At 44.7% G+C, this 144,179-nt stretch overlaps 3 protein-coding genes, 1 long non-coding RNA gene and 1 pseudogene across 8 annotated transcripts; 3 read left to right on the top strand and 2 right to left on the bottom strand.

The window, feature by feature from the left end:
- Positions 1 to 2,069: 2,069 nt before the first annotated feature.
- ENTPD7 (ectonucleoside triphosphate diphosphohydrolase 7) lies at positions 2,070 to 41,128 on the bottom strand. Of its 5 annotated transcripts, none has more exons than XM_024555754.3 (13): positions 40,980 to 41,128; positions 40,612 to 40,704; positions 38,665 to 38,847; positions 22,834 to 23,039; positions 22,431 to 22,581; positions 19,458 to 19,561; positions 17,230 to 17,286; positions 14,114 to 14,247; positions 11,406 to 11,572; positions 8,712 to 9,036; positions 6,790 to 6,875; positions 4,632 to 4,793; positions 2,070 to 3,201 (listed from the first exon to the last, which is right to left on the bottom strand). In XM_024555754.3, exons 2-13 carry the CDS (start codon positions 40,617 to 40,619, stop codon positions 2,970 to 2,972), a joined length of 1,815 nt encoding a protein of 604 aa, XP_024411522.1. In that variant the 5' UTR covers positions 40,620 to 40,704; positions 40,980 to 41,128; the 3' UTR covers positions 2,070 to 2,969. The 5 variants fall into 5 exon arrangements, with proteins under 5 accessions (XP_024411522.1, XP_053779260.1, XP_053779261.1 ...); XM_053923285.1 differs by having other exon boundaries at positions 40,986 to 41,117; XM_053923286.1 differs by lacking the exon at positions 38,665 to 38,847.
- On the top strand, positions 9,293 to 10,210 carry LOC112300411 (receptor-binding cancer antigen expressed on SiSo cells pseudogene; annotated as a pseudogene).
- A 66-nt stretch (positions 41,129 to 41,194) lies between the features above and the next one.
- On the top strand, positions 41,195 to 42,161 carry LOC139440843 (uncharacterized). The gene is made up of 2 exons (XR_011651103.1): positions 41,195 to 41,453; positions 41,831 to 42,161. It is a non-coding gene; the product is annotated as an uncharacterized lncRNA (long non-coding RNA).
- A 19,175-nt stretch (positions 42,162 to 61,336) lies between these two features.
- On the top strand, positions 61,337 to 71,007 carry SLC25A28 (solute carrier family 25 member 28). The gene is made up of 4 exons (XM_024555755.3): positions 61,337 to 61,735; positions 67,667 to 67,895; positions 68,965 to 69,021; positions 70,160 to 71,007. Exons 1-4 carry the CDS (start codon positions 61,445 to 61,447, stop codon positions 70,675 to 70,677), a joined length of 1,095 nt encoding a protein of 364 aa, XP_024411523.2. The 5' UTR covers positions 61,337 to 61,444; the 3' UTR covers positions 70,678 to 71,007.
- A 54,133-nt stretch (positions 71,008 to 125,140) lies between these two features.
- On the bottom strand, positions 125,141 to 128,768 carry NKX2-3 (NK2 homeobox 3). Its single transcript, XM_053922878.2, has 2 exons — positions 128,192 to 128,768; positions 125,141 to 126,669 (listed from the first exon to the last, which is right to left on the bottom strand). Exons 1-2 carry the CDS (start codon positions 128,553 to 128,555, stop codon positions 125,921 to 125,923), a joined length of 1,113 nt encoding a protein of 370 aa, XP_053778853.1. The 5' UTR covers positions 128,556 to 128,768; the 3' UTR covers positions 125,141 to 125,920.
- Between the last annotated feature and the right edge of the window lie 15,411 nt (positions 128,769 to 144,179).

Here is a 144,179-nt window from a genome sequence, read left to right on the forward strand (position 1 = left end):
TTGTCGCTATTATCAAAAAGACTGGTTTGTAGTATTCAAAGGAATCAGTGGAATGTGAATTTTACAAAAACCATGATTATATTCACAGGAGTACCACTCAAAATGCAGAAATGCAAATAGAAATCTTTAGAAAATGAGGGCTAAAAGAGTTAAAAGCAAGACAAATCGTCTGACTATAAGTGAGAATATTTCAGTAAGAGAAAACTGTATACAGTGGTACCTCGGTCCTCGTTGTGAATTCATTCCAGAACTCCTGACGAGTGCCGAGCAAGCGAGGAATGAGGAAACTTTTTTTTTGTCAAAATGCAACAGGTACAGGGTTTGATGGTTCTGAAGCTGACGACTACAGAGATATGACTGTATAAGTAATTGCCCCTCACCCTCAGCAAAGAATAAATTGCTTCTGTTTCTACCTAATGAGATTTCATTTAAGGTGATTAATTGGGAGTAATGGAGAAGCACTGGAACCAATACTAAGCATCTATTCAGTTTGTCTGAGGGGTGTGATAAAAATTTGTCCACATTTTTAAACCATGGAACTCTGAGCAATTCTACTCATGGTAATAATAAAGACAAGTCTAGACGCTATAATAGTAAAATAATATTCAGGATATAGCACACTAAACAAAAAACCAGACTAATCAAATTAAGAATAAGAAGAACATTTACAGTGAAAAAAGTGATAAATTAGAGGTATCCTGAGTTTCTCGACTATAAAAAGAACACAGTAATATCAATCTGAAAGGTTATCAGGATGATGGAGTAACACGTAAGATTCGTAACCGAGTGTCTGGTATGCAACCAGTGCTTACCAAGCGGTGGCTATTCCTGTTATAACCAGGATGAAGAATGACTTCCTAAGAGCTTTCCAGCCGGACTGGTCACCACTTCCTATCTGCTTCAGCTTCATTCTGAGACATGAAAGGTGTAACGGCCAGCCCACTATGAAGCTTTTGACTAGACCACTGACTAGATCTACAAGTACAAACAGTATTTGGAAATAAAGGTGAGGGGAAAAGAGTCACCCAAGTAGGCAATGGCTGGCAAAAAACATATTTTGATATTATTTATAAGCAGCATTCATAAGGCGAGGCTCACTCACAGTGACAGAAAGATAAGTCAAAGAAAATCAAGGCAATTTCGAAGTCTTAAAAATTAACGGAAATTGCTGTGATGAGTCCTAAAAAAATATTTCCAAAGGACACTATAAAACACTTTGCTAGATCTGTTATTAACTAATTTGGAAACAATTCAAGATTTGTTCATTCTCACCTACCAACCAAGAGTCCATATACTCATTTTCCTCTGTTTATTTCTAGGAGGATCTTGATTTCTTTTACTCCTTCTGCTCCCAATATGAAATTTATATTTTAAGAATTTTACTTTTTTTTTTTTCCTTTAAAGTCAGGACCCATAACCCTACTTATCTAATTTTAGAAATCAAAGATGACAAAAAAAGAAAAGCAAGCTCCTTCAACTCTGGGAGCATGTTCCTGGGCAGGGCACTCAAGGCTGCACGTAGGAAGGGGTAAAGTATAAAGACGATTCCGGGAGGGAAGGTGGGGGTCGATGAATAAGAAATCCTCGCGCAGTTTAAAGGCCAAGTGAGGAGGAGGAGCAAGCTCCTGAAGGGTCCTCGATGGAGATGTAATTACGGCTTTTCCTCTCTCCTTGTTAACAGAAATGCTGTTTGGGACTAAGCAATCTCTTAACAAAGGTTCTGAAAGTTTCCAAGTGGCTTATTAACATTTATCTATTTATTCCAAAGTTTAGAATTTGCTTCTTTTAAGACATTCTAAGAGTCAAATTGAAAATTTTTCTATTTCTCAGAAAGACTTAATAAATAAGAGTTTGCATTTTATTTTGCCTACTATCCTAGTATCGTTCTTTCCTTTCAAGGAAAGAATATATCCCTTTCTTGGGGAAGGGATCAAATATATTCCTTCCCAAAGTATATATTGATCTTAGCAGTGAAATAAAGAAACTCCTGAATCTTCCCGTATACGGACTCATAGAAACAGGCCTAGAGACTTGGGCTGGTGAACACACAATACAATATACAGATGATGTGCACCCGAAACCTATATAATTTTATTAACCAATATCACCCCAATAAATTCAATAAAAAATAAAACAGGCCTAGAGGACAATGACCTGGAACCAAACCCAGGGCTCCAGTCCCCATCACAGTCTCTCCACCCTACAAGGCTCAAAAAGAAAAATTAATGCCAGCCTCTGAGGCACGTAGACACGGAAAAATTTTCTATCATGATCATACAAGACATCAGGTAAGATTTAGTCAAAATCTTCAATGGACCATCCATTTAGAAGGGGTTCTAACCCTTTAAAAATCACATACTAACAGGAGCAACAGTAAGTCAGGAACCTTGGACCATGCTCATAATGGCTTCTTTGTCAAGGAAGTGAGGAAGTTGTGTTATTTTGGTTGCCTGGAAATTCATATCTGTTCCACTGAATTGCAAATGATCTTGGATCTTTTGTAAAGGTTGTGGATCTCCACATAAATGATATCTCTGTTACAGAGAAAGAAGGGGATGCTGCACTTGCTAGAATGTCTTTGACTTTGTGTCAGACGCTCCAAGTTTGGTTTCAGCCCGGCTTCTGGTGTGCCCAATGCCAAACTTCATGCTTTAGCAAACGGAGGAAAGTCTAAATCCCGGGAACACACCAGATCTCCCAGATACAGGAGCAGATGGATTGGACTAACGTTGGTCATCTTTGTTAGCACCCATCTCATTACTTAGTTCTTCACAGACTAAGTTACAGCTTCTCATAGATAAGAGGACCTGGAGATTGAAAAGGAATTAAAGAAGATATTAAAGTAGAAATTCCAAGGCCAAAAATCCACAAGGTCAGGCAAAGCAGCATCTGAAGCCAGTATAAGAAAGTGGTGGAATCCGATGAGCAGCAGCTCTGGGGTACTCGGGCTTCCGTAGCCCTTGCCCAGCTCATGGCTCCACCTGTACCCCCATCATGGGCACCACCTCTTCAATCCACAGCAAGTTCAATGGAGCTGAGGCTCGAGTTTGTCGATGGTGAATTCGGCGCAGCCGCAGAAGGTACAGGATGATGGCCAATAGCACCACCAGGATGCAGGCAAAGAAGAGATAGTGGTTGTAGACAAAAGAAAGACGGAACCAGCTACTATGGGCCTGCCGGACACCTTCCTGCCGTAGATCCCTAGGGGACAGTTAGAAGGTGAAAAGAAATGTTAGTTTCAGAGAGAAACCTTTACACTGATTTAAAAGGCCCAGTGATGTTAGTCCATTTATCCCATTCATGCAAGCATTCTATGACACTAGCTCCACAGAGTGAGCAAAGCTGAAGCATGTCCCCAGCCCCAGGGCTGCTGTGTGATTCTCCCTGTACCTTTCTTTCCAAGCCTGAAGAGGAAGCCTTGCAGGCTTACACCCTCCAGAATCTGGGGACAAATCAGAAGCCAAAAAATTGAACAGTTAGGCAAGGATGGTCATCTGTCACATTGGTCTTAAGAGTGGCCCCATAACACTCTGCCTATATACAGTTTGTAAGTACAGTACTAATGAGAATAGGGTGGCCCCTGAGTCCAATAAAAAAATCAGAGTATGTCTAAATCTTTTTTAAAAAGTTGCTATGCTTTTTGAGGATTTAGGTTATGGCTAAAGAAAGCTGGCGCCTGATCAGTTCTATTGTAACCCGCACAAAAATGAAGAGACATGTAAAGCTAAGCGCAGTGTCTAGAGCAGAAGCCACTCTCTGGTGGTCTAGATACCAGATCGGTTTTTGTTTGGTTTGACCTGCAAGTGTCTTGTTGTGTTTTTAATGGACTCTCCAAACTGAAAGGCTGCATATAAAATACGGACTCCTGGCTTTTCTTGACAAATGAGAATGGACAAATGCTGGGACAGCACTTCTCCATGGCAGCTGCCAGCCCGTGGGGAGAGCATACACTTTCCGCTTCCCCACCTGTCTGACTTCTATCACCTGCAGGCTTCCAACAGTACTGAGTTTAGTAAAACAGGGACCCCCTCCCCCCAAAAAGAATTCATTTTACTTTACCAGAAATAATCCAGGGGAGAGAATACCTAAAGATTATCCCAAACATCTTACGGTTCTCACGGCAAGACATCAGGCTACCATAGCTTGATGAAAACACACCCCTAGGAGCACCTCACATCCTTCGTTCAAATTTGGGCCCACCAAAGGCCCTCCAAGGCAATGACACCACCTCTGGAGTGGCGCTACCCATCAGGAGCGATGGCTCTACACAGACAGCTGACCGCATTTCTCTAGTCAGACAGGTTTTCCAGAGTAAATTGAGAATAAATGACACTTTAGTTTATCCGTCAGTATCCTGGAAGTAGTTGGTGAGAGCTCAATCCTAAAGGTTTATTTGTTGTGGATCAACAAATAAAACTGAATTTATGAAATTTCAAAGCTAAGTAACAGACCCCAGATGCATAATGCTCAACCTTTCTGTTTCAACATGCCCGGTTAGTAACAACAGTTCACCTGGTGGTGATAAAGGCAATTTGTTTGCTTGTTTGTTTTCGGGGTGTCACTTAAGAAACCTATTCTGAGACACTATCATCTTCTGAGCTCAAGATACCAGCTTGGCCAGTCCACCGTACCTGAGTGGTAGGAATCGTGTCTTATACAGAATGGCTCCCAGTGTCCACTGAACCTCTCGATCATACACCAGCTGGGCTGTCTGTAGGTTTGGGTAGTCATAAGGAAAGTGGAATCCTTCATGAAGGACTTGGTACATCCAAGCTGATTTAAAACACTGATATCTGTGTGACAAAAAACAAACAATTTTAAAAATTTTAAAGATTTAGAAAAATTTAATTAATGCTTTCCTTTGCATGCTCCCACTGGATGTCAAAAAACTCTACCAGCTTTATCTTCCTCACCTCTAGGTGGAGCTAAATTTGAGTCTACCTTATCTTAACATTTACTACATATGTGAAGAGCACCTTTATGCAGTAATAATATTATGGCTATGTTTTCTTTTCTTTCCTTTTTTAAAAAGAGATCTTATTTTCAGAGAATATGCTGAAATATCCACATATGTAATTATGAAGTCTGGGATATTTGTTTTTTCAGTTTTATTTAAATTGTTCAAGTAGTTGTTTCCATCACCCCCCCCCCAACCACTCCCCTCCTCCCCACCCATCTCCACCTCCCACCCTCAATCCTACCACCTTTGGCTTTGTCCACGTGTCCTTTATACGTGTTCCTTGATGACCCTTCCCCTTTTCCCCAGGTTGTCCCAACCCCCTCCCCTCTGGTTAGTTCTTTACTTCAATGTCTCTGGTTATATTTTGCTTGCTTGTTTGTTTTGTTGATTAGGTTCCACTTATAGGTGAGATCATATGGTATTTGCCTTTAACCTCCTGACTTATTTCACTTAGCATAATGCTCTCCAGATCCATTCATGCTGTTACAAGGGGTAGGAGCTCCTTATTTCTGCTACGTAGTATTCCATTATGTAAATGTACCATAGATTTTTGACCCACTTATTTACTGATGGGCACTTAGGTTGCTTCCAACACTTGGCTATTGTAAATTGTGCTGCTATGAACATGTGGGTTCATAGATTCTTTTGAACTGGTTTTTCAGGATTCTTAAGATATAATCCCAGCAGTGGAATTGCTGGGTCAAAAGGCAGTTCCATTTTGAGTTTTCTGAGGAAATTCCATACTGTTTTCCACAGTGGCTGCACCAGTCTGCATTCCCACCAACTGGGTACTAGGGTTCCCTTTTCTCCACAACCTCCTCAGCACTTGTTGTTTGTTGATTTGTTTATGTTGGCCACTCTGACCGGTGTGAAATGGTATCTCACTGTGGTTTTAATTTGCATCTCTCTGGTGGTTAGTGATGCTGAGCATCCTTTCATATGTCTCTGGGCCCTCTGTATGTCCTCCTTGGAGAAGTGTCTGTTCAGGTCCTTTGCCCACTTTTTAATTGGGTTTTTTGTCTTCCTGGAATGGAGTCATGTGAATTCTTTATACAATTTGGAGATCAAACCCTTGTCCGAGGTATCATTTGCAAATATATTTTCCCATACGGTTGTTCCCTTTTCATTCTGCTGATTTTTTCTTTAGCCATGCAGAAGCTTTTTATTTTGATGAAGTCCCATTTGTTTATTCTTTCCTTTATGTCCCTTGCTCTAGGGGACATATCGGTGAAAATATTGCTGCGTGGAATATCTGAGATTTCCTGCCTATGTTCTCCTCTAGGTGAAGCCTGGGATTTGCTTCAAAATAACCCAGTTATGATCGGGGGGAGTTGTGGGTGGGAAAATAGATGAGACAAGACTGGCCAGGAGTTGACAACTGTTAGCAGAGAAGCTGGCTGATAGGTACACAGAAGTTTATTATTTTTATGTTTTCAAATTTTTAAACTAAAATGTTTATAAAATAGGAGGACCAATGAACCAAACTAACAAAATACTGATATCTGTTGAAGCTGAGTGATAGTTACATGAGTGTTTATGTTATTTCTACTTTTCTGCATGGTTGATATTTTAATGAAAAGTTTGTTTTTTTAAAAATACCACTACTTTTGATTTCAGGCCACTTGGAGAGAACTCCGTAACCACTGGTTTCCTTTGGCTTCACTAAAATAGGCTCATTATTTGACCTCTATCATTCAGAAAAATCACAATCTGATATAATCAAATTCTCATTCTACACGAAATCCAATCTGTACTGTTGCTGGTTCTCTCTCCTTATACTCTACCTACATTTTAAGGTCCCATCTAAGGGGGAAGAGGAAGTAGCTTACTTGAGTCGATGCTCATCTGCATGTGGTGAATAAAGGCCGTTCCTGAATCTCTGGGTCAGCACTGACCAAGTCATGCCGCAGTAGTCCTGGGAAAACCACAGAGAAAAGGTGCAAATGAAGTTGGAGGCATACTCTGTAACTTCCTCCACAGTCACAAGTGTTCCATTTCTGAAGTGACCTGAGGGCTACCAATTGACAAAGGAGAACAGAAATGGCATATTCATTCATTCAACACTGTCCTGTGCTGTGCAAGGCACGTCCCAGACCTCGGGCTTCTGCGAGCATTGAGTGGACTGGAAATACTTCTTTTTATTCCTAGCACCTCCAAGTCCAGTACAAAGCCAGCCTGAGACGACTCCTAAGCCTCTCAGGCTGCAGAGAAGGGTAAGTTTAGGACCAGGAATATCGACATCAAAATCCAAAGACAGCTTCACTCCACTCTACAAAGGCCCGACACGAGCAGGTGAAGCAGATGGAACAGAACGGCCAAAACCCTGGCACCGGCCTGCCTCTGAGTGGTAATTCTCACCAAAGGAATCATTCCTTTCAGTTTGTTCAGTAAACTAGCATTCCCTGAATGTTCACTATGTGCCAGGTGCTATCCCACATGCCAGGGAATCCAGCAGTAAATACAACAGACAAAGATTTCTGTTGAATTTTCTCTATTTCTCAGAAGCTTATGTTCTAGTGGTGGGAGACAGATGATAACCAAATATACACACATACATACACATATAGTATGTGTTAAATGACCTAAATGCTCACAGGAAAATAAAGCAGGAAAGGGAAAGAGGTAAGAATGGGGAGGGCTGCAATTTTGGGTAGCATGGCCAAGGAAGGAGTCCCTGGAAAGACAAAATAAGAGTCAAAGTGGAAAAAAAAAGTAAGGGAAGGAAATCATTTACCCGGGAAAGAGAACATATTCAGCCACTACCAACTTGGGCTAATTTGACCTCTTTGGTATTCAAGGGAGTAGAATTTAAAGAAAGATTCAAGCCATGAACAGTCAGGAAGCCCGGGACACAGGAAAAGGAAAGGGAACATGAGGGTATTTCTGGAGGCTGGAGGGGAAAAAGCAAACACAAACCCGGTTTTCCTCAATATTCCTTAGGGACTGCCTTCAGGGAACAGAATAGTACACATACGGCAGATATTATTCTACTGGAAGTCTTCCACCAAGAGCACCCTAGAGAATTGTAAGAAAGCAAAGAATAAAAAATATAAGATAACATAAGTCTCTCTGATAAAAAAGAGAGATCAGAGAGATACACGCAAAAGTTCGAAGTGAATCTAAATTGAAGGAGGATCTATAGAAAGCTAGTTGTGTCTAGGTAACTAATGATTTAAGCCTATAGATGCTTAAGTCCTATATATGCTCAAAATGAATTTTTACTTCTTCTGCATTTTAAATTTAAAAAATTCTTCCACCATCATTGTACATTTTTGCATCTTTCTAATATTCTGAGTGACCCTATACTACTCCAACTTTTTTAACAGCTCAAACCAAGAAAATGAAAATGGACTTGCCCACCTGTGTGACATCATCTCCAAAAGCACAGTACAACTGGGGACACCAGTAAAGGGGAAAACCCCCGCAGGTGACACTACTTGGCCACAAACATGAAACAGGACTGTTGGTAACCTGGAGGAAAAACTACTAGCTGCCACAACAATGTTAGACCTGGGTGACACTACGGGTGACAGGACACCCTGGAAAGCTAAGCTTAATTCACGGAAGGCAGTGTAGCACAGTAGGTTCCTGAACTCTAAACACTATACTTCCTCATCTGTAAAACGTGAGTTGGTACGGCTCCTGCAAAGAGTCAAGTGAAACCATGCCTGCAAAGCTCTTTGCACAGTGCCTCGTTAGGCATCTAATAAATAGCCGCTGATGGCATGAGTCATCCTTATTAATAATTTACCTGCGCAGCCTTGGCAAATGTTGGCCCGTGGTAGCGGCCACCGATGCGCAACACATCCTCTGTACAGTAAAAAAACTCGGAGAAACCGTAGAACTCGCTGTTGTTGAAGTCGATTGGAGATTGGTAGATGCCATTCAGCGAGGCCTGGCTGGTGTTGGGGCGGGCAAGCAGGGGGCTCAGCCTTGCCCCACAAGTCGCCCAGTCTCCCTTTCCTCGGACATGCAGCACCTGGTTGTTCCTCTCCACCACATCGGTGAGTCCCACAGGCAGGCAAGGATCCAGAAACGGACTGTCAGTACTCAGACCTGTCTTCTCGCCCAGCAACCTATCACGATGCCGAGAACAAAACACATCAACTACTGTGCTCCATCTACTCTAAAGAAACACCTGATGGAAGCAACCCACTCTAAGAATGCTTCACAGATACCTTGTTATTGTTTTACATGACATCCCTAGAAACAAGGATGGAGCATTACCTTGTAGTTGAGTCACAGAAACATTTAACTTACGCAAATTCAATTTAGCAAAAAAGAAAGAGAGAAATGTGGCAGTGATCAATTTTGTTCAACCTTTTAGTCAACATGTATATTTCTCAGTGTAAAGTACAATCAGAGATGTGAATCAGCTATTCCATGTCAGGGCTTCATTCACACTTGCCTCTTCAAAGTGCAAAGATCTCACCCCGCTCAGTGTGGTTCTAATGTTTAAAATAACGGCTGGGAGGAGATGAAGTGGGAGGGGCTGGGGGCGTTTCCTGAGGAGGGGGGGGGGGCAGTGGGGCAGTGTCAAAGGAACAGGGCGGTGCACAGGCCTGGTTCTGAGTGGGGAGGGGAGGGACAGGTTTGAGTCCCACCATGGCCATCGCACAGCTCTGGTAGTACAAGTCTGCACTAGCCTAGCAACAGTATTCTCATTCCTGAAGAGATTAATGTGCAGGCCTTGCCAAGAACGGAAGTTAACTGGAGATCGAGTAGCTTTGCCAATTGCAGTTAACCATGCCTCAGTTCCTAAAGAGACAGACACTGAAGAGTGGACTTCCTGGGATGAGGCTGTACACACGAGGATAAAGACTGAAGAGGGAATGGGAGTGTAGCAACACGACAAAATGCTGGGGCACACCGGAACCTGTTTGAAGGAGGTGACAGCAACTACAAGGAAAACTTAGAAAATCATCATTAAGAGAGAACCAGTTTTGACATCTCAGGAAGCACAGGCTTCTCTAGTAGATCAGCAGCTACACAGGATGAGTAGTCACTCTTCCGAATTACGTGACTTACACACACGGCAAGAAAATGCCGATGCCCGGGAAGAAGACGGCACAGCCTGGAAAGGTCCCAGGCTGCAGAAAACAGCAGCCGGAGAAAAAAAGAGCAGCAGAATGACAAAGGAAGAAAACGGAAAAGGAAGCAGAGTGGCTAATGAAGCAGGAACAAAACAAAGTTGGTGTGAAACTTTCACAGCAATTGTTGGATGTCACAGGGCCAGGAGGAGGCATCTGAGCCCCACAACCCAAGCAACCTTTGTATGGGCTTGAGAGCATTTTCGAATACAAACGCACTGCCCAGTTTTAATGCATTTATCAATCATCCAGGGTAACAGGATTCTCCCAAAATTTCTCGAACTCTTACTGACAAAAACAAAAAAGACTTATGAGACAGTACTTTCTAACATGCTCCCAACATACGATAATTGAGTTCTGTAGAGGACTGGGGTGCTATACCAGCACCCCGACCAATGGGATTTATCAGTATCTCTTCAAACTAGTGTTTCTAGCTAAACAAATGGGGGTAAATAATTGTAGGGTGGAAAGAACTCTGCCATCTACTATGCTTTCCTTCAGTACATGATGATAAAATAATTTTAAATACTAAAAAACCCCACAACTGTTTGTACATTATGGTCTGCTTTATCTGACACTCAAATGAAAAGTCAGTGATCTGGCCCATGTTGGAGGAAAAACTGGTGATTCTGGAATTAATGATAGAGCAATTTAAAAATTAATTTTGCCCTAGCCAGTGTGGCTCAGTTGGTTGGAGCATCATCCCATAAACTGAAAGGTCGCAGGTTTGATTCCAGGTCAGGACACACGCCTAGGTTGTAGGTTCTGTCCCCAGTCAGGATGCAAACAAGAAGCAACCGACTGATGTTTCTCTCTCACATCAATGTTCCTCTCCCACTCTCCTTCCCTCCCATGCCCTCCCTCTAAATCAATAAGCATGTCCTTGGGTGAGGATTTAAAAACAAAAAGGTTAATTTTAACTACACATGCTTTTTATCCTTTAAGTGCACTATGGAACATAACTCCAACATAAAATGCAATTCCACTCTAGTAATAATTCAACAAGTCTGTCATGAGCACTTCCCTGTAGAAGGAACTGCCAGAGTCTTCATTCTACTGCACATTTAAAATTAACAACTTAACTAACCTCACCTAGTGCTGTGAGTCTGAAGTGAGACACGGCAAGGGGTCACCACAGTAAGCTGCTATACTTTTTTCTGAGTCCCAATAACAAAGATCAGAACGCACTCTCATCCCGATCAACTAAGGGAGGGTCTCTAGGAGATGCTCCCCCATTGGCAGGGCTGGTCAGGAAGGAGAAAGCAAGGACACACCTCAGTAGAATGTGAATATTTCCAGTATCTGTAACCTGACAACATTCTATTTCAGAAGCACAGACCCCATGTCAAACGCACCTGTTTTTGTTAAGGGTTTCGTTCAGCACAAGGTCTTCATAGCGCTGTCGGGCGAAGTTGCCCCCAAAACCCAGAAAGGTGGTGACGTAAACCCTGTACACGTGTTCGGTGTGTTGCACGTCGCAACCCAGGTTGAACTCAGCCAGCAGGATCTTTGCAGCTTCTTCCTGTAACACCAAGCAAAGAGAAAAAAGGGAGTTTCAGTTTAGGTTGATTTCTAGAAAGCTATGACATTGCTAATACGCCAGGCTTCATTTGTGATGACTACTCTTTAAAATATCTTGTGGCATTCTTTCATCCTCATAGCGTTATTTTAAACAAAAACCTAAATGACAAGACTGTACGAGAAAGCGCAAGTCAGAAGCTGAACACCAAGGTGAAGACTAAACCTCTGTTTGTAGTTTTACAGAACGTAGAATCATCACAGGCGTTGCATTTTCTCATGTGTACTTTTCTCATTGTCCAGTTCGCCAGGATGGGAACGCACTGTTTTTATAACGAGAATAAACAAACCTTTGATAAAAATGAATTTAAAGAATTTGGGAGGTCATCATGAGATCCACTCTATGACCTATTCACGAAGTCCTAATGTTCCCTGTGACACAGCGGGGATTGGAAAAGTTCAATTTCATTGTCCCTCCAACGAAAAGGTTTCCTTTCGTTTTCTTTCTTTCTTTCTATCCATCTACCTAACTTATTTTTAACTGGTAATGAGTAAGAAGTTTCTTTTGGGGGTGATGAAAACATTATGGAATTCAACGATGGTGGTTGCATAATTATATGAATGTTCACAATTTTATGAATTGTACGAAAACACATTAGGCATTTAGGATTATTTCAGTTTTAGAAGTGCTGTTGTGTTATGCCTCATTGTTTTCACTTTTTAATCAAGCACTAAGATCCACCTTTACAATCCATTATATTGTTATGTGTGCGACCATCTGTTGCTTGAGAGCAATTTCTGCACCAGTGCTGCGCACACAAAACGCCCGACAGCCCTGTGGGATATGCAGGCACACGTGCTCGTCGGAGAGTTCAAACTCCACACACCCAGAACTGAACTCACTGGTTTTAGGCCTTCAGCCAGAAACCACACAGACGCCCTCTCCCAAACCACCTGGACACCCTGGTTTGCTCAGCGTCCAGCCTGCCCCTCCCCTGTGGCCTCTCCCAGCGACTGGGCTCCTCCCACTGCCAGCTAGCTCTCTGAGCTGGACCCTCGGAATTACTGGCCAACTCCCCTGCCCTACCCACACTACCACATTGCACTGGTTTTTCACTCCAAAATGTCCCAAATGTGTCCCTTTCCTTCCATTTCCACTTACATTGTCTAGTTCAGCCCCTTATCACTTCTCACCCAAGGTTCCCTGACCTACATTTCTCTTACACCAAAGTTATTTTCCTAAAAAATACATTGATTGGATCACAACCATACAATTAACATAGCCACAAAATTCAGAGCTGGGAAGGACCTTCAGGGCTTAATTATTTCATCGATGATGAAACTGAGGCCCATATGAATGCCCTGCTCAAAACCTTTGCTGGTTCCCCACTACCTGCAGACATGAAAGCCAAATCCCAGCATGGCACCCAAGACCCCTCATGATTAAACTTCATCTTATTTCCCTGGCCTCACCTTCTACCACAATTGCAAATCCTGTGCTTCAACAGGCTATTCGCCATCCCCGGATATTCTGGGCGCTTTGCTTTTTCTGGGCCTTTGTGCATTTTATTCACTCTATGCAGACGGCCTTCCTCCAACCTCCACTATGCAAAACCCCACCATCACCCAAGGCCCAGGTAAATGGGAAATGGTGGAAGCTGGCGTGACTCCTATTCAAGCCCTTCACATGCAGCCGACCCTGCCGGTGCACACGCTGCCACCGCGTTGTTTACGCCAGAGGTTCTCACCAGGGTGAATTTGTAACCCACAGGGACGTCTGGCAACATGTGGAGATACTTTGGATTGTTAAAACTGAGAGCTGGGGGTCGGGGGTGTTACTAGCATCTAGCAGAGGCCAGGGATGCTGCTCAACATCATACGAGGTACAGGACAGTCCCCACAACAAAGAGTCATCCGGGCCAAAATGCCAACAGCGCCGAGAAACCCTGGCTTACCTCAGACCACAGCACTGTCACGGCTGGCCTGTCACAGGCGTCTCCACGGACAGATTACAAGCTTTGGGGGCCGGTGTAACACATCTCATTCCCTAATGAGGTGCTCACAGGTGTCTGTATCTTTTCCCTCTCTACGATAAAATACCTCCCTCAAAGTGCATTCTTTACATTGTAGTCAGGTGAGGGATATTGTAAGAATGGAATCTTTGGGACTAAACTTAATGAACAAGGATGCATCAAACACTATGCTCTGGGATTTATATGTAGTACCATGTTTAATTCTCAGGCAACCCAGGGACATAGGTAGTATATTTATAATTGCTAAAATGTATTCAACATTTATTACATGCTTGGCAGTTTGCTTAGTACTTTACACACTTGGTGGTATTTCATCCTCACAACTTTGTGAAAGAGACACTATTATTATTCTCTTTCTACAGACAAGGAAACTGATGCTCAGAGGACAGCACAAGCCAGCAAGTATTGAACAAGTGTTTGTATCCAGGCAACCTGGTCTGTACCCAAAAACAGTACCCTTCTTTTAAATAAATACTGGCATCCCTAGCAACTTTCCCTAAAGGGTGAAATACCTCTTTCGGAGGAAGGACAGAGGTTGAGGTAGGAACTTCATAAGCAATTTGAAGAGAGGCTCCTCCCATATCCAGTATCCCTACTGTCCTTCTGCGTCCCGTTGCCAGTTCCTGGGGAGCTCCAGCATCTGATTCTGAAATAAACAAGGGAACAGAAGGGGTCCAGTCATTTAAAACCAATATTAGGTCAGAAAGGAAAGAAACAAAACATAGCAACACCTTAAAAAATCAAAAGCAAACTGAAAGAAATTAACTGTATTAACTGTGTATTACACCGAGAATTATTGCAAGTGACTTAAAACATGGCATTTTGATAATATTCCTTGTATAATATATTTAATGACAAAAGAAACAAATATCTTAAACCACAGTCTAGTAGTCTTATTGGTAATATTATATTCATATTATTGATATAATTTTAAAACCATTAAACATATATTATGGAATAAAGCAAATAAATATTTATGTTAACATCTTTAGGAACAAATATTCAGCATAAGAGAAAAAGGATAAAAGTATAAAATCAAAGAAATTAAACAATAACTTTATAACCTTAAATATGACTTGGAGATGTCGCTATGAACTCATGGTTTATTTTTTTACTTTCTAAAAAATACATATTTCCTAGGCCTAGAAATAATGATAATCCAGGAGCAATGAGCATCCCTGGTATTTAGACCACAGCCTCTAAATATCATTTTCCACTAAAAGAAACCAGGGCTCCTTAAAAAAAAAAAAGCCTGAAAGCCAGGTCTAGGGTAAACAAGATGAGCATAGAATATGCTGGCGTGCCAATTGCACAGGAAATACAAAACTACTGAGATGTTAAAAAGAGCAAACTTAAAGATGCTCCTACTCATCAATCATGGTGTATTTTGAGCACCAAAGCACCAAAAAAACAGTGACATGATGGACTGTAATGCATCAACTACATTAAAATCTACAAGTTCATAACAATACTGAAAATACACTTCATTGGTTACCTTTGGAAGCTGCTAGGACACCAACTCATTATTTTGATAAATAAAGGGAAAGAATCAAAGATTTATTCTGTCTTTCCCATAAAGACAGAATTTCTCAGAATTTATCATTTCAGGATAACCAAATAGTTGATGAGGAAGATTTCATTTTATAAAAATTCCAGTGGCTCAGTGGACTGGGTGCCATCCTGTGAAGCAAAGGGTCACGGGTTCGATTCCCAGTCGGGGCACATGCCTGGATTTTGGGCTAGGTTCCCCAGTTGGGGGTGTGTGAGAGGCAACCAATAGATGTATCTCTCACACATGGATGTTTCTCTCCCTCTCTTTTCCCTCCCTTCCCCTCTCTCTAAATATACATAAATAAAATCTTTTAAAAAAATTCCAGCTGTTAAATGCAGAAGAAATGACAGAATTAGCAAAATCATCATTTTGCAACCTCCAGTGAAAAAACAGATTCAAGCAACAGATCATAATTGGCTACTAAACCATTAGGTGAAAAGTGAATGGGGAATTTTTGGAATAGATTAGATCAGGCTGACAATACCTGAACCGTGAATACCTGACCAGTCTTAACACGGCTGCGAGTGAGACAACCACACATCACAACCGGACTCTCGATGTGACGGAGGAAGAAACGTTTAGCACCACCTGCACTTTACTCTTGGGAAAAGAACTGAACCGGAGTCTAATAAAGCCTCTCTATCTCACCTCCAGTTTATAGGACATACAAGGGGATGAGAAACATGTTAAAGACCCCACAAGGATGCGGTCGACCAAATGTAGAACGTGGCAAATTCATTCATTCTATCAAGCAACTAGTTTTTTGGGTTTTTTTAACGAATGATTTGGAAAAAAGAGGTAGGAAGAAAGTTAACTGTTATAAATTAAGAGAGACATATCAATCAAACGAAATTTGTGATCCTTGTTCAGGTTCTGATTTGAAGTGGACAGATACAAATAAGCATTCCTGAGACAATCAGGGAAGTATCTATCTGCATATCAGATGGGTATTACCTATTAGGAATTGTTAATTTTGTTAAATGTAAAAATGGCATAGTGGATTGTGTTTGTTTTGAAACTCCTTATCTGTTAGAGATATATACAAAGGTATGTGAAGGTAAAATATGTCTGGGGTTTGCTTTTAAAAATCCTACAGGAGAGCTCTTTCCAGCTGGTGCCAAACCATGTCATGTCTCAAAACAAATGGTGTAAGCGACACAAGACAAGCATGAGAAAGCCCAGCCAGAAGCGAACATAAGAGCTGGGACGCCCTGCTGCCAACACTGAGATCGGCCCCCACCGCATACACACAGTCCGCCTGTGTGCCGGGCCCTGGGGCTCGGAGCGTTGTACACGCAGAACGAGGGTTATTGATGCTGTCTGCAGTGCAGCCAGCAATGGACTGGTCCTCACCAAGACCCCAGTAAAGAGCTGCATTGTTGGAAAAATACAATAAAAAATAAATTACAAAGAAAACTGCATTGTGCCCACTGACAGCACACGGCACCCACCGAAGTGATAAGAGTCCCCCCTGGCACTGCCCCTGGGCCACAAGAAGCCGCAGGAGCTGACTCCTGAGAAGAAATTTTAAACAAAAACAACCAAAGAAAATTCAGAAGAAATACAATGAAAGGAAAAAGAATACCAAAACCAGGAGTCTTCTAGAGGAGTAATTCCAGCAGGGCAAGCTTCCTGCATGCATCCTCCAAGGCCTGGCTGGGTGCTAGAGGGCAGTGAGCTGGGGTTCTGAGGAAAGTCAAGGCCCAGAAAGGCAAACATATCCTCCTCCCTCCTATCTTAGTTCAAGTAATAAAGGTGTTTGTTTTTCTAAAAAAAATCCAACAGGAAAAAAAAACCTTCTGTGGAGGGAGTGTAGGGACTAAAAAATAGCAAAACGTTAGTAAGTGTTGAGTCTCGGTAACAGATTCCTAGAGGTTCATTTTATTATTTACTCTACTTTTGTGATAGTTTGAAACTTTCCATACTAAAAAGTGAAAAAGAAATAAAAGATGTTCGGCTGAAAAATGAAGCAAGTTAAGTTTTAAAAAAAGAACAAAATAAAATGCTATTGATAGGGTATGACTTAAATCTTCAGCCCTTAATTAAAGAGCTTCATAAGAAGACCACATCACTCACCATCCTCATGGTCGAATCTTCCCAAAACAAAGTTGATTCCAATCCACGCATAAACCCCTAGGAGAGAAGCACACGAGTAAAAGCCCTCGCTTAATTCCTACTGCCACACCACGCGCATACACGTGCCTCTCTCTCCACAGGACTGCTCTTACTCTCCTACTTCTTGGAAAAGGTGCTAATAGGTTTTTATTCCACACTCTCAGCATATGAATTTAAAATCTTTTATCTTGTGATGTTTTTCCTTTTAAAACCATCTGCTTTTCTAAATTTCCTACAATGAGTAGGAATTATTATGTAGAAACAAATGTTAAACGAAGTCAATCTTGGAGTTCTGGTTCTGGACCAGACAGAGTAAACACATTCCATCCAGCCTCCCCGCTGAACGTAAGTGCAAACTCAGGATACAATGCAGGGGCAGCTGTCTGAGAACTCTGAAAGCAAGTGAGAGGAGACACGCTGGAACAGAGATCAGAATTTAAAGAACCACCAAACCAGTAACGAGCTTCCCATTTTTTCCCCCTCTAATATTGCCTAAATATAAGGACTGGGCTAAATCAGCTTCACCGGAACAAAATTACACACCGGGTGTGGACAGAAAGAACTTGCTTGCTTTCTGTTCCAAGGAGCCGGAAAGAGGACTCCAAAGGTGTAGTGAGAGTGGGGAAAATCCCCTGCTCTTTTTTCTTCGTTTTGTTCTCTCCTACCAGGCAGTCCTGCAGAGCAGAAGTGAATATTGGGCAGGCACCTAAAACTCTTGAGGGATGCGAATCCTTCTCTCTGACCAGTGGAGCTGTGCCTCAAGAGTGCAGCAAGTGCCTAATGCTTAATTTTTCTCCCCTCTGTCCTCTATCACTTGGCCCTGCATGCAGACGCAATCATGGCAGAGTGGACAAACTAAAACTCTAGCTCTCTGACTGGAAGACCATAAAAGTAAGCCCTGGGGAACCAGAGAGTGTCAGGGAGATCGTGGAGAGAAGGGAATAAAGTGGTGTACAAACCCCTGGGCTCAGCTCCAAGCGACACATGCACGGATCTGACTGTAAGCAATATACCAAAGGTTTGGAGAACTGAGGTAGGGGCCAGACAACCAATTTGTACGGGCTGTGCCCAGGTTCCAGACTGGCCAACGGCTGGCACACGCAGGGGACAAATCCAAATAACAGTGCCATGGCTTTGAAAAACGAATGAACAGAATCACAGCCCGTAGAAGGCAGGTCAGAACTTGAGGCCTGAACCTAGCCAGGTCAACTGTCTGCTTGAACAAACAAACAAACATCAGTATTCTTCTTATGACTGAAACAAGACACAGAGTCTCATAATGTAATATTCAAAGTGTCCAGATTACAATATAAAATAACTTGGTGTACAAAGAACTAGGAAAATCTCAACTCATAAGGGAAAAGACGGTCAAAAGATGCCGACCCTGATGTGACAAAGATGTCAGAATGTTCAGGCAAAGATATTAAAGCAGTTACATAACCAAGAAATAAAATCAGTCTTATAGTGAATGGAACGACAGAACGTCTCAAGAAAGAAATGGAAAATAAAAATAATTAACTAAAAATTTGGGAACGGAAAAATGTAATGTTGAAATTGAAAAAAAGTAAATCTTTTTCCTTATGTAGACAGCAACTAGAAGACATAAAAGATCCTCTTTTTAAGAAATGAAAATATAATTCATCACACAGGCCACATCTGGGCTACCTGAGGACACCCGTAACTCCACCCCCGACTACAAACCCGTTAGTTAGTGCGTTAGTGCGGGTTTCGGGAAAGCACCAATACTAGAGACTGAGACGATGGGACAGCCCAAACAGAAGGAACTCATCCTGATCAGTCCCTGAAACTAAAGCTTCCCCTTGCTGCAATGATTTGCTTTACATTTGAATCTGACAAACTCAGTACAATTCCTGAATGTATGTATGTTTTGAAAAGTACAATTAGCTAACCAAAGATCCATTTGGAATCACCATTAAATACCAATACATTCTTATAAACCCAGTCCTTAGCATAGTTAAAAACATAAATTTATGTCTTCTAGAAGCAGCATTCTAAAGCAGATACCAATGTATAACATGCAAATAATCAAATAAACTAGATAGCAGAATCAAAAAAATTATTGTGAGAAAAACAAAAATCAGATACACAAAGTAATCTAGACACCCGTTAGAGAGACTATGTCGTGGTTGGCTGGGAGGTGAACCAGTGCACCCCTCAAGGCCCAGTACCTTCCTGCTTCCCAGAGATCACTTCGGCCTGAGACTGTGAAAAGAGGAAGTCAAACTCCAGTGGTAAATCTTTCACTAGATCAGACAAGATAGCCAACTGCTTCCTGCAAGAAAGAACCAAAAGTTAATTGTTAAATTCTCTTCTCACAGCCTCAACTTGACCTTCTACTTAGCCTTGTTGTATGACCTTACTGTTGACCTACCTCATCCCTTGTCAAGCCCTACTTTTCTTCGGTACCTCCTTTCATTCCAAAGGTTTACACTGCCTTAAAAAATAGCCTCCTGCTTAAAAGGCAGTATGGTAATAGTAATACTTTTCCTTTCTATGTTACAATTCAAACGGTGTTAAAAGACAAGACTCTGGTTCTGTGCCTCTCACAGGCTGCATAAGCCACAGGAAGTTGAAGCACAGTTTCGCAACCTATTAAAATAGGTGTAATTACATTTTTCCCAACTGCTATGAAAGTAAGCTGCTAAATTGAGCACAATCCCCAGGAACAATGCCTCACTTCACCACACAAGAAGCGCTGTCAGGTTCACAGGTGTTTCGTAATCCTTTACATGAACTTACAATAAACTCTTTAATCTCCTTTTCCATATCCCACAGTTAAGTTTTCTCCTTTATAAAATCTTATCATTTGAAAAATCCCAGATCAGGGTCAAAATCCAAAGGTCATAACAATTTGGGAATAACGTTTGAAGCTTAGTGTCTACAGGGTTGTTTTTTCTCCTAAAGTTTTATTTTGTCAGTATTATCAGACAAAGAAAAGCAAAGAAACAAAGCTAGAAGTAATACTATGAATCTAGAGGAAATGTTGGTTAAAAATAAGACCAACGAGCTTGGCTTTTTAACATCACTGATTACAAAAATACCAGTTCAGACAGTTGTCAGTGTGACTTAGTGAGGAATACGGTTGGCACTTCAAAGTGAAGAATTACATTTAATGTAATAATTTCCAATATAATGTCAAGTGCAGTCTCTAAAAAAGTGCATTGTTATACATGTAAAATCCATGCAGTATGAACTCCAGGTAGGGAACAGGAGCAACTATTTTTCCCTCACTAGTGGATCTGCTTCTTAACTTCTCAAAGAAGAGGGCTTTGCTGGTTTTAGTTATAATGGGGAAGAATGGCATCAACATACACTACTGTTTGGAATGTAAATTCCCGGTGCAGTCTTTCCAATGGGCAACCCAAAAGTAGGCATCAAAAATGTTAATGTGCTTAACCTTTAATCCAGCTATTATGCTTTTGGAAATTCACTGCAAGGAAATCATCAAATAAAAATACAAAGAGGAAGAATACTGTAGCATTATTTATACAATAAAAACTGGAAATAACCTCAAACACACAAATAGGCATTGGTTAAATAATTTATGGTGGTACATCCTCACAATGTAATACTATCAATATGTTTTTAAAAATGAGGTCAATTTATATCTACATGTATTAACATGCAAATTTATCCACTATATTTTGAGTTCTAATAGGTTACAAAACAACATATAATATGATCCCAATTTATGTTAAAAATAAAAACCCACTAACTTTCATTTTGTAAAATACTGTTTTTTTTTTAAAAGACTTTTAATGGCAAAATGTTAACTACTGAGGCTGGGTGGTGTTCTCTCTACTTTTATATGCGTTTGAAATTTCCATAACAAAAAGGGTTTTTTCCCTTAAGTATCACCATGTATTTTGTTTTTTTGTATTTCGTTAAGGGTTCTTCCATTACAAAACAAAAAGGAGGTAGAACAAATTTTGTTAATCCAAGTCGTTGTCAAAGAAATAAAACCTAGTGCCAATAAATGCAAAATACAATCCAGCTGATTTAAATCCATTTTGAATATCGCTCACAAATGCTAATAAATTAGCAAAACATTATTTCTTCAAAACAGGTTTTTGCAGTGATGGTTACACTAATGTCAACAACCGCAGTTGCCATAGAGGGAGCCACGGTTTCACAAGCCCAGGACAGAGCTAGGCATTAGACAGGTGACCAGAAAACAAGGTAAAAGAAAAGGAGAGTTCTTTACGAATCCTTAAGACAAAATAAATATTAATATTCAAGCTTCCAGGCTGACAATGAACATTTAGACAAGTGGATTGGTTTGAAGAGGATTTCTCTGACAAACAGAGGCGGTGCTGAGCAAGCAGTGCCAAGAAATGAGGAAATCCTCTCCCGACACACAAAAGCTGGCCAGACCGTCCCCCTGCTGGCTGACTGATTTTTGACCTCCAACGGCCTGTCCTCAGTCCCTGCTCCCTTGCCCCTCCTTCGCTGTGAGTCATCCAGATATTCACCAACTTGTGATGTAGCACTACCCGTGTCATCTATACTCTTCCATGGCTTTCTAAAATTTTGAACAATGTAAAAATTCTACTTTTGAATTCTACTTTTGAACAAAAGCAAAAATTCTAAATTGCATGTGTGGTGTGATTGCAACGTTGTAGAAATTACAAACAGATGTACAGAGAGAAAGGGAACATGGCAGAATGAAAGAGTTTTGATAGAGTAGTAGAATTATAAGTTTTTTGTTTGAAGTTTTTTTGCTTTGTTTTGTTTTGGTTTTTACTTTTAAGATTTCCTTTAAAGCCCTGGCTGCTGTGGCTCAGTGAATTGATTGCCAGCCTGCAAGGGGTCACTGATTCAATTCCCAGTTTAGGGCACATGCCTGGGTTGCAGGCCAGATCCCCAATTCGGGGCACGTGAAAGGCAACCACACATTTATTTTCTCTCCCTCTCTTTCTCTCCATCCCCCAATTGTGAAAACAACTGATTGTGAAATAACTAGGTGTAGGGGTAGGATCTGCTCTGTTTTTGAGCAAAGAGTCTTTCAGTGCCACCTGTCCACTCTGTGGTGATCCCACACCCCATCTTCAGACCAGGACACCACAGAGGACACGCGTGGAATCAGTCTTCCAACTCATGTGCTAGCCATTTCCCTGAGTTTCTCAGACCCTGCATCTCACCTCTCAGGAAGCAGCCTCATGCCGGCTGTGCAGAGAATGTAAAGGGGGGTCTCCTTGTGCTTCTTCACAGGCACATGAGCAGCAGCAAAGCTCAGCAGAGGGCGAAGGTAATCGCTGGCATGTTCAGGAGTATCTGCCATCGCAGAGATTCCTTAAGAAAGATAAAGTACCTTCTTTGAAAAATAGATCACGTACACTCAGAAGACTGATACCCACAAGGTTCTGCTTAAGGTCCTAAACATTTAGTTATTTGAGAGAGGGAGGCAATGAGATATCCCTCCCAATATCCAGAATCTCAAGAGGAAAGGGCAGCTTGCTTTCCCACCCCTTTCTCTCCTCCCCTCTCCTCTCTCATGCCTATAGGGGACAAAAGAGATAGAAAATGAACAAATTCCAGTAGTACCTGGCTTGATTTTTTTAACCACTGGTTGGCTGTTGCGGTCTCTCATCTGTTTGATGTCCAGCAAGTCATGGGGGTTCCCGTTATGTCTCGGCCAGAAATAAACAAAAATCCGGGAGCCACTGCTGCCACAGTCCACGACGAGTCCGTAATTCAGATTTGGGTCTTCGGTGTCAGTAGCTTCAAGATCCCCTACTCGAGCCAGGTACCTAAGCCAGGAAGAAGAAAGTTCAGTGTGAAGAAAAAGCCAGGTCCACAAAAGGCACCGCCACTGAATCCACTGTCTATGAATCTTCACTCACTGTAACGCGCCAGGCACACAGGACCGTGGGTCCTGACAAAGGAATGAAACAGCAGTGCCTGCGTACACTGACATATATATATGTGTGTGTGTGTATATGTATGTGTATATACACATACATATTTATATATGCGCAACTGCAGGTCTGTTTGCCTAGAGGCCAATGAGGTTAGATCACAAAGACTCCTCCAAATTTGGGGGCAGTTCTGGAACTGGCTGCGGTAACAAATCTTTTACCAAGCCTTAAAGAGCTTCTAGGCCCAGGTAAATAACTGGTTTTTGTTGTTATAAGCCACTAACTTCTGGGGTGGTTTGTTATATACACTAAATAACTAAAACAATCCTAATAATTTCTTTTCTATTTCTCCTTTTTCTATGTAAACACAAAGAATACTATGGAATGATATATCGCACTTAATATGTGTTTTTGCATGGCGACATTTTTATGGGGCTTTTTGCTTTCCATTTTAAATTGCTACAATTGCATCAATACACATGTATTTCATAAAAACAATAATTATTCTTTTCTACAATCTTTTCAAAGCTTTGTAGCTGTAAAAAGAATGTTCATAAAATATGTAGTACAAGGTATAAAGAAGACTAATGAAACAATGCCTGCATACCTAACACCCAGATTAAAAATAAAACATTACACTGTAAAACAATAAAAGCTTCTAGGCCGTAAGACAGTACTTTGTGTTGAGATTTTCTTAGATTCTCATCCCAAGACATCTGACTGACAGCAGGAAGATGAAACAAGCAGATGTTACCAGCAACACTGAGGTCTGAGTCTCAGCTCTGGAACTCTCTGTGCTGTGTGACCTCGACAAGTCACTTAACTCCTCTCAGACTGTGTTCTCATTTGCAACGTTAGGACAGTGGAGTCTCCACCCTCGGAGAGACTGTGCCTGCCAAGCAGTTAGCACACTGCCGTGCTGCTGGGGCCCCTGCTCTTACCACGTGACAGTATTGGAGAGAAAATGACAGAAGACTCCCTGCAGGAAGGGGCTGAAAAATCCAGAAGGAAAAGAAGGTTAAGAGTTGGTAAATACTTCTGAGCACGGAGGCTTTAAAAAATATTAAAATTCCCTCAGAGCCTGAGGGTCTGAAAAGTACAAACACTGCCTCCTCCTCAAAGGTTTCACTTGAAAAGGAGCCTCATGAGAATGGCTTGTAGCTTGTTATTCAGAAGAGGAGAGCTTTTTCTTGGTGCTAAGAATATATGAGGTCTGTCCAGAAGGTATCCAGCCATGTCACATGGAAAATAGAGACATTTATTGAAGAAGACACAAGATACAAGCGACACTGTACATAGGACAATGATGCTTCAGTCCCCTTCAAAGTAAGCACCGTGGGACCTCACACAGTTTTCCCAATCGCCACCAGCCGCCCCTCTGTATTTTCCTGACTCTCATCAATGGTCTAAAATCTCTTCCCTTTCAAAGGTGATTTTAGTTTTGGGAAAAGCCAGAAGTCACAGGGCACCAAATCTGGGCTGTAGGGGGGCTGAGTCACCTGGGTGATTTGATGTTTCGCCAAAAAATACTGTGCACGAGATGAGATGCAGGAGTGGGCGCGTTGGTGTGATGAAGCTGCCAATCACCAGTGCCCATAGCTGCAGCCTTCTCAGTCATCTGAATAGTTTCCGTGGAGGAATGTTCAAGCTTAATGCAAAATTCGATGCATATTCGTTGCTCTACTGGCTCAGTCATTTTGAATATGATGGCCACACAGTGCAAATGCTCACTCAACAGCATCTACCGCCCCCACAGAGTAGCACAGTGAAGTTGTCATTGTTCACATATGTATACTCCAGTCCAGTCTCCTTGGCTGCCAGGTTACATAAAGGTCGCACAGACTGTTCTCATTGTATTAACAATGGCTGGACTTCTTTCCAGACAGACCTTGTACACTGCGTGTCAAACGGATTAAAATTTTGTCTTCTAAATAATTGAGCTAATAATTGAATAAATGCCCTGAAAGCAATGCTGTGGGTTATTTCAAGGAAGCTCCCTTCCTTATAGATATGTGTCCTACTCTCCCCTAAGACTCTTACACAGAACTCCTCCGGACTAAGTTTTGTGAAGCCTGAAGCTAATACAATGGGGGGTGGGGGGAGAAGGGTGTCTTTTTAAAAAAAGACTCAACATTTTAAGTACAAAAAGGGCCTATGCAAGTGAGGGGCCTTAAAGTGGAGGCATCAGCAGCTTCGTAGTGAATCCCCCTTTGATCTGGGCACTAAGCCATGTGCCATGCCCCTCAGAACTGTGCCTACCAGGGACTTCACATTGCTACACAGACCACAAAGTTCCTTACTTTGGACAGAAAGACAAACTTGTTAAAAGAATAACACGTGGAAACTGTTCTAAAATCAAAAGGTAGAGCTGAGTACCTTTCATATTCTACAACACAATACGCATTTTATAAAAAGAGAAGACAGCAATGTCTCTAGGGAGTGAGTGTATCTGCGCCTTTCCCATCCCTTTCCCAGCTGCGTTTTCCTTGTCTCTCTCTCCCCTAAGCTCCAAGGGCCTTTCCTTTGTCTCTGTAACTTGTTGCCTGAGCCCGTTTCTCTTAGGACTCACTTCTTTCACCTGTGTAACTTCCTAAATAAACTTTCTCATATAGTTTGAAAAAAAAAAAAAGGAGGTGTATTTGAGCTTCACTATAATGCTGTAAATTATTGCATAGCATAGGGTCAGGTAGAACTTTTTTCTGGATTTGCAATGAGAGCAAGTTATGGGAAATGAAACAAGGGTAAAACTCTACTACACAACAGAAAGTTTATAGTCCTAAAGATTCTATTTCACCTCGTCCTTTCCCACGCTAATCAAATTACTGGGCTGAATTGGGCTCGTAATCCACCAATCAACTCGAAACAGCTCACTTCTATCACATGAAACCTGGGCAGGGGCCTGGGTTCACTACAGAACTCTTGCAAATACTGACCTTGAAAGATACCACGGATAGAAAAGAAATAGGCAAGATAATCCAGCCCGAAGTGACTTTTAATTTCCCATCTGAGTAAACTTTGTACTTCACTGCTTCACAGATCTTCCTCTGCTTCTCTGAAAACCACCCTTTCCACTTCTCTCAGACAACATCCTGGATCCCATCACCTCCTACTTAACGAGTAACTTCTCTAGTACATCGGTTTTCAAACTTTTGGGGCCCAAGACCCCTTTTTTTTCTTAAAAATTAATGAACCCCAAAGAGCGTTTGTGTACTTGGGTTACATCTATCTACATTTACCTATTAGAAAACAGAAAAATTTAAATATTTATATTAGATATAACAATAATAAACTCATTATATATATTAACACTTTATGAAAGATTACTATATTTTCTAAAACAAAAAAAGAGTGGTGATGTTTTATAGTTCTGCAAACCTGTCTAGTGGCTGGATTAGTAGAAGACAGCCGGGTTCTGATACTTGCTTCACTACTCAATCTGTCGTGGTATGTTCTGGCTGAAGTTTCTGAAGAAAATAAAGCCTCGCATAGACATGTTGTTGGAAAAGCGAAGAGTGTTTCAACAGCCTTTTTAGACCATTGTGGATTTATTCTCTGACACCACTGAAACGCAACACGTGGACTTTCTTAAAGGTTAGCTGCAATGTGGAATCTAAAACCCTATCTAGGGGCTTTTTACCCTCTGTAACATTAAAATTCATTGGCTACCTCGAGCTTTGAATGGCTTTTATCCACGCATAATTTTGTAAAGTCATATGTTGGAAACTACTGGTTCACTGAGTTATGCAAATCTTCCTCATGTCCACACTTTTCATTATACGATATTTAAAAAACACATCCATTGACATCACCACCAATCTTACCAAAAAAGTCTCTTACATATTGGGAAGCTATCAAATTCACAGTGGCAGATACACATTTTTCCAACTTCTGATTTTCACTTGAATGCTCAAATCTTATCATTGGCAATAAATACTGACAGTGTTTTCTTTAACACGACAGGCTTTTACTTCATCCATTTTCAAGAAAATGTCTATGAAAGAGCCAGCAGTGGAAAGCACGGTTTTTCTGGCAGTCGCTCTTTCCAGGAAGAGCAGCACTGCATGATGAGGCGGCGGGGTCCAGCTCACCACTCGGACAAGACAACTTGAGTATGCACCGGAAATGCGTAACGTACATGTCCCATTTTGGCACACAGAATATTGATATGAAGTGGAACTGTACTTTCTCCCCCACTGCAACTGTGTGACAATGACAACTACAACGACTAGTGCAATCTGGGACCTCTAATTTTGATTTGCCTTAAAGCCCCCCAGTTTTCCTGAACATTGCTTTTACATTGTCGGTATAAATGTCAACTCAGTGGAAAGGCCAAGTAACATCACAACAGCCAAGAGGTAGCAGCAACTCAAAGGTCAGCTGACAGACAAAGAGAGAAACAAAATGTGGTACATACATACAATGGAAAATTACTCAAGTCCTGCCACATGCTACAACATGGACAAACCTTGAAAACTACGCTAAGTGAAATAAGCCAGTCACTAAGATAAATACTGTATAATTCCACTTCTATGAGGTATGTAAAGTAGTCAAACTTGTAGAAACAAGAGAGAGAATATGGTTACTAGGAGCCAGGGCAGGGAGGAGAAAAGGGGGAGATGTTTAGTGGATACAAAGTTTCAGATTTGCAAGATGAAAAACTTCTGGAGATTGTTTGCATAACAATGTGAATATACTTAACTAGACATTTAAAAATGGTTAAGATGGTAAATTTTATGTTTTTAACACAATTTTTAAAAGGGAAAATATCTTAGTATTATTAAGAAAATAGTTTTGGCCTCACAGACCCACCGAAAGGACCTCAAACACTCTAAAGGGTCAGCCATCACTTTGAGAACCAACGCTCTAACGAGACCTTCTTTTTCTTAACATCCACCTGCTTCTCTACCTGTTCATTCCCCTTTCCCTTCTTTGACATGGCTTTGCGCTCCTTAAGGAGCCTCCACACACAGTGCTGACTTCTGTAGCAGCCACGGTGATCTGAAAAGGTCTCCTCCTCTTTCTGTAGTAACCCGTGGTGTACTCTGAGCACTGAGATCTCGTTATGAACCCCTCAGCCTCCTTTTATGCATGTTCCTCCACCTCTCGTTTAGGCCATCGGTGTCTCAAGAGTCAGTATCTTATCTGCAGTAGCGCAACATTGTCACAGTGTTCTCACATTTCTCTGATATGTAATCAGTCCTGATCGGTCTGGCCCTAGAGCTCACAATATGGAACTGTTGGTTTGTTACTAACTCCTCAATGTTTTTGGACCACGAGCCTCAAAATCAATTGGTCTCTTTCTTAGAAAGTTCCAGTGGCTTCCCAAAGCATTCTGTCATCCTCTTTGGTTCCTGTCAAGATAAACAACTTTACAGCTCTAATGTGGGTGCAACTCAACTTCTTCTCTTCCCCCAGAAGTCTTCCTATATGCATTGGCAGAAAATGTCAGCTGGTGTCAAAATACAGGGGAGAAAGACGGGACCAGAGGCATTTGTTACACTTCCCATTTGAGCCTTTGGTCAGTGCTGCAGGCAGCAGAAAGTCTCCATTTTTCTCCTCTTGCATACAAATGAGTAACTGAAGAACAATTTCCTCCCCTGGAAAGTGATAATATCACCTGCTTCTGGAACTCTGACACCTTGTGACCTAATCAGGCTCCTTACACTTATCAACGACCTGAAGGTCTTCCTCTGGCAAGGCTCCTAACATGGATGGATCACTGGTCCTTCCTGGATGTCTTCGTTTGTAATTTGCAGTCCTGGCCTTTGCCATCCTAGTCCATTACTTACACTGATGGACCCTCCTGCTCTGCTGATGCTGCACTCAATTAATCCCTAAAGAGGAACTGAAGTCCAAGAGAAAAATTCTGAAAGCCTTGGAATCCCTCACATCCACCTTCCCAGGAGAGATCTGATTCACCACCACACACTTACCTCTGTCCCCCTCACACACACAGTGTCTATTTGAGGAACATGACTTCCCTCTGGTCACTGCTAAGTCAGCGAAAAGAAAGCTACCCACATATACGTCACCCAAGGTAGAAGTGAAAGCCACTTTTCACTGCCATTATCCTGAAAACATTAACAGCATTAGAGCGGTAACTGACCAAACCATTACCTAGCTTACAAAATCAAAACTAATTATACCACTTCTGGAGTTCAACTAGAACTCAATAATGCACCAAAGGCCAATTAAAGTGGCCCTCACCAGCGTGGGGCTGCTGGTCCTCCGCGAGTGTCACACACTCTTCTACTCTGTGCAAGGCTCAGAGCCAAGTGTGATCACATGACAGCCGAAGCAGCTGTGCGTGACTGACCTCAGTAACACGTGCCCAGGAAAGCATCTGTATCTCCTAACGACATTAATCAGAGCAGTGAGGAACATTTATGAGCTAAAGTTCTGCTTATAAAAACTAGTAAGGACAAGTAAGAAAATAAATGAATAAATAAGAACAAGTGTCTTCAATTTCACCAACAAAAACCTCTGAATTATTCTATTGTCTGTCATAACACTTAACATGTACACATAGCCTAAAGTTAATAGTTTTTTTTCTAACCCAATATAATGCCTCTTTATGACTTGCTTTAAACGGAATTCAAACTCCTAAGGAAAGCCAGCTCTGGCCTACATGTGGCCAGTGAGCACTTGAAATGTGACTAGTACAAGTGAGGAATGAAACTTATTTTATTAATGTTTAAATTTAAAATAGCCACCTGTGTGCAGTGGCTACCCTATTTCGATACCACATGGTAGTCACTCAGTATTATTTGTTGAATAAGTGAATAGATGAATGAATCAATGAATATAAGATATTTGTTAAGTCTGGAGAAGTCGCTAGTGCACCTCTTATGACATATGGCACACGCCAGCTAAGAAGTTAATGAAAACACACATCTAACCCAAATTATTCTTAAAAACAGTTTTGTTGTGCATGGGGGGGAGGGGGCAGGAGTACAGGGGCTACATGGGGGATCTCAGTACTTTCTGCTCCATTAGCTGTGAACCTAAAACTGCTAAAAAAATAACATCTATTAAGACAAAACAAAATAGCTTTGGATTCAATCCTTACTGACATTCCCTCACTCTCTAAATTTACCTTTCTCTACATTCTAGTTGTAATGCAAACCTTCTTCTTTTCTCCCTTCAGAAGCAATGTAGGTGCATGTCCATAATAAGAAAACAAAAAATGTGACTCTTTAGTTTTGAAACTACTGAGGGAAAAGCCCCCATAGGCTTCTGAAGTTCTGGGACATTATCGCTTCAGAAGCGATAATCTAAGTTCCATGAATGGCTGAAAAAACTAGACTTAAAATGTTTCTTCAACATAAAAACAAATTAAGATATTTTTAAACATTAGACACATTCATACATACACGTGTTAAAATACAAAGATGCAACATAAGAGACATTATAATTTCTAACTAAAGCAATGCCCCATTTACCAAGACCACAGAATGAGTTCAGTGTTCTCGTGGGCATGTTTTCCCGATCAAGGGTTTCCAAACTTGCTCCCAAGAAGACATGTGTAGGTCGGTGTGCTCCTGGCAACACAGCCCAGTAAGTCCTCACTTAACGTCATCAACAGGTTCTCAGAAACTGAGACTTCAAGCAAAACAACATAGAACAAAGCCAATTTTACCATAGGCTCATGATACAAAGAAGAGTTAAGTTCCTATTGCATATTTCTGGTCACCCAAACATCACCAACTTCTAAATAAGTCCCAAAACAGTTCTAATATTAAACACTGAAATAAATGTGAACTATACACACATTTAAGAAAAATTAATAAGAACAAGTTAAAGATGATCACTTCCCAACCTGCTGATTCCGATTCAGGGTCCCAGGTAGCTGGAATCCATCTGGCAGCTCAGGGCACAAGACGGGAACCCCCCTGCTCGGGACGGGCCCCATCCAGGGTGCACTGGCGCACACCCACACTCACTCGGACTGGGACCATTGAGGGGTGCCAGTTCACCTTGTGTGTGCGTCTTTGGGATGTGGGGGGACCCCCCCCCACACACAGACTCAAAGAAAACCCACACAGACATGGGAGGACGTGTGAACTGCACACAGACAGTGGCCCCTGCCGGGAATCAATTATTTTTCTCATCAACGTTTGGATGAAACAATGTTACCCGAGGACCTGCTCTACACTCCTGTGGAACATCACAAAATACTGACAGAATTCATTGTGTAAATTCGGAACAATTTATTTTTTTATAATTTTTTTAAGGAACAATTTAGATAAGAATATGACTATATTACATGTCTGTAATAAAAAAAATCACAACCACAAGCATTATCTTAAAAATTTTTTTATAAGGTGTTGAACTACAGTGATAGGTATTGCCATCAATTCCTAGTTATTTGCTTAATGATTTTATCACCAGCTAGTGGTCGCCTGTGCTTAAGCGGTAGCTGCTGCCACAAAAAAAGAAATTCTGGAAGGAAAATTTCAAATGGAGAAAATGCTTCCTATTGTCTTCAGTGTATATTTGCAGGGCAGGAAAGAGAATTAGAGAACAAAAAATCAAGATGTCAAATAATATAATAAGACTAACATCCATGATGCAACAAGCAGTCCCAGATGCTTTTCTCTTTTAATCCAAATGACAAGACTACCTCGCTTTATACATAAAATGGCATTCCACAATCCACACCTGCCCCAGGCACCCAACTAGCAAATGATGGGCCGATTAGCTCTAAAATCAATCCTCTTTTTCCTACACCATTTATCATCTCCTCCCCAAATAGGTAAACCTCAGAGCAGTGATTTTCAACCTTTTACATCTCATGGCACACATCAACCAATTACTAAAATTCTGGAGCACACCAAAAAATGTATTTTTTGCCAATCTGACAGGTAGTGTTGTGTTGGCTGTTGTCATTTTTTTATTTGACAATGTAAGGGAAAAGAGATCAGTGCCCCTGACTAAATAGTCAGGTACTGCATGTTTTAAAAATTCTTGTGGGCCCTGGCTGGTGTGGCTCAGTGGATTGAGTGCCAGCCTGTGAACCAAAGGGTCGTTGGTTCGATTCCCAGTCGGGGCACATGCCTGGGCTGCAGGCCAGGTCCCCAGTAGGGGCATGTGAGAGGAAACCACACATTTATGTTTCTCTCCCTCTCTTTCTCCCTCCCTTCCCCTCTGTCTAAAAATAAATAAATAAAATCTTTAAAATAAATAAATAAATAAAAATTCTTGTGGCACACTGGTGAAAATCACTATCTTAGAGTGATGGTTCTCCACTCAGGCTGCACATTTGTCACCTTGTGAAGAGGCCCAATTATTTGCATTTTTAAAGGTCCCCACATGATTCAGATACACAAAAGCTGAAAACCACTGATTTCAGGTCGTTACATAACTGTTAGGCTGTGTAATAAAAAAGTTTTAACAGAAATGTGTAGAGTTGCCACTAAAGAAATGGTCTATAGAAATTTTGAGTAAGTCCACATTTAATAAATTTCCTCTTTCACCTCGCTGTCAGGATGCCAGATATATATATATTTTTTAATCCTTACCCAAGGGTATGTGTATTGATTTGAGAGAGAGAGGAAGGCAAGGAAGTGGGGGGTGGCAGGTGGGGGGTGAGGGTGAGAGTGAGAGAGAAACATCAGTCAGTTGCCTCCTGCATGTGTCCCAACCTAGGTATGTGATCTGACCAAGGATCAAACCTGCAACCTTTTGGTGAACAGACAACATTCCAACCAACTGAGCCACCTGGCCAGGGCCAGATGCCAGACATTATTACGTACTGTTATCAGTGTGCGTACATCTCACGATCAACACACACTGCCCACCACCACCGTTCTAATCTGCTCTTATCTGCTGTGTGCTGAGACAACAGAGAACCCAGCTAATTAAAAAAGTATGTAAAATAAAAGCAAACAGGCTTTAGAGGAGAGGCTGTCTTATCTGTAAAGTACATGAACTTCTGGTACCTGAACTTAGTGATGTCAAATTTGGTTACTCATGGGCCTTGTCTGATTATTTCTGATTCTTAACTTGGTTCCTGATCCTTGACCGTGCAGAAATCCTGGTTCTCTCTACTCCTGATTCTACACATTTATACATAAACTGTTTTCTCACTGGGAAATACTTATCCCTTCGCGTCCGTTTCCCTAACTAGATTATGAACTCATGAGTTCAGGGGCCACACTTTATTCACCTTTATACCCCAGAGTCTAGCAATGTCATGTACACAGCAAGCTTTCAACAAACATTTGCTTCCTAAGTGACTCACGGAGGCTACCGTGAGTAGTTTAACAATATATGGTAATTTGTGGCAATATATACATAAATTTTTATTAAAGAATAAGAAGATTTATTAACACCATTAAAATGTCCATACTACCCAAAGTAATTTATAGATTCAACACAATTCCTATTAAAATACCAATGGCATATTTCACAGGCCTAGCACAAATATTTAAAAAATTTGTATGGAACCAAATAAGACCCCGAATAGCCACAAAAATCTTGAGAAAAAAGAACAAAGTTGGGGGATCACAATACCTGATATCAAACTACACTATAAGGCCACTGTAATCAAAACAGTCTGGTACTGGCATAAGAACAACACATAGATCAATGGAAGAAAATAGCCCAGAAATAAACCCGTGTCTCTATGGTCAGTTAATATTTGACAAGGGGGCACGAGCATACAATGGAGTAAAAACAGCCTCTTCAATAAATGGTGTTGGGAGAACTGGACTGTACATGTGAAAAAATGAAACTAGACCACCAACTTATACCATACACCACAATAAACTCAAGATGGATAAAAGACTTAAATATAAGTCAGGACACCATAAAAGTCCTAGTGGAAAACATAGGCAGAAAATTTTCAGATATCCCATGTAGCAATTTTTTTGCCCACATATCTCCTAGGGCAAGGAAAATAAAGGAAAAAAATAGACAAATGGGACTACATCAAATTAAAAAGCTTCTGTACAGCTAATGAAACCATCATCAAAATGAAAAGGGAACCGACCATATGGGAGAGCATATTTGCAAATGATACATCAGACAAGGGTTTAATCTCCAAAATATATAAAGAACTCACATGACTCCATTCCAGGAAGACAAAAAACCCAATTAAAAAATGGGCAAAGGACCTGAACAGACACTTCTCCAAGGAGGACATACAGAGGGCCAAGAGACATATGAAAGGATGCTCAGGATCACTAGCCATCAGAGATGCAATTTAAAACCACAATGAGATATCACCTCATACTTGTCTGAATGGCTATCTTTAATAAATCAACAAACAACAAGTTCTCTTGAGGATGTGGAGAAAAGGGAACCCTAGTGCACTGCTGGTGGAAATGCAGACTGGTGCAGGCACTGTGGAAAACAGTATGGAATCTCCTCAAAAAATTTAAAATGGAACTGCCTTTTGTCCCAGCAATTCCATTGCTGGGAATACCTTAAGAATCCCAAAACACTAATTCAAAAGAACTCATGCACCCCTATGTTCATAGCAGCGCTATTTACAATAGCCAAGTGCTAGAAACAGCCTAAGTGCCCATCAACAGATAAATGGATGAAAAAACTTTGGTACATTTACACAATGGAATACTACACAGCAGAAAGAAAGAAGGAATTCCTACCTTTTGGGACAGCATGGAGGGATGTGGAGAGCATTATGCTAAATGAAATAAGCCAGTCAGTGAAAAACAAATACCATATGATCTCACTTGTAAGGGGAATCTAAAGAACAAAATAAACTAACAAGCAAACCAGAACCACAGGCATGGAAACATGGAACAGACTGACAGCTGCCAGCGGAAAGGGGGGAGAGGGGAATGGTGGAAATAAGGGGAAGGGATTAGTCAAAGAACACGTATGGCACAACAACAGTGTGCGGATTAACTGGGGGGTGGGGAGTGGGTGGGGCTGGGATGAGAAATGCAAAGGGAGAAAAACTGGGACAACTGTAGTAAACAAGAAAAAAAAAAAGAGCCCTAGCTGGTGTGGCTCAGTGGATTGAGTACCAGTCTGCGAAACAAAGGGTCGCCAATTTGATTCCCAGTCAGGGCACGTGCCTGGGTGGTGGGCCAGGTCCCCAGTGCGGGGCATGGGAAAGGCAACCACACACTGATGTTTCTCTCCCTCTCTTTCTCCTTCCCTTCCCTTCTGTCTAAAAATAAATAAATAAAATCTTTAAAAAAAAAAATGAAGCTTTAGGCTACATGGCTGCTGATGCTCAGAGAAAGTATCACCCAGTGTCAAGACTCTGGTAAGGTCACCACAACAGCACAGTCTGTAGGTTCCCCAGCACAGCAGCTAACTTGTGTCAATTAATTCAACTTAACAAGTACTTATTGGATCTGCCCACTTGGGGTACAATGACAGACAAGAGCTATCGGATCACTGCCATGTATCCCTGAAGTGCATTTACTGCTCTCCACTGTCATTGCTGTCACCCAAGTTGAGGCCACCATCATCTCTCTATTGGAGTATACCCATTCATCTCCCTTTCATTTTTATTCCCCTCCGTCCTGTTCTCTACAATGCCACCAAAATAAGCTTTCTTTCAAAAGGATTTCAGACCATATCTTCTTCAAAGCCTTAATGTCTAAACCCCCTAAAATGGCTTAGCAACCTCAGCCTGATCTGCCTTTCCAGTTATATGGCTCACTCACTACTAACTCCCTAATTGTCTTCACTCTAGCCATATTAACCTACATAGAATACCATAAGTAGACCATGCTGTCTTCCAGTGGGAAACTATGCTCAAGTCTGTAAAAAAAAAAAAAAAAAAATCCCAATAAGCATTAAGAAAACTCACATTATGAATTTAGTTCTCTAAAGCCAACAAGCTTAAGGCCAATTATTGACAACTGTGTCGTCTAAACAAGTACTTCCTCTTCTGGAAAGGCAGAGTGAAAAATACAACAGCACTGCTAGAGAAGTAAAGGTTGAAAACATAAGCTTCTTGAGAAAAGGTATCCAAGTCTCCGTGTCCTCATGCCTATTATCACCTGGCATGTAGTGGCTGCTCAATAAATACTTGTCCAATGAATGGATGAATGACTAAGTAAATAAGAAATAAAAAATTGTGGAGACAAAACAGCCCAGAAATATTAAGGGGAGTAGGCCTGTGTCCCAATTCTAACTGAAAAAGACTCAAGGAAAAGTGACTGAAGGTTTCCGGAAGGGTCTTCTTCAAACTTATAAGAGAGCACGGAAGACCTGTGTCTCTCCTACAGGACATGAATGAGGATGCACGCAGCCCTTGTCACTACTGGCTGCTATTTACCATCAAGTAAGCTGACACTATGGACAATCGAGACAGAAACTCCCATCCTGCCACCAAGTGTTGAACTTATGGTTCTACCACCTCTAGACTTCTAGTTATGTGAGCCAATAAACTTTCTTATTATTTAAGTCAGTTTGACTATTACTTGTAGCCCAAGGCCTCCTAACTGATATATATCTGAGAAACAACAGACAAAAAAATCATGTTGAAGATGATGAGCATAACATGTCATCATTTCATTTGACAGTCTAATCAGAAACGAAGCTTACAAAATAACAAAATGAATCATTGTTATAAAGGAATGGAGATGGTTCTATGCAACTGGCAAGACATTAAAACTATATCAAATAATTCAGATGTATTTTCTGTGAAAAAAAGGTATTATTCAGATCTCAGTGGAAGGAACTAACAAATTAGACTTTACAGAAGAAAATAATGAACTAGAAGGCACAGCAACATAAAATATCAAGAAAGAAACACAGAAAAAAAAGACTGAAAAAAAATGAATAGAGCGTCATTATGCTGTGGACAAACTTCAACAAGGCTCGCCCTGGCTGGTGTGGCTTAGTGGATAGCGTGCTGGCCTGAGAACCAAAAGGTCACTGGTTTGATTGGAGGTCAGGGAAGATGCCTGGGTTATGGGCCAAGCCCACAGTTGGGGGCTTGCAAGAGGCAACTGATCCATGGATCTCTCACACATCCCTCCCTTCTCCTCTCTCTAAATAAGTAAAATATTTTAAAAAAAACAAACAAACCTTCAACATGGCTCAATATATATGTGCTTGGAGATGTCAAAGATGAAGTGGGAGAGCACAGAAAAAGTTTCTGAAGAAATAATGGTCAAAATTTGTCCAAATTTGATTAAAAACTATAATCCATATATTTAAGATTCAACAAATCGCAAGCCCAAGAATCATGAAGAAAACTCCACAAATGAACAGCAAAAGCAAACTGCTTAAAACCTGTGATAAAGAGAAAATCTTAAGAGCCTGGGGAAAAGGACACATGTACAGAGAGAACAAAGATAAAAATGACAGCAGACTTCTCCTCGGAAAGAATGCAAGCCAAAAGACAGTGGAATATCATCTTTAAAGTAAAAAACGAAAACAAATCAACCCAATGAGCACTTCTTTTAAGAGGAAAGCAAAATATATACTGTTTCAATAATATAAAATTGAAAGAATTCACCAATCACAGACTGACACTACTAGACACATTAAAGGAAGTCTTTTAGGCAAAAGAAAAATGGTACCAGATGGAAATATGAATCTACACAAAGGGATGAAGAGTCCCAGAAACAGTAAAAATATAACCCTTCTTGTTTTTTAAATCTCTTTAAAAGATAATTGAATGTTTAAAGCAAAAATAAAAAACATGTGTAGCGGCACTTATAACATATAGGGAAGTAAAGGGTATGACAGCAATAGCACAAAGGCCAAGGGCAAGGGACAGGTCCTCACACTGTGTGTAAAGAGGTGTGATATTACTTGAATGTAGACTATGACAGATTAAAGATGTGTATTATAAAGGCTAAATCCAAAACAATCACTAAAAAAATAATAACAAAGTTATATCTAATAAGCCAACAAAAGAGACAAAATGGAATCATAAAATACGTACTCAATTCAAAAAAAGAGAGAGGAAGAGGAAAAACGAGGAACAGATGTGACAATCAGAAAAGAAATAGCAAGAGATTTAAATATAAACATAATTTATACTCACATTAAATGTAAATGGCTTAAACACCCCAAATAAAACGTAGACATTGTCAGATGGGATAAAAAGTAAGACTCAACTAAATGATGTCTACAACAAGCCCTCTTTAAATATAAAGACACAAATAGGCTAAAACCAAAAGGATGGAAAACCATCTGTCATTTTAATTAGGAAGCTCAAGTACCTTACCAGACCAGTAGATGTCAGAACAAAGAATATAATCAAGGATAAAGATGGTAATTTAATAATGATAAGGGTCAATCCATCAAGAGGACATAAAAATCCTAAATATTTATGCACCCAATAAGTAAGCCCACCAAAACAAGAAATAAGAGAGATGCGAAACACAGCATCATCATTCCTGATTCAAAACTGAAAACTGAAAAGATGTTTACGTAATAAGTGGCATACAGTTTTACTAATAAAGGTGCAGTATTCCCCAAAAGGGTCAAAGGTAGTAAGGTGGTAATAAACGGCCTTTCAAAATACTTATGACTTCATTGAAAAGCTAATCAAAATGATCTGAAGTTGACTCACCTTTCGTATTGCCTATCTCGTGGTAATGAAGCACCCCAATGTCGAAAGTCCATGATTAATAGAAGTAAAAGGAGACAGGATATGCAGAAGAGTCCTAGAAATGCTGCCCTTTGACGGGGAAATGGGCTCACTGTGGGCATAGTAAAGTACCAGGAGGCTGGGCAGAGGTAGGAAAAACTGATCCTGAAATGATACAAACGTTAGTAAGAAAAGTCTGTAGAACTGAGTATAAAAAACAGCTTTTAAACTGGAGTAAAGCCCTTCCTAATAAAGGCAAAAATTCATGCCACCAGAAATTTAAATGTTCCTTCAGTCTCAATTTTTTAAAAAAGACCTAAATAGCTCATAGCGCTTCTACTATATAAATCAGAAAAGCTTGGAAAATCTTTTTCCAAGTCTGTACTTTGGGGTGCAATTCAAAGAATTAATCTTATTTTAATGAAAGGATCACCATTCTCCCTGAGCAACCTCCTACCATTGAGGAATCAGAGTACTGCAACAGTCCCACCAAGAATGCTGTCAAGCATGGATGGAACTGGAGAGCATTATGCTACGTGAAATAAGCCAGACAGTGAGGGACAAATACCATATGATCTCACCTTTAACTGGAACATAATCAACAGAAGAAAAAAGCAAACAAAATATAACCAGAGACATTGAGGTTAGGAACAATCTAGCAATAGTCAGGGGGGAGTGGGGAGGGGACAGTGAGGAGAGGGGATTACAGGAACTACTATAAATGACACGTGGACAAAATCAAGGGGGAGGGTGGGGGAGGGAGGGGGGTTTGGGTGGGGTGGAGGGATGGGGAGAAAAGGCATACAACTATAATTGAATAAAAATAAAAATTTAAAAAATAATAATAATAAATAAATAAATATTCAGGTCACCAAAAAAAAAAAAAAAAGAATGCTGTCAAAAAACTGGATAGTCAGAAAGTTTATTCAACTGATTTTTAAAATATTTTCATGATAATATATGCACGTCATTTAAAAAAATCAGTTTAGCCCTGGCTGGTGTAGCTCAGTGGACTGAGCACGGGCCTGTGAACCAAAGAGTTGCCAGTGAGATTCCCAGTCAGGGCACATGCCTGGGTTGTGGGCCAGGTCCCCAAATGGGGGTACATGAGAGGCAACCACACATTGATGTTTCTCTCCCTCTCTTTGTCCTTCCCTTCCCCCTAAATAAATAAATTAATTAGTTAATTAATTTTAAAAAATCAGTTTAAAAGGATATTTAGTGGGAAGTGCGTCTTTTGCCCTAACCCAATCATTTCCCTCTTAGAGGCAACTATTACTACCCAGTTTGTGTATTTTTCCAGGGATATTCTATGTATACACAATCACAGAGATATATCACATGTGGTAATAGATCTGTGAGTGTATCTCCATTCCTTTGGTGTTACACCACACATATTGCTCTGTGTCTTCGCCACTTACTCTATTTGACAACTGTCCCATATCCACAGATCCACATTAATATTTTCTGGAAGCTTCAGAGTATTATTATAATATATGGATAAGTATATTCAACTGTGAAGTTCACTTTCCATATTGATTCCTAAGGTCCCCAGTCTGTTTTCAAAGTTCATTGCGAAAAAGAAAAATTCTTTAATCTCCAAGGACTAAACAAAGAATGCAAAGTTGCATTCTTTTGAAGGCAGATACAACAAAAGTTTCCAGCCCATAACCTCGGGCTGGAAACATTCGTAAGAAAAGTCTCTAGAATATTGCAATCTAGCCCTTTGCGACCTGAGCCCGGGGTTATGGGCTGGAAACTTTTTTGGTATCTGCCTTCAAAAGAATGCAACTTTGATCTTTGCATCCACATGTTCAGATGCAAAGTCCAGATGCAGTCCTAGGGCAATCTTGACTTGTAATAACCTCTCAGGGCCCCTCAACCTGCCTTCCACCGAGCGCCAGCTGAAAAGAAAGTGCATAGCCTTACCTAGCCATGGGTTCCCTTCAGTGGCGCCGCCTGTCACCTCCTTTTCCTTTTGCCCTGAGAAGGTGGTCTCCTTGTCCCAGGCATTTCCTGCGCCTGAGAAGAGTTGGTTGGATTTCAGGCTCACCTCCGGCAATGCCCACGAGATCAGACCTCCACAAGGCCACGGTGGCCACACACACTCCCCGAACTCCCATTCCAGATACATCCGCTGTCGTTCCAGGGGCCCAGCGGACCCTGACCCGGCTTCCCGGGAGAGAGGCGTTCTCGAGGGCCAGCACTGCCCTCGAGGAAACGGCAGTACCCAGGTGGCGGGGTTGGGGAACCCCTTCCCTTCCCATCCCTTTCGGCCCGCAGCCTCCAGCACTTACACTCACCAGTCGAGCGGCCCGCTGGCCCCTCCAGCACCTCTCGATTCGGTCCACTGCAACTGCCCGCAGTGTCTAGCTCAGCCGGAAAAAGGCCTGCGCCAGCGGCGGCGCCACGTCCCCAAGGAAACCGCTGGGAGCCAATGACTGACAGGGGACCCGCAGAGAGGAACCCGCCCTGTACCAGTGTAAGCTACCATCGAACCAGCTTCGTTGGTCGCACGTCCATCCATCAGGGTGGCCAATCCTCAAGAGTGGTCGTCTTCTAATACCCGCCCCAGGATTTCGAGTGCGCCCAATCCGGAAGAGCGTCATGCCACGGCTCCGCCTGGAGGGGAAGGCAGAGAGCGCACAGGTGAGGGGTGCGGCGACACTCCTGGTGCGCTGGGGCTTCGGGGTGCGCTGCGGCTTCCGAGTGCGCTGCCCTCTGGGCTGCGCCAATTCTCCGCCGGCTGTTTTCTCCGTGGCCGCCTCCAGGTGAGAGCGACCCCGGTGGGTGGGTCTTGGGGGTCTGCGTCAATAGTGTATCCCATGCCCACAACCTCTCGGAGGTTTTGTGTCCACCAACCCCGCCCGGCAGAATGGCAGTTCTCCCACCTCAAACCTTTCCTGTTGCCTCCCAAACTGTTGCCTCGGCCTCATTGTTTTGTCCCGTGAAAAAACATAAAAATTCGGGACAATGACATCTACCAAAGCGCTTAGATCCGTTCATTCAATGTTAATTGAATGTCTACGGTGTGCCGGACATTATAAGCAGCTGTGTTGCTGTCCACCCGAACCTTACAGTAATACATACAACTGTAATGGTTCCTTAATGCTGTTTTCCTTGCTTACACAAGCTGTTTCATTTCCAGGAGGGAGCCAGTTGGAAACGATCAAGTCCAAGTCCTTACAGATGTGGCACATACGTGGCCGTCCACGAGCCGTCAGTACAGCATATCTTGCCTGCCCCTTACCGCCGTTATTCTGCTCCAACAACACACCTCTGGTTTCCGCCCTCTTAGATTTTGCTCTTTCTGACTGACCCCCTTGAATATCCTTCCCTGACTTTTTAGCCAGGCCAACTCCTATTCATCCCTTTGCACTCCGCTTAAGCGTCACCTCTTCCAAAAGCCTTACTTGACCTACAGCCCCTTTATACATGCCTGTTGTTTCGCTCACCACATTAAACCACAAGTATATTTATGTGCCTGTCTGTCCAAAGAATATCCTTGAGGGCAGGGACTGTCTGCTTCCACATCAATGCTGGGCACCGCCTGGCACATAAAACCACTAATATATGTGAACCAGTAACTGCGGAATTAAATGAAGACAAGCCAAATGAGAACAAGAAGAGGCTATTTATTCCAAGCCTGCTATAACAAGGCAGTCAGCTGCCATCACTTGTGTCCAGCAGACTCAAAGGGTGTTAGGGGAGTGGAAAAACTAAAAATGAAAAATAAAAATGGCGGAGGGAGAGGCTTGTATGTGAGCTCTGATTTGAGAGTATGAGCATGAGGAAGCTAGAGGTGGACTAACCAGAAGCAGGGCATCTTATGTAATTGTGTCGGGGGAGCTTATTTGGCTCTCTCTAATTGGTCCTGAGTCCGAACGGGAGGGGCAAAAAATAGGGAAGCAGACAGTTATTAACAAGTCAAGAGTTCTGGGCTGATTGCTGCAGAGTTTGTGGGTCAGAGTTCTAATCACATACAGCCTGGCCATTGTCTGGTTTCTATCTTCACTCTCTCATGCCTACAGTTGACCCTTGAACAACATGGGTTTGAACTGCATGAGTCCACTTATACATGGATTTTTTTAATAGATATGTGCAGTATTATAAATGTATTTTCTCATGATTTGTTAAGTAGTTTTCTTTAGTAACTTTAATGTAAGAATACAGTATTTATTCAAATAACATACAAAAAATTTATTAATGGACTGTTTATGTTATCTGTAAGGCTCCTGGTCAACAGTAGGCTATTAGTTGTTAAGTTTTGAGGGAGTCAAAAGTTATATGCAAATTTTTGACAGAGCAGGGTCAGTGCCCCTAAGGCCTGTGTTATTCAAGGATCACCTGTATTGTCTTTTCCTTCCATAACCCTCCCAACCTAACTGGCTCTCCAACTCGCCTTTCTCCCTCAATTCTCAGTGTCAGTGTTCTTCTTTGTCCCTCAGTCCTTCCTGTTCTTCAAGGGTAATATTTTATCTGGACCCCCAGAAGCCACATTGAGTAAAATAGCTACATAAAGTTAGGATTAACCACAAAATTACACAAATATCAGGTATTTTTATTATTCCAGAGCCCAACTCAAGTGCCTGGAACAACTCAGGCATGGAAAAAACTCAACAAATGTTTTGGCTTTTTTTTTGTTTTAATTCTTGAAGTTGCTTGCCAGCTGTGCAGTTCTAAGTCTGACCTATGTGTATTTCAAACTCCAGTGTTCCACCACATGGGAGACTTTTGAATGGAAATAGAATTCCTATTTATGTTTTAAATGGTACTTAATTCATATGGTTTATGAACTATATTAACTTAGAACTTGAAGGTACATTGAAATATCTTCTAATTTACACAGAAGCCTACATTTTAATATTAACACTTTCTTTTTTAATTATGTTCTCTAAATATTTTATTTTGGATTTTGGAGAAAGGGTACGGGAGGGAGAAAGAGAGGACAAGAAACATCAATGTGAGAGAGAATGTGAAAAACATCAATTAGCTGCCTTCCACGTGCACCCCAAGGTACTGAACCCTCAACCCAGGCATGTGCCCCAATTGGTAATCAAACTGGTGACCCTCTGGTTTGCAAGAAGGTACCCAACCAACTGAGCCACTGCGCCCAGAGCTCAAGGCTTTCTCCTTATACTTTTTTTGCCTGCCTGGTTTGGACAATACTGCCTTCAAAAACTCCACATGCCCTCAGGTATTTGTAAAGCATAATTCCTTACAAAAGCCTGCAGTGTTTATCTGATTAATGGCTCACAGGGCTAAGTTCTGAGGTTTCCAGTCAGACAGCTAAAAAAATATATTTTTACAAATGGGTTGAGATCATTTCTCCATGACATTTGCTGTAACTCAACATGTTGAAACAAATTACAGAAATCCGTATTTCAAAACAGGTTTTTAACTGCTTTTTAAAGGCTTGTCTACAATCACATTTGCAATTTTCTCTGCTAGTTCTTGACTCTGCCTAGCCCTGAACAAAATCAGCCAAACCAGTCCCACACGAGCTGTCACTTGTCTGCACTGCTTTATTTCTATCATTCATTTTCTTTCTCTCCATACCCCATCAAGCCCTCACCTCTGAAGGAGTTGAGTCATGTGGTTTTCGCTCTCCCTTGCAAGTTTACTCGCCTCCATGTGTCTTAAAGGCACCTCATTGTCCAAGACCAACCTCTTTGTCTCTTTACTTTCACCTTTTCTACCCAAACCTCCTCTATTCACATTACTAACTTTGATTAATACCCTGTGATTCACTCAAGCAGAAATCTGCAAGTCATTCTAGAATATCTTCCTTCTATTTCCTTTCACCATTCTATCCAAGTAGTCACTAGGTGTTCTTAATTCAAGTTTCTAAAATCCTCTCTAGTATCTTCTGATGAAGCCTTCTAACTCGCGGCCCTCCCTCCAGACCCATGCCCGTTCTAAGTACCCCTCCATTCTGATGACAGTGGTGAAATATAATTATACTGCTTCCTGCTTTAAAATCTTTCTGTGGTTCTCCATCCCAATGGGATATAGTCCAGATTCCTTGGTGGGGCATGGCAGATTCTGCTGACTGCCAACCCAAAAAGCCAACAATCTCTCTTCCACCTTGTTAACATAATCCCAGTTTCACTTGAGTAACTACACGCCTACACTTGGACGTGTGCTTAAAGAGTGCTAGGCTCCAACCCCAGCCCCAAACTATGGTTGGTCCAAGTCAACCATGGTGGCCCATTCCCTCACCAAATATTAAGCCTCCAGGATGCAATTAAGCATAGGATGCAATTCTAGCTAATGATACTGAAGGGAAGTCAGCTGTTGGGATGAATGTGAGGAGGAGAACAGACATTTCTGGGAAGGGATTTCTCCATCCTAAAGAGTATAAGTCAACAAAAAGTTTACATACAAGAGAGAAGAGAAGACCCCTTTTCTTCCTCCAGAGGTAATTTTAAAGATATGATGCCTGGAGCTGCTACAGCCTCTGACAACCATGGTGGGGTGGCAAGCCTGGGAATAATAGGAGAAACCCGGGTGCTTGAGAACATCATTGAGCTGCTAAGTTAACCAACGTGGGAGCAGCCCTACATATACACTTACTATCTGAGATACTAAATTCATTATTGTTCTTATTTTTAAGTCACTTGATTCAGGGAATTGTTGCCTGTGGTCCCCTAACTGATACATGTGGCTTACAATGCCTGATATAACCTAGCCCCAATATCTTCCAAGCACCCCAATACTCCAGGTATTCTTACCCACATCCCTGACATGTTTACAGTTCTCAGAATTATGCCTCTTCTCACCTCTGGGCCTTTATACTTGCTGTTATTTCTGCATAGATGACTTTCTTTCATTTATCTACCAAATGACCTCCTGCTTCACAACTCAGCTCAAAGACACCTCTTCTATGAGCTCCCCCAGGCAGCTTGGGCGCTTTGCCGCCTTTGCTCTTGCAGCACTTTGCTCATGTATACTTCTGTTAGGGCAAGAATAATTGTTTCGTAAGCTGGCAGCTGTGTGAGTGGACCTACTACCAGTTGGCCTGGTAGGAGGACAGAACATCTAGGTTTTAGACCTCGGTTAGTATGTTTGGTCAGAGAAAGCGGGATCCCCTGGGCTTAACCAAAATGAGTGAGGTTTAGACTAAGGTACTTAAATTACTCTGCATAGTCAAATACAAGAATTCTAAGCGTTCCCTCTGGAGGCTGGATTTGGGGAGCTCTGGTAAGGAAAAAAGAAAAAAAGATAAAGGAAAAGAACAGGGACCTGTGTAAAGTAGTGGCAGACGGAACTGAAGAGAAGGGCCTATGACAGATTCCCTGAATTATTTGTCTATAGTTGTGTCACAGATTACACCAACACATGGTGGCCTACACAAACAAGCACTGTTCTCTCTCACAGTTTTTGTGGGTGAGGAATTTGGGGTCAGCTGGCTCGTGGTCGCTTATAGGCTGCAGTCAGAACGTCAGCTAGCACTGTAATTGTGGGAAGTCTTAACTGGGACTCAAGGACATACTCGTACTTCCAAGATGGCATACTGCGTGGCTCGCAAGTTGATGCTGGCTGTCAGTGGGAGGCCTCAGTTCCTTTTTGTGTGGGACACTCCCAGGGACGTTTGAGTGTCTTCATGACATGGCATGTGGCTTCTCCCAGAGCGACCTGAGAGAAAGAGAGAGAGGAGAGAGAGAGAGAGAGAGAGAGAGAACGAACCAGGTGGAAGCTCTAACCTTTTTATGACCTGGCCTCAGAAGTCCCATATTGCTCTTTCTGTTGTCATAATGGTGTGTATTTAGGTCCTGGCGGTTGCTCTCAAGGGCATCAACAATGCCAAAAAGAGAGGTAAATGCCAGGATCTTGTTAGGCCATCCTGTCAGTTTGGTTTCATTATGCTGACAACCTGAGTGGGCATGACGGACTACGAGGAACAAGACGAAAACACACGGGAGGGAAAATCCTGGGATTCTTTTTCTAGGGATGTAATACATACATGCAAATAAAATGCCTCAGTGGAAAAAAGTCACATATCTTTACTTCTGCCACATATTATTTGTTAAAAGCAAGTCACTAACTCCCAGCCCATATTTAAGGGGAGGGTAATAAGGCTCTACCTTTTGAAGGGAGAAGTATCAAAACAATTTGTAGACATTTTACAATTACCACAGTCGCCAAGACAAAATGGTCAAAGAAATTTCAAATAATAGTGTTGACATCTAGGGTCTAATTCTGAGTTCCATGCTATGTCATAATCCTTTCCATGACCCCAAAATTTTAATAAAAGTTTGATAACACTATAGCCGTGTGCTAGAGAACGTTGAAGAATGAAGGATAGCAGCACGAAAAGATGACAACAGCTGTGGGAAGTGAATTAACAAGTAGCGTGATTGAAAATTTGACAATCACAGGAAATCAGTAGTCATTCAGAGAAGTGAAAGGCCGTGCTTTGGAGGTGCCAGCAGGGGAGGCAAGGTGCAGTATGGGAAACTCTAAAATGTTCTTAGTACTGGGACGCAGACATGGGAGAAGGATGTTGATCCCTTCTCCTAGCATCCATTCTCATTGTATTTGGGTGTGGACACTGTCCCCATGAGTGCTCCTGTGCATTTGAGGATTCCGACTCCGCCCCTGCCTCCAGGAATGAGACACGGGAGCCAGGCCCCACAGGCAAACCTCCATCCCGTGGCCACATCTATTTTTCTAGGACCTCACATATAGTTCAATTCCAAATAAAGAGACATTTGCTAGGGCAAATGAGAAGTTCATTTGCTTTTGTTAGAATGTGTATTAGGGAGCAACTTTCTCTCTCTTCCCCGCTCCACTCCCTAGATTCTTAACAACATGATTAAGCCACTGAGTCAGACCAAACCTGAATTTCATTTTATGTCTGGGCATCCAATTATTTGAGCTAATATCTTATTAAGTAAATATGAAATGAGTACTAGTCTTTCAACTTTTTATGTGTTTGACAATTTTCACAATCAAAATGTAGGTGGAAAAAACTAACATTAAATATTATCTTTTAACTACCAGGCTGGAAAAATTAAACTGTTTGATAACATATTATGTTAGTAAAGAGATTTAAAAAAAAAAAAAAAACACTCCATTCTTCTAGATACTCAGGCCCAAAATTGTGGGAGTTCTTAATCCCTCTCTTGTTCCCAACCCCACATCCAGTCCATGAGCGAAGTCTGTTGGTACCACCTTTAAAATGTATCCAGAATCTAGTCATTTCTCACTAACCTCACCACTACCACCCTGGTCCAAACTACTACCATTTCTTACTGAAGCATTGCAGCAGCCTCCTACCTGGTCTTTCTGCTGCTACCCTTACACCTTACCGTCTATTCTGAACACTGCAGTCTACGTGATCCTTTCAAGTGTAAGCCAGATGGTGTTACTCCAAACTCTAGTCTAGTTGCTTCTCACCTCAGAGTAAAAGCCCTAGTCCTCATAACTTACAACATACATACCTCTTAACTCTCTAACCTCATTTCCCGTTATTCTTCCCTTTGCTCACTTACTCCAGCCACATGGCCTCCTTACAGTTTATAGAACATGACAGGTTCTCTCTCACTCTAGTCTCTGTAATTAGTGCTCTCTTCCCCAGAGGCTCTGTACACCTGTTCTCCCTCCCTAAAGCCTTGCTCCCTTACTTCCTTCAGTCTTTATTAAAATACCAACTTCTCAGTGAGACCCACTGCAATATTGTGATTTATAAGAAATACAGTCATGCAGATGACCCAAATATATTTCTCAGATATATTTGGTTTTCACACACAGTTCTCGGCTCACAGCTCCCAAACCCCCAGTATTTCCTGATGAGAGCAACAGAAGCATCTCTTTTGTTAACGAGGTGACTTTTGGACCCCACCCCAGGCTGGGAGCTGGTTGCCAGTAGGAGTCAACCATTAGGTAAGAGGATTGGAACAGTCTGTCCTACCTCTGAAGTCAAAGGATTGGGGTGGGGCTGGAGGCTGACTCATCACCAATGGCCAATGACTTAGTCAGGACACATAAAAAGGCACAAGGACAGCTCATTGGTCCGTTTTCAGAGAGCTTTCACACTGGGGAACCAAAATGCTTCTGTGTGCCACCATGCCAGGCCCCAAGCGCCACGAGGACAGAAGCTCCTTCATTCAGGACCTCTCCCTACATATCTCTTCATCTGGCTGTTGATTCATATCCTTGAATAATCTTTGTAATAAATCAGTACTCTAGTAATCAAATGGGCTCTCTTGAGTTCTGTGAGCTATTCTAGGAAATTAATCAAACCCAAGGAGGGGGTCTTGGGAAACTCTGATTTACAGTTGTAGTGCTGGTAACAGCCTGACCTTGGGACTGGCTCCTGAGGTGGAGTGGGGCATTGGAAGCTCTGATTTGTAGCCAGCTGGTCAGAAGCACAGACAGCAACCTGAGTTTGCGACTGCTGTCTGAACTGGAGGGTGGTCTTGTGGAACTGAGCCCTTACCTGTGGAATCTGATTCTACCTCTGGGAAAATTGTGCCAGAATGGAGTTAGATTCTCGCACACCCTGCTGGTGTCCTGAGCATTGCTTGTTGGTGTGGGGAAGCCTATACACACACACACGCACACACACATACACACTAGAATTGGGTCCAGGAACCCCTCTTTACCCACCCTGACCGCCCTATTTAAAATTACAACCGTCCTTCCCACTCACACTTCCTGTATCACCATTTTCCTTGCCAAACACCATTTTACATACAATGTTTTATTGGTTTATTGTCTGTTTCCCTACAACTAGAATTTAATCTCCATCAGAGCAGAAATTTGGCTCTAAAAATGAATAAGAAGCTCTTTACATTTGAGAATATCTCAAAGAAATATTGTTAAATAAAAACTGATGGCTAATGAAAAACCTCATATCACATAAAAAATAACATGAAATAAATCATAGCCCTAAATGTAAGGGCTAAAACTATATAACTTGTAAAAGAAAAAAATAGGAGAAAATCTTAGTGACCTTGGGTTTAACGAAGATTTCTCAGGCTCAAAAGCAAAAGCAAGATCCACAAAAGAAAAACGTAATAACTTGATTTCTATTAAAACTAAGATGTGGCCCTGGCTGGTGTGGCTCAGTGGATTGAGTGCCAACCTGTGAACCAAATGGTTGCTGGTTCAATTCCCATTCAGGGCACATTAGTTGGGCTGTGAGCCAGGACCCCAGTTGGGGGCACACGAGAGGCACCTGATCAATGTATCCCTCACACATTGATGTTTCTCTCCCTCTTTTCCTTTCTCCCTTCCCCTCTCTCTAAAAATAAATACATAAAATCTTTTTTTAAATAAATAAAACCTTAAAAATAAAACAAACTAAGATCTGTTCTTCAAGAGACACTGCTAACAGAATGAAAAGATGAGCCACACATTGGGAGAGAAAAATATTTGCAAATCAAAATCTGATAAAGAACTTGTGCCTAGACTATAAACAGACTTGTCAAAACTGAGTCATAAGAAAAAATCAACCCAATTATAAATTGGACAAAAGATTTTGATACCTCACCAAAAAAGATACATAGATGGCAAATAAGCACATGAGATGTTCAACATCATTAGTCACCAGGAAAATGCAAACTAAAACTACAATGACATACTCCTAATACCCACTAGAATGGCTATAATAAAAAAGACAGGCAATAATTTGCCAAGAATGTGGTACCACGTGCTACAGGTCATGAGGACCTTTAAGCAGCTCTCTGGAGAGGCCCACATGGAGAGGAATTGAGGCCTCCTGCCAACAGCCAGCACCAACTTGACGGCCCTGTGAGTGAGCTGCCGCGGAAGTGGATTCTCCAGGCCCAGGCATGCCTTCAGATAACTGTAGCCCCGGCCAACATCTTGACTAAAACTTTATGAGGTACCCAAAGCCATAACCACTCATCTAAGCCACCATCAAATTCCTCACCCATAGAAACTGGTGATGAATGAATGTTTATTGCTGTTTAACCCACAATGTTTTCTGGCCATTTGTCCTGGAGCAGTGGATAACCAATACAGAGCCTTGTAGGAGTAACAGAAATAATATATACATTGGCGGGCATGTAGTAAGCCCTTCATAAAAGTTAGCTGTAATAGCTATTATATAGTGCATGCATGTCCTTTTTCACCAGTGATTGCAAGTTTCTTAAAAAGGAGAACTACAGCTCATTCCCTTTTTTGGTTCTCTCTGCCTCTCCTCATCCTGCTCTGCCCTTTAGTGCACTGGAGGGTACACGTGTAACAGAAGCCCAGTAAGTAACTCTCAAAGGGAGAGATTTAAATCCAAAGGTGAAACAATTTATCTTTGTCTCTGTGAGGATAACTTTCCATTTTGTAAAGTATCTGATTATCTCCTTTGTTGCAGTCCATGTCACTGCCTTGGCTCTTACATGCTAGTTTGTAATGAGTAAGCTGCAAAGGCAAGAAAGACTTGATTGATTAAAAAGAGGCAGTGAAGAAATAAGCACTGGATAAGGCAGAAGACCTGGTAAAAGGGTCAAGAATACACCTATAGTAAACAGAGTGAAAAATGGGAATAAGACCTCTAGAAAAGCCAGGAAGATCACACAGCTAACTCAGGGTTTCAAGGTTCATGAGTTTGAGCTCCACATTTGTTGCCATAATTAGTTTTTTGTCAATGATGTTGTTGATAATGTTTGCTGCCTCCATAACCCTGGCTAGTTGCTTTGAGAATACATCCTACATTTATAAAGAATTCCATACCACAGAGCATTAAAAATACATAACAAGTACTTAGATAAATAAGCCAAACCTCATCCCCTTCTGACAGCTTACCTTATTTGTATGTCAAGGACAACACACATTACATTATTTAAGATTCAAGGAAAGTTTTGTAATTCTAGTCATTCTACTTAAGGTATAAAAAATATTGAAATCTCCTCTTTATGATACAAAGCTCATACAATAACTGAGGTCACTCTGACATACCTGAGGTAAGGATATTATTGTTAAGAGGAAAGAAGGCTTATTCGAGATAGCCGGAATTGGTGCTCCAGTTGATGGACAAGTTGATCGTGCAAACAACTGACGGGGAGTAGGCGTGGTCATCTTGGTTTCCAGCTTGGCAGTTAGGTAACATGATGGGATCAATTTCTGTAATGGGTGGACAGACAGTCATCAAGGAAAAATAGTTAATAATAATTATAACAGTAGTAATGATAATCAACATTATTGAGTTATATGCCTGTTAGTGTCATGAGAACTTATTCTTTTTCTGATTTAATCCTCAAACAATCCAATGAAATATATGTTGTGACTATTACATTTTACAGATTGGGTAACGGAAGCTTAGATCAAGTCATGGAACTTCAGCTACCGTCTGTTTCCCTCTTCATTCTGACATTTTTCTGACAGAGTCATGACCAAGGCGAAGAAAAGCAGGATGAGTCACACATAAGGCTCTCTGTTTCTTCCTCTTCATGATTTTAACTAACTCTGTTTCGGTGGTTTACTCCCAGGAAGACAAAGTTTGTTGACTGTAAACAAAGACCTATTTCAATTATTTAGGTTATGTTCAAACACCTTAAGACATTAAAGATGGGTGGAAATTGGTATTGTAAAAATATTACATACAGGTTTGTAATTTCATTTCAAGATTTATACAAGTTTAAAATTATACATTTTATCCGGCCAAAATGGAGGCATAGGTAGACACACTGTGCCTCCTCACACGACCAAAAGAAGGGCAACAACAATTTAAAAACAAAAAAACAACCAGAACTGACAGAAAATCAAACTGTGTGGAAGTCCGACAACCAAGGAGATAAAGAAGAAACATTCATCCAGGCTGGTAGGAGGGGTGGAGACGGGCAGCTGGGCAGAGAGGACTCGTGGCAAGGTGGCAGCTGGCAGACCCAGCAAGGTGGTGGATTGTGGAGTGGGGTGGGCAAAGCTGCAGCTGGCAGCAAGGCAGCAGCTGGTGGACTGGGTGACACACCTTGCAACCTAGGGCTCCAACGTGGGGAAATAAAGCCTCAAACCACTGATCGAAAATCCCTTGGGGGTTGAGACAGCAGTGGGAGAAACTCCCAGCCTCACAGGAGAGTTGTTGGAGAGACCCACAGGGTCCTAGAATGTACACAAGCCTACCCACTTGGGAACAGCACCAGAAGGGCCCACTTTGATTGTAGATAGCGGAGGGAATGACTGAAAACTGGCAGAGAATGGAGCAGGCGGCACTGTTGCCTTGGACCCCTTCCCCCACATACAGCATCACAGTGCAGCGATGAGCATTACCCCACCCTGGTGAACACCTAAGGCTCTGCCCCTTTATGAAACAGGCATGACAAGACAAAAAAAAAAAAATGGCCCAAATGAAAGAACAGATCAAAGCTCCAGAAAAAATACAACTAAGCGATGAAGAGATAGCCAACCTATCAGATGCACAGTTCAAAACACTGGTAATCAGGAAGCTCACAGAACTGGTTGAATTTGGTCACAAATTAGATGAAAATGAAGGCTAAGCTAAGAGAAACAAAGGAAAATGTACAGGGAACCAATAGTGATGGGAAGGAGACTGGGACTCAAATCAATGGTGTGGACCAGAACGAAGACAGAAACATCCAGCCAGAAAAGAATGAAGAAACAAGCGTTCAGAAAAATGAGGAGAGGCTTAGGAACCTCCAGGACATCTTGAAACATTCCAACATCCGAATTATAGGGGTACCAAAAGGAGAAGAGGAAGAGCAAAAAATGGAAAACTTATTTGAAAACATAATGAAGGAGAACTTCCCCAATCTGGCAAAGGAAATAGACCTCCAGGAAGCTCAGGAAGCTCAGAGAGTCCCAAAGAAGCTGGACCCAAGGAGGAACACACCAAGGCACATCATAATTCCATTCCCCAAGATTAAACAGAAGGAGAGAATCTTAGAAGCAGCAAGAGAAAAAGGACACAGTTACCTACAAAGGAGTGCCCATAAGACTGTCAGCTGATTTCTCAAGAGACCTTACAGGCAAGAAGGGGCTGGAAAGAAGTATTTCAAGTCATGAAAGGCAAGGACCTACATCCAAGATTGCTCTATCCAGCAAAGTTGTCATTTAGAATTGAAGGGCAGATAAAGTGCTTCTCAGATAAAGTCAAGTTAAAGGAGTTCATCATCACCAAGCCCTTATTATATGAAATGTTAAAGGGATTTATCTAAGAAAAAGAAGATCAAAAATATGAACAGTAAAAAGGACAGCAAACTCACAGTTATTAACAACCACACCTAAAACAAAAACAAAAGCAAACTAAGCAAACAACTAGAACAGGAACAGAACCACAGAAATGGAGATCACATGGAGGGTTATCAACAGGGGAATGGGAGGGGAGAGAGGGGGGAAAGGTACAGAGAATAAGTAGCATAAATGATAGGTAGAAATCGACAGGGGGAGGGTAAGAATAGAATAGGAAATGTAGAAGCCAAAGAACTTACATGTATGACCCATGGACATGAACTATAGGGGGGGAATGTGGGAGGGAGGGTGTGGGCAAGATGGAGTGGAGTAAAGGGGGGGGGAGTGGGAGAACTGTAATAGCATAATCAATAAAATTTAAAAAATTATACATTTGACAGCATTAAAAGAACATGTCATCATCTGGAGAAATTAATTATAAATAAACGGTTTCCTAAAGTTCAGGACATTGTATCCTAGATTACATTTTGGGGAAACTTTGTTTTCCCAGGTACATAAATAGAAGCTTTTAAGAGTGGAAATAAACAGGAAAAAGAAGAGAAGGTTTTATATGACTAGTAGATACAGTGTAAAAATAATTACTTGGGGGCATTATTTACAGAATTTACACGTGTTTTTGCCAGATGATGAAGATATGATAGAAATTAATAAGTGAGGAGGGGTGGGGAATGGGTAGCAGTGAGATTTGTGCCCAAATAAGAATGAATATGAACTTATCATATTGAATATTTTTTTTCTAACCATATGTGTTTCAACTTAATTTGAGTGTGAAGTGAACTGAAACTTCCTACTAGACAAGAACCAGTGAAACTAAAGTAATTTTTCTGGATTTTTGCCCGTGATCCAAAGATGACATTATGTTTGTTTCTTAGGTTAATGAAAATTAGTACTTTACTTTGTTTTGCCTTTTACAAATAAGATCCTTCAGGAGAAAACTTAATTAAAAAAGCATGGTGTGATTACCGTAACCACCTTTCCAAAAAAAAAAAAAAGAAAAATGTACAAAGGGAAACCGTTTATTGCTTCAAGGTTAATGAAACTAAAGTTCCAAAAGAAGATAGTCTTTGATGTACCTCAATTAGCTGTTTTATTTTTTTAAATAGCTTCATTGAGATATAATTCTTATACAGTAAAATTCACCAAATTAAATGGTTTTCAGTATATTCACAGTGTTGTGCAACCATCGTCATAATATCATTTTGAAACATTTGCCTCAACCAAAAAGAAACTTGGTATCCATTAGCAGTCACTTCCCAGATCTTTTGCTTTGGCCCAAAGTAGATCTTCAAGTTTACATGGGCAACCTGGGCATAGAGTTTTGAGAAGATAATCAGATTATTCTGTTCATCTGTTGGATGCTAGTTGATCTTTTGTTTTTTAAATTGAGGTAGAAGTCACAGAACATAAAATTAGCCATTTTAAAGATGCTGATCTGTGAAAACTAACACGTGCTTACCCTATACTTCTAGAAATAATGCAAGATATAAAACTGAGATTCAAGTTGAAACATGAGTTAATGAAAAGTATATCCCTCGGCTCTTTCTTGTTCCTGACCAGGAAAGGCACCTTGTACTTTGTAGCACATTATTGCTTCCCAGGATGCATTTCTGAAAATCTTGAGTATCCTGGTCCCAAGACAGATGACATAGACCTTGCCATGAATGTGTCACCTGAATGAAATAAGGCCATACCTCTTTTAATAGGTAATTATTCTTTTTGCTTTGTTCTAAGGGGAATCTTCCTAAGAAACAATGTACTCTTTGATAAAAGTCAGGGATCAGAACAGGTAAGGTATATTAAAAACCCACTGCTCCACTGTAATGTAATATATATATGCACTGAATATTCCACAAAGACTAAAATACCCATTCCTAAAGCCATGTTTTGCCCTAAGAGAAATATACATAAGTCAGAGAAGACATGAAGTCTACAGCTGGACTTTGATTAGAGGGCAATGAACTATAACAAGATGAAGTGTGGGTAAAGGCACACTTTTCTTTTGTAAGGTGGAAGAACAGACTGAGAAATGGGAGGAAGGAAAGGAGAACTGCTTCAACTGCTTTTTCAGGAAGAGGAGTTCTAGGAAAGATGCAGAAGATGAGTAATAGCAAATTGATTCCCTTAAAACTTTCCCCCCCCACCCCCCCGGACTCCTTGGGAAGCCATCCTGTATCCATTCTTCAGTTTGAAACTGCTTCTCATCCCCTTCTCTTTTTTTAAAGATTTTATTTATTTATTTTTATAGAGAAGGGAAGAGAAGGAGAAAAAGGAGGAGAGAACTATCAGTGTGTGGTTGCCTCTTGCGTACCCCATATGGGGACCTGGCCCACAACCCAGGCATGTGGCTTGATTGGGGATCGAACTGGCGACCCTTTAGCTCACAACCCATGCTCAGTCCACTGAGCTACACCAACCAGGGCTCTTCTCATCCCTCAGTCCTCACTAATCACCCCATCTCTGAATTCCTATAGCTCTTATGATCTAGTCTTCATAATTTCAGAAGAAACTTTTCTTTAAGCGACTGTAAAGAAATCAGTCTTATTTTTATGTGTGGTTGCTGGAATCATATCAGTCTACACTATAATTAGACCTCATGCCTGGTCATGAACAATGGCAGTTGATGGAAAGAGGGTAATGTAAGCTGGAAAAAAGTAGTGGGACCTGTTTTGGATCTTCAACAATGAAAGTTTTGTTAAGAACAAAGAGAGAAATGCATTCTGGGGAAGAACACGTGTCAGGATATAGTAAATCAGCAGCTATAACAAAGATTCAGACTAATAGCAATTGCTTAAACCAGTTCTCTCGTGTAATAGAACACGAGCAGTCCAATGGTACTATTGTCATCCATAAGGCAGCAGGTTTCTTCTACCTTTTGCTAAATGGTTGAAATCTTCTGGGCTGCATTCTAGATGACAAGGGAGAAAATGAGAAGAACATTCAGAAGACACAATCTTCCCTTTTAAAGGCAAAGCCCAGAGGTTTCATGTCACTTACACCCACTAGCCAAAACTTAATCACACAGTCAATGCTAGCTACAAGGGAAGCTGGGGATAATGTAGACTTCAGCTGGGAAGCTGTGGGCTCAAGCTAAAACTTGGGGTTTCGATTACTAAAGAAAATAAATGAGATTTGAGATTGAGACCACTAGTAGTCTCATAGATAGATGAAGAAAAGAGGATGACAGGATTCGAAGGGAGAATGTAGAAAACAGTTGTCCTAGGAATATTAGAAAAAAAGGATTCTACAGTGCCTGATTGAGGAGTTGCAAAGTGAGGGAAGCTATTGAGGGTTTAGAAAGAATATTACCAAGAAAGTTGTTCCTTTGTTTGCTAATTTGTTTAGGAAGGTTTAGTGCTTTTGAGATGTAGGATAGAGGGTGTGTAGATGTATTGAGAGGGGTGTACCAGATAGAATGGATTAGGTCCTTGCTATTCGAAGTGTGATCCAGAGTCTCGCAGCATCAGCATCATTTGGGGGCTTGTCAGAAATGTAGAATCTGTCTCCACCCAGACCTACAGAATTATAATCTACATTTTAACAAATTCTTCAGGTAACTAATATCGCATTAAAGTTTGAGCAGCAGTAGACTAGATTATGCTATGGATGGAGTAATCCTAAAATCTTCGTGTCTTAAAAACAACAAAGATTTATTTCTTGTGCATACTAAAAGTCCATCTGGAATGAAGTAGGTGGCAAGTAGGGGCCTCTGCACGTCATCCTCAATGGGCTGATGGAGCCTCCAGCATTTGAACATCCGCACCCACGTGGCAGGGGAAGTTAATGCGTGTGACTCTCATATTTGTGTTACGTTGGCCAAAGCAAATTCCATGACCATGCCTATCTTCAAGGAGGTGGGAAGAATAATCCTACCACGTACCTGGAAGGAGGGGAATCATAATTCTGGCAAAACTAAAGGACCCTTGAGGTAGGGAGGCCTTTCACAGAGTTATTACAATATAGATGTAAAGTGATCAGATACTGAGAAAGTGTATCAATAGGAAGGAAAAGGAGAGCATGAGAAAAGGAACATTTCAGAACAATTATTCTGAAGTACTCAAAAAAGGTTCTCAGCTTTAGAGTCTGATTTAGCAGACAAATCGGGAAGACTTTTGTAGAAAAGGAAAATTTTTGGAGGAATCAGTTGGGGTGGGAGTGGAAAGACTGAGATTGGAATGGACATGCTGAGTCAGAAATTAAGGTGGATATTCACCTCTGCCTAGCTTTCCAACCTCGTCTTGTATCACTTCTCCCCACTCACCAAGCTCCAGCTACGTTGGCCTTCTTTCTGTTCTTTCATACACCAGCCTGATCTCACCTTAGGGTTGTTATATCTACTGATTCTTCTGGACTGCTCTTTTCTGGGTCCATCATGAGCTCCTACCTGTCACTCAGAACTTGACACTAAGTGTCATAGCCTCAGAAAGACCTTTCCTAGTCATACCAATGTAGCCAACCAGTCACATTTTATCACACCTCCCTATTTCAGTAACCTGATATTTTTCTTATTTGCCTATCTCCTTCCCCCCATTAAGAAATAAGCTCCATGACCCCACTTGTCTCAGTCGTGGAGTGGCCTTGGGTGTATCTCCTCTGAGAATGGGCTCGCGGCTGGTCCCTGCCATTCTTGAAAATGTGCTGAGGCCCTCAAAGGGTTGCTGCTGAGGTTTCCATCAGGCCACAAGAGCATGGCAGCCGTCCCTCCAGCAGCTCGCTTGTGCCACCCACGGCTACTACCAGCACTGTTTGTCCCACTTCCAGTGCTAGTGCCCTGGGAAGCCATTCCCCACCACCCCAATGCCACCCTGGGTCACCAGTGGGCAAGCTTCTTTTCTGGGAAGTCCACTCTCCTGTTCATGGCCACAGTGTTGGAGCGCCCAGAGCACTTAGCAGCAGCAGCACGATCATCTGTGACCTGCCTCAAGAAGCCACAAGGAAGCAGCCTGGCAGGCAGCACAACAAAGCTGTGCTGGGACCCCATCCTGAGTGGCCTCCACCAGCCACCAGACTTCCAGAGGCCCTAGGCTCTTTTCAGCCCCACCCTCTTCCAATTCCCCTCCCCCCTTCTCCCAACCCCACCACATTCCATAGACTAGGCAGGCTGCCACAAGCAGAAGCAGTTGGGTTCTTTTATGTCAAAACAACAAAACACAAAAAAGGAAGTTGAGAGAGCCCCACTCTTTACTATCCAAGCCACACGCGGTCTTCCCGACAACCCATAACCTTGTGCCTTGCACCAAGTGGAAAATAAATGACAAGCAACCAGCCAAGAAAAAAAAAAAAAAACACCCTCCATGAGAGCATGGAGTCTGTCCTGTACTACCACCTTCAAGTACAGTGTCCGGCACAAAGTTAGTACTCAGTAAATACTAACTGAATGTTCACGTGGGAATTTCAGTTAAAAAGTATGCAATAAAAGACATATAGGGCTGTAACGAAGAAAACAGATTTGGAATGGTAAAATTCTCTAAGGTACTAAAGATGAGCAAGGAGCTTTAAACCTTTACGAATGTTCCCCCTCAGTTGGCAGAGAAGTGTAGGAGACTGAGACGTCTAACAGGTAGGAGAGAGTGGTTCCTGAGGCTAGGAAAAAGTTTCAGCGAGGGATGGGTCAACAGGGGTCAAGTGTTATATCTCTTTGTCAAGAAAGATGGGCATAAGAAAAAGACCATCAGGTGTGGAAAGGTCACTTGTGACCACTGAAGAAAGGTATAACAATGTAGGGCTTTAGAAGAGTAAGGACATAGCAGGTATAAATCATTCGTAGCCGAATAAAGAGAATTAGCGCTCTAGCAGGATAAGTAGGTTTCATTTCGAGGCCTATTCATCTCCAAGGGAAATGAGCCAGAGAAGAGGGAAGACTGGACATGCTCGGGACGAGGGTTTCTTAACCTGAGATTAAGAGACTCTTAAGGGTCCACAAGGCACTTTCAGAGCCTCTGCAAACTCGGAAATTACATGCGAAATTTTGTGCGTGTATAGCAGGTGGGAAGTGGAGGGGAGACAAGGATTTGTAGCTTCATTACTTTCCAAAAGGTCGAGACTCAAAGGTTAATAACCACTGCTGAAGAGGATAATGGATGAGTTTAAAAAAAAAATTAGAAACTAAACAAAAACCTAGAGGCCCAGAGAAGGGTTAAGGTTTAGAGAGAAAGGAAAACCTCTTATTTATCTAAGGAAAAGCTATAATGAAAATGAAAAGCTCACAGCTGCATCATCGTCTTAGTAAAATTAGGTAGCAAAGACAGCGGGAAGCAGGGAGGAGGCTTGCGCAAACGCGCTCCAGTGAACGGATGCCGGGAAGACCCGAGTGGGGAAAGTACTTGTGTTACTCAACCGAGCCTGCAGAGGTCCTGTGCACCGTCTCGGCCCAGGAGGTGTTGCTCAAACTGGGAATTTGGGACATTGTTCTTTAACCAGTGAGCGCCGCTCGGACTCCAGCCGAACCGCTAGGGAGGCAGCGGTCTTTTAACGACCATCACCACCAGGCGATGGAGTTGGCATGAGGTCAGGGACCAGCTGTACGTCAGAGCTTCCTCATAGTTGGGGTACTTTCCCTGCTGTTTTAGCAGCTGCCTCCAGTCCGGCCTCTCCACTTGCTGACATCTCAGAATCATACTGCCCGATTTCGACATCTCCCTTCCCTGCCTCCAGCTCTCCGCCGGGCGCAGGGCCCATTGACAGCGGGCACCCGGGGAACTCATTCATTCAACTGTGGGGCTTACTGGGCGACTTCGGATGCAAGCTCAGTGAGGGGCCCTGGGGTCTGAGGACTACCGGGCCCTCGGGAGTCAACTCGCGCGCAACCGGGGGGGGGCGGGGAGGAGTGGGCGGGGGGAGGGCAACACTCCAGAACCGACCGGAGTCTAAAGGGCCGCCGCCCGCTTGTCGCAACAGGTTCCGGAACAAATCTGCGGGCCCCGCCAGTGGAAGCCCGGCTCAAGCTGGCTCCACCTCACGCCAGCCCGAGATCCCGCGGGAACAGAGCTCTCGGTCTAGAGACCCGCGCGTCTCGGGTTTGGGGCGGGCGCTCGAGTGTGGGTCCTAACGGTAGCAGCCAGCACTTCGACCTTGAGGCCTGGCACCGCTCCCCAAGGCGAGCCGACGCACAGCGCCGGGAGCCCCACAGGCACCACTCCGAGGCCCTAATCCAGCCTGTATCTTGCCGCGGCGCTTCGCTCTCTTTTCTGTAGCCAATAGGATCCCGACGTGGCCGCGGTCAAGTATCAAGGGTGGTTGAGCCTATCAAAGTTCAGCCTTAAGTTTTACAGGTCGGGCCAATCAGCGGCCAATAAACAAGAAGCTTCCAAGATCAAAGGGGAAGGGGTGGGATCTCAGTGGTAGCAGCGCCGCGGGGCGGAAGAATGACAGACAATTTCACTAATACCGTAGACACATTTTTTTACGTAACCAAGGGGGCTGGGCTAACTTGGCGGCGGCACCAATGGCTGGCTGGGGGGCGTGGACGTGGGGGCCAAGCGGGAGCTGGAGGCCTGGGGCTCTCTGGGCCGTGCCTGAGGCAGACGCAACGGGGCCGGGGGGCGGCGGCGGCGGCAGCGGCGGCGAGGGTGGGCGCCGCGGCTGGCCCGGGTGGATGGAGTTAGAGGGTCGGGGTGCTGGCGGTGTGGCGGGGGGGCCGGCGGCTGGGCCGGGGCGGAGCCCCGGGGAGTCGGCGCTGCTGGACGGGTGGCTGCAGCGGGGCGTGGGCCGGGGGGCCGGCGGAGGGGAGGCCGGGGCCTGCAGGCCCCCTGTGCGACAGGATCCGGAGTCCGGCCCGGACTACGAGGCGCTGCCGGCTGGAGCCACTGTCACCACGCACATGGTGGCGGGCGCCGTGGCAGGGATTCTGGAGCACTGCGTGATGTACCCCATCGACTGCGTCAAGGTGAGACTTGGACCGGCTCCGAACCCGACCTGGGGCAGACCCGACCCCTGGGTCCAGTCCGGAGCCAGGATCCCGGCCGAGAGCCGGAGCCGACATGAGTTCCTTCCTGGCTCCTGCCATCACCACACAATTCGACCGATACTCCATGCAAGCAAGGTCCCGGCAGGGAGTTGATCCCAGTCAGGAACCAGGACCCATTTGTAACCGTCAGTGAGATCTGAATCGGGACTCTGGAACGAAAATCTGTCAGCCCAAGCCCTGGATCTCAGCTGGGACTAAACAGGAATAGGGTGGGATGGGATGAGAACAGGTAAGTGCTACTAACTTGATTAAGGTGAAGCCACCTGGCATGAATCAGACCCTCAGAGGCTTGAGATGGTCTCTGGGCGAGTGCTTTTACGAGCTCCTTGCTGTGTCTTCCCTTCAAAGTGACGGGACGAGAACCAGCATCTAGGATCTCTCAGATAAAATAAGTCTAACCCATGAGTGATTGGAAATCGCTGTGCAGTTGTAATTCAGAGTACCAGACTGGGAATAACGTGGGAAAGATTTGTTCGGGAAGAGGTTTCGGTTTCTCTGCAGCAAGCGTGACACCCCACCTATTTCCTGAACGTGAAATTTGAGCTGGGATTAGGATTGTGTGTATGTAGGGAGCACATCAGTTCCCAATCAAGAGATGGAACCGATAGCGTATTTTTCTTCAGCCTCCTGAAGTTGACAGAAAGGAAACAGTTGCCTGGAAGGGAAGCATGATGATCAGAAAGTGGATGTGAGTGTGAAGAGGATGCAATGGGCTCCGTGTGAGGGCATGATTCTGATGAAGGTACATCTAGGAAGTAATCGCATCCACAGCCAGGCAGGCTGATGAGTGGGTACAGAAGTCAGGTGCTTCCGAAGAAAGCTGGGTGAAGAGGGGAACAGATTATTCCTGGCAGTTCTTATTGTTGTGCATGAGCTAAGGTACCAGCCACTAAAAAAAGTAAGAACTAAACTGAGAAGTAAACTCAAGGGGTCTCTTGAAATAAATATAATGACAGAGACTCATGGCACCTTTACATGTTAAGGGTATAGTTAAACAATATCCTGTCAGCTCCTTGACACGTGTTTTTTCCCTCAAATTAAAGAAATGTTATATATTTGAAAGGAGGGGAGTGTCAACGTGGGAAATGCAAAGTCTGTCTCTTCTGCTTTTCCCTGGTTCCAGTACCATCTCATGTTTTCACTGGTAATGTGGATGAGGAAATGGGGAAAGGGCTCATTAAGCTTTGTGGATGACATTTGAGTTGGCAGGAGTACATCGCAAGGTAACTCCTAACAAGGGCCATATGCTCTGAAAGGGTGGTAAATGCCCTTGGCTAAAGTGGGCATTAGAATTTTAAATGCCCTTGTCAACTGGGAGTAATAGAAATAAGCAGTAAAAATCCATCAGAGAGAAGTAAGAAGATGGTTAATGCTCTAACAATACTGAAATGTAAAGTGGATAACTACAAATGAAAAAGATTCCGACATTTATGTAATAGGGTCTCGGTTGAATGAATGAATTGTTAATGCTAAATATCCAAAAGTTAATGTGATCTAACTGCAAAATAAAGTCACTATACTTAGACTGTGAGTGAAGAGCAGGGTGGAGGGTGCTATATTTCAGAATAGGTATCAAGTGAAAACTAGATCAGGAACACAATGACAATTGTTTAATGACTTGAGAAATACAATGTAACTGACTTAGAAATATCCCTACAACTTAACCCTCTAAGTGTGTCTCGTTACCTTGGGAGACTTGTTTCCTTACTCCATGTATTTACATAGTGCTATTGTTGCTGTAAACATTTTACAAATTCCTCTGTTAGGAATGCCTCTAGAATATTTGGGTGCATATCCTTAACGGGGCAAATCTTTGTCCTGTGGCAAGATGAAGTTGATTTTTTAATACCTGACACCATTCAGAATCAGGGTCAAAGATAAGGTGGGACCAAAAAGCAAAGAGACTGATTAACTCCCGAGGCTGATAAATCCACTAAGGAAACCATTTCTGAAGAAGAGTTCCAGAAATGTTTTGCGTGACCACAGCATTGCTGGGAGTCACTTCTAGCCTTCCAAGTTAACTACAGTATTTTTGAAGAACAGTTCTTACTCATTTACATAAGCTTTGGGATTTTTTAAAAACTTATTTATGCCTCAACACCCTACATTTAAAGGAACAGTTTTTTGATTTGGAGGAAAATATGCTCAGGTGTCTTTAAAAAAAAGCTATTTTAGGAGAATCATTTTCATGTGCCATTAATGCTGGGGTGCAAATGACGAGGGAAGAACTAGATGAGACCCGTAGTATTTAATGTTAGTAAGTATGTTGTGCAGACATGAGAGTACAATTCAGATCTCTTCCTTCAGAAAAGTCTTCACAGTTAACTTGTCCCTGGGCAGCTCTTCTTCCTCTTTCCATAAATGAGTGGTGGAGAGGAAGAGCAGCCCAACTGTCCCCTAAGACTAGAGGCAGGTGTCTGCATTGGAGCCTCTAGGGCAATCACAGTGTTAGCAAATGAAAGCTGACATTGCTTCTTGGCTTGCAAGCCTGTGTACCCTGAGCCACTTACCAGGGTTGGGTCGACTTAAAATATCCTTGGGAGGGACCATGGGAAGTCAGCATAGCCTTGTTATTTCCATGGTCATAGGGCAGTGTGGGAACCCAAATAAATCCCAGTCTTCCCTTTCTGGGCCTTGGAGGCAAGCACTAGACTTTATCTATAGGGACATACATGCTCTGTAACTCAAAGCAGTGGGAACTCTTTCCAAAATCATCTGGTGAAGTACCCACCTGTCACCAAGGTGCTGCTTTTTGGCTCTGTAGTGGTGAAGCAAATAATCTACTCCCAGAAGAAGTTAAAGAGGGAAATGTTTCCCAAATTCTAGATGTAAATGGCTATCTATACACATTTGATGAAAGATTATGAAATGGAAATGTTGGCTTATTTGATTTTCTTGCAGCTAATAATAAATATTCAATAAATTGCAATTGTTCTTATTTGCCAAGCACTATTTCACATGCCTTGTATTTATGTTTTCATTTAACCCTAGAAATAACTTAATGAAATAGACACCATTTTTAATATTTTACAGATGAAGAAAGGGAGACAAATTAAGTAACTTTTCCAAGGTCACATAGTTTAAGTGCCAGAGTCATGATTTGAACTCAGTCTGACTCCCAAGCCTTCCATCCAGCCTCCCCCCAAAATTCCCAGAACCAAGGAAGGCACAGAATCTCACAATAGTGTTCATTACTAAACATGACCTTTGGGTTAATAGTTGGATATTTAAATAATTATAACCACAAAGAAATTGTAAAATGAAAACAAAAAATACTAACTGAAACCTGATCTATTAGTGGTTAAAGACTAGTTAGTTGCCCACGCACATTTGTGAAATGATTTATACAAGAGCCAACACTGCCATGATCTGTAAATTCTAAGATATGAACTACTATTTCTGAGAATCGTATTTGAATACAATAAAAAGCCTTCTGTTTCTAGCACCTTATAAATTACCAATGGCTTTTACATGCCTTAACTCTTTGAACCCTCACAACTGCCCTATGAGCCAGCCATTCTAAGCCTTATGCTATAGATAACATTGAAGCTCAGAGAGACTCCCATCCCAGGACCACACACCTTGCTAAGCTGGGGCTTAAACTCAGGCTTTCTGACTCAAAGGCGGCTTGTCTTTTACCAAACCACTTATCTCCCTACTTGTTCATTTGGCTTTTCTTCAAAGCCAGGATTTTTATATTGAAGGCTATTGATTCTTAGATTTCATCTTTTTCCAAAATACAGATTTATTGGCCCACACATATGGGGAGCCATATTTTTATATTTGGCATAGCTTATGCCTGGGTCCTCTCTATCAGGGTTTATTTTCAGTGAGTTAGATTTAGATGTGTGTACAATGTTCAGAGTAACTTACCTAGTCCAGGTTTCTCTTGGGGGTGCAGGGTTTCAGGCCTCTGAGGCCAGACCTTTCAGGACTGGTTAGCTAAATATACTATTGACTCTAGCAAAGCAGGGACCCTGGCCTGGGAGCTCAGTGTGTTAGAGCATCATCCTGATCTGCCAAAGCAATGTAATTTCCGAATGTTGTCCCTGTACAAGGTCGGTTTCAAACACACTTACGGAAACACATAATTATTAAGCCACTAGGCCCAATTTATCTATTAGTAGCCGTAGCCAACAAAGGCACAGTCTCTCTGAATAACTCATCTGATGGATTTTATACCTCCAGGGTGACATGAAAGATAAGTAAGCACACCCTGTATTGGATATTTATGAGGGTGGGGTTTTTTTTTTGAGAAGTGTAAACAAATGTGTTAAACTGTGTTGAGTGATCCTGTTTATTTCTGATTGAACTTCCAGTAATCTTTCAAGCTTCCAATTCTTTGTTGGTAGCAGGCAGGAAAAAAGAGAGAGGAATGTGGATTGCTTATGTCTAACCAGGACCTGTTAATCTGGTTAGTTTCTGTTAGTCCAGTTAGTTTTCTTTTCTCCCATGCTCTTGAGAGAAGGCATTACTCTTGGGTTCCAGATGGCCAACAAGAAGGTTCAAGCTTTTAAGTGCAGATTCAATCAGTGATTAGAATGAAGCACAAATTTGAACTGTACTTGGACATCTAATGGCTGATTTGCTACTTTTTGAACTGGTACAGAAACAGCTAAGATTCATTCATTCTTTCATTTATTCATTCAACAAACACATCTTGAGTGCCTACTGTGTTCCAGACACTGGATATTGATTTTGTATTCTGTTAGTCCCCGTGCTACCATAGCCTTGAAGTGGATTGATAGACAAGAGTTTTCATTGGGAGACACGCCCTCTGAGATACTACCCCTTTGGGGTAGTGTCTCAAATAAGATTCATTTCCCAAATTTTAATTAAACTTTGTCAAGGAATATCATACAAAATGTCTGCTGAAAGTGTTTGAGATCTTCTTGCTCCTGGCATATGTTGTCACTTTGGCTCAAATAAAGTCATAGTTCTCTACAGGCTTGGACATTTCTTACATTGACAAACTCATATAAATGGAATCATACAGTATATACTCCTGTGTCTTACTTCTTTTAACATTATGCCTGTGAGATTCATCCATGGTATTGCATGTAACAGAAGTATCGACCATAAACTTTCATTTCAATCTGTGAATCCTCTAGACATTGTAAGGATTATATTTCACCGAGACTGATTTTATTCACTGATGCCAATTTTGGGATTTGGTCAATTTGGTCTAGAAATCTGGAAGCCCCTTCAGTTTTAGAGATTAGGTCCACCTTCATAGTTTCAGGGTAAACTTTCTTCCCAGGAAATTGGAGCAGCATCTGTTAGGAACACTACTTTTGCCAAGTCTATCTTACAGACCCAGCTACCAATGCCAAATTCTGTGAAAAAGTCAGATTGTCATCTCAGTTTTATCAGAGGATGAGCCATTATCATCACATTAGTCAGTGTAGTATTTGGTCAGGAAGCAGGCCCAGGATCAGTCTTCAGAAATGCATCAAGTATGTGTAGACAGTAAATACTTGACTTTAGAATCCATTTGTAAAGAATTCTTAGCCTAACTTATTAAGGCACAAAACTTCTGAAACACAGACTTCATATTTATTGCTGAACCTGTGACTCATTTTGTAGTTCAAGCACACTTACCAAGGGATGATATTCTCAGGAAAATAATGGTATTCTGTTCTTAAGGTCATAAATGACTAGAAGAAGAAAGGTCCAAGTCTTAGAAAGATTGGGTATAGATTTGGAAGGAGGTAAAACTGGATGCCAGGTATCACTCCTGTACATTGGCTTGATTCCACGAAGGTCTGCACAGTGTCCAAAGCCCAAGTGTTAAGGTTGAGTGGGAAATTGGCATCATTGACATTGCACTTCTCCTTTCTGTAATTTCAGACCCGAATGCAGAGCCTACAGCCCGACCCAGCAGCCCGCTATCGCAATGTGTTGGAGGCCCTCTGGAGGATTATAAGAACGGAGGGCCTGTGGAGGCCCATGCGGGGGCTGAACGTCACAGCAACAGGCGCAGGGCCTGCCCATGCCCTCTATTTCGCCTGCTACGAAAAGTTAAAAAAGACATTGAGTGATAAAATCCATCCTGGGGGCAATAGCCATATTGCCAATGGTATTGAGCCTTCCTGTGCTGGTTCCCCCGTTTTCCCAACTCTTTGGGCTTTGCTGTTGTCAGTGCTTTGCAGTTTTAGCATGGTTCGGAGCTGAAGCTTTGGGCTGGGGTAGGCTGGATTTCAGGGGAGGGACTTCCAAACCTGATGTTCTCAGAAAACAGGCCGCTTCAATCCCACCCTTCGGGGCACCTCAGCGAGGGATTGCAACATCCTCCCTTAACTCTTTCATCTTGCTGGCATCAACTTCTAGTGCCCTGGTAATGTGGAGACATGCTGACCTAGCCCCATTGTGTATTTCTTGAGAGTCAGCTGCTGTCCTGCTCCTTGGGCCACTGAGTCACCTCCAATCCTGAGGTGACCCAGCTGCCCAAGAGAGACACTAATGGAGCCCCAGCTCTGCCTCACTTTTTCAGGACCCCAACTGACTAGAGGCAGCGTTGGTCATTGAGGACAGGAAAAGGCCTCAACAAGTGAATGGGGGTGGAGCCAAGGGACTTCCGAAAGGAAAAACAGGGTTGGAAGCTATGTGGATGTAAGGGAGTGGCTGGCAGCCCGGAGATTGAGGATTGTCTGAAAACCAAAGTGAGTGTAGAGAGTAGAAGGTGAGAAATGTGGTAGTTTAGACCTGAGGAAAAGTCTAGGTGGACAGATGTTGGGGTTTGGAGGCAGGTAGGGCAGCCAAGGGGCATCAGGGTAGAAGGTGAGGTTCTGTGAAGACGCAGCCACCTGCCCCTCCTGATCTCCCTCCATTGAAGGCAGTGGATGTGCTGGCATCCCTTGGCCTCAGTGTATCTGTATGAACTGAATTGATAAAACCTGGACTGTTTGGTTCTTCCTGCCCATAGTTTTGCGGATGTGGAATTTACTTTGGTGACCTTTCTACATTGGTGGGAACAAATATCTTCATTTCTCAGGAGTTTAGGAGTCGTGGGTTCCCACCTTTTGAACTGGCTCTTAGCATCCCTCACTCCGCCGTGGTTTAGCACAGCCACTTCCCTTCAGTATGGGGCCTCCGTGAATGTCGCCCTCTCCAGGCCTTACATGTGGCAGTTGTTTTCTCCTTTGCAGGTGCAGCTGGGTGTGTAGCAACATTACTTCATGATGCAGCCATGAATCCAGCTGAAGGTAACAATTCCTCAACCTTTCCCTCTGCGGGAAGCTGCATGTGCATGTCTGGGCTTTTCCTTTATTTCTGGTTTGCAAAAGAAAGCTGAGTTTCTGTGGGAAATCCTGCCACGTTACCTTGTCTTACCACTAGAGGGTGCTCCGTCCATGTCCAAATTTAGGAGGAGCCCCTTGGACAGATAGAATATTCACTGAGATTTAATTCATGTTTGTGTCTTTCCTGGAAAAGATATGGCTCTACTTGGCTTGTTCCTGGACCTTCTTGGAAGTCCCCTTTGCAGTGGAGTTGATCTCACCTGAAATATTAGCAGATTATTTCACTTCAAATAGGTGAAGAAGGATTTTCACATTTGAAAATACTGCCTTGTTGGAATGAAGATAGTTGAGATAGGAATGAAAGGGTAAACTGTGGAGTTCAGTCCCTGCATTGTGGCTTGGATTTTGGCAGTTCAGTTGGATAATGAGGCACTCAATCAAATATGAAGGGATAGCGTCATTGCCATGTTCCTTAACTTCCGCTTCTCTGCCTGTCTGGGCATGGTCCTGGAGTGGAAAGGGCCACAGAGCTCATACTATGTTACCTACTTGAGGGAGTAGGAGATATTTGGAGACGAAAGCCACACTCTTCTTGGCTGAGATTTTGGTAGCACTCCTGTAAGCATCCTTATCTCGTAAGAGTCGTGTGCTCTTAGTACCTGGGGATGGCGATTGTTAGGGCTCTGTGTTCATCACTGCCACTGAGTTATTTCTTGTTTGGGGAGTTGTAAAAAGTTAACGTAATAATGATTTAATCCTAAGTACTTATTTCAAGGAAACCCTCTATCTTATGTGATGCTCAGTTCATTTTAAAGAAATCCAGTCGGGTTTCTTGAGGGTTTCCTAATTTCCCAGCCTGAAACCCAGTAGGATTTCTTTAAAATTAACTAAAGCGGCTCCATTATTTCTTGGCTTTTTACCATTCCCTCTCTGGTTCCCTTCTGTCAAAAAAGAGAAAACTTAATCAGGCTGACAGCTCACTCATTTTTTTTCTGTCTCCATTCCATTGGCTGGTCCGCTGACTTGGGACTCTGAATCTGGACACTTGCTCATCGGTTGGTCGCTGTTGCCGTGTCTCCCTTCTCGTTGATGGCGTCGGCAGTGGTCAAACAAAGGATGCAGATGTACAACTCACCTTACCACCGGGTGACAGACTGTGTGCGGGCAGTGTGGCAAAATGAAGGGGCCGGGGCCTTCTACCGCAGCTACACCACCCAGCTGACCATGAACGTTCCCTTCCAAGCCATTCACTTCATGACCTATGAATTCCTGCAGGAGCACTTTAACCCCCAGAGACGGTACAACCCCAGCTCCCACGTCTTCTCTGGAGCCTGCGCAGGAGCTGTAGCTGCCGCTGTCACAACCCCACTGGACGTTTGCAAAACACTGCTCAACACCCAGGAGTCCCTGGCTTTGAACTCAAACTTCACAGGACATATTACAGGCATGGCTAGTGCCTTCAGGACGGTATATCAAGTAGGTGGGGTGACCGCCTACTTCCGAGGGGTGCAAGCTAGAGTAATTTACCAGATCCCCTCCACAGCCATTGCATGGTCTGTGTATGAGTTCTTCAAATACCTAATCACTAAACGGCAAGAAGAGTGGAGGGCAGGCAAGTGAAGTAGCACTGAATGAAACCAGGGGCTCAGATGATACTGCTGTGCCCCACCCACTCCAGCCACATTATCTCCTGGCATGCTCCAGCCTGGAGTGCAGTTGGAAGGAAGGTAGAGGGCTCTCCCCAGGCTATTGGTGTTTTGGCTAACACCAGTTCCTGCCAACCTCCGTTGCCACCACCTTTCCTTCCAGGCCCTAAGCAAATGCAGCAAAGCACACCACAGCACCTTTGGCAACCTCTGTCCATCCTGGGCCTGATGACCTGCTCTAGACTGTTATAGAGGGATAAGCAGCTCATTCCCCTGGTTCCTAATAAAAAGTGTTTAAGTTAAATGGTTTCATTGGGTTTGTCTTGCCAAAGGGGAAGTGAAATGCTGTCGACTGTTCTTGACTTTAAGCATAAATCAAGGGGCCCAAGGGGAAGATCTGCATGTGTCTGTGGTTTTAGTTTCTGCTGGTTTTCATGGTGATTTAAGACATGGGGGCCCTACTCTCCTTGTTTTAGAATTAGGCTCTAAGGACTCTCCCTGATGGCAGCAACAATGGGCCTTTGACAGATCCTAGCTAAAGAGATGCTCCCATCCCACTACCGCCTTTTCCCTGGGGCAGCATAGGAAAGGTCCATCTCCCTTCTAATTCTCAGCTCTGCCTGCAAAGTGGCACTTTGTTTTCTGATGTCACTGCAAAGCTACAATTATTTAGCAAAGCTGCAAGTCCTGAAGATTATGCAGTAAATAAGAATATCTTTCATTTGGTTGGAAGGCTTTTACAAGTACTTTAGCATCCATGATCTCACCTGTTCTCGCATCTGAGAAATAAGCAGTGCAGGTACCTATTCTATAGGTAAGCAAAGCTTGTAGAAGCTATGATTTGCTCAGGGTGTCACAGTAAGTGCAAAACTGGGACCCCAGCCGAGGTCTTTTGCCCCCAGGAATGAAGCTAATTGTGCCATCTTGCAGATAGGAAAGCAGAGGGCATGTACTCCAACCTGCCATTTCCTAAGGAAGCTCCCTGCCTGATAAACACTTGGGCTCTGCTTGGAGATTTTCAGGGACGTGGCTTTAGCTGTGCTTTGTGGGTCAGTCTGTTCCTTTTTGGGGATACCAGTAGTTATTAGCAACTTCTTCAGTGCACAGATTTGAAATCTGCATTTATGAAACTTTCATCTATTAGCCTGATGTCATCCATTCATTCAGTAACCATTTAGTGTCTCTGTGGGCGGGGGGTGGGGGTGGGGTGGGAGATGATACATAAAACCATCCCAGCCCTCAGGGAGCTTATTGTCTGGAGAAGAAGATAGACAAGATAAAATGCCAAGAAATATGACAGGATAAACCTTGAATACTTGTTTGGAGGACATAAGAATACCCAGCCTTGCCTTGGGTGACTGGGGGTAGGCTTTTGGAGGAAGTGACATCTGGGCGACACCTGGAAGACAAGCTAACTAGATGAGGAGGGGAGGGGAAATGTTCCAGGCAAAGACCTAGAGGTAAAAGAACAAGATGTGTTTGGGGTTGGGTGTGCAAGTGGTTTGGTAGGGCTGCCAATCCAGGCGAGGCCTGCAGCTAGAGAGCTAAGCAGGGGCCGGGTCTTAAAAGCAATGCTCAGCAGTTAGAGTTTATCCTGAAGGCAATGCAGAAGCATGGCAGGATTTTAAGCAGAGGTGTGGTGTGGTCAGATTTACAATTTCAACAATTACTGAGGCTCACTGGGAAAGGATTAGAGGAGCAAGACTGGACAGGCAGGCAGACCGCTTAGGGGGCCATCACAGTCATCCAGGTGAGGCTGCTAGGTGGTCTGAACCAGGACCACGGCAAGGAGATGAAGGAAAGTGTGAAATTGGAGCAACGTTAGGGTTGTAGAATTGATAGGATTCGGTTACAGAACAAATCTTGTCCACCTTCCACCCGATAGCCCTTCAAGTATCTGTGGAGAATCAAGTCTGAATGCACTTGAAATAAAACTGTCAGGAAAACAGCAGGGTCTCCTGTTCTAAGCCTTGTTTGAGTAGGCTATGTCGCTCCTCTGATTTAGCGATGGAAAGAGATGTTAACAGTGCTAATCGGTGGTCACTGGCGTTTGGCTTGCCTATGGAGTAAAAAGAGCATGATCAAATCATTGCACAGGTCAATTCGGAGGGTTTGCTAGTGACAACGGAAGAGCACAGCTGCCTCCCAGACACACTGAGCACGAGAAAGGGATTCCTCTCTGGACCTTGCCTCTGTCAACAAATCCGGACCACAGTAGGCATTACAGTAACTCTCGTTTTTCAAGAATCAATATGGGGTAATTTCTGAAAGAATGGTAGTCACTAAAGACTCTCTAATGCTGTTCACAAATAGTGAGAAAAAAAAATGCAAAGGTGACCTTCCAATACCACTTGTTCTCTAGCTACTGGAGGACAGTTAGTTTGGAACTTGGACAGGGCATTAGGTTTTGCAGGTCACTTGGCCCAATCACTGGAGAAGATAGAGGTGGAAGAGAAGATAAGGTCAAGCAGTCTGGAATGCCAGTGATTGGATATCTGGTCAGAAAGTAAGCCTCCCTTCAGCCCTGGCTGGTGTGGCTCAGTGGGTTGCTGGCCTGTGAACCGAAGGGTCACGGGTTCAGGGCACATGCCTGGGTTGTGGGCCAGGTCCCCAGTTGGGGGCATGTGAGAGGCAACCAATAGATGTTTCTCTCCCTCTCTCCCTCCCTCCCTCCCTCCCCTTCTCTGAAAATAAATAAAATCTTTTAAAAAAACAGACAAAAAAAAAGAAGAGAGTAAGCCTCATTTCCATGGGGCGCTTCATCCCCATGAGAGCTGTGAGCATCTGGGGCATTCCCAGGTCCAAGTCCTCTCTGGAAAGCGAGGTAGGTTATGTGGACCCTTGAGGACCCAGGGCCAAGCCACTATCAAGTGGCCAATGTCTGCATAGTGCTGTGCAGTGGGGAAAGTGGGGGGAGAGTCACAACTTGACCAGAGAAAAATTGTCTTAATTGGAGGTACAAGACAATTGGGAATGAAAGAACCTTGTAATAACAGAAGACAGTGTAGCCTGTCCTGGAATATACAGAACCAACAAGGAGGTTTAGAGACAGAAAAGAGATAAGTGTTGGTCAGAGTTAACAGAAAAGAGGTGGTTTTGCTGAAGAGTGGAATAAAAAGTCTTTCATAAAAGTTATGTAATGCTAATTTTATAAAATTTAGAAATCACAGGTAATTAATTGCCTTGACTGGTGTGGCTCAGTTGGTCGGGCTTCTTCCCGCAAAGGGAAAGGTCACCGTTCTATTCCCGTTCAGGGCACATACCTGGGATGCAGCCCAGTCCTGGTTGGGGCGCGAGCTAAAGGCAGCCGACCGATGTTTCTCTCACACATCCAGTATTTCTCTTTCTCTCCCCCTCCTTTCCCCTCTCTAAAAGACACAAATAAAATCTTAGGAAATCGCAGATAACAAGAAAATACCTCTAGTCCCATTACTCAGAGAATATGACAACATTTTGAGGTACACATCATCTAGTATTTTCACGCATATTTTTGTTCATTTTCCAAAATCAGATCACATTGTAACCAGCGTATTTCACATGATATATGGTGTCTGTCTTTCCACGTTATTAAATTTTCTTCCATCACCTCAATGTGAGTAACCACACAACATTCCATTGTACAAATGTACAAAAGCTTATTCAGTATTTGCTGCACCTTTATAATTATTTTGAAAAGCATTGCTGAATGACTAAGAGGAGAGTGGGGAGGGAGTGGAGAGGTTCGGAATAAGGAAACAGTCTGGCGCCACCTCCTGGCAGGTGCTGGTGAGCTCCTGACTGGAGACCAGGGTGCAGGATAAGGGATGGAAGGGTGGAGGCTGGCCAGCGGGAATGTGAGAGGCAGAATGATTTCTTAGAAGTCATCTTGCTTCACATTCCTCCTGGAGCCTTACCTCACTCTAAAGCATGCTGGACAGAGAGGTTCCCGACCCTCGCTCCGTGTCCGGGGCACTCCCTGCTGCTTGAGACCATGCAAAGTCAGAAAGTTCACTCTTCATGGTCTCCTGCTTCCATTCTAGGATCACATCGCCCTGCTTCGCTGACAGATTCCTGCCAGATTCCTCGCGGGGGCCAAGAGGGATTTACATCACTTTCCTGCCAGCCACTGGGAATTACTCCCCAGCCACCTCCGTCCACGCAAGCACCAAGTTCTTCTGTTTGAGGTGTTCTCCCCTTTGCCCCTCAGATCCCCTCTTTTCTAGGACCATGAGCTGCTCGTTGCAATTTTTCTAACCCTCACAGTGAGGTGGGTAATTGTGAACCGAGATGGCTCTTGCTGGTCTCACCTCTGGAACATGTGAACTTAGGTATGTTTTGCATCTGACTAAATGCTGAGATCTCTGCTTTAACTTTACCCGGCTCACCTGATTCTAAGACTGCTTTCCACAAATCCACAAATCGCAGCAATGGCTACAACGAAGTGCTGGTGTCAGGGGCGGAGGGGGGGGCGGTAAATACAAGCCCCACATGCAGCCCACATAGAGAGGGCTGGGGGAGGCCCTACAGGCGGGAGCTGGAAGACAGCCAAGGATTCAGCAGGAAGGAAATGGGCTGCTTCTTAGCTTCAGGTGGAGATCAGGTACTGCATCTGTTCCTACCGAGTTAATGGCTTGACAGGTTTTTCATCTGAGAACTAGACATTAAAACAGGCTCCAGAGCAAGAAGTTCAATTCAGATTTAGTTCACCTGCCCATCTCATAGATGTTCTAAGATGGGTGGCTGTGTCCTCCCCAGCGGGTACATCCCTTCCCAATAGCAGCAGCTCTAAATGTGAGGTGCTTCACGCAGCATTTTCCTAGAGCTTTCGCTCCATATAACGTATTGAGCATTTACTATATGCCAGGCATCTGGAATGTGGGCAATGACAACCAGCGATTTCTAATTTTGTACCTCTTCTAGGTTGGGCCCTGTTCATTCTCACAAGAGCCTGTGGGTTAGTTGTAAAAATACCCCATTTTACAGATAAGAAAACTGAGGCCCAGAAAGGAAAGAAACCTCCCTGAACTCACACAGCAAGTACAAGACAGAACTAACCCTGAGAAGCGAGAGGCAGTCCTGCCTGCAGAAGCCACATCCTGGGGGAAGACTGACATGTGAACAGATTATGAAATGTAAGGTGCTTCCGGCTCTGACAGAGGTGGGAAGAAAGTGTTTTCTTTCTGCCTATTCCTGCGGTGGTGCACTGGGACATTTGAAATGTCAAGTTTAATATTTGTCTTTCTGTGGCTGCTCACTTCTTTGCTAGATGTCAGAGGGTCAAGAGGCCAATGAAGAGTGGCCCCCTTGGAGGGTCCTTCTGTTCACATTGACGCCCAGATTTGATAGGGGCCAAGGCCCTCACGTCCATTGTCTTGCTTAACCCTGTCCTGCCGCACCTGCGGTTCCCTCGACATGAAGTGCGCTCTCCAGGTCCCACCCAGTTCCATCTGTCCATCATGTCTTCCTGGTCTCTGCTGCAGTCTCACCTCCCCAGAGAGGTCTTCCTCCAATTCTTTATTGAAAATAGCCTCCTCCACCTCTTTGTGCCTTTCACTCTGCTTTATTGCTCCCATGGCACTCATCATTGTCCAAGTTCTATTATATACTTATCTACTTATTGTCTGGGTCCCCGAATGAAGCCTGGGACTTTTCCACCCCAGTCACTGCTCTACCCCCACTACCTAGAACGGGATCTGGATCACAACAGATAATAAATAATTTGCCGAGCAAGCCAATCCATTTAAACCTTACAATAATCCTGCAAGGAAGGTGTTATTAACATCATGAACCTCAGTAGTATTTTATAAGTAAGGGACCGTGCAGAGGGAAGTTACACAGCAAGTTGAAGTCACGCGTGCAGGGCCCACTGGTCAGTCTGGACGTATGCCAGGCCCCATACGTCCAGGGACTGGATGCCACCCTCTTAGCCCAGCATTGCCCTCCTCTCCTCCTTTGATGCAACTCACAGTTTTGTGGTCCAGGGACTGTAGGCTGATTGTAGAAAGGAAAGAAGCCAACTATACACAGACAGCATTTACAGTCCCTGGGAAGGGCGGGAGCACAACACAGCATCGGTGTCACTACCACTCTTCCAGTTGCCACCCAGCATTCAGCCCATGCAGTGGGCTGTGTGTGAATCACCCTCCAACCGCAAGAGTGGCTCAACCTCTCCCGTGTTGCCTCTCACCCAGAGCCCTGTGGCAGGGCTCCCGTGCTTCGGTCTTGATAGGCCCTGTGTTGAGGGAAAGGATCCAACCCACCAATGTGAGAGCATCTGGCCCTCGAAGGGCCTCGGGCTGCCCCCACCACTGTGAGGATGGATACCCAGGGGAAGACCCATCTTCAGGTTCCTTGTACTAGGCAGAGGCCACCAGAGGGAGAGGAAGTGAGGGAAGGACCGAAAGTGTGTGTGTGTGTGTGTGTGTGAGGGGGCAGAGTGCTGCAGAGCTCTCTCACTCAGACAAACACAGGGATCTGAGGGGTAAGTAATGTTAAAAGCAGCTGCCAGATCTGGGTTTGTGTCCTGGTCCGCCTCTAATGAGCTGCGTGGTGTGACATGAGGGAAGACACTTCCTGTGTCAACTGGGGGGGATAACACAATACCTGCTGAGAGTACTTCTTACAAAGTGATAATAAAATTCCATAACACATGCAAAAGCACCTTAGAAACTCTAAAATATCTACAAACACAGAGATGTATTTCACTTATACTTTTCTGATTAAAAAAGGAAAAATGACTCATGGAAAACATCGTGAATGTCATCAATATAGAAAAAGCATAAAGAAGACAGTAAAAACCAGCTGTAATTCGACTACTCATGGTTAGTCACTGTTACCATCTTGTACATCTCTTTCAGTCTTTTATCCAGAGCACATGTACACAAATATACATTACATACACACGTGTGCCCAGTCACCATGAGGTTGGGTTGCAGGGAGACCCTCCGGGCTTCCTAGAAACTTCATCACTAGTTTCATCAGAGTAGTCATCTCAGTGCACGCTGGAACTTTACCACTGTTCTGTCTAGGAAAAAGTTTTAGGAACTTAACTGCTAACAATACTTTGGTCCATACACAGTTACCTGCCACGTGGCATGCTGGGAAAGCCATTACACTAGGGTCCGGAGATCTATGCTTTCTCCCTGTGTCTGCCAATGAAGAGCAGTGTATACTCGGGCAAGAGCCTCTGTGTCTCAGTTTCCCCATCTGTGAAATGAGGGTGACAGTCTATGCCTTGATGGGCAGATAAGATCACGCAGGGGAAAGTACTTAGAAAATGCACAAATCCCCCCCCCCCCCCGCCATGGGGGTTACTGTTTGCACCCTGTCCACATGGGTAACTACAGCCAAGGAAAGAGAGAGAGAGGAACACAGGTACAAAAAACCGGCAATGAATAAGTACCTATCAATAATAACCTTAAATGTAAATGGATTAAATGCTCCAATCAAAAGACATAGAATAGCTGAATGGATAAGAAAGTATGACCCACACATATGCTGCCTACAAGAGACCCACCTCAGGACAAAAGACCTACCCAGACTGAAAGCAAAGGACTGGAAACAAATTTTCCAAGCAAATGGACAGGGGAAAAAAGCCAGGGTAGCAATACTCATATCAGACAAAATAGTCTTCAAAAAAAGGGCCATAAAGGGACACTCAGAGGGTCACTTCATGATACTCAAAGGAAGAATCCACCAAGAAGACATAAACATTCTAAATATATATGCACCCAACATAGGAGCACCCAAATACATAAAGAAAATCTTGGAGGACTTCAAAAAAGATACTGACAGCAACACAATTATAGTAGGGGATTTTAATACCCCACTGTCAAAAATGGACAGATCTTCCAAACAAAATATCAACAAAGATACTGTGGCATTGAACAATGCCCAGGATGAAATGGACTGAATTGACATATATAGAGCCCTTCATCCCAAAGAAGCAAAATACACATTCTTTTCAAATGCACATGGAACATTTTCAAAGACAGACCACACGATAGGACACAAAACAAGCCTCAACAAATTCAAGAAAATTGAAATTATATCAAGCACCTTCTCTGACCACAAGGGACTGAAACTAGAAAACAACCCCAAGGAAAAAAACCCAAAACACTCAAAATCATGGAGATTGAATAGCATTCTATTAAACAATGAATGAGTCAAGAATGAGATTAGGGATGAAATAAAAAAGTTTCTGGAAACAAATGAAAATGAACTCAAAACAATCCAAAACTTATGGGACACAGTGAAGGCAATCCTGAGAGGGAAGTCCATAGTGATTACAGGCCTACCTTAAAAAGAGTAGAAACATTTCAAACAAACATCCTAAACCTATGCCTACAAGAACTTGAGGAACAACAACAAAGACAGCCCAGAGCAAGTAGAAAGAAGGAAATAACCAAGATCAGAGCAGAATTAAATGACATAGAGACTGAAAGCACAATTCTAAGGATCAATGAATCCAGAAGATGGTTCTTTGAAAAGATAAACAAAATCGACAAGCCTTTACAAGCAGACTCATCAAGAAAAAAAGAGAGGACCCAAATAAACACAAACAGAAATGAAAGAGGAGAGATTACAACTGATACCACAGAAATACAAAGGATTGTAAGAAATCACTACAAAAAACTATATGCCAAGAAATTCGAAAATGTAGATGAAATGGACAAATTTCTAGAAAAATACAATCTTCCAAAACTCAATGAAGAAGAAGCAGAAAGCCTGAACAGATCAGTAACAGCAGATGAAATTGAAACAGTAATCAAAAAACTTTCAACACACAGAAGCCCTGGACCAGATGGTTTCACAGGAGAATTCTACAAAGCATTTAAGGAAGAGGTAACCCCTATCCTTCACAGACTATTCCAAAAAATCCAAGAAGATGGAAGACTCCCAAGTCTTTTTATGAAGCCAATATAATCCTAATCCCAAAACCAGATAAAGACATAACAAAGAAAGAAAACTTCAGGCCAATATCGCTGATGAACATAGATGCTAAAATCCTCAAAAAAGTATTGGCAAACCACATCCAGCAATACATTAAAAAGATCATACACCATGATCAAGTGGGATTCATCCCAGGGATGCAAGGATGGTACAATATACACAAATCAATAAACATAATACATCACATAAACAAAAGCAAAGACTGAAACCACATGATCATATCAATAGATGCAGAAAAACATTTGATGAGGTACAACACCAGTTATGATAAAAACACTCAGCAAAGTGGGAATAGAGAGAGCATTCCTCAACATAATAAAGGTCATGTATGAGAGACCTACAGCCAACATCATACTCAATGGACAAAAACTTAGAGCTTTCCCACTAAGATCAGGAACAAGACAAGGTTGTCCACTCTCACCACTTCTATTCAACATAGCATTGGAAGTTTTACCCACAGCAATCAGACAAGAAAAGGAAATAAAAGGCGTCCAAATTGGAGAGGAGGAAACAAAAATGTCATTGTTCACAGATGACACGATGGGGTAAACAGAATATCCTATAGACTCCGCCAAAAAGATGCTCAACCTAATGAATGAATTTGGCAAAACAGCGGGATACAAAATCAATACTCAGAAATCAAAGGTATTTTTGTATAACAACAATGAAACATTGGAAGCAGAAATCAGGAAAAAAAATCCCATTGGATACAGCAACAAGAAAAACAAAATACCTAGGAATAAACCTAACCAAGGAGGTAAAAGACCTGTACTCAGAAAACTACACAACACTGAAGAAAGAAACATATACTGAACATATACATATGTTCAGTATAAACATATACTGAAACATATCAAGGAAGACACAAACAAATAGAAACATATACTGTGTTCAGGGATCAGAAGAATTAACATCATCAAAATGTCCATACTATCCAAAGCAATTTATAGATTCAATTCAATACCTATTAAAGTACCAATAGCATATTTCACACATATAGAACAAACACTTCAGAAATTCATATGGAACCATAAATGACCCCAAATAGCTGCTGCAATTTTGAGAAAGAAGAGCAAAATAGGAGGGATCACAATATCTGATATCAAACTGTATTACAAGGCCACCGTAATCAAAACAGCCTGGTACTGGCATAAAAACAGAGAGATAGACCAATGGAACAGAATAGAGATCCCAGAAATAAATCTAAGTCTCTACAGTCAATTAATTTTCAACAAAGGTGGCAGCAGTATGGAGTAAAAATAGCCTCTTCAACAAATGGTGTTGGGAGATCTGGACAGCTACATGCAAAAAAATGAAACTTGATCACCAACTTACACCATACACAAAAATAAATTCAAGGTGGATAAAAAACTTAAATATAAGTTGTGACACGATTAAAGTCCTAGAGGAAAACATAGGCAGGAAAATCTCAGACATTTCATGCAGCAGTATTTTCACTGATATGTCCCCTAGAGCAAGGGCCATAAAGGAAAGAATAAACAAATGGGATCTCATCAAAATAAAAAGCTTCTGCATGGCTAAAGAAAACAGCATTAAAATAAAAAGAGAACCAACTGTATGGGAAAACATATTTGCCAATGATACCTCAGACAAGGGTTTAATCTCCAAAATATATAAAGAACTCACACGACTCCACTCTAAGACAGCAACCCAATTAAAAAATGGGCAAAGGACTTGAATAGATACTTCCCCAAGGAGGACATACAGAGGGGCAGAGACATATGAAAAGATGCTCAGTATGGCTAGCCATCAGAGAGATGCAAATTAAAACCACAATGAGATACCACCTCACACCAGTCAGAATGACCACCATAAACAAAGCAACAAACAACAAGTGTTGGAGAGGATGTAGAGAAAAGGGAACCCTAGTGCACTGTTGGTGGGATTGCAGACTGGTGCAACCACTATGGAAAACAGTATGGAATTTCCTCAGAAAACTAAAAATAGATCTGCCTGTTGACCCAGCAATTCCACTACTGGGATTATATCCTAAGAATCCTGAAACACCAATCCAAAAGAACCTATGCACCCCATGTTCATAGCAACACAATTTACAATAGCCAAGTGCTGGAAGCAACCTAAGTGCCCATCAGTAAATGAGTGGATCAAAAAACTATGGTACATTTACACAATGGAATTCTATGCAGCAGAAAGAAAGGAGCTCCTACCCTTTGCGACAGCATGGATGGAACTGGAAAGCATTATGCTCAGTGAAATAAGCCTGGCAGTGAAAGACAAATACCATATGATCTCAGCTATAAGTGGAACCTATTCAACAAAGCAAACAAACAAGCAAAATATAACCAAAGACACTGAAATTGAGAACAGGCCGACAGTGACCAGAGGGGAGAGAGGAGGGAATTTCAGGGTAAAAGGATGAAGGTTTGTAGGAACAATTATAAAGGACACATGGACAATAAAGGCGGAGGTGGGGGCATGGAAACAGGATGGAGGTGGGGAGGGGTGGGGGTTGGGCTGGGGTAGGGGGAACAGACAGAAAACTGTACTTGAACAACAATAAAATGTTTAAAAAATTAAAAAATAAATAAACAAACTCAGGCCCTCTGCTGTCCAAAGCCTATACCTTAAAAAAAAAAAAAAAAAACACAGAGGGAAGATGAATACAAGTATCTGTGCCTCCAGAGACGTGAGCATGTCTCATGATTTTCCCATGTTTATTAAGATAGTTTTGTCTTTGAAAAAGCATTTATTTTAAAAAAAACATACAAGCCACACATATTTAATATAGTCTTATAAAAGCCAAACAATTCAGAATGAATAGAATGAAAAGTAAGACTTCTCCTTGACATTCCCTATATTCAAAAATATAGATGTTACATATTCAAGAAAAAAGATTTAAGACAAAAGAAACAAAATTATTATCCCTCCACCTTACTGAAACAACTGGGAGTAACTTAGAATATTACTTTCCAGTCTGGTTTTGTCTACTTGGGGTGTTTGTTGTGATACACACTTGATGTATTTTGCAGCCTCTACTTACTTCAGGGCCATTTTTCATGTCACCTGCCGGGTCTTCTTACTCCTGGGAGTTAATGGCTGGGTAACATTTGAGTGAGAGCCATAGTTTGCTTAACTACCCACCCCCCAATTACTGAGCATTTAGACTCTTTCTAATCATTTGCTATTATCAAGTGAGCTGCAATTAAGATTTCCATGCATTCTTTTTTCCTTTCTCTGGTTTGGATTATTTCCCTCGCATTCCCAGAAGTTGAATTACTGGGTCAAAGGGTGTGAACATTCTTAAGGCTCTTGATCCGCAGTGCCAAGTTGCTTTCCAAAAGGGTTGAACCAATTTTCTGCTGCCTTAGGAAGCTTGCTACTTTCCCTGTGTGAGAAGTTCTGGGGAAAGACTTTGTTTAAGGCTGCTTCTTCTGTTTAACTGAAATCATTACACTGCACCGTAATTTTGCTGTTTCATACGGCCCTTGTCGAAGTCTGTTGACAATGTTTGACCATTTGATGACTGGCTGAATGATTTACACTGGTCTCCCTGTCTCCAGACTCTTCCTGCCTTCCATCTGTTTTGCACACTTCAGCCAGATTAATTCTTTTGCAAACATCACTTGCCTTGTGTCACTGCCCTGTTCAAGTAACTTGTAATGACTTTCTATTTCCTCCGGGATCAAGTCCAAACTCTGCTCCCAGGCCTTGGAGACCTCCACAATCCCGGGACCCCCACAATCCGGGGACCTCCACCATCAGGTCCCACCCCCCTTCCCACTTCCTACACCCTCAGCAGGAACCTCCAGTCACTTCTCTTCCTTGTCCCCAAATTATGCACCATCTGCTCTCCCCTTTTGCTAATGTTTTCTCCCACCTGGAATACTTCCCCCTCCTTCTTAGCTAATCCAAATCCTGCACTTTGAGGGTGCTTCAGTCCCGCCCAGTCAGTTGAGAATTCTGAAAAAAGAGCCACGGAAAGTGGAATCAGGAGTATAGAAAGGGGGCAACAAAGGAGGGAGAGCAGTGGGGACACTGTGCATGCCATCAGGGCCAGGAGGATGAGGCACCCCCACGTTAAATGCATGAAGGGACTGGCAACAGAGATTAGAACCAAGGACAGTTTTGTGCTACTGATGACATTGAGGCTGTTCCTAACAGCCTAAAGAGGGGATCTGTGAGACAGCAAGATTGTAGGCTACGGCTAAAAAAATAATGATGACAATAATAATTATAGTGTATTAGTTAGGATTAGCTTGAGAAACCAAGACCTGAAAAATAAGGGTTTATATGTGAGAAAAAGTAATTTACATTTTATGAAAAGAAATCTTCAGGAAATCCAGAGCTGAAATGGCAGCTCCCTGCTCATCAAAGACCCAAAATGTGTAATTGAGCTCTCTGCAATGCCATCGCCAGGGTGTGGCCCTCCACAAGCTCCAAAATAGCAGTTGGGACACCAGCCATCACATTTAGAGTCCAGGCCACCAACAGGCAGAAGGATGATGAAGAGTGTCTCGTCCATTTAGCAACTCTTCCTGGAAGTCCCAGGCAATGTTTCTGCTCAGAACTCACTGGCTGCACCTACCTGCAGGGAAGTCTGTAGGCTTAGATAAAACCAGGGTTATGTCACTAAAAGAAAGAGGGGTATAGATTCTGGGGCACTGAGCTAGTATTCTGCTACAATCTATTGAGGTACTGTGGTCATCAGTTTACGTCTATTACCTCTTTTAATTTTTATTACAATTCAGCAAGCAAGTACACAGTGGAAAGGAGAAGAAATCCTGAACTGGTCGGTGTCCAGAGCCTGGGCTCTTTTTTTAAAATCACTTCTAGGCTTCATGGAGACTTAATTTTCATGATATAAAAATGACAAAATAATTGGTAAATATCCTTTTTTTCCTTGACCACACACACACACACACACACTCCACAATCTTACAGTTTCTGAAATTGTATCTCACCATACAGAACACGCTGGAGTCTCTCCTTTGGAATGTATTTATTTGTTTATTTATTTTTATTTTATTTTTTTGTATAGTGTAGGTCTTACTTGTGAAGAATGTATAAGATTATACAGATTGTAAAACACAGGCAGTTCTCAATAAATAATATTAAAATGATGTTCTATAGGGAAAAATAATTTATTCTTGAGAACATTCAATGTAAACAGTTTTCACAAGTGAGAGGTTTACTGAAATAATTTTGAATGTGAAAGAGGGTAAGAAAGATGACATGCTTCCTCCTTCAATTAGTATTGTGTTTTGGATTACAATTCCAGTTTTCCTGTAAAACAAATGAATGGAAAAATTGCCTCATAAAGTGGCCGAGCAGGTTTGCTAGTGCTAATTATGTGACTGATTCATATCTAAGATGCTCTGAAGCATGAACTCTTGGTGGAATTGGTTGGAGAGGCAGGTGAGGGTGAGGCAGGTGGGGAGTGGGTAAGTGAAAAGCGTATTTGATGACAAATGGAAAGCTGTTTGGGAAAAGGATTTCAGACAGATAGGAATTGTACACAGAGAAGGAAGAGACTAGGTTAAAAAAAGTACCGTGGGCATGGAACAAGGGTAGTGGGGAGACCAACTGGAATTGAAGTATTTGCAGGTCAGGCAGTTTCAGCTTTTCCCTACTAACGACCTTTAGTTCCTCCCAAACTCCCAAGGCTGAATTATGCCCAAGGACCACAGCTAAACAATGATCAGGCCCAATAACTTCCAACATCTTGTCACGTGCTCTGCCTTCTGTGGCTGTGTGAGCCTGACTTGTCTGCACGCTGCAGTGAAGGAGTTCTGCGTTCTGGGGGAATGATCAAGGCTGGCTGTTGTCGAGGAACAGAGCCAGAGAAAACCACAGGGAAAGGCTAGTTCCTTGAACTGTAAGCAGCTTGAGGGCAAGGACCAAATTTTATTCCATGCTAAATTCCCATGCCAAGTACACTGCCTGGTTCATGGTTGCTTCCATTCTTACCCAGTGAAGTTTTATTTTGTTTTGTTTTGTTTTTACTTCTTAGCGAGAGGGGAATGGAAGGAGAAAGAAAGGCAAAGAAACATCAGTGTGCAAGAGATACATCAATTGGTTTCATCTCTCACATTCCCAGCCAGGGACCTGGCCCACCACGCATGTGCTGTGACAGGGAATTGAACCTGCAACCTTTTAGTTCATAGGCCAGTGCTCAATCCACTGAGCCACACTGGCCAGGGCAGTTTTAATGAATGAATGAATGAACGAATGAACAAATGTGGCCCTGAGGGCACAGGCTAAGAAGAATCCATAAGCAGCTGCCTGCTGGCCTTTAAGATGACCAATTGGAGGAGATCCAAGATGGCAGCAGAATAGGTGAAAGCTACACTCACCTCCTCCCAGGACCAAGCTGGAATTACAACTAAATTATAGAATAATCATCCTAAATAACCAATTGAAGACTAGCTGAAGAGAAATCTTATAACCAAGGACCTACAGAAGATGCCACATCGAGACTGCTCCAAACAGTTGCCCAGGGCCAGTCACAGGCAGTGTCTGACATAGACCCATGCCAGAGTCCCTCCCAACAGGCCCAGAATCAACACACTCAGTGGCTAGCTTCAGACAACATCAGAGCAGGATCCAATAAGCTTCACAAGCAGCATATCCAAAGGGAGATCCTGGCAGGCACCAAACCCCGTGAAGTGAATTCCTCTTTACATGGTCAGCACCTGCATAGCAGCTCGCATGCCATGGCCAGGGTTGAGCCACACAGATAGCCAGCCTGACTGTCAACCCCATGTACAAATGGGCCAATAGCAGTCAAGAAGACTCAATTATAACAGAGCCTATAAAACCCACACAAGGGACATTCCTGAAGCACCCAGCTTAGGTGATCAAAAAGACTGCACCACTGGGCCCTACAGAACACCTACTTTTTATACCTAAGGCCACCCCACAAAGACTGGCAGTCATAGCAGATCTACCTAGTACATAGAGACAAACACAAAGAGATAGCCAAAACAGGGAGATAAAGAAACAGGCCTTAAATGAAAGAAGAGGAGAAATCTCCAGAAAAAGAGTTAAATGAAGTGGAGGCAAGCAATTTATCAGATATAGAGTTCAAAGTAATGGTTATAAGGATGCTCAACAGCATGAGAAAGGACATAGAAACCATAGAAAAGAACCAATCAGAAATTAAGAGTACAATACCTGAAATGAAGAATACACTGAAAGAAATAAACAGTAGATTGGATGAAGCAGAGGACTGAATTGGCAATTTGGAACACAAGGTAAAAAAAAAAAAAACAACAACACCCAATCAAAGAAGAAAAATTAAAAACATTTTTTTTTTAAAATGAGGATAGTGTAATGGACCTTTGGGACAACATGAAGTATAACAACATCTGCATCTAGGGGTACCAGAAGAAGAGCAAGAGCAAGGGATGAAGAACCTATTTGAAGAAATAATGACAGAAAACTTCTCTAAACTGGTGAAGGAAAAAGACACACAAGTCCAGGAAATGCAGAGAGGCCCAAACAAGAAGGTTCCAAAGAGGCCCACATCAAGACATATCATAATTAAAATGTCAAAGGTTAAATGTTGGTGGGAGGGCTGGGTTGGTGGAGTTGGAAGGATGGAGCAAAAAAAGAAAAAAAAGAGAAAAAGCTTATGGACACAAACAATAGTGTAATGATTGCTGGGAGGGGTGGGTGGAGGGAGGTGGGGGAGGGTACAGGGGGGATAAATGGTGATGGACAGAGACTTGAACTGGGGTGGTGAACACACATCACAGTGTGCAGATGATGTATGTAGAATTGTGCATCTGAAACCTGCATAATTTTGTTAACCAGTGTCACCCCAATAAATTAAAAATAAAGAAAAATTCTTTGTAATTGTAATATGACATTCCGAGATATGCTTAATTTCTCTGACACCATTAATAAAATGATCAAAGAATGTATAGTCACACACACACACAGAAAGATGATCAGTTGGGAATGTCAGGAAAGATTCTGTGGGAAGCAGTCCTGGCCTATTGCATTATGTAGGCAACTGCAGGTTGAAGCCAGGGGCTGGTTGCGAGTGACAACAGTGTGGGGTTCAGGGCCCTAAATGGTGGAGACTGAGAAATCTTTGAGATTGGATAAGGGGAGGACTCTGTCCTTTCTGTCTCTCTCTTTTTTTTTCTCTCTCTCTCACACCATTTTTTGACCCCTTACTAAGTCTCAGGAATGTTCTTAAATGCTGTCCATGCATTAGCTCATTTAACCTGATGTTCCAGGGAGGGAGACACGAACATCTCTATTTTCCAGATGAAGAAACTGGAACTTGAAGAGGTTAAGTAACCTGTTCAAGGTATGACTGCTCTTAAGCGGGGAAGCGAAATGCCAACCCAACTCTCCCCAGCCCCAAAGCTCTCATCTTCACTGCTCCACCCCATCTCCATTTGCTCCACACCATCCGTCAGGTTCTTGCTCACTTACTCAACCTGGTCGCAAAACATCTTTTGTTTATCTGTCTAATGTTTTATTTTGAGATATTTCCAGATAAACAGAAATTTCACAAAAACTGTACAAACTATCCCCATATATTTATCCTTCATCTACATGCTCCAAATGCTGGCCTTTTACTGCTAGGAGTAAATATTTTCTGAATACATTTTTGTATTCCTGTGGACTTAAATTTTCATTTGGATTCTGGAGACCGCAGACCCCTACTGAGGGCAAGGGAAAAAAATGATGTGGCTGCTAACCAGTGACCACGTGGGAGCCCTGAGCCCCTGGACGGATGTGTCGACTCCCAGCATTCCCCTAGAGGACAAGAGGGTCATCCAGTGACTCTCCTAATGGGGAGGCTTCTGAGGAATGAATGTCCCAGACGCCACTGGACTTGAGAAATTCATTAACTACAAAAGATGTCTAAACAAGGGAAACATTAGCAATGACAGCCCCTCAGAATGATTCTTCCTCTTGCTCCCTTGAGCTGTCTGTTCAGAGCAGAAAGACTTACTGTGAACCTACTGAGCAAAGGGACTGAATTGAGTACTAGGGCAAATGGTCAGATTGTCAATGATGCTGCCTGTATCACAACAGAAAAACCAAGATAGAAAAGATAAGGGAGGCTTGTAGGAATTTCCCCACGAGTAGCCAGATCAGGAACTTCAGTTGGGAGAAAACTCACAATTATTTTGGAAACAAAATTAGGAGGTTGGGAGGTGTGTAGGAGGAGGCAGGACAGGATGGGACAAGTTCTCACCTGAAAACAAGGCAATCCAGAGCTGTTTCCTGCCTAATGCTGGTGGTCTTCTGGAACCAGGCAGCTAAGGGGGAAGGGAGCCCTGTTAGGTGTGGCCAGAGAAGCAGGGGGCCAGAACACTGAAGTTCTAAGAGTGGAACCTGCCCACGATGCAGGTAGAGCCCTAGTTTGGCCCCCAGGCAAATCTACAGACTGTAGAGAAGAGGGAATTTGGCTGATGCTTCTGGGACACTATTTGCATACAAAGGAGAGGAGAGAGCCATGGAGATGGAGGAAGAGGCTCCCCCACCCTCCTCTGTAAGGTTCATCGATTATACCCATAAGCCTTCCTGGTCCTTTCTCCTTGCATGTTCTCTGTGCCTTCCTCATGCCCAGTTTCATCCTGCAGACTCTCTCTGGGCACCACACCCTCAACAACAACAACAACAACAACAACAAAAACCCTCAGTGGGAACCTGCTGAGGCTGTAAAGTTGGGCAGATCTGGATGTAAGTCCCAACTCTATTACTAACTAACTGGGTCCCCACTTAACACCTCCGAGCCTCAGTTCCTCTACTGTAAGGTGGAGATGCTGCTCTCCCTTCCATAAACTTAATGCGATGGTTGAAGGAGATGGTGCATGCGAAGTGCCTGACATGGCTCCAGGCAAGCAGTCTTCTCACACCTGCCTGCCCTTCACCTGGTGACACAGGTGACCAACACTGCTCTCTCCTTGTCCATTTTTTCTAGGTTGTGGTGGAAACAGACCAAGGAGCCTGAACTGGGGTTTGACTTGTGGTTCTGTCACTTAACAGCTGTGTGATCTTGGACAAGTCACTGAACCTCTCTGAGCTCCAGCTTCCCCACTTGTAAAATGGAAATTGTACCTGAGATAATGTAAGGAAGTGCTTTGTAAATGTTAAAGCACTTTGTGAGAGTTAGCTGTGGTTTTGCTGCCCTTCCCACCTCCCCCCACAATTCCCTCCCCTCTACATACACAGCCCAACTTGGATGGAAGAAGTATTGGATGGGGAGTTAGGAGCTCTGAGCTTGGGTCCCAGCCCCATCATCAATTTAGGGTCCTTTGGCTAGTCACAGTCCTCCTAGGGCCTCAGTTTCCTCACATGTAAATGGAAGTGTCTGAATAGAATCTCTTTCATGGCCTCTTCTACCGTGAGGTTTCACATATTTGCCGTTGAAAGGGTCAGGAGTTTATTTTCCGACAGAATAAATTTGGGCTTTGAAGATGTCACAGCTTCTGGGCACAGGTCTGCTCTGATTGCACTCTTCTATTAATATGGCAGGAATCATGCACTTCTGGGTCACGTGGGAGTCTGAGGGTGTCTCCAATGCCCAGTTTAGGGTAATTAGTCTTTTTGACCCCGAGCAGGGGAAATGTCTCCAGTTGGGGGGAAATGAAGTTGTCAAACACAGCCCTTAAGGAAAGGGAGATTTATAGGGGGTCACATACAAAAGCACAGGAATTAAACAAACAAACAGGGAAAGAGCACTTGAAAGCTCAGACCAAACAATATATACTGCACGCTATGCTCACGCAGGTCAACCAGTGGCCCGAGGTCTCCCCAAGCACCACCCAGGCCTGACAGCCCAGACAATTGTTCATCTTCCGAGAAGTCCTTCCCAGAAGCCATAGGGTTGCAGGAAGGTAAAACCGGTGACTTCATCAAGGGGAAGAGACAGCAGCGGTCGGTCCAGTCCTTAGTGACCATTTTGTTGTTTAAAAACTTGCCTTCGTATAGCCCCCGATTTGGACTCTACTCTCTCTCCGACCCCTCCTCACGGCGCCCTGCTCCCTGACGGCCTCAGTCACCCTCTCCTCCAGTGCCCCTCCAGTTCAGCTCCCCTTCTTGGTCCTCTTTCAGATTAGGTCTTCATAAAATACAGGATGTCCAGTTAAATTCAAATTTCAGGTAAATCACAAATACTTTGTTTAGCCTAAGTATGGCCCATGTGATATTGAAATATGCTAAAATGTATTGGTTTAGTTGAAGCTTAAATTTAAGTGAGCATTCTGTATTTTTATTTGCTAAATCTGGCAACCTACTCTCAAAATATTTTTACTTGCTCTCAACTGTGTTTAGAACACACCATCCCCACATCTTCTCTCGGTCAGTTTCCTGTCATTCAGGCTCTTCTTAAATGTCCCTTCCTTAGAGAGATTCTCTCTGACCCTCCTTCACCCCAATTTAAAGTAGCCACCCTGTCCCCACCGTGACTGTCTAGCACATTCACCTGGGTTACTTTTTTTTTTTTTTTTTTAACTCTGAAATGAGTTTGCTTATTGCTTTTCTGGCCCTATGTCTGTTTCCCACAGCTAGGGTGGTCGGCATTGCTGTCTTCCTCTGGTCACTACTCATCACCTGCACATACCTGGCACATAGCAGGCACTTAACAAATACTGGTTGAAAGATAAATGAGTAGAATGTAGGCTTTACAACTGCGTTTCACAAACTTTAACAAAACGCCAGAGGTTTTGTTTAATTTCATCAAAATCCAGATTCTGACTTGGTAGGTTGGGTGTGGGCCTAAGGTTGTGCATCTCTAACAGCTCAAAGTGATGCCGACGCTGCGGGGCCATGGACCACACTCTCAGAGGCAACAGAATTCCCTGTGATGACAGAGACCATCTATCATGAAGAGATCATGAAGTTGAAGGGCAACTTCAAGGAGACCCACGTTAATTGTGGGTGTACTTGAGAAAGTTTAAGCTGTTTGTATTTTATGGCTAAATAAAATACAAATTCTAGCTAAAGAAAGAATATGCCCAGAACTGGCATAGTCTGTATAAGGCACCCCCAGAAGTGTGCTCAGAGAGGCAGTTGCTCATTATTGTATCTTCAGTACGAAGTAGTGGACAAAGTGCCCAGACCTACAATTGGAGATCAGTTCTGGAGGCAGATGGAACCCCAACCACTATCACATCAACAGTGAACATTAACGGAATACTTACTATGTGCCAGTCGCCATTTTAAAAGGATTTAATCCTTACAACAGCCCTAGTAGGCAGGCACTAGTATTATTCCCACTCTACATATGAGGAGACTGAAGCACAGAGAAGTTAAGTGACCCACTCAAAGCTGCATCTGGATATTGGACTTGGAGGTATCTGGCACTCACAGCTGCATGATACTGCCATTAAGACCACCCAGGTGACACCCACGCTCCAAGCTCACACTCACCAAGTCACCCTCAAAGGTAATGCCAGCAGAGTCAGCAGAATGAGGTTCAAATCTTGGTTCTGTCACAGTTCAGTTTCCTAACTGTTTCACGCCCCAGTCCCTCATCTGTGAAATGGGGACAACACCTGAGGGTATGTGAGGATGAAACAAGAGGATACACTCAAAGCCCTTAGCCACGTGCAAGGCACGAGGGACGTACACCTCCATGGGTACTGACTGACCAGGCTAACCTCCCTACAGATAACCTTCGGGAAACCTCCTAATAACAAACGCTCTTTTTCACCAAGGGCGTCCCACATGCCACGCACTCCGCTAAGAGCTTTGAGTACACCTCTTGTTCAGTTTTCATACACCCTGCTGGGCAAGTGTTAGCGCTCTAATGTAAAACATTGGAATTCTGGCTTACCCATTTACTTCTAAATTTAATCATGTCCCCAGAGACAAGCCGTTTTCTGGGTGTAGAAACCAAACAGTACCTTCCAGCCTGCAAAGCTGAGGCTCAGGCCCTAAAGGGCCCTGTGGGGGTGCCCACAGACCCCTCCCAGGCACCAGCCATCTGATGCAGGGAGCCACCTCCGTGGGCTGCCGCAGGATATAGCCGGGACACCCTGAAGCTGCTAATCCTGGCATCAACACTGCGCTTTTCCCTGAGGATTTCCTTTCCTTTAGCAACGCTGCTACTGGCTAACATTAACTCATCATCATAAACTGTTAACGTGGGTGCTTGTTTGATGTGTGGCCTCCTAGACATTTTCATATGTAAATCCTCTCTTTTTTTTTAACTTTTTAAACAATTTTTTAAACTTTTTTTTATTGTTGTTGTAAATCCCCTTTTTAAAAAAACAAAAATGGGATACCATCGGGTGTACTGTTCTTGGTTTTTCCACTTCATGTATGACAGAAATCTTACCAAGTAAGAATATATAGCTCTATATCATTGTTAAAAAATGCTACATATGCATTTAAAAAAATGCAGTGTGCTTTTTTTAACTTGTTGCGGAAAACCAATTTTTTTCTTTTTATGACACTGCATTTTGTAATTTTTCAACAATGAAGATATATGACTTATATAAAAAAGAGATCACACAGACTTTTAAAAAATAGTATTGAAGAGCTGTAACAATTACTTAAAAGTAAACACAGCTAGTTTCACTTTTCTGAATTATTTTCCAGTTTTTGTCCATATACAAGAGCTAGAACAAACACAGGGTCCAGCACAAATAACGCCCCTATTTAATTACAAAATCACAAGTATGTAATTCTGTAATGTAACATTATCATACTCAAGCACACCATTTGGCATTTTAGCTGAAATGTTCAAATTAAAACTATAAATTTTTATACCCATATTATTACCCTACCAACCACTCAAGCAGGCGTTACGTCTCCTGGACCCTGTATTTTTACCGAGTTATAATCATGCTGAAATGCCCCTTCATCACATTATCTGAAACACTTGCCCACGTTTCTGCAGAGCTCCTTTGAAAGCTTCTCTGAAGGGGTGGAGGGCACGGGGAGGTGAAGGTGCTGGGCTGCATGCAGGGCGGTGTCCAGAGCGGAGCTCCAGGGACAGAGCCCTGAGCAACCTGCTGAAACCCCCGAACCCTTCTCACCATAACACTTCCTAGTGTATAAAATAAAATATAGAGGATTACAAAAGAAACTGATAACAGGGAAATACAATGATCAAAACAAAATATGTAGCCCAGTAATAATATTTACACTTCTTTGCGCATTATGGAACAAGTCTACCAGTGAGTTTAATTTCTGTAGCAATTTCAAAGTAGTGATGAACACAAATATTTCATGATATCTACACAGTAATGTGATTGAAAAATATGTGATTTCCATTGGGGACAGGCCTCAGGTTCACTAACACAGCAGCAGTGAGTTGCGTACCTTTGTAATTGAAGGCAATGCTACATTTCATTTTATGCTGGCAAAAACAAAGATGTCTTTTTTCCCCACCCAAGTTCACAGACCTCCTGAATTCTACAAGATTAGTTGGTTCTAAGTCAACAGACATCTTAATCTGGCTCCACAGAATTTCTACCCTTACTAGCCTACAAGGGTGAAGGAAGAAGATTCCGAATCTCTTTCCCTTTTCACATTTTCCGTCCCTTCTACCCAAACCACCAGCATCTACAGCCCCCACGACTGTAGGATTCTGAGAAGATTCAGAATTAGTTTTGGGATTTCTCCCCTCTAGGCATCTGCCTGGCCCCCAACCCCTTCCACTCCCCGGCCATCCTCTGCACATACACAGAAAGAAGCTCGTCTTGCCATCTTCCAACTCAGCACGTTTCATATTTGCACTAGATTTAACATGCACATCCCTCCTTCTTCCTTCCTGATAGTTATGAAGTCGTCTAACAAGTCTAGTCAGTTCTGAGCGAAGGAAGCTAGATAATCCGCCTACTTACTGGAGGCTGCGTTATCCAAATAGATGTTTTTCATCACCGAAGGTATTTTCCAGGGCTCTGCAAATCCAGAGGATCAGCCTCCTTCCTTCACACAAGCATCGGCACTGGATTCATTTCTGAAATCACCGGCACCAACCAGGCTCTGGTTCTTGGCCGCGGTTTCAGAAATTATCTGCCATTGTACTCTCTTTTCCTTCCACAATAATTATAACATACTGCGTTTGTGTGGCACCGCATGCTTCTCAGGAGTCAGGTGCATACACACAAAATGCTGTTGTCCCAGAGCCCCGCACTCCTAACCCCATGCATTCCATGATGCCATGATTCAATTATTACTACTCCATTGCAACACAGAGTTCCTTAAACACGGGAAACTTGTGTTCCCTTTAACTAACCATAAAAATCTTATGCTCTCCTTTAACATTACTCAAAAATTTAAAATACTTAAAATACTGTGGCTAAAACCAAATTAAAACAACAGGAATTTTTTAAATACTCTTTATTTTTTTAAATACTCTTTATTTTTTAAATACTACTCTTATTTTGATTTTTAAAAACGACATATGTTTAACATCAATCATACAGTATCCTAAGGTGATCAAATTGTCCAGGTTTGCCTGGAACTGTCCCAGTTTTAAAATTGAAAGTCTTGCCGTCCACAAACCCCTTAGTCCCAGAAAACCCCCCGTCTTGGACAAACTCTCAGTCCTGGGTAACACGGGATCGTGGTCATACTAGATGTCACTGTGAGCTTATTGTGGATTATTGGCTATTTAAAGAAAAAAAAAATCCTGCATAGGATCAAAGATCACAGCAGGGGCCGTTGACATCAAAACGAGCCTGCTCCGCAGAGGTGTGGCTCGTCCCCCGTCAGTGCTACACTAAATGGTTATGCTTAGCCAGACAGAAAAATAAAATCAAATACTAATTTCTCTAGATGGTTTTTAAATTAAACACATTTAAAACCCCAAAAGTTTAGGCTCCATGGGTTGCAACAACAGGAACCTAGTCACTCTAACTTAAGCAAAAAATGAATTTCTCAGAAAAATGCGGAGTAGCTCACAGAATCCAAGGAAACCCTGGAGAGTCAGGCTTTGGACCAGGAAGGAACCAGAACAGTTCCTGCGATCTATGCAGTAGGAATTCATGGGCGATGCCTTTGGGGCAGAGATCAGCAAACTTTTTCTCTAAAGGTCCAGACAGTAAATATTTTAGGCTTTGCTGGGTAGTCTTTCTCCTAACCACTCAATTTTGTTCTTGGGGCATGAAAGCACCCATAGACAATACCTAAACAAATGACTGTGTCTATGTCCCAATAAAACTTTATTTACAAGAATTACTGGAGGGCCAGATTTGGTACATGACTGCAGTTTGCTGACCCTTGCATGGATCTGCTCTATTTTCAATCTTCACATCACGTGGCTCAGGGTTCAAATTCAAAGGAGAGACTGAGGTGGCAAACACACAACACAACATACAGCTGGTGTATGTTAGAACTGTACACCTGAAACCTATATAATGTTATTAACCAATGTCACCTCAATAAATCCCACTAAAAAATTCAAAGGAGAGAGCATCTGACTGGCAGAACTTGTGTCACATGCTCATTCTTTGTTCAGGGGAAAATGGGGTGCCTGGACTGGCTAGACTTTATCCAATTATAAGGGGGGATCCTACAAAGCAAAATTAAGAACAGTCACTAAAAGAAAAATGAAGGGATGCAGGTGAGGCTGAAAGAATGGATGTTCGCTGCACGTGTCATCTTCTGACTTTCTTCCTCGCTTGTTAGTTTATACCACTATAGTCTCTAGGGAAGAAGTTAAAAAACAAAAAAACAAAAACAGGTGGTACTAGCATCACAATACAGTGTTTTTTCAACCAATACTTACAAGTGAGCATTCTCTGAAAAAAGCCCATTTCTCTCAGTGTAGTGATTAGAATTGAACCATAAAGAATGTCAACTGAATGATAAAGACTATCATCAACCCTGGCCAGTGTGACTCAGTTGGTTGGAGCATTGTCCTGTAGACCCAAATGTCATGGGTTTGATTCCCAGTCAGGGCACATACCCAGGTTGCAGGTTCGATCTCTGGTCCAGGTGCATAAGACAATGCAACCAAGTACACAAGTAGATGTTTCTCTCCCCCATTGATGTTCTCTCTCTCTCTCTCTCTCTCAAAAGCAATGAAAAAGATGTCCTTGGGCGAGGATTTAAAAAAAAAAAAAAAAAAGCCCTTGCTGGTGTGGCTCAGTTGACTGAGCATCAGCCTATGAACCAGAGGGTTGCTGGTTCAATTCCCAGTCAGGGCACATGCCTGGTTTGTGGGCCAGGTCCCCAGTAGGGGGTACACTAGAGGCAACCGCACACTGATGTTTCTCTCCTTCTCTTTCTCCTTTTCTCCCTCTCTTCCCCTCTGTCAAAAAAAATTAAATAAATAAAATATTTAAATAAAAAAGACTACCAAAGTCTTTGGTAGAAGTACTACCAAATTTAGTACTTCTATATTTATAGAAGGAGAAATAGAGGGCCAGAGGGGCCATGGGGGTTCCTATATTGCAAGCTCCAAGAGGGCACATTCACATGCTCTGTGAATGACATGTATCCCCTGGAGTTGTGCGGGGCTCTGGGAGAAGTGGGTGGCTTGGGGTTGTTAATTCACAAAAGGGATAGGTTTAGAACAGTGTTTTCTGACTTTCAGTACAGGCCTCTCTCTGTTATACTATTAAACTTAGTCTAATTAATCCCAAGGCTTGATTTCTCCAACACAAATAATCCTCTCTTCTCTCCCCTCTCCTCATTAAGCAGCCAGGACCTGGCACTTTTGTCCTTTTGGATTCAAAGCCTTCTGCACACCGCTGCTGAGTTGGCGCAGGTTCGGCGGTAGGATTTGAGAAATACACACTGTACTCCTTCCCCTGTGACATGTATCCCCCTCAGTCCGCTCTGGGGCTGAAGTCAGAGTGACTAGTGGGCGAGGGGGACAACTGCTCTTTGACTTTGACATCTGGCAAGCCAGTCCCAGGAAGAGTGCTGGTTTTTTTTTTTTTTTTTTAATTGTAGAAGCTAATTATTCAAAGTCTCCAACATCCTTGTCATCTAGCCCTATTTTGACCCCACCCCCACTTCTTCTCTACCCACATCTTCCCTTCTTGGTGGGTTTGGGGAGGTTCTTTGATTTTGGCTCAGTGGAAACCAGAGGAAATCCTAGATTAAGCTCTGAGGGCCAGAGAATGTCTACCAGCCCCGGGAGGGGCAGGCAGTTGTAATGAGATAAGAGCATGGACTTTATGTTTATGAAAAAATTGCATTTTGTAATATTTCTGTAAAACTTGAGCTAATCAATGTAGGTTCTGAATAGAATGGTTTTAAGGGACGGGGTGGGGGGGACCACATCGCATGTGCCAATAGGGTTAAGGGTGACCAAAGGTCCCAGTTTTTTCAGGACTGAGGGATTTCCCAGGACTTGAGACTTTCAGAGATGAAATCAGGAAATTCACACAAACAGGCATGAGTCGATCACACTTGTGGTAAATAATAATAATAATTTACTATGTCTTGGGCACTGTTCTAAGTAGTTTACATTTACTTACTTCTAAACCAACTCAATGAGAGAAGTACTGTATTTATTTCTGTTTTCAAAATGAGAAAATTAAGGATCAGATAAGGCAGTTTCAGCAAAGGATGCTCATTTGCAAGTGAATGGGCTATAAATGTATTTATCTCAGAGGAGGATAAGTGCGAGAAACAATACAGCTAAGTGAATCTAAGACAACATTCAAAATATAAGGAGGGAGAAAGACACAACTTAGACAACTATGATGTGCATTTAGTTTCTCAGCTGTTAAATGGGTAAAATATTACTCACCTCACAAAACCATGCCATGGATTAAATGAGATAATGGATGTGAACATGCTGTGTGCATTGCTAATGACTAAGGTATCACCATCCATAGTATTATATAAGGATATTATTTTGAGTATTTGTGTTTTTACAGCCAATGCTGTTTTGAATAAGAGAGGGCAGGTACCTTTAATATCTACAACACTAACTAAGAAAACCTTTTTTCCCCTAAGTACGAAAGTAATACAGGGTCTCACGATGTAAAATATACAAACAACCCAGAGGAAGTAAATAGGGTGAAAGTGAAAGTTCCCCTTTACCTTCTGCCACAAATCCTACTCCTCTCATTTTTTTAAATGCCTCTGCAAAATTTACAATAAAACCACTAGAATTCTCTGGGATGTCTCATATTCTCTTCCCCCATCTTAGAGAACATCATTGCTTCTCAGGGGATAAGATCCTCACCACTAAACCCTTAGCAGAAGCAGAGATGCCTCTAACCCCTAACCCTGCTTTATTAAACGAACTGCCCAAAGCAACTGCTTCCTAACTGTTGAGAATATTCACAGGCAGACATTTAAAGAGTAGACCCTCCCATTAGGTGTTAGAATACTTTTTCAAAGCATTTTGCAGTATCACCTGTTCAGTTTTTACAAAGACCCTATTAGGTAGGTAGGATTAGTAGTCCCTTTTCAGAGGTGAAGAATCTGAGGCACAGGGAGGTCTAATGCTTGTCACACTGGTAAGTGGCAGTCTGTTTAAAGCCCGGTGGTGGATAACCCTCATCCAGGGCTTTGGGAAAGCACAAACACAGCCACCATCACAGAACGCCAATGCTTCTCCAAGGCCACCTGCATCAACCCCCTCACAGGGGGTTAAAAAGATAGGTTTCAATCTAGACCTATGGAATCGGTAGTGTGCAACTCTGGAATCTGCACTAAAAAATTATCTTGAACTTTTTTTTATTTTACTACCATATATATTATAACAATTTACCACTTTAATCATTTCCACGTGTACAATTCTGTGGCAAAAATTACATTCCCATTGTTGTACCTGACTATCACCACCATCCATCTCCAGAACGTTTTCATCACCCCAAACCAAAATCCTATACCCGTCAAACAGCGACTCCCTGTTCTGCTTTCTGCCTCTATGTGTTTGACTATTCTAGGCACCTCATGTAGGTGGAATAATAGTCCTTCTGTAGTGGGCTTATTTCAGTGCCATAATGTCCTCAATGTTCATCCATGTTGTAGCACATGTCGGAATTCCCTTCCTTTTTAAGGCTGAATAATATTCCATTGTATGCAGATACCTCATTTTGCTCATCCATTCATCCATCAATGGACATTTGGGTTGTTTCCACCTTTCGGCTATTGCAAATAAATGCTGCTGTCAACATAGATGTGAAAATATCTGTTCAAGTCCCTGCTTTCAATTCTTTTGGGTATATACCTAGACGTGGCATTACTGGATCAAATGGTAATCCAGTGTTTAATTTTTTGAGGAATCACCATAGTGTTTTCCTCAGCAGTCGCATCATTTACATTCCCCACAAAATGCAGAACGGTTCCAATTTATCCACATCCTCTCCAAGAGTTAGTTTCTAGTTTCTTCTTTTAGTTTTCATTTTTATAATAACCCTCCTAATGGATGTGATGTGGTAGAATCTGCCTTTTAAAAAATATAGAACTTGCACCCTGGCTGGTGTGGCTCAGTGGACTAAGGGCTGGCCAGTGAGCCAAAGGGTCTCCAGTTCAATTCCTCATCAGGGCATGCCTGGGTTTTGGGCCAGGTCCCCAGTAGGGGGCATACAAGAGGCAACCACACACTGACGTTTCTCTCCCTTTCTTTGTCCCTCCCTTCCCCTCTCTAAAAATAAATTAAAAAATATTTTTAAAATACATAGAACTTGGTGCTTTTTTAACTTTTAAAATATTTATTTATTTATTTATATTTTAGAGAGAAGGGAAGGGAGGGAGAGAAACATCGATGCAACAGAAACATTGATCAGGGCCTCTTGCACATGCCCTGACCGGAACTGACCTGCAACCTAGGCATGTGCCCTGACCAGAATCAAACTGCGACCCTTTGCTTTGCTGGATGGTGCCCAACCAAATGGGCCACGTTGGTCAGGCAGAATCTGCACTTTTAACATGATCCTCCACATGATTTTTTTTCACAGGAAGGTTTAAGAATTGCTACTCTTTAGAAATCTTAGCATCAGCCCTGGCTGGTGTGGCTCAGTGGATTGAGTGCCGGCCTGCAAACCAAAGGGTCGCTGGTTCAATTCCAAGCCAGGGCACATGCCTGGGTTGCGGGCCAGGTCCCTAGTTGGGGGCATGCAAGAGGCAACTGATCGATGTTTCTCTCACTCTTTCTCTCTCCCTTCCCCTCTCTCTAAACATAAATTAAAAAAAGAGAGACAGAGAAGGGGTAGTGAGCATTCTGACAGGCAAAGCAGGGATTTGGCTAGAGTGTCATTATCGGTAGTAGAGAGATGAGGAAAGTCTGACAAACCCCACCCCAAGGAAATGTTTTTAAAGGAATGGACTTAAGCCACCTAAGAATTTGGCAGGTTGAAAAGAAACAGGGAGGCTGTTTCTCAACCTGGTAGTTGCCCTGAGCTGAGTCAAAGCAAAGAAAAAAGTCCTTCAAACCAAAGAACACCCCACAGCAGCCTCGAACAGTGCTTTAAAATAACAAATAACATTTAACTGCAGTGTCCACAGGGGAGAAACTCTCCTTTCTGGCAAGTACAGGCAACGGGAACTGGTGCCAGTTGTGACCAAGAGGAGGGAAAGAGGCCAGGAAGAGGAGACTCATAGAAGGGTGGAACTGTGAGCCTGTGACCTTGAGTTTCCCTCCACCTGAAAGCTTTCTTAATACTTAGGTTCTTAATCACATAATTTTTGGATAGGAAAATGCACTGGTAAGAATTGAGGGAAATGGAACCTAGGCTTTCAAGTGGTGAAATTGTGCCCCCTAGTGGTCACTCTCTAGGTTATTCAAGTTAAAAGAGTGGGAGGCGAAAGTGAGGAATGGACTGATGGTGAAGGTCAGTGACAACCTTAGTTCATTAGAGTTGGCTGGGTGGGGGAGAATTTTGAAAATATTCCCCTCATCCCCACTTCCTGTGGGAAGCTGTATACAGTAGTACTGCCTGTAATGAAGAGTGATATTAGTTGTATTTCTTGAGTGCTTCCACATTCCTCTGCACCACACAGAAAGTTCTATTATTTTCATTATTATTACTATTCTTAAGTAATGAGTGAAGGAACAGAGGCTCAGAGAGATTAAGTGACTCTTCCAAGGCCACAGTCTCCACTCCTGAAGCCCAGCTCCTTTCACAATGTAAACACACAGAGCACAGTGGAAAAGAATCAGTAGGATCACTGAAGGGAAAACCCATGCCTCCTTGCTTAGGTTCTCTGTTGTGGCAAGGGGGAAGCAGACATACACTCAGAAATAAATTTATGTAAATTTTGTACCACACAAATAATAACATTACCCGAAGAAAAACAAGACAGAAATAGGCAAGAAGGAAAACAAAATTACTCGTACTCCCACCGTGCAGACCTATTCACTATTTGCATTTTGTTGAATATTACCCAAGGTGTTCTACTCTGTATATATTGTTGTTTTCTAAAGAAAGAAATTAGTCTTCTTGTTGTTCATTGAGATGTTGTATTTGTGGGTATGTGTTACATTCCTAGAAAAAGAAGCCCAGGGTTTTATCTCCTGTGTGTTTTTGTCTTGCTTCCCCTGGTCTGTGATGCCAGCCGAGGTCGTTAGTCAATGAAAGCAAACAGATGATGGGAGCAGATTGTTCTGCCATTTTTTTAGATTACTGAATTGCACGCCAAGTCTGGGGCTGATCACTCCACACCTGTTTAACCTGCTTGTAAGGTTCGTAACAATTTGCCCAGCTCTGCGATCATTAATAGCCATCATCAGTTAGAAACCAGACGAAGACTTTGGAGCAGGCCTAGTTAGAACCTGGCGCTTGCCTCTCCCCTCGACCTGGTGTTGATGCACCTGAGAGCGTAGGCCAGAATGTTCTGTGCACTGTTATGGCGCCGCAGAAGGGCGCTGGGAGGAGCATGATAGTCTCCCATAACCTACTTCCCCCTTACTATATCACAGCATTCTAAAGACTGCCTTTAATTTTTTTAGGGGCTTTATTCATAACTGTCAAATGCTAGAAAGAAGCCATATCGTCAAATATCCATCAACCAGTTGAATAAATAAACAATTTGTGATTTATATATATCACAAAATTTACCACTTTAACCATTTCAACTGTACAATCCAGTGGCAAGAAGTACCTTCACATCATTGTTCAATCATTACCACCATCCACCTTTAGAAATTTTTCATCATTGCAAACTGTAACTCTGTACCCATTAAACAATATCTTCCCATGCTCCCCTCCCCCCAGCCCTTGGTAACATCTATTCTATTTTCTTGCTCTATGATTTTGATTATGCTAGGTACCTCACATAAGTAGAATCATGCAGGCTTCCAGTCAAGGTAGCGGCATAGGCAGACATGGCTCACCTCTTCACACAACCACACCAAAAGTACAACTAAAATACAGAACAACCATCGCTCAGAAATGTCAGAAATCAAGTTGAATGAAGTCTGACAACTACAGAATAAAAGAAACACATCCATCCAGACTGGTAGGAGGGGTGCAGATGTGGAACAGGCTGGCCCCTCATCCAGGTGTGGTGGATAAAAATTCTGGAGGGATATCTCAGGAGTGAGGAGTCCCACACCCACACCAGGCCCCCGGGCCAGGGATCCAGTGCTAGAAAGATAAGTCCCCATAACTTCTGGCTGCAAAAACTAGCCAGGATTGAGTCAGTGGAAGAAACTTCTGAAGCCCCAAGCAGTTCCTCTTAAAGAACCCACACATGGACTCACCTACTCAGACTCATGCCCTCTGAGCTCCGGCATGGGGGTAGCAGCTTAAAAGGCACCAGTGACCTAAAGAGAGGATCTGAAGTGACTGACATCAAGGCGAGCAGAGACCATAGTTCCTTTTTAAACCCTCCCCCCACAGAACCAGCAGGCTGGTGCCATATCTGAGATTCCATCAACCTGGCTCACACCATTTGACCTGCCTTGGAGATCCCCAGAGGCTCTGCCTCACCCAATTTATGGGCCCACCCAAGCTGCTTTTCCACATGAATGGCTGGTCTTAACTCACGCTTCACAACTTCTTAAATCCTCTCAAACAAGCAACAGTTGGCCTCAGTGAGCATCAGGCCCAGTATTAGCAGCATCCAGCCTAGATTCACAGCTTAGCTCCACCTGGGAATCTCCAAGCCCAGCACAAGTGGCAGCCATCTCAGACTGCTTTATAGCTCAGAAAGGTCCCCCACCCCAGGCAAAACACAGGTAGGGGCTGACCTTGGCCTGAGTAACTCAGAAAATCCACGGGGCCAGTGCACCTAGTGGACAACTACACACTATGTCAGAGCACCACCTCCCTGCCCCTGCACAGCTGATCCTCCATGGAGGGCAGAGGTGGTAAGTGGTCAGAGCCAATCATTGCAGCTGACTGGCCTGTGTAAATCCCTCCCATTGACCTGCCAATAGCAACCAAGGCTCAACCACAAGAGGAGGGTGTACTCAACCCAAACGAAGAGTACACCTCGAGTACTCAGCTTGGGTCATAGGGGAGGCCATGACACTGGACCCTACAGAACACCTACTATGTCAGGCCACACTACCATGACATGGAGTCTAGGCAGCTCTACCCAATACATAGAAATGAACACAGGGAAGGTGCCAACATGAGGAGGCAAAGAAACATGGCCCAAATGAAAGAAAAGATCAAAACTTCTGAAAAAGAGCTAAACGAAGTGAACATAAGCAATCCAGCAGATGCAGAGTTCAAAACACTGGTTATGAGGATGCTCAAGGTCCTTAGTGAGGACCTCAGCAGCATAAAATAGGTCCAGTCAGAAATGAAAGATGCTAATTGAAATAAAGAACAATTTACAGCGAAACAACATAGAATGGATGAAGCCAAGATTCGAATCAATAATATGGGACCTAAGGAAGCAAAAAACAACCAAGAAGAAAAAAGAATCCAAAAAAATGAGGAAAGTATAAGTAGCCTGTGGGACAACTTCAAGAGGTCCAATATTCTCATCATAGGGGTGCCAGAAGGAGAAGAGAAAGAGCAAGAAATTGGAAATCTATTTCCAATAATGAAAAAATAATGAAAGAAAACTTCCCTAATCTAGCAAAGGAAATAGACATGCAAGTCCAGGAAGCTCAGAGAGTCCCAAAAAAGATGAACACAAAGAAGCCCACTCCGAGACATGTCATAATTAAAATGCCAAAGGTTAAAGAGAGGATCTTAAAAGCAGGAAGAGAAAAGAAATTAGTTATCTACAGGCGAGTTCCGGTATGACTGTCAGCTGATTTCTCAAAAGAAACTTTGCAGGCAAGAAGGGATTGGCAAGAAATATTCAAAGTCACGAAAAGCAGGGACCTACAGCCAAGACTGCTCTACCCAGCAAGGCCATCATTTAGAATCAAAGGGTAGATGAAGAGCTTCCCAGACAAGAAAAAAACCAAAGGGACTCATCATCACCAAACTATTATTATATGAAATGTTAAAGGGACTTATTTAAGAAAAAGAATATCAAAACTATGAACAATAAAATGGCAAAAAAAAATCTATCAACAATTGAATCTAAAAAGCAAACTAAGCAAACAAGAAAAACAGAGACTGAATCATGGATACAGGGAGCATTCTGTTGGTTGTCAGGTGGGAGATGAGTATAGGGGAATGGGTGAAGAGGTGAGGGAATTAATAATTACAAATAGGTAGTCACAGAATAGCCATGGGGATGCAAAGTACAGTATAGGAAATGGAGTAGCCAAAGAACTTATACGCGTGACCTATAGACATGAACAGTGGGGGGATTGCCTGAGGGAGTGAGGCATGCTTGGTGGAGGATGGGTAAAGGGGGAAAAATCAGAACAACTATAATAGCATAATCAATAAAATATAAATTAAGAAAAGTAGAATCAGCCCTGGCTGGTGTGGCTCAGTGGAGTGAGTGCTAGCCTGTAAACCAAAAGGCCCCCGGTCTGATTCCCAGTCAGGACAAGTACCTGGGTTGCGGGCCACGTCCCCAGCTGGGGGTGTCAGAGAGGCAACAAATCAATGTATCTCTCTCACACCGAGGTTTCTCTCCTTCTCTTTCTCTCTCCCTTCCCCCTCTCTAAAAACAAATAAATAAAATCTTAAAAAAAAAAAAAAGTAGAATCATGCTACATCTGCCCTTTTGTGATTGGCTTATTTCAATTGGAATAATGGCTTCAAGGTTCCTCCATACTGTATAGCATGTATCAAATTGCATTCCTTTTTTATGCTGTGTAATATCATTGTATGGATATGCTACATTTTGTTTGTCCATTCATCTATCAGTGGACATTTGGGTTGTGCCTTTAACTTTTCAACTTTCTTGTCTTGCCACTTGTATAATTACAAAGCCATTAGAACATTGAGGGGTGCCCTGGCTGGTGTGGCTCAGTGGATTCAGCGCTGGCCTGCGAACAAAAAGGCTGCCAGTTCAATTCCTGGTCGGGGCACATGCCTGGGTTGCAGCAAGAGGCAACCAATCAATGTACCTCTTGCAATTGATATTTCTCTCCCTCTCTTTCTCCCTCCCTTCCGCTCTCTGAAAATAAATAAAATCTTAATTAAAAAAAAAAAGAACATTAAGGGGTGGTATGTGTGTCACTCGTGAGCCCGGCATATGGTAGTGGAAACACTCAACATGAAATGAATGCTTTGAGGAAGTTACCTCAACTGCTGAAATCTTTACCAAAGGCTGAAAGAATTCACCCATCGTAGAAGGTGTCTGCTAGGCACTGTTGGAGAAAGCACTCAAAGTAAACCGGAGAGTATTTTGGTACACTTTGCATATGGTTTTGGCCTTGAGACCTCAGCCAAAACATCAATGAATTGAAACAGTCCTGAGAAGGAGACTACTAGAAAAACCAAAGCTTCAGAAAGGCACGATCACTAGGCAGCGAGAAGTAGGCACGAGTACTGGGAGGGAGACCTAAGGAACAGCTTTTGAAGTTAGAGTGATTTAGGATAAAAGTATACGGTAGGTAATAACAATGTAGTGGTAGTTACTTTAGAAGCAGTTAAGCTTAAACAGTAACTAGGTACTCGATATCTGTGGCACGAATAGAAGAACGAGTTTAAGTGAATCCAGGACCATAATAAAGCATCAGCCACCATGGATTCTTCATTTTAAAGAGCGCTCCCCTCCCAGTGGCCTCACTCCGTTTGGTCCTGACCACAACCCAGTGAGTCCGGCAGGGAAGGGATCGCTCTCCCGACTGCACAGATTGGGAGGCCAAGGGGCGGGGAAGGCGAGTAGTGATACAGGAGGAACGATGTTGGGCTTGGAGACCAGACTTCGCTGGGCTTTGCCACCTGGAACCCCTACGCCTCTCAATGGTATAGAGCATTAAGGAACAGATCCTTAATCTTTAGTGTCTGATGTCTCACTGAGTAACCTGTGCCTCCACTGGGTGGCCCCAGAGGCCAGTTCAGCGATGCTCCATGGATGGACCGCAGCCCAGCCCTGTCTGCCACTCCTATGTCTATATTTCTCTCTTCTGGCCTCAACATAAGGGTTTGCCTGTGGCTGCTGTTTAAGCTATGGAGCCAGCCCTCCTTTTCCTTCTCTATAAATATGCTGGGCTGGACTCTGAGGGTAATCTTTTAATTTAAGGCTATAATCTCCCAATTCCAAAATGTGATAATCCTGCTCCCCCAACAATTTAATATTTAAAAATCAGGAGGTACTATGCAATCAATGTTAAAAGAGCCTTTCCTGCCACCACTTCCTCTGTCCTGTCCTCTGACTTGTTATTAAATCCATGGCATCTTTGAATTGGAGAAACCACTGAGCCCCTCAGGGCGTGGGAGATGGAGGGGGGAACGGCTGGCAGGATCCTGGCCAGGGTTACCAGCTGACTTGGATCCACCACCCTGTTGCTGGTGAGCTAAGTTCCTGACTGCTCACCCAAGTCCCACGCCCAGGCCGAACCTTATGTATGAAAAGGGCTTGACATGAAATGCACCAAGACGTACACGTAAACGCTAAGCAACGGCAACCCCACTCCTAGGCGAGTACTCAGGAGGACTGAGAACATGCTCACACCACAGCTTGTTCACGAGTGTTCACAGAGCATTGCTCATAACAGCCAAAAAGTAGAAACCACCCAAATGCCCATCAGCCGAGGAACGGCTAAACACACGGTGGTGTGTGCATACAACGGAATACCGTCTGGCCACAGAAAAGAAGGAAATTCCGATACATGCTACAGCATGGACGAACCTTGAAAAGTAAGGTCTAAGGGAAGTGAACGTCAGTCACAAAAAACCCATACTGTGTGATTCCATTGATACGCAATGTCCACAGTAGGCAAATCCAGAGACAAGAAGCCAATCAGTGGTCGCAGGGGTGGGGGCTGGGAGAATGGGAGCGACTGCTAATGAGCACGGAGTTTCTTTCTGGGGTAATGAAAACATTCAGCAATTAGGAAGTAGTAATGGTTGCATAACTGTGAATATGCTGAAAATCACCGAAGCGTGCACTCTAAAATGATGAATTTTATGGTATATCTATAATAGCTGAATGAAAATTTTTTGAAAACATAAGACCTGTGTAAATAATTATATAACTTATTCCTCCGTGTGAATAATAATAAAGGGAAGAGGGCTCTCGCAGCTTCCTCTCCGCCTCTGGAAAGCTGTTCAGGAAGCGCTCTGTGCCTGTGTGCCAGAGTCTCACAGACCCCGAAGCTCCCAGAGGGGAGACCTGCAGGCTCTGGAGAGAGCCCTCATCATCTCAAGGCAGCTGACATCCCTGGGTCCTTCCTCAGGGAGGACCCGCAGAGTCCCACAAATCCATCCTACCGTGACCCAGGGAGTGACTCCAGTGGGCAGAGTCGGGAGCAGTGGTTGAAGGCACAAGAAGGCACGGTCTGGTCAATAAGAAGAAAGACTCCTGAGGGATTAGAGCTGTGTGAATGCGGCCCCGGGGCCCATCTGCGCTGCATTCAGACAAGGCCAGAGAACTGTCTCTGGGACCTTGTATATTTACATATTCTCCTAGCAAGAGACTGTATGTTCCAACTCTGAGGTCCTAAGTGTCAGGGAGGAAAACAGGAAAAAATAAACCTGTGAGAAGGGAGGGTCAAGAGGGGGCGATGGCAGAATCCGTGACAGCGCCATCGGTGCGGGGCAACACCCTCTCCGTTTGAAGGGGGTGTTTCTTTGCGGGTGGGGAAGGCCTAGCTGTTAGCAGAGCCAGACTACAGACTGTGTCTGTTTGAGGGGAAAAGTTGCTCAAACTCAAACCCTCAAGCACTACAAGAAAGGCTCATGAGGTAATTAAACATAAAGGCTCTGAGTTCAGTGGTCCTGGATTCAAATTCTGACCTGCAATTTAGTAGCTGTGTGACCTTGGGCAATACATTAAGATCTCTGGGCCACCTTTTTCCCTGATTAAAAATATTGGAATAATAATAGGACCTGCCTCACAGATTTGTTCTAAGGATTATATGAAATAAGGCAGATAAAGTCCGTAGCTCTGATGTATATTAACAGGAGCTGTTGTAAACTGACCTAAACGAATTTGGTTATGCACAAAGTATGAGGTTGGTTTGGGTAGGTATAGGTACCCCCCAGATATCATGGGCTGTTGAGGGCTAGCTGCTGCTCCCACAACTTCACACAAGTTTCAGACCAAATTCTGCCACATTTTGGACATTTATTAGATACATTTTATCAGCAAGTAGACACAAAATCTGTTCTGAAAGCTGATCACCGGCTCCATCCCTTCAGATGTTCTAACCAGGCCTGTGTGAAAGGTTTGCTTAAGGAAATTCCATAGTGTAGAAACAGGATTAAGTTAACCTTAAGGCTCGGAGCAAATCAAATTCTTTGGCATTATGGCTAGACACAGGACCATGCTAGAATCTAGCCTCATACAGGGCTCAGAAAATTCTTTTTTCTATCTTACAAGGGTAAGGAATAACTGTAAACTGATTAGCCAATATGCATACATCCCTATTGCTGATTTTAATAGTAAAAACTTAATTCTAACTGAGTTCATTAAAAAGCCACATTTCCCCCCCCAGTAAAAACTGATCTAATACATTTATTACACTAATTAAAATGCTCTGGTGCTAACAGGAGGTAATAATGGCCCAAGCCCTCAGAACAACAGTGAATGTTTAATTAAACACTCGCTGCTCACTTTTGTATATTCCTGATTAAGGCACTGCCCTGCCCCAGAGCCCAGTTTAAATGAGCACATATTTACTACTACATTGTGAACCACAGACATCTCAGAGCTGACTGCATTTCTCCAGTGCCCTGCAAATCCCGAAATAGAGGCTTCCTTTTAGTAGGAGCTAACCACCGCAGTCAGGGAGTTCTTTTAAATCCTTAAATTCATTTAGGTTCTCACTACCCTTTGATGGATGGGCTAAGACTCCCACTTCATCAGTGAGAAAACTGAGGTTCAAAGCCACAGAGCTGTAGGATATTTGGCAGAAATAATGTGAAGAAAAAAAGAAATGAGACTCTTCTGGTAAATGTATCACCTTAGGTGTAGAGCAAGAAAGAGATGAAGTGGGGCCACCAGTCCTGCCATCCCATCCCTCACAGCGAGCCTTCCCTTAGGAAAAGAATCACTCATCTTCTCATGAAATCCATTGCATCTCCTTTGCCTCCATCTGAGTGTTAATTTCGCATTTTCAATTGACCACAGAGAGATGCACTCTCTTCCCACTGGCCGGCTGCAGCCCTCTAGGGTCTGTGCATACTGCTCTGCCCATGCCCACTCCCCGACCACCTCCATCTAGAATTACAGCAAGCCAGAGCTAGGGTTACTGCACTTAGCACTGAAAGGCTGCCTCATTCCAGTCTTTTAGAGCCAGGCAGCTAATCACTCATCACTTGCCAGTTGGCTGGTGTATTTTGGGCTTGCTTTGTTCCTGCCAGGGCTGAAAACAAGCCAAGGGTGAGGGGCCATCAGGAATGGAACAGGCTGAGCAGGGCTGGAGGATATGAGTGACATGGGAATTTGGAGAACCAACCTCCCCAGGGTGTTAGGGCAGGTGTGAGGGTCTCCACCACTGACATCGTGCGTGTACAAAGGCCTGCATACACTGTTCCCAGCTGGGATTACTGAGGACCTACTATGTGCAAGTCATTTTTTCTTAAATGGGAACTTCAAAACAGCCACCGTCTTTAAGGGATTTGGTAAGTGCCCTTTTATAACAAGAGGAGATTAGGACACAGACACACACACACCATGTGAAGATACAGAGAGAAGATACCCACCTATAAGCCAAGGAGAGAGGCCTCAGAATCCTGCCAACACCATAATCTTAGACTGCCAGTCTCCAAGATTGTGAGAAAATAAGTTTCTATTGTTTATTTATTATTTTTTCTATTGTTGAAGCCACCCAGTATGTGGTACTTTGTTAGTAGCTTGAGCAGACTAACACAACTGGATGGCCACGCAAGAGGCTGTTGAAGAAGTCAGGCTGGGAGAAAGATGGAGCTGGCTCATTCCAGAGAGGAGCAAAGGCAATGGAGCGAGATGGGTAAATTCCAGAGAGGGCTTAACGTGCAATCTGTAGAACTGGCTGATGGGCTAGCTGTGGGGTGAGGGGGATGGAGGGATCAAGGATGGTCGAGGCAGGCTGGCCTGAGCACGGGGGGGCGATGGTGCTTTTGCTGAGAAGGGGAAGGACTGGGGAGAAGTCGGGGTGAGAAGAGAAGCAAGGCTCCTTGTCACGACCTCCATGGAGGTCCATGTTCTCAAGGACAATGAAGGTAAAATTGGCTGCCCCCTCAATTAAAAAATAAAATTAAATTATTCACCATAAGGGTTTTAAAAATTAATATACTTCAGTTTTTGAACATTTTTAGACTTACAGAAAAATTGAGCAGATAGTGCAGTAGTTCCCGTATACTTCCCTCCTCTGCACAGAGTTACCCCTATTAATACAACATAAGCTTTAAAGTCAAAGGAAACTGTTCCTAGAGTCACAACAAAACCTTCGCATGTCTACCTGTCTCTCCCCAACACAGAAAGATGGCATTAAGGTGGGAGACCTTCACAGTGACCCAACAGCAAGCGCCACCTGCCCCAAGCTCTCTCTTCGCCCCCTCTCTTACCAACTCCCCTCCTTCTCTTTTCCTTTAGGTTTACTTTTCTTCCCTTTACCTGCCTAACTCCTATTCATGCTTCAAAACTTGGCTTTCATGTCACCTCCTCCCAGAAGCCATCCTGAGCCCTCCGGGTTGGGCCCCCCCCATGACATTGTCTTACTGTACCTGTTCTTAGTGCCCAGCACAGTGCTTGCTGGTAGTAAATACTTTATATATATATATATATATTTGGGGGCACTAAACAGAAAGTGATTGGAGCCATTAAGAAAAAGGAAAAGAAAAAATCCTCTTAGATTCAGGATTTAATAAGCTCAGAGCCAGTCAGCAAGACTGCCTGCCTACCAGTTGTAGTCCACAACCTACCGGGCAGAGGAATCACATGGCTTACTATGGAAGGCACTCAGAGGATGCAGAAGGGCAGACGGTAAGGGGAGCAGCTGCTTGCGGCGAGCTGTTGTCTAACTTGTCATCGCTGGGTGTATGCTGAGTGCTGAAAGGAAAACAGATCATCTTCCGCGTGCCCCATCACTGAGCCCTCCATTAGAGTGACCTATTGTGCATGGATGTGAATTTGACAGGTAATCTATATACTAGAGTTGAATCCAATTTTGTCCACCTGGTCAGTGAGTGTTGGTTAAATGATCCATCTTCTCCCTGGAGGTCATTATCCCATTTAAGTGGTAACTGGGTCTTATTAAGCTGTTTGAACTCTTGTAGTTCCGACAGTGTCCTCAAATGATATACTCCGTGTTACATATTTATGTTCAACAAACACAAATAGGTTCTATGTGCAAGGTCTTGCCATGAAATAACTGGCTGTGTGGCTTTGGAAAAATCATGTAATGTCTCTGGCACTCCGTTTTCTGTCTGCGGGCACTGAGATGCTCTATTTGCCTTCTCCAGAAAGCTCCGGAGGAGGGAGACTGGAAATAAAGCAAGGATCTTGGAGTAGAGGGTCCACCTTCAACATTCCACAGTTTTACACCTTCCTTGCTGCTGATATCCTGAGGATTTCCCCTTGATGCTAATCAGATGAGTGCCTCCTTGCTGGCTTCCCTCCCCTCCCTATTCTTCTATTCTTGTATAAACTCTGTGTGGATGTGTGTGTGTGTGAGTGTGTGGCAGGGGTGGGGAGATGACTTTTCTTTAATCAAGGATTGCTGATGCACAGAAAAATAATATGGTTTATACATGCACAAAATACAATCTAATACAGTTGCTATTCTCATGAGAAAATTATGACCAGCTCAAGTTGTCTTATTTTTAAATATACTAGAATACATAAAGTTATCAAATGTTATCTTAATTTTAAAAAATATATATGTTTATTGACTTTAGAGAAAGAGGAAGGGAGGGAGGGGGAGAGAGGGACAGAGGGAGAGAGGAAAATAGACACATTGTTTGGTTGCCTCTCACACATGCCCTCACTCGGGATCAAACCTGCAACCTAGCTTTGTGCCTAACCAGGAATCGAACCTTAAACCTTTTGGTGTATAGGACAATGCTCCAACCAACTGAGCCACACCAGCAAGGGCTATCAAATATTCTTTAATTTCATATTATAAGTCAGTTAGTGGATGAAGGAGAAGTGAGGAAAGAAAAAAGGAAAAGGAGAGAGGGGAAGACAGTGACAAGCAGAGGTTTCAAGAGGAAGGGGCAGAGAGGGAGCACCTCAGAAGAGTAGAGAAGGAGGAAAGATGGAGAGAAGAGAGGGGAGAAGAGGTGAGGTGAGGTGAGGAGAAAGAAAAGAGCATCAGGGGAAACAGAAGGAAACACAGTCAAAAATGCCCTCGGTCAGCCCTGCTACTCACCAGGGCGGACGTCTTTCATTGGGGTTATTTGTTCGCCCCCGCCCTCAAAGTGTAAGTCTCTCTAATTCATCACCATCCACAACCTGTCTTCATCTGCACTTTTAGTGACTTAAGGATTAAACCCACTGTAGGAATTGCAGTCAATAACGGAGGAATTCTTCTTGGGGTGCAGTGGCTGTGACAAGAGCAACTTTTGTCCCAGTGCCTAAGGAAATCAAGCAAACCCAGGCAGGGGCTGGACTTTCCTTCCCCCTGGATTTTCCCCAAAACAGTGATTGTTTTGGTGTCCTGTGAAGGCAGTCAGCTTACCCATTTAACATCATGTTATACTAGGAGCAGAGAGAGGGATTCATAGGTGCATGTGACACCAGGCATCTGTTAAAGCCACCACATTCAGTTGTGGGAGTTCTTCACTGAACAAGGGGGGTTGGCCCAAAAAGCACACTCATATCCACCAACTGAGCCAAGCACCTGGCCAAGCCATGTCCACTCAGAGGAAGCAATGCCTTTTTTTAACTTGCCCAAAAGGGCAGTGGTCCTATGTGGCCCAGACTCCATTCAGAGCAGGCCTGTCGTTTACTGAAGGGAGACTGAGAGGTTGTGGGCAGTTCCGGAGGCTCGATCTGCGGACGGGTTGCTCAGAGACATTGAGGCCTACTCAAGGGCACATTAAGATAGTAAATTCGGGAATTTAGCACAATACCAGGTAGAGGTGTGTCAATGAACAAAGAACTGTGGAAGCTAAGAATAGACATGAGTTACAGCGACTCTGAATCAGATGCTCTTGCTGACTCTCTGAAGAGGAATTTGGGGATGTTGCCAAGTCCCTCTCTTATCTTAACTTGGTTACTGTCAGACATGGGTGGGTCTTCCTTAAAGGAGTTGTAGGGGCGGGGGACCCAAAGAATCCAGGTATTTCCTCTGCCCTGGGAAGCCTGAGAGATGCGTGAAGCCTGAGTCTACATGGCCTTGGGTCCCTGGTCAACAGCAGAGGGTGCTGACAGAGGTCCTCAGAGACAGTGCCGGAAAGAGCTGTGCATCTCCTTGTGACCACTAGAGGGCGCAGGCAGGGCACTGCTCCTTTGGCTCCAGAGATGCTAAACGGATGGGGTCAGTGAGAGAGCCAAGGTGTGGAGGCAGTTCTTACAAGATAGACCTCACCAAGAGCAGCCACTGAGAACAAAGTGGGCATCCGAATGAAGTGGCTGCAGTCAGTGTGTCCCAAAGTTCTGGAGAAGGTGCATAGATCAATTCAAACCCCTGCTCTGATCATAGTTGAGTGAACTTCAGCAAGTTGTTTTACTTATCTGAGCCCTCAGTTTACTCATCTGTAAAATGGAGTTATTATGACTTGGGGCCGAGAGTTGCCATGAACCTTCGAGAATGTCTAGTACACTGCCTGGTACTTTAAGCATCTGGACTATAGTTTATTGTTATAAAGATCCTACTATGCTTCTGGTCTCAGGGAAATTCTGAAAGTTTATTTGAGCCCCAGAGAGAACCCATGAAAGGACCCTGAATTGTAACTTCCTGGTGGGGGTTGTGTCCCTCCCAAATGGTCACCATTAGTGAAGTGTGTGTGTGCTTACGACCTTGGAGCTATGTTTTGTTTACATTCCCAAGAGCCCTGTGTACAACACTGAGTACCAGTCGGGGGCATACAGAGTGCAGAGTGGGGAGAGGAGATGTGGTAAAGGAAGCTTGCCAAAGAGGAAGAAGGGCTGGGGACAGGTGCAGGAACAGACATTGAAGAGAGGGAGCTAGTGAAACCCAGGGGGGGAAACACTGGGTTAGATGGGATGACAGAAAGCCACTAACAGGAGAGGTGTTCGGAGGACAAACATTCTCCTCTCTGCGATGGTTTTCTCATCTTTAAAATGGGGACTTTGGGCTGATCCCTGCTAGCTCTGGCATTCTCTCATTCCACATGGGGGAGCAGGAAGAGAATCCTAAAGATGTAGAAATCTAGGACAACACCAACCTCTGCTCCAAGTCATATTTCCAGTTCATTTTTGTTGCTGTTGTTAAACATGCGTCAAACATACAGCATGTTATGGGCACTGTACTAAGGTGCTGGGGCAGGAAGATGTCGGTAAGGATTTAATAGGAGGAGGAGGGAGGGGGAACAACAACTCTGGGTCTGACTTATTTATCAAATCCCTCAAGTTTCTGCCGTTTGCTCAACTTGTGCCCAACAGCAAACAGGCAATACACTGGCAATGTTTATAACATAGTAATCTTAAGAATAATATACTTCATTTATATTGTACTTTATACTTTTCTAAGCATTTTTCATAAATGATGTCATTTATTATCTGTCTCCGAAGGCAATAGAAAAGAAGCATAAAAACCTGCTCCTTACCCCCAAGGAGCTTAGTTTCTAATTGAGGATGGACATAATGAGATAATCAATAAAACTACTTGGACCAAGAGCTAAATTTTGCAGACGAGGCCGTTTCATCTACATTAAGAGAATGTGGCGTGCCCTTGCTGTGAGCGCTGTGAGCATGGTAGCTGGAATAGACTTCATAATTGGGACAGAAAGGAGATTATGTAGATCATTGAAAATAATGAGAGATTTGGCTGATGAGGTACAGTAATGAGGTTCACTAGTGGTCTCTGAGAGTATATTTGATGCTTGCACAGTGAGGAGCCATAGTGTGGTTGAGAAAACGTAGGTGCCTTTGATTAAGAGGCATTTGGAGAAAATGAATCTGGTGCTGGTGTGAGGGTGAAGTTTATCGGAGATCTGCCCAATCCAAGGCGACAAGTTAGGAGGCCATTTTGGTAAAGCACTTAGGCTTTAGAACCAGACAGACCTTGATTTAACCCTGGAGTCTGTCACTGAAGAACCGAATGTCCTTGAGCAAAGGGTTCATACTCTCAGGTTTTGATCTTTTAACCCACAACATGGAGACCATGGCAGTTACTTTTCAGGATGGTTCCAGTCTTAAAGTGGACAGGATACGCAGAGTCCAGTGCCTACAACGTACTAAGTGTTCAGTCATGTTGGTTCTCTCATTCCTTCCAGTCTAAGTGCCGAGGGACTCCCAGGGAAGTCCTTTGTTCGCTGACTGGCCCCACCCAAAGGGAGGAGAGCAAGGAAAGGTGATGCCATTGGCAGAAGTGATGTGAGTAGTGTGGGGGAACAGCGATGAACGCGATGACGACTGTACAGGCACAAGGAGAATTATTCCCTAGGCATTTGAAAATATGACATTAGAGGGAGACCAAGCTAAATCTGTAGAGGCAGTCCCCTTGGTATAAAAGGCACAGTTGACACTGTGTGTGCAGTGACAAACTTTAGGGCAGCGAGAGTGTACAGACGTCACTGAGACTTGGAGGATTGTATTACGTGGGGCTGGAGAAGGAAGAGGAGGGACTACTCTTTTTTTATTCTCACCTGAGGACATTTTTCATCGCTGAGAGAGATGTGAAGGAGAAAAACATTGATTGGTTGCCTTCTCATATGCTACCAGGGATCAAACCCGCAACCCGGGTATGTGCCCTGACCAAGAATTGAACCTGTGACCTTTCAGTCCACAGGTGACACTCCAAACAACTGAGCCACACCAGCCAGGGCAAAGGAGTGACTACTTCTTAAGAAAGAAAATGGCTGGGATAGTACAGGGTGTCAAAACCACAATGAGACTTTCCAGAAAAAACGACATTAGGCCCAACATGAAGAGAACACAAGCCTGAAGAGAAGCCGTCTGATCTCGAGGACAGCATCTCAGATAACTGGAGGAAGCAGCAGGACTTTGCTCCTCGGGAGTGCTGGGGAAGGGACTCACGCCTCAGGGAAGGGGCTGAACCAGCCGACCACAAGTAACCTCAACTGGCTGCAATATTCACCACGTGGGAGGAAGCATCATTCCGGATGAGGGACAGGAAAGTAGCTGGTGAGAATAAATATTCAAAAATCTAACCCAAAAGACAATATGGAGAGATTGCTATGCATTTGAGGGTGAAAGGAAGAAAGGTAGAGAATATTAAATTGTAGGGCAGGGGGATCTCAGATTTTAAAATAAGAAGCACTGTTTTTAGAAGTAGGAAGGAAATTTTATCTAGACTTTAAGGGGAAGTGTTACTTTTAGAGACAATGGATACTTATTCCGCTGAAAACTAAGGGAAAAAAAACCATAAATTGAGGAGAGTGGGGCCCATGAGGGAGAGCCTCCCAGTGGGCCTCAGACTTCTTAGAAGAATACTTAGAGATGGAAGTGGTTAGCAAGAGGGGACCGCCTATGGAGAGTACACCAGAACAGCCCAGGCACAGAAGAAATGGGTGAAGTAGAGAACACCCACTAAAGAATGACCAGGAGCCTGAGGACAATCACAGGACTGAGGCCATTTCACCTGGAGGAGGACACACCTACATGGGAATCAATGGCTTCGAATCCTAGAAGAACTATGCGTAAGGAGTAAACACCTGTGGGAATAGGAGGAGCAGCTGATGGAAGTTACAAGAGGCAGGTTCCATGTGAACATAAGGCAGAACTTTCTCATCCTTGTGGAGGGGAGAGGTGACTTGTTCTCCTGTGGGTGGTGTCCAGAAGGTACGGGACAGTTTCTTGCCTAGGATGCTGCAGACAGGATTTAATATCTGAAAAGAGTTAGACTTTGGTGATTTCTAAGACCCTTCTCACTAGCACAGATGAAATCTATAGGCCTGTAAAAAATTTAATTTAAAAATCTCAAGGCTGGAAGAAACCTGGAAGGTCATCCGATCTAATAATCCGTTTGGCTCTTGAGCCCTCTCCATGGCAGGCTCACCAAGTGATCGCGGACTGTAAAACCAAGCCAAGCCTGAGTCCACAGGTGGCCACTGAACACACTGGGTTTCTAGTTATTTATCAAGTGCACAGAGAACTAATCTGCGGACCTTCCAGAGAACTCACTGTTGAGATGGTCCAGGTGAAACTTTCATGAGAACGCTTCTCAATGAAAGAGGAAATGTTGATAAATCTTATATATAATTTTGAGTTGTTCTTCACCCTTGTTTATTATACTTGAAAACCCAAACTTACAAAGCAAATGTAGGGTTATTATTCATATTTGAAAAGGATCCCCCCGCTTTACAAAATAATTCACTTTGGGATACCTTAAGCAACAAATTCCAGGGACAAACTTAAAATGCATTCAGTTTTTTTCCTCTCCCCACAAGCAAAAAGCTCTTTGAACACAACTTTCCAAGAACTTGTATGTCACACAAAGTGAATTTCACCGGTATTACAACATAACAAACACTTCCTCTGCTCCACTGGCCACGTACAAGTGGTCAATGATCAGTTTGGTTCCATCAGAGGACATCTCCTCTGATCCAGAATTTCAAGACCTGCACTAGCCAGGGCTCTGTTTACCCAGAGAAGAGAGGCAGAAAACGTCAGAAATGTTCTCAGTGGCTTTGGGCGGAAAGCCTTTTTGGGGTTACTGCAACTGTTACTGGCCGGTGGCCCTGAGGGGAGTGTCTTGATCTCTCAGCCTCAGTTTCTACATGTGTAAACAAGGAATACCTAACACACATGGGTCATTCTGAGCACTAGAGAGAATGTCTACAAAGCAAACCACACACAGCCTGACACATGGCAGCCTCCCAGGGCTCACTTTACTCCTCTACAGGCCAGTGAGGCAGCACACCTATAGGCTGTTCATGCCATTTTACATGTGGCAGAGCTAAGCTACGAGCTAAAACTAAGCCAGCACAAAACCTGCCTTCTCTGACATGGCTGCAGCCGGCAGGCTCGCCATCTCCTCTGGTGGGAGATTCTAATAAGTAACAGTAAAGGAAGAGCATCCGTGATGTTAAGAAGACATAAAGTAACAGGAGCTGTGGGAGAAGATCCAAATACAAGGCCCCTTCCTTATGCCCTGCTCACCCCAATCAGGTTCCTAGGGGAGAAGGCAGACTGGGAGGGAGGAATGACTGTAGGGGTCATACAAAGGGTGAACTTTACTTACACGCCTATCACATCTCTCAGTCCCCAAGAGTCTCTCCAACCACCATCAGCATTGTCTTTATTAGGGTTAAGTGGCAATTTCATAATCATACTTAAAAGTGAACAAAAACCTCTTAATTACATGCTGAGCAGAATGGTTAAAATGGAAAAGAAGTGAAATACAAATACTAAGCATGGGGAAGCCTGTGGTACTACTGGTGGCGGGAGTGGAAGTGATATAGCCAACTTGAGAAAACCGCTTGCCGAATCTACCAAAGCTGTATTCACACCTATGACATAGAGACTGCACTCCCAGGTAAACAGAAATGTTTACTACAGTCACCAAAAGACATGCCAAAACTGTGCTGTGCGACACACGTGGCTCTTTATATTTAAATTAATTATGAGTTTAGGAAATTACAAATCTAATTCCGCAGTCACGCCAGCCACACGTGACTAGCGGGAACCCCATACAGCAGGTTTTCATCACTGCAGAAAGTTGTCCTGCATACATACTACTCCAAAATGGTTGTAGCAACACGACTCACAACAGCCCCGAACTAGCAACTACCCAACTGCCCATCAGCAGCAGAACGGATAAGTTAATTGTGGTGTGTTCACACAGTAGGAATACCTTTAAGTAACGAAAGAGAACGATCTACTATTTCATGCAGCAATATAGATAAATCGCACAATGCCAAAAGCCAGGCACATAAGGGTGCATACTACATGATTCCATTAATATGATCTTGCAAATCAGGCAAAACTAATTTATCCTGGCCATGGTTAGAATCCGGGGTAGTGGTTACCCAGGACAGTGGTGGGGGTAGTGGCAAGAGGAAGCACGAGGGGACTTTGGGGGGGGGTGGTAAGGTACCGTTTCTTCATCTGGGAGCTGGTCTCATCGGAGTGTTTAGTTTATGAAGAGTCAATGAGCTGTGCTCTTACGTCTTTTCTGTGTGTATTTGCTACTTCAATAAATTTTCGAAAAGCTGCCTTAGAAACCGTGCTGCTATTAGCGTTACCTACAGCCTAGGTTTTTAAAAGCGCGTCCTTTCAATAAAGCAAATGTGGTTTTGGGATCAGTGCCGCCCTCCCTGGACACCTCCTCTGGGCTTCCTACAGAGGCCTATGGACTCACCAAAACTTCCCAGAACGTGCTGCCTCCTCGCTACGCGCTGGGCCTGGCTCTGCGCCCAGCTTGCGATCGTCAGGACGGCTGGCTATTCGAGTTTGGGCTCTCATTCCGACTGCTAGCCAGGCTCTACCGGGGCTCGCCGGTGCGCTCCCTGCCCAGCGGGCTCTGACCGCCCCCGGCCTGTCTGGGAGGCGGTGCCCAGCCGCGTGTCACCTGCGCTGCCCCCGGCGGTTCCCTAGATCCTTCCCCTTCGCGCAGAGCCAGGCTCCGGCCCAGCACTGAACTCTTTTTGGTCACTGGGAATCTGTCCTCCTTCCAGGGCTCGGTTCGAGCTAGGAGAAGGCACTCAGGAAGTCCCCTCACTACTCGTGGGGCCCTGAACTCTGAAGTGAAGGGGGAGGAGGCTGCGATGGAGGCCTTGAACACAACCGCCCCCTGCAAGCGCCCGCCCACCCGGCCTCACCGGCCCCACCCCGGAGAAGGGGCACTGCCGCAGGTTACTCTGGCGCTGCGCAGGAACAGCCGAGCGTGGGACCCAGGAGAAGCCCTGCGGCGCGGCGCTGGGTTTCTTCTCCCGAACCTTCCCTCCCAGCCGTGGTGAACTAGAGGGGACCCGAGGCTCCACCTACAAGCCCCTTTCACCTTCCCCTTCCGTCGAATTTAACAAAACCAGCAAAGGTCTACGTCTGCGCGAAGCTGCCTGCCCCTGGCCTGCCAGCAGTGACTCCGACCCGCCTCGGTGGCGACGCCCGCCTGCGGTGTTGGGGTTCTGAACCATCGACCTGCCGGCTCCCCCCCGCCCCCCCACGGACCTGGGAGGGCCTCACGGGCAGAATGTCCTGGGCTTCTCAGCATACACAGCGCCAGCACCGGCCTCGCCTATAACATCGATGCAGTCAATGCCTGATGCTTAGCAAGCCCTGCGCTAAGTTCCTTTTACATGGATCATCTCACTTGTTTTCCAAAGCCAAGATGGCTTGTACATGAGCGTTTACATATACAAACACTCGTTGAGATGTACGCTTAAAAGGTGTGCGTTTTACAGTAGCTTTAAAAAACCTGTGATAGAGGCGCTGTAAGTGTACCCATTTTATAGAGGAGGAGACAGGTTCAGAGGGCTCCTAACTCACTCAAGGTCCCTACCACTGGCGCTGGTGGTGCTGAGGTTAGAAAGGAGGCAGCCCCACTCCAGAGTCCAGCTTCTTGACCCCTCAAGATTGGGCTCTGCAGAAAAAAAAAAAAATGCTGACCTTCTAAAACCTATTCCTCTTCCTCCACCGGTGGAGCCTATTCAGTTCTTAAGCTCAGTGTGGCACCAGTCACTGGGTGGGGAGGGATTAGCCACCCATTCAGGGAAGCAAGAAAGACCTGAGCCAGAAATAATCTCTGATATCATATAGTCCATCTTTCTTCTCTCCGCCTGAGAGCTCAGAAACCAGAGCCTAAAGGGACAACATATTTCACCTGTTCAAAATCTCATGGGTCATTAGAAGACCTGACTCAGTTTTACGAGATTCCTCCTGGCTCACAGAACAACCCAGTGAAGCAGCAGTTTCGGCCTGGGAAGGTCTCTTCCCTTGCAGAGGGAGCTTGAGGGAGAGGTAGCTGTATTGGTCAAGGGTTTTCATCCTCCAATGGCCAAGGCCCTGGAATCCCAGCAAGGAGCGGTGCGGAAATCCTTCCGCGAAGAGATGGGGAGCTATTTATATGAAGAAACTGCAGGCTCTGGGGAAGGGTAGGGAGCGGGAAGGGGGCTGGTCCAGTCTGGCTTTAAGTATCTCAAGACACGCAAACTGCTCGGAAGCCAATCCATAGAACCAGCTCTGTTTCCTCTATGAGGGGTACACACCTTTTTCCACCCTCACCCCAGGACAGGAGGGGATGCAGAGTGAAGGAAGAGAAATGCAGGCCAGAAGGAAGCTGGGGGTCCGGTACTGGGAGCACTAAGAGGCCACGGCCCAGAAGAATACAAGGTTGGAGAAAAAGTTGCTTACTTAGAAAACCCTCAGGGGAGCAAGGGCATCTACTCCCAGAGCCCTGGCATTCCTGGTGCAAAGGCACTGAAATCCCACCTTAGAAGTGAGTGTTCCCAGGACGCAGGCACCATCTCCACCATCTGCCATACTCCATCTAGTGAATGAAGGGGAATTCAAAATGGGTCCCAGATGTAGGTCCAGGATTTATTCCTATACATCCCAGATTTTCATCTCCCACCCTGCCCAAGTCCCCACATCCTCCCCAACACCTAAATTTTCTGTCCAGGTGTCAAAGTCATTACCAAGTTTTCAGCTTCCTTTCCTGGGTTTTGAGCTTAGAGCAAGGGACAACTCCCCGGGGGAAGCCATGTCCCCAGGGCGGCATCGCGGTGTGCCAAAGGCGGGAACATCCTCTCCGATCAGTTGGGTTGCATGGTTGGGTTGCACATCTTCCACCGGTGATTTCAGCTGTCCCAGCTCTGCCCAGGTGAGCCAAGAGTCCAGCCCGCATCTCTCTTGCAGTCAGCACCCAGTGTCAGGCAGTTCGAAACCACTGGGGCTATTGACAGGGTCTTGCAGCACCAGGGAAGGTGGCCCTGAATGAGCCCGGCCCCATGATCTCCTCCTGTGTTATCTATCCCAGAGGAAAAGATGCCAACCTGCCCCCCCCCACCTTACTGGGACCTCACGTGGACGGAGACAAATAAATCTTTGCAGGACACTATGTTGTGACATTGGAAAGTACCTAAGACTCTGGTGGCACATATGAGGGAGTGATTACCTCCACTTGGCGCGATTCAGGAAAAAAGCCTGGAAGGAGGAGCACGAGTCCACCAGATAGATGAGAATGAAGGGGATTTTAGACATAGGGGAGGGCACATGCAGAAGCTTGGAGGCTGCAATAGCAAAGCAGCAAAGCACTGTTTGGACTGGCTTCTTCTTCTTTTTTTTTTTTTTTTCCTTTCTTTTTTTTTGGTCATTCAGGCATCAGCTTAAATGCAGTCTCCTCGACGTGGCTTTCTTGACCATTTGCTCCAAAAGAACCCTCCCTCCAGCACTTGGTTCTCGTTCCTTTTTAGAATTTATCCACTATTTTCACACGTGTGTTTGTTGTCTACCTCCTTGCCAACGCACCCCTAAAAATAAATTCCATACGCCTGAGGACACTCTTTCACCGTCCTCGGCATCCAGAACAGTGCACGTGAACATAATTTAGTAGGTTCTCAGTAAATGCTGCTGAATGGATGGGTGAATGAACGAGTCGTTTGCATCTTCAGGCAGTGAGAAATGTGTTAGGAAGCGAGAAGTTAACCTAAGCAACTTAGGGACAGATAATAGCTCCAGAAGAGAGCTGCTAGGAAGGGGGCTTGGGGCGTCACGGTGGTGGAAAGCGGTGTCTTCGCTCCATGGCAGCTTGTCAGAAACTAGGGAACTGGCGGCAAGTAGCTCAGGGACCGGCAGCCCGGTGCAGTAACTCAAGCTCGGCTCCAGGGTCTTTCTGCCTCCAGAAAGGCGAGGAGAGGGAGGGTCCTCTCTCCCCAGGCGCCGCCTCTCCAGCCTCCCGCTAGGCCCTTTTGGTTACGTCCAAGCCTCATCCTGGGCGGTCAGCGGGTTTTAGAGGATTCCCTTGCCGGCCTCCCCTCTTCTGCTCCCCTCCTCTTTTTCTTCCTTCTCCCCTTGGTCTCTGCTGTTCCCCAGCCGGGCGGCCCCGCTGCAGACTAGCAGCCCCCGCCCCCTCCAGTAAGGGCGAAATTGCTAAACTTGTAGCAATAATGACCCTGCATTCAGGCCGCCGACTCCCGCTGAACGTCTCAGCTCCCGGGCCCGCGGGGCCTAATCAGCGCGCCCCTCCCTGCTGCCCGCCCAGACCCCGTCCCTCCCTGCCGCCCCCTCCCCCAGCGCACAAAAAGTGGGGAACAAAACCCCCGCGCATTTCTCCGTCCCTCTGTGGAGCAGACTGCTGCACAAAGCCCCCGCTCTGAGAAGCAATAGGGAGCTCGGGGGGGACGTCAATCCCGACGCGCTGGGGTTTTTGTTCGCGCAGGGGACTTCGCCTTCCTACCACACCTTTTGTTCAGGACTCCAATAAAAAGCCATTCTTTCCGCACCTACCCGGCCCGGAGCCGCCTTTCAGCGAGGCCCGGCCCCACAATGGCGCGGCGCGCTGAGGCCTCCCCATTCACCCGCCTTGGCACGCTCACAATCGGCCGTGTGGCAGCACAGACCTCGCACGGCATTCTCCGCAATGACAAGGGACGGCATAAAGCCGCGGCCGCCGGGGGAGAAGGGAGGGCGGCCGAGGGGGAGAACTCGGCCACGGCGGGGCGCAGCGCTGCCGGGCGCTCTGGAAGCCCCGGCGGCGGCCGAAGAAGGAGCCACCTTCCTGCCGCCTACGGCTGGGCTTGGGAAGAAGTTTTCTTTTCCCGGCGACCCTGGAGGTGGGGCAGAGACTAAGCCTTGGTCTAACCAGGGCTCGGGCACTAGCCCAAGCATCTGGGCAAAAATGGGGGCGGGGGGTAGAAGGCCGCAAGTCTCCGACCTGTCCTCCCCACTAGACTAAAAAGAAATTGATGAACAAAGCCACGAGGAGCCCAGACTTGCAGCCTGGGGACTGGCGCAGGGCAGAACAGGCCTGCGGGCGCCCGACGAGTACTACTTTCCCTGACCCACCTAGTCCTTCCCCGCTCGCTGTTCAAAGGTTTCTCCCCACTCTGGGGGTGCTAAACAAAGTCTGTAGCCGGCCAACGGTTTGGAAATATTGCACCTTATTTATTGACTCCTGTAGTGTATGGCAGCGGGTGTGTACACGGCATGTGGATACAGTTACATATATTATATGTGCTGAATACAGAATACGAAACAGAAAGGAACCCGGGACACCTCCCATAGGCCACCAGGTCCTGGATTTGTTCAGCCCCCACCCCCAACTTTTGATTTCGTTCCGCTGTTTCTTCTGCAAGAGTTCCGCGCCCCCTGACAATGCGGAGATCCAGGCCAAAGAATCTGCTGCTGAGGGCAGGCGGTTGGAAAAAAGGAACACCGGCTGCAACGTGGCGCTCCCGGCCCGCAAGGGGTCAGAGGGTCGGTAGGGCCTGGGGATTTCTCAAGCCACGACGCCCACTTTTCTCTCCTTCATGCATTTTTTCTTTTTTGGCCTTGGGGTTTCCGCCAACGTTTCAAGGAGGCCACGGGAAGGCCGAGGGAGAGAAGCCTTCTCGCTTTGGGAGAAGCAAACGGCAGCCAGATTCCCAGCCTCTCGCACTCCCTTCAGGGCCAGGTTGGGGCCGTCGTCCTCCCAGGCACCCATCCGGCCTTTCCGCCTCGGAGACAGTCTCCGCGACCCGTCCAGGGCATCCTCCTCGCCCTTGGGTCCACTTTCTCAGGCCATGTGTGAGCTACGCTCCCGGGCTCTGGTGAGCGAGACGTTTATTTTATTTTTTTTAACGAGGGGACCTGGCCCTTGGACCCATCCTTTCTCGCGCTTCAGTCCCGCTGTGCCAGGCTGCGGTGGGGCGCCCGCCGCCGTGACCCTACCAAGCCCGGATTCCCTGCAAGGTGCCCTGCGCGCAAGCTGCCCCGGCCGCCGCACCCTGGTGCAACGGCTGGGCGCCGCCACCGCCGCCGAAGCCGCCCAGGTTGCTCACGTTCACAAAGGGGCCGCCTCCGGCCGCGCTGCAGGCGGGCTGCAAGGCCCCGGCAGTCGCAGAGGCCCCGCCGCCCCCGCCGCCGCCCCCGCCGCCGCCGCCGGCCGGGTACGCACAACCGTAGCTACCGCTGTAGGCCGCGGCGGCGGCGGCGGCGGCGGCAGCGGCGGCGGCGGCCGCGGCCGAGTTCCCATAGCCGTAGGCGGGGAAGCTGTTGTAGGAGTAGGCGCCCGCGCTCACGCTGTAGGGCGCACCGTAGGCTTGCGCGCCGGGCGTGACGCAAGGCTTGCCGTCCCGCACGAGCACCGGCACCGCCACGCGACGCGGCGGCGGCGGGGGAGCGTGCGCACTCAGCTCCAGAGACTTGTCCTGCCGCTGTCTCTTGCACTTGTACCTGCGATTCTGGAACCAGATCTTCACCTGCGTGGACGTGAGCTTCAGGCTACTGGCGAGATGCTCGCGCTCGGGCGCCGACAGGTACCGCTGCTGCTTGAACCTGCGTTCCAGCTCGAAGACCTGGGCTTGCGAGAAGAGGACTCGGGGCTTCCGGCGGCTACGTGGCTTCGGCCTCTCGCTGTCCTCTGCCACCTTACAGTCTCCGGCCGCCTCCAGAGGCTTCTTCAGCGGGCAGCTTTCTGCAGAAGAAGCAAAACAACAGCGTCCCTTAGATGTTCCGGGCCTCGCGGCAGCCCCGACCCTAAAACACTGTGGCCCCATTTGATAGCAGTACGGAGAGCGCGGTAGTAAATGCCTGGGGTTTTGGAAAAGTTTGTGGATCTTGGCGCCTTGGGACCCTGCGACCACCCAAGTACAGTCAGAACGCCACTGAGGCACGTTCCATGGGGAGGAGTAGTTAGTTCGCGTTTATTTAGAACTTGAGCATCTGAGAAAAAAGAGATTACCCTGTATTAAATGTGTGGCTCAGCGTGCTAATGACTATTTTCAGGATGCAGGTTTGCAACTACATAACAACTACAGTATTTGCAAACTTGTTTGCCTTCCTTTCCGTCACGGATAGCTGAAGGTGAGAGGCATGTTGGTATTTGGGGACCGGTATGCGAGAGTTGCTCGAGAATCTTTCTGTTAGGAAGTGTCTGCGTGTAATGCTCGTGCGTTGCCCGGGGACTCTTCTTTTGCTCTTAAAAGACTACGTGCTCGCAGCTGAACGTCTGTGTGATGATGTCTGCGCTACCTTAGAGAGAAAGAGAAATTTGATTCGCTGATTTAGACAGTTTCGTGTCGATTTTAGGCCCATGGAACTGTCAAGAATAGGCCTTGGCTTTGGCCACATCAAATCTCTTGGGGAAAGAGATTAGACTGTGTACCCACAGAAACAAACATTTCCTTGGAAGTTTTATTCAGTTACCCGATTTACCTACCCAAATCACCTCCCATCAATGAGAGTGGCCAGGATTTTGGACTAAGTTCAGCACGGTTTTCCCTCGGCCCACAGACGCTTAGTCTGGGACACAAAGCAAAATGTTGCGCTTTTTTTTTTTTTTTAAGGCTGGCGCCTCAGGGGTGTGATTGCTCTGCAGGACGGACTGTGTCCCTGTGCACTCTCCAACTATCCCCTATCCCCTCCCTCTCTGCCGGGTGCGGTGGGTGCGAGAACGCCGAGCTCCAAGGAGAGAGGTGAGGAAATCACTCTGCTGGTCTCTGCCCAAGTTCCTGCGCCCTGTGGGCCCTGCAGACGCTGCAGACACAACCAGCTTGGACCCTCTTTTCTGAGAAGAGGGACCACTGTTCTGGCATCAGAGAACTCGTCTCAGGCTAGAGAGAAAGTAGAAAAGATTCAGCTTGTTGCCCCTGTAGCTCTTGGAAAGAGCAAAAATACAGGGAGTTGCCTGGACCCAGCAGCTGAGCCCCTGTTGCTTATCAGCATCAGGGCAGCAATAACTACTTTGCCTTCTCTTGGGCTGCATCGACCCCCCTCTGGAAGAAGCAGTTGTCGGGGTCACCCGGTCCTTTTCCCTGTGCCCCAGCTCCCTCTCAGGCACCTGCTTTTTGAGGAGTTGTCATCGACCAGCGTGAGGGATGACCCCAGCCAAAGGGTAAAGGGGCAGGCGGCCATGCTGGTAGGGTTTGTGGGCTGTTTGCGGGCGCTCCGCCATTGCTCCAGATGTGTGGGTGCATTTCCTTTCCCCCCCTACTCACTTTGGCTCCGGTCCCTCACGACCTCGGACTCCTCTTCATGTTCCTTAGGCCCGCTGCACGAGTCTCGCAGGACTGTGTGGACATAGCTCTGGGGACAGAGCCCCGAATCCCCGTGGCCATCGGCTGTGGCCAGTGAGTTCAAATAGGACAGTTTCTCGCCCTCTTCTTCCTCGTCTTCTTCCCCTCCGTCAGAAAATTGCGTCCCATCGGCAGCGGCCAGCATGCAGGGTGCCGAGTGGAAGTGGTGCTCCAAGTCCGCTTGCAAGTGAGCGCCGTGGAAGTGCTGTTGCTGCTGCTGCTGCTCCAGGTTCAAAATGTCTTTGACTGAGAAAGGGGTGGAGGTGACCGGGCTTGGTAACATCATCAGGGCCACTTAATTGTCCAGTCCAAATACTCAATAAATCCCAGCGGGGGCAGAGAGGTAGCGCTGCGGCACCAGCGCTCCTTCTGGACTCCACCGCTGCTGCCGAGCAGAGCTTTTGACAGACCCGGTCCAGCTCCAGTCTAAATCGCCTCCATTGGCCCAGACCTGGGAGTCTGGGTTTTGTTACAACCACTGCAGAGACTGGGGCCTCTGCTGTGAAGCTTGTGTCTGGGGTTGCTGCGTCACGTCGGGGGCGGGGCTCTCGCCTTGGCTTCCCTTCCCATTGGTTCCAGCTCTTGTGGACCACGCCGCCCGCATCCACTGAGTGGGGTGTAGTGGCACTACCAGAATTGACAAGGACTAGTGTAGAGTCTCGAGGGAAGTTCAAGTCCCAGCTGGTGAGGCTGCACCACTTAGGGTGCCGAACACCGACTCCCACGCCTTTTGGCTGCACCTTCCCAGCCAGTGCTAGTTCTGGGAGGCTTCCTGTCTGCGAATCAACTCCAGGAAGGATAGATGGCCCAGGAGCGTGGTTTTTTCAGCTGTTGCGGGGCAGGAAAGCTTCCTGCCCTGTAAATACCGGGCACTGGATCCCCAAGAAGACAGTGTGTTTTATATGTCTATGGATGAGCGGCGTGTCTGTTCCTGCCTCATTGACTTTGCTCAAGCTGTTCCCTCCTATTGGAACGCTTCCCCACCCTTGATTCCGTGAGTCAAAAGCTGTTCTCCAAGGTTCCGTTCAAATACCACCTCCAAGAAAGCGTGCTCCCTGATTGCCTAGCCAGAAGCCATCTCTCTCAAATCTGAACATGCAGCACGTGTTAGTAAAGGACATCCGTGTCACGTATTACTTCCCACCTAGTACTGTAGCTGTATTGCTTGCCTGCTCAACCCAGGTAGACTATGAGCCTCTGAGGGCAGGGTCCTGGTTGCATTTGCCCTTGTAGCCCTTGCAGCAACTGCACTAAGCAGGTATGTGAGAGACGGTACAGCGAAGTGAGTTATTACTGAACTTTGTTGTCCCACAATTCTTGGTTTGAATTCTAGCCTAATCAGTGTGTGGCCTTGGGCGTTTCTAAGCCTCAGTTTCTTTGTCTAACAAAAAGGAGACAATAATACCTTCTGCAGGGTTGTTGCCAGGAATAAATGAGGCAAAACGTGTCAGGAGCTAAGGGAAGTCCCCATGCATGTTAAGTGCTCAAATATGTATCAATTACTGCCATTCAACATCAGAGGTTAATCAGTGTTTGTTGACTGCACTGGTAATGACACAGCTGGAGTGCCATGCACAAGGGGCGGTCCTGAGTGCAGGATCTGTCCTCAGAAGGGAGGTGACCCAGACGTGGAGGCTGTCTTTTCCGCCTATTGAAATTGGGCGCCTGTTTCTAGGCCTTGACCTTTGGGCGTCTTAATTTTTCCAACCCACATACCTTCTGGCGCCCTCATGCGGCCCTAGTTGTTTTCTGGGCGAATCTGTGGTGTTTCCTGAGATTCTGGAGACTCCCAGCAGGTAGGGATCATCTTCCTGTACAATAGGTGTTCACTTGCCATCATGCCTAGCCCAGTGAGGAGCAGCAGGCGCTGCTGTGAGGCCCACAGAAACACCCATGAACAGCACTGGCCTTGAAAAAAAATAGAGATCTTTTCCTGCCCAACCTTGATGCCTTTGATCTGGCCCTAACTGCCCCAAGCATTTTCTGGCGGCTGTGGTGGTGGAGCTGGGGGAGACCTGCCTGTCTGCTGGAAAGAACAGGGTGGACCATGCAAGGACTGTGGACAACATCCCTGGCGGGTTGCAGACATGGAATGGGAGTGGGGGCAAAGAGGAGAGCTGCCAGGTGCCCCCTCGGCCCCCCCTTCCCAGCAAAGCAGTAGGAGTGGGTGTCCAAGGCTGGGGAAAGAACAGCCGGTCGGGAGGGGATAGAGGCGGAGCTGCTCAGGAGAGAACGGAAATGCTTGGGGGAGTCAGCCCCTGGGGCGCTGGGGAGCTGGGATGCAGCAGCACGGGCCACGTGCGCCAGGGAGTACTTAGGTGGTGGTTGCCAGTGGACTGTGGGGAGGCCCTCTTTGGGCAGGGCTTTGTGCCGGGAAGACCATACCACAGCTACAGGGGCACCCCGTGCCTTTCTGCTTTGAGTTCTCAGACCAGGCAGGCTGACGTCTCCAAACCAGGCCATGGTGTTGCAGAGAGAAGGATGAGTCTGGTTTTGTGGCAGATCAAGAACGCTTGGGCGCAGAGATCAAGAAAGAGGTGGGGGTGAGTGCACGGCACTGCCGGGTGGGGATCCATGAATGTGTGCGTTGTGGTGGCAGGCAAGCGTAAAAGAAGGAAGCTGCGTTCCAGCGTTCAGGCTTCACTTTCCGCCCCCAACTCCAGGGCTAGATATTGCTCTGGGAATGTTTCTTCTCCCTCTGGTCCCCATTTCATTTTTTTAAATGCCTCTCTGGATGCTTTTCTTGCATGATTTCAAGATTCAGTAAAAAAGAAAGAGAAAGACAAAAGCTACTGAAACTTTCTCGTTTCCAACTGAAGCCTGCATTTCTCCTTGCTACAGTTCTCTTGCTTCTCTGCAGGACTTTGCTTGTAGGCCTTCCTTAAGTCCCTAAGAACCCCCATCATAGAGCTGGTGGCCCCGGGGCACCGGGAACAACAAGGTATGCCCACACACCAGCTGCCGCTGGTGTCTACCCGGTTCCCTCTACGCTGAGCTTACAGAATGCTGTCTCCTCCCCACCCACAGGCCCACTCAGTTCGTTTTCCTCCAAACCTGCTGCCACCACTCCCCAGCCAGGTACCCCGGGCCAGGCCTGAGTGGCTTATCTCCTGCATCCCCTGGTCATGTTGCTGGTCAGCAGGCTGCCTGAGGACTCAGTTCAGAACTACTGGGCTGAAGGCAAGTGAGGATCTGGAGGTAGGGGGAGCCCAGGTGCAGGGGCTTAGCAGGCGGTTTCTGTGCCCTGTCCCCCTTTTCTGTTCTCATACCCACCATGAGCAGGGCTGATCTGACCAGCGGAAGACTTCTACCTGATACCTAGAGATGATCTTGGGCTCATGCCCCGTGCAGGGGTTCAGGTCATTTCGGGCTGCCCTCCCCTTATTCTTCAGGTTGCCTTTCATGGGTCTGGTTCCCTCCAAGCGGAGCTTCCCAGCAGGGATCCTCACCAGGCCAATCCCATCTAAGTTGCCTACCTTTCCAGGAGCAGAGCTGCCTGCAGCCCCCTGCCCCAAGGACCTGGAGAGTGCACACTACCAGCTGTGCGCCCCTGTTGGGGAGGAAAGCGCCAGAGCAGCAGTTTACAGCCGCTCTTGGTTCTCCAGAGTCACTTATCAGGACATGGAATCTGGTTCAAAGGATATCCAGTTATGATAGCATTCTGGGGTATTTGCATTCTCTTGTCTGAAAAGAGGATCTTTAAAATCCTGGAGCTTGTGTTCAACTAATAATAGGTTTTCGTTCCAGATAGTTTAGCTAATTACTGTCATATAAAGTAAAAATCGTTACATCCATGGAAGCGTTTGATTTTATTTTAATCGAGTGTATCTGCCTATGTATGCTTGTCACATTAAACATTCATGCAAGTCCCCCTCCTCCCGTATGTGATTAAAGACCATAGTAAAATGATGGCAAATTCTGAAAGGAAAGTGCTATATATGTGCGTAAGTGATAAATAAAATTATGCCTTTTTGGGAGGAAAGCCGCATGCTAATCATTACCGTAAATATATTATCAAATAAAAATGTGATGCTTCTTTGGAAACTGTAACGTGTTCCCATAAGTTATTATCCTCTACACAAAAATTGCTTCATTACATACATATAAAGTAGGCAGATTATCGATCATTTTAGTTATGTATGCCGCTTATGTTGTTGCCTTCGAACTATTCAAATAATCAGTTAATTTATGTAACCAATGCCACAAGAAAGTTCAAAGTTATTGCGGCTTTCTAATCTAAATGTAGCACCAAAGTCAGAGGTGATTTTTCTATTACAACATGAAAAACCATCTGTGATGAACTTACAACTAGACAAAACTACGTAACATTTCAGCAGAATTTTTTCATAGAATTTTTTCATTTTTACTGCTCTCCTAGAAGTTCTATTTTTAATGGCTCTTAGCAAAAAATAAACAAAATGAATTTTTTTTCCCTCTTTTGGGGCAGCACTAAGTAGGTTTTTGTTATTTTGTTGTTGGTGGTAGTGGTGTGTATGTGTGCAGGTGTTTTGGTCTGGTTTTTAGTTGAGGGGTGTTAGAAAGCTATTTGACATTTTTGAGCAACCCAAAGGCAATAGTGTTTTGTGAGGAGGCTGAACACATTTTCTGCTTTTCAAGAAACGACAGTCAACTTGGTAGGTCACTCGCAGAAAGCACTGAACTGATCTAATTCCTTCAGAGGAGATTTTTTCCTCGTTTTGGCAATTTTGTGAGCGATTTTAAAATGGTGTCGAGCATTTTAGCTTGTTTTGCATGTGTTTGTGTAAATGCCAGATTTTTCCGTTTTGTGTTTGGAGTTGAGTTTTCTTAGTAAGCCACCACTTCCCTTTCCTGGGAGAAAACCAGTCTAGGTTCAGTAATCCTGTAATTCTTTGTGAATCACAGGCCCTTGCTGAGGATGTGAGTTTCGGTTTCTCAGGGAGAGGGCCTTCCATATCCATGTGTCTGCCCCACTCCAAAATATTTTAAGATAACAGTGTAAATACAACTTTCGTCACCAAAACAAATTCTATTCTGCCAATAAATCATATGCCTCAAAAAAAAAACCTTTGTCGAATGAAAACTAATGCGATATTTTTCAAGCAAAAACGCCTAAATAAAGGATGCCTAAACACAGACATTTATTTGTCCTATTTGTGTCCGCTTTTCGGTAGTGCAGTGAAGTTTTTAACTCGGGGATTAAATTGGAATTCTGAATGCATTCCTTAACTACTTTTTTTTCTTTAGTGTGAGCTAAACTTCCTGTGGCGAAATTTCAATGTCTATAGGCTTTAAAAAATATAGTCTGACTTCAAAACTGCAGCTGCAGTCTTTGGCTAATAATTTCACTTAGACCAGAGCGTCTGCCTGCCCTGTGCGGATCTCTGAGCCATGAGGGTGGATGGGGGGTTGGGGTGGAGAATGTGGTCATCCCGTTCCAAGAAGCAGAGATTCTTTGTAACTCTTCTTACCGCGATCTTTGCAAACCTGTTTGCTCTCGACCGCAAGCTGTGGGACTTTGGCCACGGCGGTAGAAATCTTTTCTCATATCTTCATGGGGGTCAATTTGAAGCAAATGACTTAAAACCGTTTGAGAACGAAAAGCACCTTTCGCTCTTGAGAAGGAACCTTTGCCACAGCCTTATCGCTAATGCAATTCCTTGTCTCGTCTTCGCAGCATCCAGGCTGGGGGTCCGGGTCTTTGGTCCCCAACCTGAGAGGAGTTCCCAAGGTGCAGCGGGACCTTCGCTCCATCGGTGGGCGACCGGGTCTGCCGGTCTAGCCGCCAACTTGCTCTTGAATTCTCTGAAGCGCTGGGGACACCCAACAATTACCACTGCCCTGGGGACAGCCCCAGCTTGCCAGAACCTGCAGGGATGCTTTGCGCGTGGGAGAGCTACTATGTACTGCGGGCCTTGATCCGCACAGGCCAGGCACTCGACTTGTAAAGGACCGAGGCCCCCCGGCAGCTGCGGGGCACCTCGGCGCAAAGCTACAGGGACCAAAGGCGCGACGCGAGGGAGGAACCAGGTACAGGCCCACTCTCGTGGCCTCGACTTCGCAGCCTCCACAGCCAGCAGAGACGCCGCTGTGTCAGGTGGGAGATCAAGAGTCCGGGGCCATGAGGCTACGGGGACTGTAAGGTCGCCAGGTCTCACTCCACCCTGCCAGCGCGCATCTCCCAGCCCGTGCACTTTGTCCGCACTGAGCACTGGAGTGCGGGGCTTTCTCCCACGCGCGTCTTCCTCCAGCTGCCGGCCAAGAGCCCGGGGCCCTAACAAGGAGCCCGGGGACCACAAGGGCTGGGATTCTGTCCCTGCCTGTGGGTTCTCAAATTCCTCTGGACCTCTCCGGGCTCCCTCCTGCCTACGGGGGAGAAAGACCTCACCGCTGGAGACTCGCGGCACTCAGAGACCCGGGAGAACCTCAGAGTTCGGGGCCCCAAAACTTCCATGGCGATCCTCCTCTACAGCCTCAAAGCCAGTCTCTTTTCCCTTCGGCTCCCTCCACTTTCACTGGGGCCCATCTCTTGCTCCCCATCTCATCCCTTCCTCACTCCCTCTTTTCCTCACTATCCTCCCCCCAGCTCCTTTCTCTCTCATCCCCTCCTCTCTCTGACTTCCTTTCTCACTAGGTATCCATTCCTCCCCACTTGTTCCTCTCCCTTATTTTCACTCCCTCCCCTTTCTATTTTAATTTGATTCCTCTCGCCCCTCTTTTTTCACTCCTCCACTCTGAAGCTCTCCTATTTTTATCCCTGGACCCTATAGGTGTTTTATATAGAGACAACCCCCACTCTTGCTCCAGAGGGCTGGTACAGGTGGGACCACAGTAGTAGAGTCTAGCCCCGCTCCTGAACCCCAGACCCCCTTCCCCTCCTTTTCATACTCCTGCTTACTCTTGTCTTGGGAACTGCTCATAAAGGTGCCCAAGCACTGTGGGTGTGTGATCGGGACCCTCTTCTGCACCCTGCTCCAGCCTGTAGGACCTCTCTCACCTCCCTGCCCACCAACCTCCAGCAGCCTCAGCTGTGGACCCTGACCCATCTGTGGGGCTCCAGGTGGCAAACTTGGCCATCTTCTCTATGGAAATCCCCACTGCAGGCGGATCCTGCAGAGCCTCCATTTCCTTCTATTGTGGCAGCCCAAAGAGGATCACAGGGGAGCTGAAGGTGGCCATAGGGCCTGGGCCCCCAGCATCCCTTGAGAACACAGATCGGGGCTCTCAGGCCAGGGCCAACCCCCCCCCCCCCCGCCCCCTCTCCCACCACTACGCACACAGGCAAGAGCAGACTGAACTGACCTTCCCTTCTCTTTCTTTCCTGCCAGCCCCACTTTAGATTAGGGGGCAGTTTAGCCTTGAAATCACCCCAGCTGCGAAGTGTTGAAGTGTTTCTCAGATTGCCTTAAAATACAGGGGAGAACAGAGTGGGGTTCCCCACCCTCACATCACTCTGTAGCTGTTCTGGGCATACCTATAATCTTTCACCCTCTTCCTAGCTGCTGGGTAGGGGACCAATGGGGACACCGAGTCACTGGCTTCTGGTGAGGAGACAGGGTCTGGAGCCCTCTCCCCCCTAAGTCAGGCTCCCAAGCTGCATGGTAGGCAGTGGCCAATCTCTATCCCTTCACCTCCCATCTGCAACCATGTTTCTGAGGTTGACGGCAGTTGCTACAATCTGATAAATATGGATTTCCAACAGATGTGTGCAGACCCAGCATGTATGTTTCTGTGGACTTATCTTTCTCCTTGAACGAAAAGGCAAGTGCTTTTCTGTGCGGACACATCAGTGTGCACGTACAGATCGGCGAGGGGAAGAAGGCACTTGGACTCCCCCTAAACGCAGCCGCACATTAGGGCTCTGCTCTTTCAGAGGGTGTGGTCAAAACAGGGGGGCTGGGCCAACACCCATGCCAAAACCCCCTCCCTCCCTTTCCCCACAAAAACGTGAATTACTGGTAGTGACATGAGATTTGAAGAGAAATATTTATATGATCCAAGATGAAAACTAGCTTTCATGAGTATCAGATGCACTATTTCCATTCAGGCAATTTATGGGATCATTACAATTAGTCTTGTCCAAGTGGTCTCATAAGGACCTGTCTAAGCTACAGTCAGAGGGGATAGATTTTTATTACCAGAGTTGGAATGACTGCGTGTGTTCTTGAAGTAATAAAGCCACACTGAAATTATTCTGTAATTTAGACTTTTAAAAACTTCACATGCCCCCTTCCTGTCAGTACAGTAGGGAGGGTGGTCTGTGTTTATGCGTGTGCACACATCATACCCCCCACCCTGAGCGAGCACAGACGGGGGCACACAGGAATGTTCCATACCTCCCACCACTAGTAAACCGGTAAGCATGTCTATGAATGGCTGTACACAAACCTCTGGAGCTCGCGTGTGTAGGAGCCGGCACCTGTGGCACCCTCCCCTACGGGGAGAGCCCACCGAATGAGGGGGCTGGATTTGGGGTGGGGGCCTGGGAAGACTGGGGCCTTGTCTAAACTATATTCGCACCTTGTGCCTCTGTCTTGGGCCAAAGCATTGACTTAGGGCCACTTTTGTAGTCTTGTAACCTCGAGCCAGTCCTTCAGCCTTGATAAGCAGCAGTTTTCTCACCTATAAAAGGAGCTAATAATGGTGCAGACTTTATGGGCCTGCAGTAAGGATGAAAGAAATGACAGGCTCACGGAGCCCTCAGGACAGAGAGGTGCAGAGTAAGTGTTCTTGTGGCGGGCCTGCAGGTGGGTGTGAGGGGTGGGTGTTAAGCACATGGAGGAAGGCTCTGAACCCCTCTTCCCCCAGCAGAGGTCAGGAAGCGGCATTCCCAGGTGCCCCTTTTTCTCACTTTGGGGGAAAAAACAAACATTATTTAACTATCAATCAAATCTTGCATTTGTATTTTGGCCCCCAAACGAGGAGACTAGTTCTCTTAATCATTGGGGTTTAGGATATACAAGTACTCTTGAATCACCAACAGCATCCTCTCGGACCCCCTGCCCACCCGCCCCATGCGTACGCAGGCATATCAAACAAATCCTGCACCCTGACCCAGCTTTCCGCTCCCACAAATGCATCATTTTTAAGCAGCAGTAAACAAATCCCCGAAGTCTCACGTCATTGTTATCATGTTTAGATTAAGATCTGGCCAATTAGTGTCCATGCTGGAATGTAAATAAATCGGCAGCCCAGGACCTACCCCTGCGGGCAGTGGGGTGGAGGGTATCCTTCTCCCCACCCTGCCTTGGTGCCAGGTCCCATACTCTTGATTTTCTCCTTTTCCTTCTGGTGGGGGTGACAACCTCTGACCTTCAGTTTCACATGGTATCTAATCTCTTCACTCTGTCCCACACCCGCTGTGTGACTTCAGGTAAGTCACTTACCCTCTCTGAGCCTGTTTCCTTTTCCTCAAAGAGAAGTTATTGATGACCACTTCTCAGGCAGGAGTGACCAGCAATTATAATAGATATGATACTGCTAAAAACAACAATACTACTCCCACCAGCAGTGGTCATATCGATAACATCAGCTACCTTCCACGGCTTTCCTACAAAAGCACACGTACATCTCAGCGTTAACAACCTCCGTGCTTCCAGCTCCTGAGCAAACTGTCAGACCTCTGGCAAGAGACCTCCATAAGCCTGGGGGCGGGGAGACTGCTGGCTCTGAAGATTGGAGAATAGTGCCAGGAGTGCTGTAAACCCTTCCCCAGTGACCACCATTGCTATTGTTTCTGCTTCTCACAGCAGCTCTTGTCTATGGTCCTATTCGATAAGCATTTTTCAGAGGAGGAAACTGAGGCTCAGAGAAGTGAGGTAACTTGCCCCAGTTTAAGTCCCTTGCATTCCACATTCAGCTCCCCTCTCTCTGCTCCTGTCACTTTCCTGGACCGCCTCAGCATTACCAGGCTGAGCTCCACACTCGGACTATCTGCCCAGGCACTGTTCTCTCCACTTTTACAAATTCCAGCTTGACAGCCCTCCCCTTCCCCAAAACTTCCAGTAGGGCCCAGGTGGCAGTTCCCAGCCGTGGAGAAGAATGTTAGAATGTGCGCAGGCGATGACATTGACTGGAAGCTGCCTTGAAGAGAAACACTGCCGGGAGGTGGGGTGGAGCCCAGTGGAGTCCCCAACCCTCCATGCGCATATGCTCAGAACTGCTTTCCTCCTCCCCATCCCTGTCCTTCTTAGCTTTCTCTTCAAAAAGAAAAGGGTACTGCCACACTCTCGGCTCTACCTTCTGAAGTGCCTGCCATGGAGTTAATATTAATCATGATAACAAACTTCCTACCAGTGAACAAAATGTTCCACATGCATGATCGGTACATCTCTGAGACAGATATTATTGCTCTTCCCCTATCAATTTAGAGCCATGGAAATCGAGGCCTGCAAAAGAAATTACTTGGCCAAGGGCATAAAGCACGTAAAGGGATGGATGCAACACTTTCAGGCCCTGGTGCTGGACACTGCCACTCCACCTCCAAGGTAGGCTGGGGAGGACGTCCTGCACCAGCCTGATTCCAGGAACTGGGACTCCAAGGCCACCCGCCCCCAGGGAGACCATCCCCTAGCTACCCATAGACTGAGTGTCTAGCATTGTGGCCCCTGAGCTGACCCAAGAGTCCAGAAGTCTAGCTCTGGGAGTGCCTCAAGCCCCCAGTCCCAGTCCCTGGGAACAGTCTACAGGGCTTTTGGAGGTAGTTCCCCTCTCTCTGCCAGGACCTCTCATCCACCATGCACAGTCAGTCCCTGGGAAGGAGATAGAACTTCTCACTGGAAGCCAACCACTGGAGCCTCGCGGGGCTGGCTCCAGATCTTGGAAACCAGGCTCCTCGGAATCTGAGCCATTGCCTGCACATCTGGTGTGTGCAGTGCGCTCCTTGGTGCAGAGCTGTGGGTTCAAATCCTGTCTCCACTTTGTCTCCGCGTGAATTCCTTAATTCTAAGCCCTACTTTTCCAACTTGTAGAACTGGAAATACTAAAAGTACCTACCACATTGGTCACTTTGAGGATTAAAGATTACTTCTATGAAGCACTTAGTGTGGTGACTGGTACAGTAAACTCTCAATAAATGTTAGTTTATTAGTATTAAGCCGGGGACTAGTGGAGGCTGATTGTATCCGTTTCTCTGTGTGAGCTCTGCGGCCCCGTTCGCACCGAGGCTGATGAGGCCAGGTGGCACCGGTGGGCCAGGCTGGACACACAGGCGAGGGTACTTTGGGAGAAGAGCTGATTAACTCAGGTTCTGCTGTGTTTGAGGCCGGGCTCAGGCGGTAACATAAACTCCACACAGCGGTGGCGTGGCATTCTAGGCGTGTGTGCGTCTGTCCCAAGCCACGTGCGTGCCCAGGCCTGTGTGTGTCAGGGTCCCAGCTGACGCGCCTGCAGGAACCTCACCTGCTTCGGATTCAGATTTCCGCCCCAGCAAGAACCTTCCGTTTACCTGACGGATGAGTGTTGTCTACGCTGTGTACACAAACTCTGGAGCAAGACTGGAGTCCCGAGTGCTCGGCCTCCGGCTCATCGAACAATTTACGCTATTAATGGTTATTTTATTTATATCGTTAGAATTGTCCCCCTGGGTCTGTTTACACCAACGTCTGGCTGTCCCAGCCGCAGTGTTTGGACAGGGGATTACACTAATGGATGGTGGGCTGGGAGTGGGGGAAGGAGGCTCGGCTGGCAACGGGGCTCCGGCCGCCAAGCGGGGTGGGCCTGGAGGGAAGAGGGAGCAGGCCTCTCCTGGGCTCGACCTCTGACCTTAGGAGGGAAGGAAACGTGTCTGCCCGCGATAGGAAGCTTTGGCCTCCGGTGGGGTGGAGGCTGGAGGTGCCTGCTCCCGGGAGGCCCCTACCCTTCTTCTCCCAGGGCTGATTCCCAAACCGAGGTCGCCCCGCTCGGGCGCGCACACGTCAACAAGTCAACAAGACTTGGAGCTCCCGGGATGCCGGCCGCTTTGATTTTCCCCGTAGGTGGCGGCCAGTTTAGTGCTACGGCCTCCAAATCCGGATTATAGCTGAGCCCCGGGCGCCTGGCGGTCGGCCGGGTTAGAGTCGCCTTCAGCTTTCAAAGGGCGGCCACCCAGTGATCGTGATGCTCCAAGGTGGGAAGGCTCCACAGCACCCGGCCCTAGATGCGCACCTACATATCCACTGAGCTCTCTGGAGCAAAACGCGGCCTGTGCACCCACCACGCGCAGTGGAAAGGCCGCTGCCACCTGCTAGCGGGCAGGTAGCCCACTCGCTGGCGCTCAGGGGTAACTAGGATTTCTGGGATCTTGGCAGCCTTCAGCTGGAAAAGACTAGGCCTGGAATTCCTGGCGTTGGAGCCACACGTCTATACTACAGGGCTAGGGCTGATGCGTAAAAACAACATTTAGTTAGCTTTTTCTAGTGCCAGACACCATGCTAAGCACTTTTACTCTCCACAACAATCCTAGGAACTATTATCTCATTTGGAGAAGAGGAAACAGGAGGCTTAAGTCAGGGCTAGTTCTCACAGCTAGTGTCGGAGCCAGAACTCTCAACTACGAAGTCCCGCTAGGGAACTAGCGGTGGTTCTTAACATTTGGGGGTTAGAGCAACTGTTTGGGACCCTGGTGTAAGGTATGAACCCTCTCCCCGGGAAGAACGCCCACGGGCGCATGCAACCCCCATCCACAGACCTCTGGTGAATTGGCTTTACCGGTTATAGAAATCACACTTGATTTAGTTTAATTTTGAGCATAGACTAGAAAGACAGTACTTTTTATATCCATTTTCTAACTGAAGATTCCTGAAGGTCAGAAAGGTAAAGGCTCTTGCTCGAAAGCACACAGCGGGTAAATGTGGAGTTGGCGCTCATGTCTTAGGACCCTAGAGTCTTCGTGGACACCACTTCTCCAGTCAGTCTCCCCAGACCTCGAAGTTCTCCTTTTCCTTACCTCTTGGTTCTCGCTTTCCGTCTGCTCGCGGGAGCCGGCCCTTCCGAGTATCTCGGTTTTTCTTTGGGGCCTCCGCGAGGTGGTCGGCTGGCCGGCTAGCGGGGGGCAGGGCGGGGGGGACGCAGCGCCAGGACCCGGTTGCCCTGTGCTCTGTGGGCCTCGCTGCCAGCAGGCGCGCTCCGGTAAACGGTTTATCTAAAGACAACTTCTGTTTCTCGTTCGCTGTCGGGAGTTGCCCTGCAGCCAGCAATGAAAAATGCGCCTTTTCCCGAGGCTCTGGCGCTGGTGATTTATGTGGGAACCGTCCTCACCCGCGAGGCCTGGGCTGCTCAGCCGGCCTTAGGGGTGGAGGGCGGGGGCCCGCCTGGAAGAGAACCTAGTGCCCCGGTTCTTCCAGCGCCCACTTTAACGAAGCCCTCCTACACCCCTACCTCCAGGACATTTTACAGCCTCTCCCCAGGAAGCTGAGCGCTTTATCTGCGGTAAAGTAAACACCATTATCCCAGGTCCATTAACACGGAGATTTCGGCGTTGTAAATATACCTCGAGAGAGAGAAGTGGGGCCTCGAGAGCTCCCTTGTAAAACGGTGAAGGTTCTCCAAGATTTATGGCCGCTGATTGGCCCCCCAGCCTTCTAAGAAATCCCGGTCTCAACCAAAGCTAAAAGGTAGGGCATTCCCCCAGCTGGACTTCCCGCTCTGGGTGTTAAGACTGCGAGGGTAGGGAGTCCCCAGGGCGCATCTAGCCTAGTCATTCATTTTCTTTAAGTCAGGGGCCAAGAATGCTGATTTCTTTCCGGCTGTGGATGCGCAGATAAACTCTTAGCAGAGAGCAACCAGTGTGGATGGTGCCAGGGGCCAGGATGCTTGTGTTTCAGGCTCCTTCCTCATTTGTAAACTGAATAGTGCTTTCAGCAGCTACTTGGGAGTTTATAACGCACAGGAGACCTGGAATTTGTGGGCACTGCCCACACACCCTGTGACCTAGGGCGGTCATTTGGCCAGCTTGTGTGGCCTTGCTTTTGCTTCTCTTTCCAGAAGGAAATGCCCACCTAATTTACTCTGGGGCAGCTTATATGTGGAATCAAGTAGGGATGACGGTGCTGGCACACAGCAGAGTAGACGCTCTCCATCTCTCCGGGTTTCTATTTCTGATGAGTGTCTACGACTTGGTCCAGGAAGTTTCTGCTCATCTAGAGTGAGGTTTTCTTATCCTCTCAAGTCAATATTTATTTTGATAAAACAGTGGCTTTTGAAGTAGGAAAAGTGGCCCAGTTTGATTGAGAAAACAAAGGGACACGTTCTCCTGGCCAAGGGAAGATTCAGGAGGAGCCAGCCTCTCCTAACCTTTGCCAAGGTCACTTTCAGAAAATAGTCCGTGCTGGGAGTCTGCTTCTTCTTTCGCCCTGAGAATTTAGTAACTTTTGGGAGGTCCTCCACCTGGCTGACCGGTTGGCTTTGGGGGGAGGAGCAATAGAATAAAAACAGGGAGCAGGAGTGTGCCAAAAATAGTTTTTGGTTCTTTGGCATAACTATCACTATATAGAGCAAGGGCTTTTAACTTTTTTTTCCCTCTGCCAAGGACCTCTTTGACAACTTTGACAGTGTGGTGAAGCCTAAAGACCCCCTCTCAGAATAATATTTTTTAATGTATTAAATAAGATACATACAGTGATATTGCAATACAGTTAAAATCTTTTTTAAAAATAATATAGTAATATATGTGCATTGTTTAAATAACAAAATCTAATGGTAAGTCTAAAAACAACCATCAGTTTATTTATTTATTTTCTTTTTAAATTTTTATTTCATTGCTGTTCTATTTCAGTTGTCCCAAGTTTCCCACCCCCCTTGCTCTCTACTGCCCCGCCCACACCCTCCACAGTCAGTCCCCACCCTGTTGTCCATGTCCATGGGTCATTTATACCTGTTCCTTGACTGAACTCTCCCACCTCCTTCCCGCTTCACTCCCTCTCCCCTAAAAAACAACCATCATTTTAAAGTAGTGGTGAATGTCAATGGGATGTCAGGGTATTGGAAGGCGCAGGCTATGACATACCTGTGATTCAAACTGGTGACAAAAATCACAGGTGCTAGTAATACTACTGGGTTTGTTGCCTACATTCAAAGGGAATGAAATTGCTAAATTACAGTTAGGACTAATAAAAATAAAGATGTATTTTTTCCTTTCAAGTTCATGGACTCCTGCATTCTATCCTCAGGTCCCTTGGACAATCATAAACTGCAGGTTAAGAGCCACAGGTCTAGGGTCAGAATCTAGATCATTTCATCTCAAAGAATGGTCTTTGGATCACCTGCATCAGAATCATCCAGAGGTATTCGTTAGAAAATTCTAGGGCCCCTTCTAAAATCTACTCTGTAGGTGGACCCAGAAACTGTATTTTAAAATGAATTCTCCAAGGATGTTTTCACACAAAGTGTGTGACTGCCTGCATCTGGACTTCAGTGATTAGCATTATCATTTTGGTGGGCTGCTCGGATGATGAAAGGAAGACCCCCTTGGAGATGGGGATAGGGTGGGAGATTAGGAATTCTGGGCAGAAGCTGTTCCATGGAGACTACTTTGAGATGGCGCACATGAACTTGGTGGGCACAGCAGGCTGGTGCATGGGAGAACCATGAAAGGAAGCTGGAATGGGACATTTCGGTGAAGCATCCTAACATGCTGACAGAGGCTCTGGAAAAACTTTAGAAATTAACTGGTCCCCATCCCCACCTTGATCCTGTATTTTATATATAAAAAGAGAAACTCGCTGAAGGCTGCGTTGCTAGTGGCAGAGGTAGGTATACAGTCCACTATATTAAAATGTCAAGTTTAATCCTCACACTTGCTGGTGGTTAGTTCTGGGCATGAGACATGGTCAGTGGCAAGCTTTGTCACTGTGGTTTTTTGTAAACTTCTCCATCAGATTTCTGCACTGGCTTCCTTTTTGCTTCCAGGTGCTCCTGAGTTCTATGCTCCTTCATAGAATTTTCCCATGTTTCC

This window comes from Desmodus rotundus, chromosome 4, assembly GCF_022682495.2.
Source record: "Desmodus rotundus isolate HL8 chromosome 4, HLdesRot8A.1, whole genome shotgun sequence".
Classification (NCBI taxonomy): domain Eukaryota; kingdom Metazoa; phylum Chordata; class Mammalia; order Chiroptera; family Phyllostomidae; genus Desmodus; species Desmodus rotundus.

Excerpts from the sequence above, each read along its gene's own strand:
- ENTPD7 (XM_024555754.3), bottom strand. Across the intron at positions 9,037-11,405 it reads GAAACCCTTAACAAAAACAG|GTTGCTGGGCGAGAAGACAG; the intron begins GTGCGTTTGACA and ends GCATCGTGATAG. Across the intron at positions 3,202-4,631 it reads ACACGATTCCTACCACTCAG|GGATCTACGGCAGGAAGGTG; the intron begins GTACGGTGGACT and ends ACTGTCCCCTAG.
- SLC25A28 (XM_024555755.3), top strand. The coding sequence starts at position 61,445 with ATGGAGTTAGAGGGTCGGGGTGCTGGCGGTGTGGCGGGGGGGCCGGCG. Across the intron at positions 61,736-67,666 it reads ACCCCATCGACTGCGTCAAG|ACCCGAATGCAGAGCCTACA; the intron begins GTGAGACTTGGA and ends CTGTAATTTCAG. Across the intron at positions 67,896-68,964 it reads CAATAGCCATATTGCCAATG|GTGCAGCTGGGTGTGTAGCA; the intron begins GTATTGAGCCTT and ends TCTCCTTTGCAG.
- NKX2-3 (XM_053922878.2), bottom strand. The coding sequence starts at position 128,555 with ATGATGTTACCAAGCCCGGTCACCTCCACCCCTTTCTCAGTCAAAGAC. Across the intron at positions 126,670-128,191 it reads CGTGAGGGACCGGAGCCAAA|AAAGCTGCCCGCTGAAGAAG; the intron begins GTGAGTAGGGGG and ends CTTCTTCTGCAG.